Genomic DNA, 144179 nt, shown 5'->3' on the forward strand with positions numbered 1-144179 from the left:
CCGAAACCCAAGCCCACCCGGGGGGGGTGACTTGGCCGTTTGTACCCAACCCCTGCCCCATACTGTTGGACTTTGTATGCCCAAGATACATATTAAATTGATGTGGCTAGTACATTATGATCCAAGTCGAGTCATACCCAAATACAAGCTAGACAAACACTTAGAATATTTATTTGTGATATGATCAAACAAATAAATATTAACACTTATAATATTTAGAAATTGGTTTTCTAAATAATTGCACTTGAGAAACCAATAAATTATATGGATAATTTATTTTGAGAGAATATTTTATTTTGTTATTTAATGGGTTAAATAACATAATAAAAGTAGTGTAAGTCTTATAACATATGATGTTATATTTTATAAAAGTAATAAAATATATATAAGACTTAAATAATTAATAAAAGAAATTTAATTTTTTTATTAATACCCATGTGGGTCGCCCCCTCTTCCCAAGACCATAATGGTCCAATAGTCTTGCATGCAAATTGTCATGTTTGCATGAGTTTTGATTGGGTTAAAAAGTGGCTACATCTCTCATGTTTTATAACTTCTTTGATGACAAAAAAAAAAGTAGGAGACGACTTGTTTGGCTCTCTAAAATCGGCCAACACATGGTTGATTAAGAGGGTCTTTCAAGTTTGAAAATCAAAGTGTAATAACTCTCTAAAATCGGGCCATGTATGGTTGATGAAGAAGGGTTTTCAAATTTGATTTTCAAGTGCAAAGAACTCTAAAAATGTCCTCTCATTTTCGGCCAAGAGTTGGTTCCAAGAGGGGATTTTTTCTAGTGAGTTCATGAGTGTAAAATCCTAGCTAAACATAAGGTGTTTGTTGGAAGGTTTGGGGTATACAAGCTTGAGGTCTTCTACACTTGAAGGCAAACGTTCAAGAAGTATCATCTTCTTCATATCCTTTACTCCTTGGAAGGTAGTATTCTAGACACCCTATGGTTGTGTTTTAATTTTTTATAGCATGCATGTTCATATATGGATCAGGGGTTGTGTTTTATATAATAAAATGGGTTTTATATCAAGAAAGTAACATGTTTTATATATATATATATATATATATATATATATATATATATATATATATATATATATATATATATATATATATATATATTCCGCTGCGTTTTAATTTTGTCCGGATAAAATTACTTTGATAAACATGTGAAAAACCCAACAATGGCATCAAGAGCCGCTTATATGAGTGCATACTTCATAGGATATGAAATTTTCGGGTTTCGGGTTTGGTTAAAACCCTTTGGCCGAAATTTTATATATGGTTATCCTTTTGTTTTTCAAGATTATTTTCATACATGCGTAAAAGTATCTTGAAAAATTATGTCATTTGGATGATTTGTTTGTTTGGACAAGAACCCACTTTTTCGGTTTTTTCATTCTTGACTGAAAAGTAGGTTGTAAAAAGGAAACCATTTTTTGCTTCTTGAATTTTATATATATGTGGATATATATTTTGGTGTTCATAACCTAGCCATGACCTTGTTTGAATATGTTGAATGATTGTGTTATGATTTATATTTAATTATTTCAAAGGTTGTAATTGTCACACCCCGACCACGTAAAACAACAAAACGTGGCGGAAACGTCGGGGAGTGTTGTAACAGAATCATTGTTTCACAAACATGGATTAAATAATTTCGTTTTATTGAATTATTGAACTCATTGTTTAATTACAAATCAGATAAATACAAGTATTATCTTTCAAGTTTTAAAGTCGCTAAGGCACGAATCCTACGTGTAGCATGTATCAATAATCATCACAAAGCAGTACCTGAAACATGTGTAAAAATAGGTACGTCAGTATAAAAATGCCTGTGAGATACATAGGTTTTATTGAAAATAGGCTTCATGACTTGTAAGTTTAAAAGAATGTTTTATCAAAAATAATCATAAGCTTTTTAAAATGTTTTCTTTTGAAAATCATATAATAAGTGATAAGAAAATAGACGATATAAAAGAAAGATGTATAAATAAATAATTAAGTAAAAATGAGTTTATATATATATATATATATATATATATTGTTTGAAAAACAATATTTTGATAAAAAGGTTCGTAGTATATATAAAAATATACTTTGGTTTTAAGAAAGTGGAATAAGTAATATATTAAAATATATTTCAGTTCTAAAATAGTCAAACAGATAGTATATTAAATATACTTTAGTTGTTAAAATAACAGTTTTCAGTAGTATATCAAAAGTATACTTTGCATATTAAACTATGCTTTGGTTTTATAAATAACATATTAAACTATGTTTTGGTTTTATAACTAACATATCAAAATATACTTTGGTTTTATGAATAACATATTAAACTATATTTTGGTAATTAACAAAATATATGTTGGTTTTGTACAATATCACATATGAGAGCATATCAAACTATACTTTTGGGAGTATAACTAAATATACAAAAATAATGTGATTTGGAATTCATTCAGACCTAGTGCATCAAAATACACCTTTGAGACTATAGAAATACCACAAAGGCAATCCCTATTTGGATAAAATATCGGTTTCTGACATTCCATGACAACAAGAATGGGGTGTCAAATCCTATAGCGCTATATCATACTACCAATCGGTCTGGTGAACATAAAATAAGTACAAATTAACAATTAATTTTATAATCTTTGAAAAATCAGTGTTTAAACCATAAATAATCATTCAGTTTGTCAAAAGATAAGTACTAATATGTATAATCAATTATACTTTGAAATCATGAACATAACAAATAGGTACACATGCTTCACCCCAAACATTGAAAACAGTAAAAGAGGGGACTATGTACTCACTTGAGAATGCTTAGAAGTCTTGAATAACAACCAAGCAACGCTAGAGGGATCACGGAATCAAATGACACCTAATATAGGTAACTATGTAAATAAACTGGACCAAAATCGGAAGATCGGATAGGATGAGGTCTCGTAAACCAAATGAGTGTGGGAACTCATATGATATGGTTTAACAAAGCCTACATACTAAAACGAAACCTAACCTAAGTGCTTACGACCCGTTTAGGTAGCTTACGTTATTTTAACGCGTCGTTCGCGTAAAACGCGTTCGGAATGCCTAACTAGCCCTATGATAAGTATTATATGCCTTAACATGTCTAATAATGTTACCTAATCAGTTTAGATATCAAAAGTTATGTTACATATGCTTAAAATGATTTTTGGCGTAAAAAGGGCATTTTGGTAATTTACCTAAGGCATATAAACTACCTATCATACAACTACTTAAACGAAGTGACCATAAGGTATAACCTCGGAAGGTTATTCCCTATATAACTATGGTCACTAAACATGTTTGGTCGGATCCTAATGATCGACCAAACGGGTCTAGTTCGAAAGTCTAAGCGGTTGTTTAGACCGCTTGACTTACGACTCTACATAAGCACTAAACCTAAAGTGACGAGCTAAACATGTTAAAACATGTTTAACGAAGTTAGAAAACAGGTTTGGTATCAAAACAAACGGTTTTGATACCTAAAAGTAGTTTGGTTACAAAATACGCAAGAATACGCATTTTGGCCGAAACTACGACTCGTCACTACGCCTAAATAACGTGGTAATCAGTAGGCATAGTCACAAGGGACTATAACCATCGTGATTACGCTCACGTTATGGAATTCAAACGAACTTCATGTTGACCATTGACATGTCAATGTAGAAAGTCAAACAAAGTTTGACTTTTACGCTAAAAACGTAAAAGAACAAAAGAATACTTACAACGGGTCCAAGAACGGAAGTTTTGATCCAATTATTCTCAGGTATGAAGTGAATACTTCAACTTAGAGAGCCAAATCAGATCAAATGTGCAGAATTCAAATGAGGGGTAAGGGTATTTGTAGTTTTAGCACAACCGTTAAGATCGTTCCTCGTAAAATGTGATTCAATCTCAACCGTACATGTGCACCCATGGTTTTGGAATACCATGGGCACTTAAAATGGCCCATATATTGCTTAGAAAACCATTTGCAACACTCACAAACAGCTGGAACAGGCTGTAACCAGCTGGGAAATGGTTTTTGCAGGTCTAACACTTTTACGCGGGCCGCGTAAGAGTCAAGGGAAGCTTACGCGGGCCACCTGAGATCCCAGTTCAGCAAAACAGTTTCATTAATTGCAGTTTTGGTCCCTGCATGCATATAAGCCTCATTTTGAGCCATTTAAGGCCCGTTAAGCCATTTTCAAGGCTCCACAATGATTCCTAAGTATAGGGGACATGAAACATGCTCAAAAATATGTCAGATGTCGGTTCGTTTGGTCGTACGATCACGTTATTCAGTTAATTACAACGAAACACGAATGGACGCAAAAAACGATCCAAATCACGCGACGAATGGAATTTTATCATGCCAATCACTAAAACATAATATTTTAATGATTACATAAATTTTTGGTTGTCCGCATGTATTCAGAACGTAAGATATGCGCGAAAATGCAAACTTATGCACTTTTTGACGCTTTTTGTCCCTATTGATCAATAAAGTTTATTTGCGCACCAAACACCTCAAAGCCTATTTCTAAGCTATGTAAAGGATATTTAGGGCATATTTAACTTATAATCAAGTTCCGAAATGTTCGTTATAATACGAATCGGCATACTTTCGCAGTTTGTCGAAATTAGTCCCTGTAAGCGAATAAGCTTGATTTCGACACACCAAACCTTTCAAAACTTATTTCTAAGTTATGTAAAGGTCATTTGAGGTATTTTAAGCCTATGTCAGTGTTCCGAAGTGTTTGTTGCATTGAACTGGTTATATTTACGCATCAGATTGCGTATAACCTTCCAGAAAGCGATTTAGAGCTCGAAATCGAACAAGAATTGATATGTGCAAATGATACACATATTTATACAAATCCCAAGTATGAAATACAATATTTCATTGGTTTTGGTATTCGTATGATGGTTGAAGTGCACAGGTGTCACAGTAATAATTGATTATTTTTGTTCTTCCATTTGTAAAATTATGTAATTTATTTATTTTCATTTGGTATGTAAAATAAATAGATTAGGTGCATTTCATTTTACTAGAAAAAATGTATTAGTATATATATTTTTTTGTAAAAGAAGATGCACACAAAAATGCGGTTTTGGTTTTGGTTAATTTCGGGCCTAAAGGACATCATAGTTCTTAACGGGATTTTAGCCCGATAACCAAAACACATTTTGAAGCCCAAAGGAGTTTGGAACTGAATATAAAAGACATTTGGAAGCCCAAAGAAAGTGAAGAAATTACAACACAAGAAGAAGACTTGAAGCATTTGGATGCGGGATCAAGTGGGAGTTCAACGACACATTACTTATGTCAATATTCACCCCTTAGGAAGGACCTTTTGGCACACTTGTTTCGGCTAACAAGTGTTGTCAAAATTAGTTGGCTATGATTATGCACCTATTGATATGAGTGTTGTGCTTGTGTGGTTGCTTATTTATATTGTTTTGATGATATTTGGATATGCATGTTTAACAAACTAATAATCGACAACAAGCTTAAAATTGGTTCTTTAAAAATCATTAAAATTGATTAATAAAAGGGTTATTAAAAATTAATGATTTTATAATAAAATGGGTTTTATTAAAAAGAACCTTGAAATTTGTTTTCACAAAAGTACCAACGATTTGAATGCATGCAAATGTATGGTACATAAACTTTTCTAAACTAGAATTTTAAAAACTCAAAATCCCTTTTATAAAACAAGTCAAACACCATCCTTTTATACAACACTCGAATCACTTGGGAACTCTTATTGTGGGATAAAGGTCACCTAACCACATTTGAGGGAATTTGTATATTCGAGGTGGGTTTACCATGTTTGTGGGATAAAGGTCACCTAACCACTTATGTGTATAAACTTACACGTGTGTGTAAGTTAGACCACTTGATTTGGAAACCATGAACTTAGGGTCACCGAAGCATGGCGAACAAAAGGTGTTGATGGGATTAAACATGCCAACTAAACATAAAGATTTTTAACCGATCCCATATGCCTAGAAGTTGCAAAGGGTTGCAATTGTCAAACGTTGACTACCTTGTTAATTTAAATAATGGGATAAAGGTCACCTAACCAATATTTAAATGTAACGTTGGATTATAGATTTTAATTATTAATTGTCTATGAGACATAAAAGGGTATTAATGATTAAAATATAATAATATCGAAAATACTAAAATTGAACCTTGTCAAATTTTGTAGATGACCGCTAACAATATTACCCAAACCGTCTGTAAGCTATCACTAAAAACAATCCTTGAAAAGGATCGTCTCAATCATAACACTTTATGGATTAATATCGAAACCTAAGAATCGTTCTCAAGTAAGAAAAGATATCCTAAATGTTGAACGATCCTAATCCCGATGAACATCTTATGGAAGATAATGATTCCTATAACAATTGGATTAAGTATATCGAGGATACTATGCAAGCCTCTTGCCTCATGTTAGGAATTATGATTCCCGAGATTCAAAAGGATTTTGAACATCATGGGCATATGACATGATTACCCAATTGAAGGAAATGTTCCTACAACAAGCAAGGGTAGGACGCTTCGAAACGGTTCGAGCGCTTCATGTATGTCGAATGGAGGAAAACCAATCGGTCTCATCTTATGTCTTTAAGATGAAAAGTCACATTGATCACCTCGAAAGGCTCAATATGGGTAAAAGGGCTTTTATCCGTTCTAACGATCAATGAGGATGGCAACAAGAAAGGGCATCATCCCGACACCAAAGCAAATGTTGAAAATGGAAACGGGTAATTCAAAGGGAAAAGAAAAGAAAGACTAAAGCGGAACCACTGAAACTAAATGAAAAGAAGGCAAAGGTTGCCACGAACAATCCATGCTTTGAGTATGGTGAGATAGGGTATTTGAAAAGGAATTGTCCAACCTATCTCGAAGAGTTGAAAAACAAGAGGGATGCTAGGCAAACCTCAGGTACAATCTTTATGAAACATATTGACCTTAATGTTATTTCTTCAAACACATGTGTATTAGATACCGGATGTGGAACTCATGTTTGCAATTTATTGCAAAAGGGTTCAAAAGAAATAAGCATTAAAAGAAGGGAGACATTAGTCTCTTCATGGGCAATGGAGCGGAATTTCAAGTTGTAGCCCGATGAGACTATGTTTTGAAACTTCCAAACGGTTTGGAAATTGTTTTAAAAATGTATTGTGTGCTCCTAGTTTGACTAGGAACATTATTCAAGTTTCCCTTAAAAGACAATATGGTTTTAATTTAAAGTTTGTAAACAATGACATTTATATTTCGATAAATGACATGTTTTACTTTAAAGCTATGCCTTCAAATGGTATTTATGAATTGGTTCATAATAATGCATCATTTGATAGTTCAATGTACCAAGCAATCACCAAGAAACTCAAAATGGATTTGAGTGAGACCTATCTTTGGCATTATCTCCTTGGTCATATAAACAGAAATCGCATGCAAACACTTCAAAAGAATGATCTTTTGGAAACAAATGATAGTGGTTCATTTGATACATGTGAATCCTGTTTACAATGTAAAATGACCAAGAAACCCTTTAGTGGTACCAACCAAAGGGCAAAAAATTTATTCGGAATCATACATTTGGATGTATGTGATCCAATTAAGCCAATGACTAGGAATGGTGAAAGATACTTCATTACTTTTACCGACAACTATAGTAGTTATGGTTATGTGTACTTGCTGAGACACAAAGTTGAAGTTTCGAAATGTTTAAAGCGACCATCACGGTCAGAGATTATGTAGAGAGGTATGCCGTGACGACATATAACCTCATCAGTATAGATTCGGGCAAGCTTCTCCACTTTATAATCTTCACGAATCAGAAGAAAGTGGGCTGATTTGGTCAAACGATCAACGATCACCCAGATACTATCGTGACCAGAAGGTGTTTGAGGTAGTTTAGTTATAAAGTCCATAGCGATGCTATCCCATTTCCAAACAAGGATTTCGGGTTGTTCTAAGAGTCCTGAAGGACGTTGATGCTTAGACTTCACCTTCGTGCAAGTAAGGCACTTAGAAACATACGCAACAATGTCCTTCTTCATACCAGGCCACCAATAAGTCATACGCAAATCATGGTACATCTTATCAGCGCCTGGATGAATAGAGTAACGAGATTTGTGTGCTTCATTCATAATGAGCTCACGCAGATTGTCGTGATCCGGTACCCAGATGTGATTGAGATAGTATTGAAGTCCATCAGACTTAGTTTCGAGTTGATCCACAGCAGCACCATGTATTTCAACGAATAGACTACCTTCATTAGCTGATGAATACTGAGCTTCACAAATACACGCATGGAGATCACTAGAGATACGAATAGCATTAACATGAGTTTTATGACTAAGAGCGTCGGCCACTACATTCGCCTTGGCAGGATGATAGCGAATTTCGCAGTCGTAGTCGTTAAGCAATTCCACCCAACGCCTCTGTCGCATGTTTAGTTCCTTTTGGTCAAAGATGTGTTGAAGGCTCTTATGGTCAGTGAAAACCACACACTTGGTACCATACAGGTAGTGTCGCCGGATCTTTAACACAAACACAACTGCACCAAGCTCCAGATCGTGAGCAGTATAGTTTTTCTCATGCACCTTGAGTTGAGGAGAGACATAAGCAATAACCTTGTCCCACTGCATGAGCACACAGCCCAAACCACGGTTTGAGGCATCACAATATACCACGAAATCGTCATTCCCGTCGGGGAGAGTAAGAACAGGAGCGTTACACAAAAGAGTCTTAAGAGTCTGAAAAGATTCCTCTTGCTCGAGACCCCAAGCAAAAGGTCTCGCTTTTTGAGTCAACGAAGTGAGAGGAACAGAAATCTTAGAAAAGTCTAAGATGAATCGACGATAATAACCCGCTAATCCTAGAAAGGAACAAATCTCAGATGCAGATTTAGGCGTACTCCAATTCTTCACAGCTTCGATTTAGAAGGGTCAACATGAATACCTTGCTTACTAACGACATGACCAAGAAATTGTACTTCGTTAATCCAAAACTCACACTTAGAGAATTTAGCATACAAACGCTCACCATGTAGAAGTCCAAGCATCAAGCGTAAATGACGAGCATGGTCCGCTTTAGTGTTAGAATAAATAAGAATATCATCAATAAAGACTATCACAAAATGATCCAAATAGGGTTTACACACACGATTCATAAGATCCATGAACACGGCGGGTGCACTGGTCAATCCAAAAGGCATGATCACGAACTTGTAGTGCCCATAACGAGTACGGAAAGCGGTTTTGAGTACATCATCTTCGAGAACACGGAGCTGATGATAACCAGAACGAAGGTCAATCTTTAAGAAGTAGGACGTGCCTTGTAGTTGGTCAAATAGATCATCGATACGAGGGAGAGGATAACGATTCTTGTTAGTGCACTACATCTGCTGATTACGTCTTGTATCGAGTCATAGACTTAGAATATTAGATCTGGGCACAATATACGAGAAGTTATGAGATTGTATAGATTTAAGATAGTTGGATCGCTTATAGAGTCAAATTAGGTTTATGGGTCGCTCGAACGAACATGGTTGGGCCGCTCGAGTGGTAACATGTTGGATCGCTCGTATGGCATGTGTGGGCCGCTTATTGGGCCTGTCCAATAAGCGGTTCCAGAACCTTATAAATACCCCAAGAGCGATCTCATTTGTAACGGTTGGTTGAATCTCGTACCGAAGTGCTGCCGGATCGAGAACTGAGTGTATTTACCGTCAAATCAATACAGAAAGAGTTTAAAGTGTATTGCAAGCTATTCCTACGTTGATTACTTGTTATTCCGCACCTGTAATTGACGAAAACACCTCTGATCGACTCATTCGGGTCGCCAAACGAGCCTACAAGTGGTATCAGAGCTTCAGGAGGAGGAGTTCTACAGGAAATAGCTGGAAATCATCAAAAATACTGTCTTCTACTCATTCTTTTCAGATTCAGACATTTTCAACGGTCGAAATTTGCTGAAAATCTCAGGGATTGTGCGCAACTACCCAGAGACAAACCCTTGAAAGTTTGGTGTTGTAATTCAAAGAAATAGTGTGCCAAAATGATGTCCGAAAGTGGACCGCTTTTCTGAACTGTTCTGGACCGCTCGAAATTGACTGATTGTGGACCGCTTATTTGGCCCATTCATCTATCCGGACCGCTCATTCGATCGATTGTGAACCGCTTATTGGCTTTTGATTACTTGGATCGCTCCAAATTAGTGTTGTGAACCCTTCGAACGGACATCGATTGGACCGCTTTTGTGTTCATTCAACCCGGATCGCTTATTTGGACCCATCTTGTCCGCTCATCTGATTTTATTGGACCGCCTTTGTGACAAATTGAACAGTTAGATCGCTTTTAAGGACTGTTTGAAATATTTTTTGAATATTTGAAAATGGACGAGGATTTCTATAACGCGTTCGCTACTCCAAGTACTTCAATCACCGCTATTCAAACAACAATGCTAGAAAACGAAACCGGGACGATGCAAAAACCTCCCAAGTTAATGAATATCGAAGAATATAAAGGCTGGGAAGGTCGGTTTGAGAATTGGGTTCAAGCGAATTATCTTGACGCTTGGGAATGCGTAGAAACAAAGTATATCCGACCATTGAATAGTGATGAAGAACCAGTTCCAATCAAAGATCTTAGAGATGATGAGAGGAAGAAGTACAAAAATGAGAAAATGATGCTAAGTCTTCTTCAACAGGCAGTCAAAGAAGATATCATGGTTCTGCTACAGCACAATGGAACGTCGTACTCGATCTGGAAAGCGTTACGTTCGAAGTTTAGAGGAAGTGAGGAGATGGTCAAGAGTAAAAAATCTCTTCTGAAGAAAGAGTTCGATTTATTCCGTGGATTGAAGAATGAGAGCACGAGAGAAATTATTGAACGTTATTGTAATCTGCTTGCGAATATGAAAAGATTGAGTATTGAAAAGAGTAATGAAGAGTTGATTGACAAACTTGCTGATGCATTGCCATATGAGAGTTGGGGCACATATTTGATGATGCTCAGAAACAAGAAAGGTTTTAGCAATCTGACGCTCAGTAAGTTTATCGAAAAGATTGAAGCTCAAGAAATGGAGCAGAGAAAAGTGATTAGAATGAAAGATTTCGATGGTGAACAAGATATTGGATTGTATTATAAAGCTGGGGTAAATGAAAAATTGTCGAATTCATCTCCAAAGATTGTGACTGGTATGAGTGCCAAGAGCTTATCTGAAAGCCCATCATCTGGATCAAGCAGCAAGACCAGTTTTACTTCATTTCCATCATTTGATCCAAACATCTCTGCAACTAAAAACAGGAGAAAATTACAGTGCAACATTGTATTAAATCTTGAGAATGATCAAGATTATTCTGAGGATATTGCCAAAAACCAAATGTCTTTATTAGGAATGGTTTTGGAATCTTACACTTGTTTTGTTGCAGGTCGTATCGGCAATCCAATGCTAACCAAAGAAGACTACGACCAGATAGATGCTGAAGAGATGGAGTTGATGGATATAAAGTGGTGTTTGGCTAGTGTTTTACGGAGAGCTGAGAAGTTTAAACAAATCACGGGGAGAGATGATCTTCCTGATGCGAATGTTTCTACTTTAGGTTTTGACAAATCTAAAGTTACTTGTTTTCGGTGCTGGGAAAAAGGACACTTCAAGAGGGAGTGCACAAACCGAGAAGCAAGTGGAGTTCAAAATCCGTTCAACAACAACAACGATTACTATCGCAAAGCCATCTATCATCAAGTTGGTCAATCATCTCAACAACAGAAACATCAAGCTCAGACTGCACACGGAAGAGATGTGATTGAAGATACCGGAAAGAGAGCTTGTGTAAGCAGTTATGATTGTGGAAAAAGAAAAGATGGTAGTGCTTTGATAATTGATCAAGATGATGAAAGGTTACCAGAAGATTTTAGCTGGGCAAACTTCACTTGGGATGATCACATTCCTGATCAAACCACAGCTTACACTGCATTTACAGCAAAGATTGTAGATGATAGTGATGATGATACAGAGTATTGGGCGAGAAAATACAGAGAAGATATGAAGTTGCTTGCTGAGAGTGATAGCGAAGATGAAAAAGTCAAGAAGGAAAAGAAAAAGAAGAAGATTAAAACACCGGTGAGTAGTGATGATGAAGAAGTGCCGGTGATGAAAAGGCAAACTGTGAAAGAAGTGCCTAAGTTCAAAGTTGATGAAAGTGTTGATGCGAAAGAAGTTTCTGTTAAATGTGAAAATTGTGAGATTGTGAAAAAGCAAAACAACACGTTGATGCACAACTTAAACCGTCTGAAGGAGTCATATGATGTGCTGAACAAGACAATGAATCAGTACAATCAAACAAGTGAAGAACAAGCTGTAGCAATGAAGACTCTTCAGGGAGCGTTTATGACTAAGCAGAAAGTTGTAAACAACTATATTGAGAAGTGTGTTGTTTTAGAACAGAAGCTTGAGTTGCAACGAATCGAAACGGAGAGAGTGAATCGTTTATTAAAAAGTTACTCATGTACTTCCTATGTGATTGACAGGATTTATCCTACTGTTGAGAGCATGAAGATCTGGGAAGAAGATGAAGTAACTGAAGAAAAAACAGCTGAAGTTAGTATTGAAGAAAAGATTGCTGACAAGAGGAAGAGTGACAAGAAAAAGGATACTGAAAAGACGTCATCTGGTAAGAAGAAAGGTGTCAGTTATAACAGATGTCCACCTCCACTGGAAAACGGATATTTGCCTAGACATCCTAACGATGAAAGAGTCAAAAAGGCTACAAATTTAAAGTGGGAGTCAGAGTCGTCGGTCAATCTTCCTGAAAATATTGATGTTGTGTTTACATCGTCTGACACTGATCAACAGTCTCAATTGATGAAGAAAGTTGTGGATCATGTGTTAGATAGTGATGACAGTGACGAGTCAAAGCCGGAGTCCGTGTCAGAGTCAAAATCTGAGTCAAAAGCTCCGAGTCAAACAGAAAAACAGGGAAAATTAGTTTATGATAGAAAATTCTTGTTATCAAAATCTAATTTGGATGACGGGTTGTTTAAAGTTGCTTATACTTTGAATAATTCGGACAAATTATATTCTGATGAGGAATTTCCATTAAGAGGTGTCAAAACTGAATTGATAAACAAGGTTTTCAAACTCACAGAAATTAATATTTCTGAAATTAAAGAATTATGTCTTAATGAAAAACCTAAAAAATACACCTCAAGAGTACAACAGAGATTAAACAAGAAAAAGAATTACAGTTCTGGTTCAGATTTCCAAAAGAGGTCAAACCATAGCGGTAATTTCAAAAAGAAAGGATTAGGTTTTATTCCTACAGAAAAACAGAAAAATGAGAAATATGTTCGTGATTTTAAATCCAAAATGTCCTTTATTTCAGGTACATCGACTGATGAAGAAGAAAAGACATGTTTCTGGAGGGAAAAAAACAGTGAGTTTCTGAAAAAGAAACAAGCTGAACAAAAGAAAGACTCGAGAATCTGTTTCAAGTGCAACAATGTTGGACATATCGCCAAAGATTGTTCTCAGGCGATACAATCAAAACAGGGAGTTTTTCGCAAAATCTCAGAAAAGGTGTTTGCGTTCGAATCACCACTGGATAGAACAAAATTGTTCAAAGATTCTATTTTTGAAATTGGTGAGAGTTCGAACAAGTTTTACAAAAAGAGAGCCAAATCTGACAATCAGAAATGGGTTGTTAAGAAGGGTGATGAAGGCTCTAGCGATGATTCTGATAGATCGAAATCAGAGGAGCTATCTTCGGGCGATGAAACTGATTCCATAAAGTCAGTTGAGCCACAAGTTGTCTCAAAATGTGAAGTTGATGTAAAAGATGAGATTTCAGTTCCGAGTGTTAGTGATGATGAGTTTCCATCACTTCGGGCTGAAAATTATAAAAAGAAAATTGGTAAAGTTGAGATTTCTAATCAATTTTATCATGATGAACAGGTATTTGATGCTGAAAAGGTCTTTAACCCCAAGGTAAAACACATCTTTGGCAAAATGATTGATCGAAAAGTCAAAGGGGTTAAGGAATTTTACGAGAAGAAAACAAAGAAGGAAAAGGTTGAACCATCCCTGGCTTGTGACTGGGATGGTACATATTATGAACAGTAAGTCTCAGGACTTGCCGGAGCTCCCAGGTTGGTAAGCGTGGAGCATGAATCGGCATTTTTCTCAAAATTCTATTCGGTAATGTCAATTATACAAGCGGTAAAAAGGTTTGTTTATGTTTGTTGGTTATAATTACAAGCGGTTAGATGTTTTGATTGCGTATGGTAAATCAAGGACATTAATTTGTACTTGTATTTTCCTACTTCTGGTTGGAAGACAAGATGATGAACCACATCCCCGAACATTTGTTGGATATTCCTACAAATGGTAACCTACAGGTGGTAAAAGCAATCAAACTTATTTTCCAGAAAAACCATTTTGATTAAAACAAACTTAAGTGTTTTGAAATCTAAATGGGAAAATAGTTTGTTGATAGGGGGAGTTCTGATTGTTTATGCCAAGTGAATGGCGAATTGAGGTGATTCGATATCAGTTGTCATGTTTTGTACAGTTTGTTTTCAATTTTCATTAGATGTATTTGAATTTTAGGGGGAGTAAGAATTTTTAGAAAATCCAAAAACATCAGAAAATTTGAAAAATACAAAAACATGATAAAACTGAAAAATGAGTTTTTGTTGCATAAAAGAGGAAATGATAGTACATCAGTGGACTATCACGACACGCTAAAGAATTGGAAAGTTTAAATGTGATAAACGATCTTACTGCGGATGTGTCAGTAGATTTTCGCACATTTAGTAAATTGAAACGAGATATAAACCTAAATCAAACTTGCTTGATTCGTGGGTAACTATTCTTGGATATATGGGTAACCCCCGAAATCTTGTTTGAAAGGTCCCGTATTCTGAGATACTAGGTCTTTATGCTCAGTGATATCTGGGGTATTATCCCGGGACTTCTGCTGTATGGAAGTACTGACCTAGTCCCCGGATAATACTTTCTGCAAATGCTTGAAAAAGCGCCGCCCTCAGCAAGCTGATGAAACAATAAAATTGATAGTCGCTGCTGTTGAAATCAAAAGATCCTCTAAAGGGGACACACCAAAAGTCGAAGCCGTCATCTCTCTGCGTATACGGAAGTATCGACCTGAGCTCTCACGGCCCTCGCACATAACTCCTTTACAGATATCATCTGTGGTATACTCACCTGTAAGACTGAATATTTGGGATCTGGATACGGGAGTATATTCAAGTGGAGTGATACACAATTAAGTTTAAGTCTCTAAAACATTAATATCGTATCTCGAATCGATTGAAATTTGTGTTGAAAATTGAAGTGGACAAATATACTGACAATCTAGGTAAATTGTTTAGAACTTAGTATGTTTAAAGCTTAACGGTGTTGGTGGTTTGTCTCAAAAACTGATATGATCCTCTTGCACGAGCTCACAAAAATATTGTTTGTAAATATTTCATTTTCTGCATTTTATTTTCTTTCAGAAAAATTCAAAAAGATTTTTGGTGTGGTTTAGCATAAAGTTTTGAAAATTCAAAAAGATTTTCGACAACTGATGTTGGATAGCTGATTTTCAAAATTCCGAGTGCTAAACATGATGAGCAATACTTGAGGGGGAGTGTTTGTGTGAAATTAACTGTTTTCATAATCTAACCTTTCAAGTGGTTCATCAAAATCTGTGTTTGTTTTGAAGAAGAGACTGAATTGGTGCAGTAATATAGGTTTGAAATATATGTGAAAGAAATTTACTTTGAGGTAGAGGTTATGCAGGAAAGCCAGACAGAGATCCTGAAGATGTTGCTGAAGAATAAAGGAATGCCAGCAAATCGAGAGGGGGAGTCTGAAGATAGAAAGAGAGAAGCCCAAAGACTGATCAAGACTGAAGATGTGAAGACACAGCAATGGTGTGACTCGATAGTCGACTCCATCAACATCTGAGGGGGAGTTTGTTGGTGCACTACATCTGCTGATTACGTCTTGTATCGAGTCATAGACTTAGAATATTAGATCTGGGCACAATATACGAGAAGTTATGAGATTGTATAGATTTAAGATAGTTGGATCGCTTATAGAGTCAAATTAGGTTTATGGGTCGCTCGAACGAACATGGTTGGGCCGCTCGAGTGGTAACATGTTGGATCGCTCGTATGGCATGTGTGGGCCGCTTATTGGGCCTGTCCAATAAGCGGTTCCAGAACCTTATAAATACCCCAAGAGCGATCTCATTTGTAACGGTTGGTTGAATCTCGTACCGAAGTGCTGCCGGATCGAGAACTGAGTGTATTTACCGTCAAATCAATACAGAAAGAGTTTAAAGTGTATTGCAAGCTATTCCTACGTTGATTACTTGTTATTCCGCACCTGTAATTGACGAAAACACCTCTGATCAACTTATTCGGGTCGCCAAACGAGCCTACAATTCTTAACGGTAAGCTTATTAAGTTCACGATAGTCGATACACATACGAAACGAACCATCTTTCTTCTTGACAAATAGAACAGGAGCACCCCACGGAGGGGTACTTGGGCGAATGAATCCCCTGTCGAGCAGTTCTTGCAGCTGGCTGGATAGCTCTTGCATCTCAGAAAGTGCAAGTCGATAAGGAGCCTTGGCGACAGGAGTCGCACCAGGTATGAGATCGATACGAAAGTCAACAGATCTGGGTGGAGGAAGACCAGGAAGATCTTCAGGAAAGACATCAGGGAAATCACACACTACTGGAACATCGCTTATGTTCTTCCCTTTGCCCTTTTGTTCCACCACTTGAGCCAGAAAGGCAAAGTTTTGTTTACGTAAGCATCTGTTCGCTTGAGTACATGACATCAACTTCAGTCCTTTCGAAGGTCGGTCTCCATAGACGTGCAAAATATTGCCGGATGGAAGAGGTAGACGAACCAATTTCTCGTGACAAGCAATCTCGGCATGATTCTTACGCAACCAATCCATACCGATTATGACGTCAAAACTAACCAATTGCATGGGTATTAGATCAATAGCAAACACGTGGTCGTTAAGAGTCAAGGAACAACCACTGAGAATAGAATCAACTAGAATCGATTTACCATCGGCAATCTCCACCGAAAACGACTTAGATAACTTAGAGCGTGCACGGTTTAACAAAGATTCAAATTCTACGGACACAAAGCTTCTGTCAGCACCAGTATCAAATAGTATCGAAGCGTAAAGATTATTAACGAGAAACGTACCATTAACGACGTCATTATCGTTACGAGCCTGATTAGCATTAAGAATGAACGCTCGTCCACGAGCGGCTGGCTGCTGGTCCTGGTTCAGCTGAGGACATTGATTACGGAGGTGAGTAGTATCTCCACACTTGTAGCATGCACGAACAGCATTGACTGGCTTAGGATTCTGCTGAGGAGCTGGAAGAGCTAGTAAAGTTGCCTGAGCTGGGGCTTGCTGAGCTGGTTGGGCTGGATTAGCTTGACGGCAATAAGGAGTCGTGTGACGATAGCGATTGCAGCTGGTGCACAAACAACATGCAGAATCAGCAGGATGGTGAAAATTACATGTTACACACTTTGGGTGAGGCCCAGGGTACTGTCTCTTGACTTCGGGAGTAGAAGTGTTTGGAACAGTAGCAGCAACAGGAGCAGGGTTTATAGTAGGAACAATAGCATTGCATCCCAAACCCTATGACTTTCTCCTCTTATTCTTGCTGCCACTTGGCTGCTGGGTAACTTGATGTGCAGACTTAGAAGGAGCAGGGTTAGCAAACTGCTTATCACGAACGCGGTTGTTGTTGAGACTGGCTGCAAGACGGTAGACTTCCTCAATAGTAGGAGGTAGACCATTGATGTACTTGGTTATCATGCGCTTAGGAGTGGAAACCAAGTGAGGAACGATTAAGCTGAGCTGCTTGAAACAAGTAGTATAAGCCAGATTATCATCACCAATCTGCTTTAAGTGCCAAAACTCTTCTTCGAGCTTCAGTTGTTCATGGGGAGGGCAGAATTCAAGCATCATTAATTCTCGCACCCCGGACCATGGAAGAGCATAGGCTTCTTCGTTAGAGCAGATGTTTCTCTCATTCGACCACCACTCTAGAGCTCTGCCTTGAAACATTCCCGTTGCACTCCTAGTCTTTAGATGTTATGGGCACTTGCTGTTAATGAAGGTAAATTCGATGCTGTCGAACCATTCTAGCATAGCAGTCACCCCATCACTGCCCGTGAAAGGCTTAGGGTTGCAAGAGACGAAGTGTTTGTAGCTAAACTTAGTAGGCTTCACCTTCTCTGTCTTAGAATCAGCAGAGGATGGAGGAGTGTTTGATCCTTGGATCTCAGAGATGATCTTTGGCACGACGCGAGCAATCTGGTCAGCCATGAAGGATATCATCTTTTTTTGAGACTTTTCCCTGGATCTCTTGAGAGTGTCGGATAGCTTACGAGAAGACATCTAAAGATCCAACAAGAGAATCGTATAAGTCTAAATCACAAAGTCTCACAGTATAGATTCACACATGATAGATCAAAGACTCAAGATTCAACAAGTCTCACATTGATTAAAGATTCAAGTTTCCAACAAGATTCATAGATTCCAATAGATTCAACACCGCAAACCCACGACCTTCGCATGGCACGTTGTACGAAGTTTGGCAACGTGTCAGAAACGCTTATATATAGGAAGTACCAGCGGCATATCCACCACGCTTCGGGCACATCGCTTCCGCCTCGTACTCGGTGTCATGTTAAGTGTCGCAATTGCCAATCAATACACTCATCATCATCCTCATACGCACGTAGATTAATCCCAATAGATTCACATAGATTAGCCCAATAGATTCACATAGATTATCCCAATAGATTCACATAGATTAGCGTTAACAATCTCATCACAATACACAAAACAAGAAATCTTACATGGCACGTGCTATGAAAGTTACGCAACATGACGGAAGCACTTATATATAGGAAGTACCAGCGGCGAATCCACCATGCTTCCATCATGCGGCGTCCGTCTCGTCATCGGTGTCATGTTTCGCCAAACATTAACTTCAATCATTCTCACAAGACTTTCACATAGATTAACCAAATAGTTTCAACAACTTCAACCTGAGCCTGCAAAACTACGAACTTCACTTAGCGTGTGGTACGAAGGTTTGGTAACATGCCAGAAACACTTATATATAGGAAGTACCAGCGGCGTATCCACCATGTTTCGGACATGCCACGTCCGCCTCGTCTTCGGCGCTAGGCTACGTTTCGTATTTTGTTACTCAAAACCACACATCCACACTAGAATACTCTTAGATTACACATAGATTACACAAGTAGTTTCCCATAGCTTAGAGTTCAACATTCACATCACCAGTCTGCAAAACACTAAGTTTCACATGGCACGTGGTACGAAAGTTAGTAACATGCCGGAAACACTTATATATAGGAAGTACTAGCGGCGTATCCACCATGTTTCAGACACGTCACTTCTCCCTCGTATTTCTATGCCATGTTATGTTTAGTGTTGCGCAACCACAATATCATATAGATTCATCAGATAGTTTCACATAGTATCGTAGTCGATCAAGATTCCCACATAGATTAACATTACGAATAAAGCTTCATAAATTTAGTTTGATCCTGAGAGATTATGATTAGAGTTTTAGATTGCGGATATATGTGCGATTTGTGTAAGAAGTCTCAAAATAAACGAGGAATCACATTTTGAAACCACACATAAAAATCGAGACAACATAAAAGATAGGCTCAAAAAACATAGGATTGTTCCAGGTAGAGGAACGGTGACTAACCAAAGTGATTCGAACCCCTTTCGAATTAAGGTAACGTGTCCTGACTTACTTAGACAAATACGTCATCGATGTTAGGCCTACGATATTCGTCCTTTTAGTCATTTCACGTTCCTAATTGATTGGAAATTTCGAGACTTTGGCGAGACATGAAAATCAAAGAATGGGGCTAGTTATCACGGTCTGAGTTTCACTTCTAACTTGACAACATCGCACCCTAATAGCGTCAGTACTTATCAATAGATAAGACCTACTAGAGTATAATAAGGAGATTTCTCATCAAGGTTCGGATGTCACTCCTGACTTGAGGGCAAACCTCATGCAAAAGTACAACCACTTACTAACAGTGTTTTCAAAGTATCAAGTGTATATTGTATCAGCCTTAGGAAAGGCATGCTAGTTTAGCTGGAAAAAGTGCTGCTATGAAGCAGATACAGTAGAATGCATAAGTCTTAAACAACATATAAGAGTCAAGATTCCTAGAACTATAGACTAGGGCAAGCATTCCTACTTATCCTAATTCCCTATAGTTATGGCTCTGATACCAATCTGTCACACCCCAACCGATGGCGGAAACATCGGGGCGCGGCACAAAGCGTTCAGATTTGTCCATGAGATTCCATAACACTAGATATTTCGATATAGATTAAATCCATTTCATAATAAAATCTTCTAGAATCAAACATCAAGCATAAGCATAACAATAGTATCAATACATATCACCAAAATAGTTTCAAGTTTGATATATTTAAACTAGGCGAGTTTCTAAGCATCATTCCTAGCTTGATTCACTTGTTTCCATAGCATCCTATTAGCCTGCAATATGTATTAAAATAAGTCAGTACAAAACGTACTGGCGAGTATACAAGTTTGAGTATATAGCATAATAGTTTAAAAGACTCATATCCTTCATGTAAATGATAAAAATAGTTTCAGCCATGCTAGTGTTCGCAGTCCAAGTGATAGCCCAAGTGTCCCGATGCTTTGGTGTTTTCCCATGACTCAAGGAAAACTAGAATCCTCCTAACAATACCCCCGAGAATAATGGGGCGGTGCATCTTCCTATAGCGCTACTATTGTTAAGGCAGAACTACACACAGGGATTAAACATTCACATAGCATAAAGAATCAAGAATCAAGAATCACAAGTTTCACATATACATAGGATAGAGTTTAGATTCCAAAAGTGTCAAGTTTCAAGTTTCATGGAATACATGTTGCATCCCAAAGTCTAAAATAAAAGGGGATCGAGTATACTCACAGTGATTGCTTAACAGTTTAACTATTATTAGATCAAAGGGGGCTCTTTAGGTTTAGCCTGATTAGATTACAATAGATAAGCGTCGGATAGAATAACGAGAAACACACAAGTGTCGGATCAGTCACCTGATCGGATGGCTATTCGGTCAGATGGTCATCCGGTCGGATGACATATGGGTGTTGGGACGGACTGCCATCCAATTGGATGGCCATTCGATCGAATGGTCAGTCGATCCAAGTGTTGAGATTCCAAAATGTTTAACCAAGTGTTCAAGTTCAAAGTTTCAGATCCAAAATAATTTAAGTATAGAAGGTTTGAAAGACACATGCCACCTCGATCGGATGGCCATTCGATCAGATTGCCATTCGACTGAGACAGCCTTGTCCCATTTCACAAACCTTGCAAAGTTTCTATGTTTCCAGTTTAACGGTGACGGCATGGTACGCATTGAGACATTGGTAAACACATCAATGTTCAGCCCATCTGATCAGATGGGAATCACCCCGTCCGATCAGGCGTCTGTTCCTGACAGTATTCATCTCGGAATCTGTAATCCGGTCTTCTTCTTCGTCGATAATCCATTTCCAAGCAGACTCTAGACTAATCATCAAGTCTACAGCCCGTTTGGATCCAGATTCCACCGTTTTAAGTAAGGTTTCAAGAAAAGATGAAGGAAGAGCATGAGTTTTAGCTGAAAAGTCCTGATTTAGTAAAGATTTCTGTGTAAAACACCTGAAATTCCTTAGATCTGAGCTAGATCTTAACTAGAATGACATCACACAGCAGTTTGTACAAACCGCCATGATGACGTCACCCTCAAGAGCTCAAATCTCAGAGATTTCATGGTGAAAAGTGTGATTTCAAAGAAGATTCGTGTAGAGAATAGTGTGTAGATCAAAGATGTACAAGAATCTAGTGTAAAACATACCTAAATCACCGGGAAATGGAAGAAAAGTGGGAGAGCGTGCGTCTGGTCGAAAGAGGCTATCACATCAATGAAGAATGATGTTACAGGTCCTATTTATAGTGTAAGAGTGGAGATTAAGGCGGTGTGCAGCGGATCGGATGGCAGTTCGATCGAGTGGCCCTCCGATCGGATGGTTATCCGATTGGATTGCCATTCAGTCAATCCCATCCTTTCCGCTTTCCCGTCTGTGGTTCATTTTGCGAGTTAGATTAAGCGTTGCGTTGCGTATTATTGTGTAATAGTATCACCTAACTAGAATATATCATTAACACAAAAGTTTCCAAGTTTCATAGTTTCCGCCAGTGACAAGTGTCCAGTCTCTCGTTCAACCAAGTCTCAAGTTTCACGAGTCTCAAGAGTCAAGCACCAAAGTATCAAGAATCAATAATCTAGCTTCCAAGTGTCAAGTTATCAAGAATCCAGCCTCAAGAATCAAGTATCAAGAATTATAGTTTCATAGTGTTAAGAATCAAGCATCTAGAATTAAGTATCAAGTCTCATAGTTGTAAGTATCAAGAATCAAGATTCAAGTATCAAGAATCTAGTATCATAGCATTAAGATTCACAGGTATCAAAGTATCAAGAATCACATAGTTTAGGGACTAAAGTTGACAATAGCTAAAAGTTCAGGGACACAGGCATTACATTCGGTTAGGTATAACGCACACTCTTCTAGTATGACCTAATATTTATTAATGTTAACATTTGTGTAATGTGTGAGAAATGAGCTCTAGTGAGTCCGACCCGATTAGTAGAATTGTATAAAAATATTATAGGGAATTATAAGCGAGATATTCAGTTGTAATCAGACTTGTACGTGTCTTTATGTGAACATATGTATAATTATAAATACATGATACTGGCTTGGACTTCTGATGTTGGGAAAATGATCGACAACTTAAGTTGTCGGGTTTTGTTCTATAAACAGAGGAAACTCTGCCCGATTTTCATGAGAATCTATATAATATAACGGATGTATTTTATAATAAACAGAAACATATCGGGACTCAAATAATTTTATAAAAATTATAAGGTATATGTTTATTCCGAATGACGCTTGCGAATCACGAAACAAGTTTTAAATATAATGATCTATATTTATTTCGAACGGTTAAACGAGATTCGAAATGTAATTATAGCATGATAATAAATAATATTATTTGGGACATTTCCGTATTATCCGAATAAAATAAACTAAAATTAATATATAATGACATTTATTTTAACGACTATAAATGATACGCAAGTGCGTCCTTGACCTATTATTTGACTACGTGTGTCATAAGTTTAATATATATATACATAGAAACGGGATCAGGAGAAAACGCTCAAAAGTGTGAGAACGGTGAGAACGCATCCTGGCCCAGCACGTGTCATGCGGCATAGAAAAGGGCGGAGGGGCTTTTTTGTCCCTTTATCTTCTGCTTTTCCAGTTCCGTTTTTCACAATATTGTTTTATTTTTGGGGTTTAAGATTTTTGGCGTTAACCAAACTCAATAATTAATGGCGTTTAATGGTTTCATTGTATTAACATTTTGGCATTTATGGCGTTTTTCAAATCGTATGCCATTGGAACCCCAGGGAGGTCAGGAAATCTATCTGAATGGTGTTTTTTCAAGGCATTTTAAACAAGATGGCCCATTGTTCTATTATTTTTATATATATTTTGGCGTTTGTGGTATCTTGGCGTTTTTCAATTGTAAAATTATATTACAACCACAGGGAAAAAAATAGAAGCGAAGAAAATAAATTAAAAATCCTAATCGGATCTCTCTTCACAATCTTCACTGTCATTAGTCTCTCTCTTCTTTAATAGTACAAGAACTATCACCAAATATATGGCGTTTTATGTAAAACTTAACAAACCCATCGGTTTGATTATTTTGCCTGCTCGTCTGTTGAAGTGGCTTTTTGTGGATGTTTGGGGACATAGATCTATGACGTGTGGGTGGGTTTTTCGCTTTTTCTTCATCTTGATCTTCATCTTTATAATCATCCCACTCTTCAGTATCATTGATCTCTTCTCCTCATCCAAGCCTTATTCAAGAACAAAGAACACAAAATGACATTCGATTGTCATCAGTATCTTTTTCTTGAAGATTTGTCCATCTCATGCAGCAAAATCTTACTGAGTTACTCCCCTCAGCTAACAATCCATTCAGTGAAACTTCACGAAGAACAATACTAAATATCCAAGAAAGCATATTAGCCATCTTTGATTTTTTTTAATTTTTTGGCGTTTTATAGTGAGTGGTATTTAGTAGTATTTGGCATTTGTTTTTTTGGTTTGATTAAATGGAAGTTGCTGAGAGTTATTATTTTATAGGATTTCTTTTGGCGGCATAGGTTAGGCGGTGCATTATTATAATAAACTATTCGTCGTTTCAGTTACTGTTTTTAATTATTGTTTTTCATATGCTTTTATCTTTGAAGTCTGTAACACGTCCCGTTTTTCAAGTTTGGCGTTTTAGATTCTAATATAATAAATTTTCCGTCTCTTCATTTTTACTGTTTTGTAGTTACTGTTTCTAGTTACATTTTCAAATTTGGTGTTTTTTTTTGGGGGGGGGGGGTTATAATACTTTTCCAAAGTAATTTTATTATAGTTTGGGAGTTTTTGGGGCGTTTTACGGCATGATAGCGTTTTAACGAGCATTTGGCTGTCTGGCTTTTATATTATATATGGCGTTATTATTATATAACAATCATCTGAAAAAGAAAATTAAAAAAAAAGAATATATGAACAACTGATCTTCCAAATCTTCACTGTCACCAGTCTCTTTCTTCTTTTTTGAATCATCTTAGGCTGGTTCGACTTTCGTATGATTCATTTTATTTGTTTGTTTTTCAAGTAGTTTTTTGTCGCCGTTTGGAAACACAAAGTCTGACACTAGCATCTTTTTCTTGAAGATTTGTCCATCTCATGCAGCAAAATGTTATTGAGTTTACACCTTTCAGCCAACAATCTTGAATTTTCCAATGAACGATGTTTTATTTTTTTAATTTTGGCGTTTTACCGGTAAAAAGAACGCCACTAAATGAAAGCACCTTAAACCTCAAAATTTGATCATGCTAACATCAATAATGTTTTGCTGTATGAGATGGACAACATTGTTAATCCTCGGTTAAGAAAGATAACTGACAATGTTGTCCACCCCATACAGCTAAACTTTATTGACAACAAACCTCAATAATGTTTTTGTATGTTTTGGCGTTATAAATTGGATGGAAGTTGAGGATAAAGTCAATAAGATTTTTACTCAATGAGATGGACAATATCCTCACTTAAGGATTTTTGTCCATTACATCGAGTGAAACCTTACAGACAACCAAATTGAATTTCAAATAAACGTTTTGGGTTAGAAGATATTTGATGTTTGAGTTTTTTGGCGTTTCTAAGACGAATGGTATATATTAAATATGGCGTTTGGGGTTTTGTATGTGTTTTTAATTGAGGTCAGAGATGTTGTATATATAGGATTTTTTTTGGCAGTTTTTTAGGCAGGATTTTATTATAATTAAGTTTGGCATTTTATATCTAATGGCGTTTTTAGTTAGAATGGTGTGTGCTATTTGTTTGGCGTTTTATTTCATGAGATGGCGTTTTGTGTGGAGAAGTTAAAAGACTATTTTGCCCTTAATGAAGCACACCACGTAATAAAATTGTTGTTATTTATGAAAACGCCAACGCGCCAATCTAGTCCATAGATTGTTTTGATCGGCCGATTCATAAGCGTTCTCACCGTTCTCACACTTTCCACCATTTTCTCTAGATCCTGACCCTATATATATATATATATATATATATATATATATATATATATAGGGGAATGTTCATTTGAGAAGAAATTTAATGTGAGAAGAAAACAAGAAAGGGCATATTAGTAAAATACTATTTCATTTATAACTCATATTATTAATTTTTCTCTCTTTAATTAATTAGTCAAGTAATCATTAATTATCCTACATATAATCTACAATACCTACACATATCAAAATTTTCCTACATATTATAGAGTTTGATCCTACACAGTCGAAATTTATCCTGCACACCTCGAAATATATCCTACACAACTCGTAATTTATCCTACACAACTAGTAATTTATTTTACACTTTAAATTAAGTTGTTTTTTTTTTAATTTGGAAAAAGTATAGATTCTGCAAAGGAGTTACAAATTTAATTTAGTTAGTTATTAAAGGGGAAGAATACAAATTAATGATTTATGTAAGTTTACCAATATACCCTTATATTAAAACTAAATGCAAATATTAAATAAAGTAAAATGAAGCATTCTTATTGGTTGAAACTTCTTATTTTTTCTTCTTAAAAAATAATTCTTCTCGTTTGAACCATCCACTATATATATATATATATATATATATATATATATATATATATATATATATATATATATATATATATATATATATATATGTATATACAAGTCCCCTTTACTTAAATTAATTGTTAGTATATATAATAATTATTTGGAAAACCGTATTAATATATTACCTGGTCTTATAACATTTGCTATTCTAATACAAACACACACCTACATACACGTTAACACGATTTTATGAATATATTTAAATATATATATATATATATATATATTTAATCGCTCGAGAACTAAGTTGTTCTTAAGGCTTATTACATATCTGGGGTATATGTGGGATTAAACGAACCTAGAGTTGTTGTTGCATCATAGTAATAACCTTACCATCGGGTTAGATATTTAACGATTTGATAGAGCTCAATCACACGTGAAACAACTTTATTCTAGTAGTGGTTACTTATGATGTGCTACAATTATTAGGGAATGTCTTAGTGAGTATTTGCATGATGTGCCAGTTTGTGTCTCTGAGACAAAACCCATTTAGATATAACACGCACCCTAAGGTGCGTTCACAACCTTTTCCAAAAGCATACGTTCCTAGTTTGACAACCTTTTCCATGGAAGCCCTTCATGTGGTAACGAAAAGTGCAAAAGCGGCGGGCATCTTTAAAGGTATAAACACACCCAAGTCGAGACCGACTTTGTCACACCTACTCTATGCAGATGATGTACTCTTTTTGGGTGAATGGTCGTTATCGAACTTTCACAATCTAGCACACATCCTTAGATGCTTTCATTTATCATCTAGTTTAAATATAAACTTCAAGAAAAGTCAATTGTATGGGGTCAGGGTTGTAAATGGCGAGATTTCCCGTTTGGCTTCAATTCATGATTACAAATAGGATCTTTCCCATTTACATATCTCGGCCTTTCGGTGGGCGCAAACATGGGCCTTGTAAAAAATTGGAGACCCATAGTTGAACGTTTTGAAGGCAAGTTCTCCTTATGGAAAGCCCGGACTTTATCTTTTGGGGGTAGGGTATCTTTAATAAAAGTGGTTCTTGGCAACCTACCAACATACTATTTTTCCATTTTCAATGCTCTAGTGGAAGTGGTAAAATGTTTGGAAAAGATTAGAGGAAATTCCTTTGGGGCGGTTGTGTTGAAAACAATAAAATATGTTGGGCGCCATGGTACAAGGTGTCGCACCCATAGATCAAGGAGGATTGGGCATATGGAGCTTATCATCAACAAACAAAGCATTAATGGTAAAATGGAGCGTAAGTTTTAAAAACGGACCCTCATTCTTATGGGCTCGGGTAATCTCGGCCATCCACCAGGGATCAAGGCATCACTTATCTATACCCCTAAAGAGCTCTATTGGGGGGGGGGGGGGATTTGGAAGAATATTGTCAATATGGGCAGGGCTTTGATGAACCAACGGATAGACATATCTAGCAGATTGAAGGTGAGACTAGGACGGGGTGACAAGACAAAATTCTGGCTCGATAAATGGGTTGGAAACATAGTGTAACACCTCATGCTTCGAAGTCAAAGTCAAAGTCAAGATTGAAGTCAAAGGAAGAAAAGATTGCTAACTACGATCTGTCTCTCCTTGCTCAATCCCTGTTTTGACTTCTTTGACTCGTAGATTAGTCTATGTTATTTTCGCTTTAGTTGTATTATGTGGAGTATCTATTAATAATCGCATGGTAATCGCTATTTATCGCATATATTATCGCTTTATCGCTATCGCAATCGCACTCGCAACTCGAATTACGCATTTTGGTTATTGTTATACGTGTGCGTGTGCCTTATGTGTTACTTGTGCATGTTTAATTTATGTTATGTGTGGTAATCAATCGAAACGCAATCGAACTCAATCTCAATCGAATCGCAAACGTAAACGAATACGAAATAAGGATGATTGTATGTTGATATAGTAGTTGGGATTAAAAGTAATTTGACTAGGAAACTCTAACGCATCAAAACGCTCTCAATCGCAATCGAAACGACAAGATTCGTCGCGCCGAACATACGAACCGGAAGGTCGATCTACCAGGAAGACCGGCCGATCGACCAGCCGCTCGATTGATCGACCAGCTGTCCGATCGGACTGCCTAACCGATCGACCAGCCCCTCTCCACTCCTTTACACTTTGGGTAACCCTATAAATACCCCATGTCACCATCATACTTTCCACTTTTGGCAACTGACGTCCGACCAGCGCTCTAACCTTGCTTTTTCTCCGATTTCTCGCAATCCTAGTAAGATCTCGTCCTAAATCTTGTACTTCCTTAATCTACACGCACTCCTACACCTTTCTATCTTTTGAATCTTAACTTTTAACCGTGAAATCATCAAGATTCAAGGTGTTCTAGGATGACGTCATCATGTGTTCTTGAAGAACTTCATGATTTGGCCTCAATCCACCAAGAATAACTTAGATCTAACCGATTTCCACATAAACTAACAAAGATCTTTCATAGATCTAAACATATCCACAATGAAAAGGATTGAAAGATGGTTTTCCAACCTTCTTTCAACTCTTTTACACTCAACGCATTCGAGACCGATAGAATCGGAGCTTGTGCCGACTTACTACTCATTCTTGTGGTTGTGTTGGTTCAAGATCTGGATTCTATCCACGAGAATACCAATTTCGGTTAAACATGGAACACCATCTCGAACCGTTAACTGACCGGATTTGGGTGATTCCTGTCCGATCAGGGGTACCAAGTATTGACAAAGTTTCTGTTGCTTAATACATTATCAAAACGTCTCGATAAAACGACAAACAATCAAAACAACCAAGTGTAAGACGAACAGGACGATCAGGACGGGGTGCCGTCTGATCGGACAGCTGTCCGATTGAACAGCCAATCCGAACGACTGGCCAATCCGATCGACTTGCACCGTGGTCCCATGTTAATTATCAAATCAATACTCAAGAGTTTTGGGGACATCGAACGGATTGCCGTCTGATCGACTTACCACTCGATCGACCGACCCTCCGACTATGTGGTGTTTCGAAACTTCAAACACTTAAACAATTTTCAATATATTCAATGCACTAGAGATGCCACCCGATCGAACCACCTTCCGATCGAGTGACAACCTGCTGTGCACTTGTTCTCGCTATAGTGTCCAACCAATCAGGTTGTCGTCCGATCGAACGACCGACCGATCGATCGACCTGAAAGGAAGAGATACTCTTATGTTTTCAAAATACTACAACAAAAACTTCAAAAGTCAAGCCAACATACACAAACACATCTTTCCCAAAGGAAGAAACAATCCACTCGAACGGCTATCCGACCGGACGACCGTCCGAACGGACTACCACTCGCACGACTGGCTGTCTAATCGGATTACCATCCGATCGAACTACTGTCCGACTCACTTGTACTTGCATCGTTTTGCGCATCACTTATCGTTATGCTATCGAACTGTTCAGGCTAACCCTACTCTCTAGCGCTCCCTTCAATCCATCAATCGCTGTGAGTATACTCGATCCCTTTTTGCTTTACGCACTTTTGGGTGTTACATACGTTACTTATACAAAATCACATCAATCACACTACACAATACTTTAAACGCTAACCGCTATCGCATGTATACGTGACTTAATGAATGCTTGTTTGTTATGTTTACACATGGAATGCTGTCTACCTGCCTTAGCAACAATAGTACTATTAGTTTGGACTCAGCACCCGTTCACTCGGGGGTTGTTAAGGACAATTACCTACATGGCTCACAGTGGTGAGTATGTATCGCGAACTGCCTTGGGCAGTCAACCCGCAGTCATTGGTATCGATAGGTTTATGTCGATAACTAACATGCCTCATTTCACTCTGTGTACGTGCTGGTTATGCGTAACACTTTCGAACTCTATATGCTATTATCAAACTTGTATGCTCACCTTTACACTATGTGTATTGACTTTTACTTTAACGTATGTGACAGGTACTTAAGTTGCTAGGATGCTTACTTGCGCGGTAATGAAATAGAGGCTAGGGAGGGTCTAGAAACCAATAAACAATTGTCTGAAATAAAAATCTGAGTTGTCAGAACAGAACAAGTTGACTAGATCTTTCTATAATAATTGTATTATCATTTATGACATGGTATGGGACATGTTGCTTTAAATATCTGGTAAATATATAGTTGTTATGGAAACTTCTGGACAATCTGTTTCGCTCAGTGCCGCGCCCCAATGTTTCCGCCATCGGTTGGGGTGTGACACATAGCCTTAAAAGAGGCGTATCCGACTTTGTTCACTTTGGAGCATAATAAATTATGTACATTAGAACATAAATATTATGTAAGTGCAGGGAACATCTCGTGGACTTGGGGTAGTAGCGGTGGGCTGTCCAATGCCTCTGCTACTGCTGAATAGGAGGATTGCTTAATGCTGCTGGCTAACCAAAAGATCGAACAAGAGGCGGAAGTCTGGATGTGGAGATCCAAGATTTCGCTGCAACAGTTTCAGGTTTGCGATCTCAGAAACGAATTGGATAGTATTCCTGTCATTCCAGAAACTAAAGCACTGATGTGGGTGAACTGGGTTCCGAAAAAAATAAATTGCTTCTTATGGAGGGCTGCTTTAGATAGAATACCCACAAGAGAGGAGTTGATTAGGGGAAGGGTGCAACTGTCATTGGATGATTGTGTCATGTGTCATGGAGGTTTAGGAACGACGGATTATCTACTCATCACGTGCGACTTCGCTCAGCAGGTTTGGCTTGCAGTTTCAACATGGATAAAGATCACGTTTCCAAGGTGCCTCCCGAGTATCATAGAATTACTCTAGTTCGTTAAGAATTTGCAAGTGGCTGAGAACAAAAAGACGGCAGTGTATGTGATTTTGGCAGTTGTATGTTGGTCTCTTTGAATATCTCAGAACAAGCCAATTTTCAGCAACAAGGTGGATCAGGTTTTTAAGATAATTGGGGACTGTAAGAGTGATATGGTTCAATGCTTGCCTTCTCTTTCATTGATCTCAATAATATATACACAATACAATCTCCCTATTTTAGGGAATAGATAATTACAATATTAGCTGCACAATTATCTCCTAATTTATACAAAGTATATTCTATGAAATATTCTATTACACCCCCGCAGTCGAAGCAAGAGGCGGCCGAATGTTGAGACTAGAGCGAAAGTCATCAAAGAGAACCCGGGGTAAGCCTTTAGTGAAGATGTCTGCAATTTGAAACCGTGTAGGCGTATGAAGAATGCGAATGGTACCACGTTGGACATGTACCCAAACAAAGTGAATGTCCAACTCTATATGTTTGGTCCTCTAATGCTGAACGGGGTTGCCCGAAAGATAAATGGCACTAATATTATCACAATAGACTAAAGTGGCCGTTTTGATAGGGTGTCGCAGTTCAAGAAACAGATTTCGAATCCAGCATATCTCAGCAACAACATTGGCAACAGCGCGATACTCAGCTTCAGCACTGGACCTGGAGATGGTGGATTGCCGTTTGGAGGACCAAGATATCAGGTTTTGTCCCATGTAAACACAGTATCCAGACGTAGAACGACAAGTATCCGGGCATCCAGCCCAATCAGCGTCGGTGTTTGCTCGAAGAGTGGGCACGCCTGGGGAGAGAGTAAGGACGAAGGTGGAAGTGCCTTGAATGTATCTTATAATACGTTTAAGGGCAGTCCAATGATCAACTGTTGGGGCATGCATATGTATACATATTTGCTGAACCGCATATGTAATATCTAGTCTGGTAAAGGTAAGGTACTAAAGAGCACCTGCTAAGCTGCGGTATAGAGTTGGGTTATCAAAGGCGACACCAGACGTTCTACTGAGCTTCGGTTTTGTGTCGACTGGTGTTGCACAAGGATTACAGGATGTCATACCTGCGCGATTGATAATGTCTAGAGCATAGGAATGTTGGGATAAGAACATGGAGTTGCCAGTGCGAGAGACACTAATTCCCAAAAAACAACTTAGAGGCCCAAGATCTTTCATTGCAAATTCAGCTGCAAGGCTGGATATGAGTTGTAACCGAAGCTTGTCTAAAGAAGTGGTGAGGATGATGTCATCGACATAAATAAGTAAGTATGCACTATCACCCCCATGGTGGTATGTAAAGAGAGAATTATCACATCGACTCTGGAGAAACCCAATAGAGAGGACAAAATCTGTAAAACACTGGTACCATGCACGTGGTGCCTGTTTCAGACCATATAGTGATTTTTGGAGGAGGCAAACATGGTCAGGGAAATCCTTGTGGCGAAAACCCATTAGTTGGTACATGTATACTGTTTCAGTGAGGTTCCCATGAAGAAAGGCGTTTGTCACGTCCAACTGATGGATGGGCCATGATTGTGATAAGCAAGAGATAGAACGGTCCGAATGGTGGCCGGTTTGACCACCGGACTAAATGTTTCCCCGCAGTCAACTCCGATTTCCTGATTACGACCATCACAAACCAACCGAGCCTTGTAACGTTCCAAGCTGCCATCTGACCTATATTTGTGACGAAAGAGCCACATACTACGTATAACATGCATATGAGGTTGTCTCGGGACAAGTTTCCAAGTCTTGTTTCTAATTAAGGCATTAAACTCGTTAGTCATGGCAGTGTACCAATCCGGATTGGACAGGGCATCTTTAGGATTTTTAGGTATGGGGGAGACGGTGGAGGTGTTAAAAATTTGCTTGGGTTTGGTTATGCCTGACATAGCTCGGGTGCGTATAGTACGCGTGGGGGGAGGCGGTGGAGGTTGGGGTATTGGGCCAGGGCTGTTGTCGGGTGGTGTGGTTGGGCTGGTTGGGGTGGTCGGGCTGGTTTAGGATTGGGATTGGGAAGGAGGGGCGGGAATGGGTTGGTCGATTTGGTGGGCTGGGGTAGGTAATGGGGAAGGAAGGTGGGTCGGTTGTTGTTGGGTAGTATGTTGGGCCGAATGTGGACTGGTGGGAGTTGGGGTTTCGATGGTGTGGGGGGGTCATGGATGTGATTCGATGGTATGGATGGATGGAGTCATCAAGAAAGGAGTAATCATTAGGGGCGTGTTTTGTTTTGTTGGCGAATGGAAAAATTGTTTCATCAAACAAGAAATGTCGGTTGATGATGATCTTTTTAGTTTGAAGATCTAGGCATTTGTATCCTCGGTGATTAGTTGGATATCCTAGGAAAACACACGGTGTGGATCGAAATTCAAGTTTATGGATAGTTGTGTGTGGGATGAGTGGGTAGCTGAGGCATCCGAATACTCGGAGGTGGTCATAGGAAGGTAGACAATGGTAAAGTTGTTGGGTTGGGGTTTGAAATTGGTGACTTTTTCTGGGTATAATCTTTATTAGGTAGGTTGCGGTTTCAAGAGCGTGATGCCAATATGTAACGCCCTGCCTTTTCAAACTTCCTACATTTAGAAACCTTACGTGAAATTCTAACTTTGGAAATCTTGTGTTCTTATAACCATTCTTTCATTGTAATCGTTGTAAAATACGGAACTTGCTTCGTAAATAAAACTTGTACATTACACTTTTTACCTAGTTAAATCATGTTTTATTTCATATTTCACCTTGTTACAAGTTAGGGGAAACATTGTTGCACATTATTACACAACTTAACTAACAAAATTACTCATTATAATGTTTTAAAAAAATAAAAAAATAAAGAAATATGGCAGCCCCAATTCAGCAAAATTCAGCCCATATAGTTGGGTTTTGTGGGCTAGTTTCAAGGTGTAACCCCTTCTAAACACTTCCAAAGCCCAACCCATTGAAACCCTAATCCTTCCCCCTATAAATACCACTTATAACCAGCCTCCCTACCACTTTTGCAACCCTAAAAACTCACAAAACATCCACCAAACCGTAGCTGAAAGCAAGGGTTCGAGTAGATTGACACCCCTTCACGAAAATGAGCATAACTCACTCAATTCTTATCCGATTCACTCGATTCTTTTTCCTACTTGCTTGTATAATCATGGGGTTCGATTCCTAGACTTCTACTTGGAGAAATCAGACCTGGAAATGCCCCGAAATAGTCCATAAACTTTCTGTTTGTTTTTATGTTCATCAAAAACTTGTTTAAACCTATGCAACTTGTGTCCAACACATCTCATACCTATGTCCTAATGCTTACAACTTATCCCATGGTTGGTTAAGCTTAAAAACAAGGTTGAGACATTTAAAATCAGAGGATTAAACCTCATAAACTTGGTGTTTTGTTTAGGGTTTTTAACCCACAAGTCATGTCAAACTTTGTCTTTGATACATGAGTGATTATGGAACAACTTGGGTTGTCCAAACATACAATCCTCACATGATTTGATGATTTCTCTTAGTTAGTGTGTATATTTCTTATTCTTTATTGTATGTTCATGACCCTCCTTGGTTGTTTTTTTTACATCAAGTGTAGTGGTGAACACATAGAGGTGCCTAAATGGAAGACTTGATCTTCCTACCTCCTACATGACTTCTATGACATTTAGAGGTACCAAAATGAAGATTTTAATCTTCTACCTCATGCTTGAACTATTGGACATATATTATATAACCTAAATATATTATTCGAATAATCGAATCTTTGATGATGAACTAGTGTTCATATGTCGGGGTACTAGATTACATCATCCTAGACTATGATAACTTGTCACGATTCTAATGGAACCTTGTTCCATGAAAACATCTAAACTCCTTCGAGTTTCCTAGTGTCAAGAACAAGCATCATATGTACTAAATGATTATTTTCCATGTTATTCTCATATCTTATTTTTACGTTGTTTTAAACACCGAATCTCGACTCTAAACATACTTGAACTTTAACCCTTATACATTCGGACTCTAAATCTCTACTCGTCAACAATTGGATAATCGGAAAACATATGCAAACTTTGTGAGTATACTCGTATTCCCCCTTTTTACTTTTATCACTTTTGGGGTGTAACATGTTTACCTATTGAAACTTACACATGAACTTTTGTCTAAACACATGAACATTCCTATAACATGCTTGTATATGTGATGGCTTGATACTTTAAATTTGGGTGATTCTTATGTGTTGAACTTATCATTAACTTCGTACGAGCCAAACCTTGACATATGTAGCGCTATAGGATTAACGACCCGCCTCTACTGAAACTTTGGTTATGTCATGAGCAAGTTGCGTTTTCTTGGTTTGATATGTTAGACACATGCCATATTTAATGTTTATCTTGAATCGCATGCTTGCTATGAGGGATTGTTCACACTTTTATCTTATGCTATGTATGTACCAAACTTGTATACTCGCCTTTGCTTTTGCATTGAATTGTATTTTAAACATGTTACAGGTTGATGATGATGAAATGAAAGAGGTAGCACGATGCCTAGATACACACTTTAGACGTTAGGTTTAATATGTTGTATCGAATTTTGGTTATGTTAGTTTGTTATTTTGATTAAACTTGTTGTTATTTGGGATCTTGTATTGATGACTACTTGAAGTTTGGGAAATGAAACTTGGATTATTAAATTATTGTCACAAATAGTGTTATGATGTCTCGAGCAATCTTCACACTTCGTCTCATCCCGATGTTTCCGCCATTGGTTGGGGTGTGACAGATTGGTATCAGAGCCATAACTATAGGGAATTAGGAAAAGTAGGAATGCTTTCACCTAGTCTATAGTTTTAGAGCCTTATTCGTATGCTTTGCTTGGACTACTACATGATACCTTATTTGTTACTTATTTATGCTCTTTTAAACATGTATGTTACTCATGTGTAATATTTGACATGTTATTCGTACGCATTAAAGCTTGTTCTATTATGTGTTAACACTTGTTTTATCATTTCATTATTTAAGTACCATTCTTGATATGCTTTCTTATGTGTTTATACTTGCTTGTGTATTTCCTTCAACACACACTTCCCTCATGCATTTTACTCGATTATTCTAAATCCGACAACACTCATATTGTACAAATGAGACGAATTCACCAAAATAGGCGTGAAACCCACAATTTAGTGAACGACTCTCAATCTATCTATTCTTCTTTTTACACGAGATATCGCCATTGAGCTAGGAGTGAAATCCACATCTAAATGGCAAATCTCAAATTTCAAATTCTAGTGGACCCTCGTCAACATGTCGAAATTTAAATTTTGACCCGACGAGTACCAACCACACTTAGGATACGAAATCGTCAAGATAGGGGTGAAACCCGCACCTTGTCGACTAGTTCCACTCCTTGATTTTTTCATAAATCCCGCCAAGTCTCGAAATTTCGATTGATTTGGGACATGTAGTAACCGGAAGGGTAAATACCGTTAACCGACTTGTCGGCGAGAGTATTTTACCTATTAGGCGAAAGCATGCTCCTCAAATTCAAAAGACTTTTCGACCACTTTGGTTAGTCAAAGTTCCATTTGGAACACTCCAAACTTTGGTCAAACATGTGTTTCTATTGTTCATTTTATACGATGCAATCTTTCAACCTCGAGTTTACCTTTGATTTCTCTTTTCACACGCACAACATATCGAACCTTTTCGATACATTTATATATGCATGATTTTCATATAATTTAAATTCATATTCCTTGTAACAACTAGTGGAGAGGTATCATCGAGATTGGAATGACTTCCTTACCTTGACGATTGACTCCACCCCTCTTCCCTTAAAACGACCTCACCAACGAGTTAGGGGTGATTCCCTTACTTAGGTGACCGTTACCCAAAACTTCTCTTTCAAAATATTTTATTATGCAAACCCGATCATGTTTTATACCTAAATCATTTATCATTATTCAAAATACCTACTTATACCGATTTCAAAATACATTGTTTATCAAACGTACTTCTTATTCTACCATCCATTTTCACTCAAATCATATACACGAGATTCTTAATCATGTCTTTACCATTTTACTACACGAATTTCCAAAGCTTACGAAATGCTACCTATCAATTTAATCGGTCTAATGAATCTCTTGCCCATGAACTTCACATCTGACTTATTAACTGAAACACGTTCACATTATATCATCATACTAGAGACTTCCACTCTTAATCGAAATCAAACTAACCTTTCTCAATTACTTATAAGGCCTCATAGATGTTATATGATCGTTTTACCAAATACTCTTTCCAACATCAATAAATCCTTTGTTAAAATTATTTTTAAACAATCACTAAGTTCTTTTACTAAATTTCTTTTCTAAGGGTCGACGTTTTCACAAGAACTTTCAAAGTTCAAAATTTCATGTTTTGATGCAAATGAAACAAACCCGTTATTTAAAAAAAAAAAAAAAAAAAAACCTTCTCTACAACGCTTAACTCGTCATCCAAATTTCAAAACACGTGGGCTAGAAGACTTCATGGGGACCGACAATTTTCAACATACGTGAACTCCTTTTTTTTAACAAAAGTAGCATTTCAATCATTACAAAATACGTTAAGCATGACCAATGAGTACTTTATGTTCCTTTACATATACAAACTATATTCTACCTTTCAAACCAAGCTCAATCTAATTTCGATTCGACAAACTCAACGTTTTGTTTAAACAACTATACATGCACATCATCATACACATTTTAGACGATATCTCGCAATAACATCATTTATATCGTTCGTATCTACATACTTAACCTTTTTTTTCTCCGCAATGTCTCAACGTACACCATATACGCAATATTTATTTTTCATACCTACACCTATGTTCATACGTTTTATGCTTGTACTCATACACATACTACTTATACGTTTTACGCTTCTACTTGTACACATACTACTTACACGTTTTATGTTTATGCTCATACATTCATGCGTATTCATACTTAAACTTATGCTCATACTTTCATCCTTACTCATGATTCGTACATTCGTACCTATACGCGAGCGTAATCCGAGGGATTCGCTTACGTGGGTCCCATACATGCTTAAACATAAACATGCTTACATACGACATTCTTCTACGTACACATTCTTATTTTCAAATTCATGTATACCTTGATTCATACATAACTAGTACAAGCTATGTGGATCATGCGACGATCAGTATAATCGCGGGTGCACACGGGATTATAGTGATAGGCGTATGAGAACCATAGAGTGTACTACTGTGTATGGTAAGACACGGAACGTAACATGACCCCGAGTAACGAAACGGACGTAATGTGGTTAAAACATGGTGGATACGCCGCTGGTACTTCCTATATATAAGTGTTTTCACCATGTTACCAAACTTTCGTAAAACGTGCCATGAGAAATTCAGTGTGTTGCAGACCTTTTGGACCTAATACAACTTCACGCAACTCACAAACGCATTATATCCGATTATTCACGACGAGACTTCATCCTTAACACACTACGTTCATCTATCCAACACTTATGCTATTCACATACTTGTACTCTTTAAGAGCCATTCGTTCATTCTATACTCGTATTATTTTATACAAAACTCGTTCGCAATCCAGCTTGTTTAAACATTTGAGTCCTAACTTACCTCATTACCTATAAAATAGCCTCCCTATTCTTGATTCTTGTGTAACTATACTTAGTATCTCTCTATTGCTTTATTTAAAGTAACAAACCTTTTCGTTCCTCTCAATAAACAGGTTTTACGAAAGTATGATTTTTTTTATACTATCCTTAAAAACTTCCCCTTGCAAATCTACCTTGATGTTCTCCAAAATTTGGTACTTTTCAAAACTTTCAAACTTCCCAAGTTTCAATTCTTAATGATCACCTTTATGCCAAAAACTCTTTCAAGCCTTCCTCTTGAATAAATTTCGGGACGAAATTTCCTAAAGGAGGGGAGACTGTAACGCCCTGCGTTTTCAAACTTCCTACATTTAGAAACCTTACGTGAAATTCTAACTTTGGAAATCTTGTGTTCTTATAACCATTCTTTCATTGTAATCGTTGTAAAATACGGAACTTGCTTCGTAAATAAAACTTGTACATTACACTTTTTACCTAGTTAAATCATGTTTTATTTCATATTTCACCTTGTTACAAGTTAGGGGAAACATTGTTGCACATTATTACACAACTTAACTAACAAAATTACTCATTATAATGTTTTAAAAAAATAAAAAAAATAAAGAAATATGGCAGCCCCAATTCAGCAAAATTCAGCCCATATAGTTGGGTTTTGTGGGCTAGTTTCAAGGTGTAACCCCTTCTAAACACTTCCAAAGCCCAACCCATTGAAACCCTAATCCTTCCCCCTATAAATACCACTTATAACCAGCCTCCCTACCACTTTTGCAACCCTAAAAACTCACAAAACATCCACCAAACCGTAGCTGAAAGCAAGGGTTCGAGTAGATTGACACCCCTTCACGAAAATGAGCATAACTCACTCAATTCTTATCCGATTCACTCGATTCTTTTTCCTACTTGCTTGTATAATCATGGGGTTCGATTCCTAGACTTCTCCTTGGAGAAATCAGACCTGGAAATGCCCCGAAATAGTCCATAAACTTTCTGTTTGTTTTTATGTTCATCAAAAACTTGTTTAAACCTATGCAACTTGTGTCCAACACATCTCATACCTATGTCCTAATGCTTACAACTTATCCCATGGTTGGTTAAGCTTAAAAACAAGGTTGAGACATTTAAAATCAGAGGATTAAACCTCATAAACTTGGTGTTTTGTTTAGGGTTTTTAACCCACAAGTCATGTCAAACTTTGTCTTTGATACATGAGTGATTATGGAACAACTTGGGTTGTCCAAACATACAATCCTCACATGATTTGATGATTTCTCTTAGTTAGTGTGTATATTTCTTATTCTTTATTGTATGTTCATGACCCTCCTTGGTTGTTTTTTTTACATCAAGTGTAGTGGTGAACACATAGAGGTGCCTAAATGGAAGACTTGATCTTCCTACCTCCTACATGACTTCTATGACATTTAGAGGTACCAAAATGAAGATTTTAATCTTCTACCTCATGCTTGAACTATTGGACATATATTATATAACCTAAATATATTATTCGAATAATCGAATCTTTGATGATGAACTAGTGTTCATATGTCGGGGTACTAGATTACATCATCCTAGACTATGATAACTTGTCACGATTCTAATGGAACCTTGTTCCATGAAAACATCTAAACTCCTTCGAGTTTCCTAGTGTCAAGAACAAGCATCATATGTACTAAATGATTATTTTCCATGTTATTCTCATATCTTATTTTTACGTTGTTTTAAACACCGAATCTCGACTCTAAACATACTTGAACTTTAACCCTTATACATTCGGACTCTAAATCTCTACTCGTCAACAATTGGATAATCGGAAAACATATGCAAACTTTGTGAGTATACTCGTATTCCCCCTTTTTACTTTTATCACTTTTGGGGTGTAACATGTTTACCTATTGAAACTTACACATGAACTTTTGTCTAAACACATGAACATTCCTATAACATGCTTGTATATGTGATGGCTTGATACTTTAAATTTGGGTGATTCTTATGTGTTGAACTTATCATTAACTTCGTACGAGCCAAACCTTGACATATGTAGCGCTATAGGATTAACGACCCGCCTCTACTGAAACTTTGGTTATGTCATGAGCAAGTTGCGTTTTCTTGGTTTGATATGTTAGACACATGCCATATTTAATGTTTATCTTGAATCGCATGCTTGCTATGAGGGATTGTTCACACTTTTATCTTATGTTATGTATGTACCAAACTTGTATACTCGCCTTTGCTTTTGCATTGAATTGTATTTTAAACATGTTACAGGTTGATGATGATGAAATGAAAGAGGTAGCACGATGCCTAGATACACACTTTAGACGTTAGGTTTAATATGTTGTATCGAATTTTGGTTATGTTAGTTTGTTATTTTGATTAAACTTGTTGTTATTTGGGATCTTGTATTGATGACTACTTGAAGTTTGGGAAATGAAATTTGGATTATTAAATTATTGTCACAAATAGTGTTATGATGTCTCGAGCAATCTTCACACTTCGTCTCATCCCGATGTTTCCGCCATTGGTTGGGGTGTGACACAATAAGTATTTGGCATCAATGAGTGGGCAAGGATGGTGCGCATGAGATTATTTATGGTACGTATTTTTCTTTCGGCTTTTCCGTTTTGTGAGGAGGTGTGTGGACACGAAAATAAAAAATGCATGCCATTTTGGTCACAAAACTGGTGGAATTGGTGATTAGCATATTCACGGCCGTTATCGCATTGTAATTGTTTAATTTTACGACCAAATTACGTGTGGATAAAGGTTGTAAATTTTGTAAACATGGAAAAGACATCAGATTTGTGAGAAATGGAGTAGGTCCACAAAAAAAAATTGGTATAATCATCCAAAAATAATACGTAATAGCGATGGCCGCCATTGCTAATAATTGGAGAAGTCCAGACATCACTGTGAACAAGATCAAATGGCATAGTAGTACTTGTAATTGATTTAGCAAAAAGAAGCCGAATATGTTTGCCAAAAATACACGATGAACAAACTTTATTATGCAAAGAACCACACTTAATAAATTCAGAAGTTTTTAAACTTTGTAAAATGGCTGGGCCAGGGTGGCTTAGCCTTTGATGCCAAGTGTCTTGAGATATCGCTGCAAAAGTGGACGCAGACTGAAGGTTAGTGATGTTGGATGGGCTGAGCGTGTAGAGGTCCCCCGAGCTATTGCACTGTAGGATAGGTTTCTTGGTCCGAAGGTCCTTCACAGTAAAACCATATGGGTCAAATTCAATAGATAATTGGTTATCAGTTGTAAAACGACGAACTGAGATAAGATTTTTAACAAGGTTTGGGGCAAACAGGACGTTTTTAAGTTTAAATGGAGGGAAAGGAGGTGGGAGAGTGATATCTCCCTGTCCGAGTACCGGAATAGTATTGCCATTTCCAACAATAATATTTCGAATAATGCCAGATTTAAAAATAGAGGGAAACTTATCAAGTTGAGGAAACATTGTACCTGAAGCACCTGTATCCATGGTCCATGACTGGTCATTCTGATGAATAGCCAAGTTGTAGAGGGCTTGAGCAATGTCGGTTGGTGAGTAGGAGGCTGCATAGGATTGGGCCGAGTTGTTAGAGGAGGGACGCGGGCCCAACATGCTTGGGCCTGAGTCGTTGTGCTGGGCTGGCGCTGATCGGGATGGGCTGGATGGGTATGGGCAGGGTGGGTAGTTGGGCCAGGGAGTCCATGGGTGTTGAGGTGGAGTGGGCCAAGAATAGTGTGGGCCGTAGGGTTAGTTTTGGTTGTAGTTTGTCTGTCCTTGGCCACGGTTATAATTCTGCCGACCCCGACCACGTCCGCGACCATGTCCACGGTTACGTGAGCGAGTGTCAGAGGAGTATCGGTTTTGTGGAGGTGGTCGGTTTGGGTCATCGGTAGTTGCGTTAAGGCAGTGCCGGTGGCTTGGGCAGAAAGTTTGGCTTGTGTGTTTTTATGGTCTTCAACCTGACAAAGACGGGACCGGGTGTTGTAGAAGCCGGGTAGCGGTTGGGTTTGTTGGAGAATAAGGGAAGTACTTTCGTATTGATCGTTCAAGCCGGCTAGGATTTGTAGGACCAATTGGTTCTCGGTGGTGTTGGAGCCGAGGCTAGTGAGTTGGTCAAAAATTAGTTTCATGGCCTAGCAATATGAGGACATGTCGGTGAACTGTTCAAGACGGGTATTGGCGAATTTATTTTGTACGTGTATGGTACGAGAGGCTTGGTTGTCAAGAAAAAGGTTTCTAATGGTGCACCAAGCATCGTAGGCCGATGTTTTGGGTTTCATAACGGTGTGTAGTAGGTCGTTCCAGATGGTACCGTAAATCCATTGTAGAACAATGGCGTCGATACGTTCCCATGATTCGGTGTAGGTGGGTTGGGGGCTTCTTTGTCTTTGTTGGTGGTAGAATCGGATGATGATGATGTTTCACATGGGAGGAGAGGATCATGAACATCGTGTGCACGACAGTTAAGGGTAAATAACTCGGCTCAGGTGTTGTAATGACCTGTTTGCATATCAAGTATAAGTGGAATGGCATTCTTGATATTAGTAACAGTAACAGCAGGGTGCACATGTGATGAAGACATGTTCAACAGAGAAAAAAAAAAGAAAAAAATAGGATAGGGGGTGGGAATGTGACGGCAGAAAGAAGAGAAAAGGGATTAGGTTAGGGGCTTGATACCATGTAAGAGTGATATGGTTCAATGCTTGCCTTCTCTTTCATTGATCTCAATAATATATACACAATACAATCTCCCTATTTTAGGGAATAGATAATTACAATATTAGCTGCACAATTATCTCCTAATTTATACAAAGTATATTCTATGAAATATTCTATTAGTGACATTAAGGCTCTATCGTATCTGTGGATCAGTGGCTAATGGAAACAATGGAAATTTAGTATGAAATGGTAGTTCCTGTATTAATTTGGATGTTGTTTTTCTTTTTCTTGTATTGTATCTAACCAGATTGAACTGCTTGCTTATATGTTTTTTACTTCAGTAATATTTGCTGCTTTTCAAAAAAAAAAAAAAAAAAAAAAAAAAAAAAAAAAAAACTTATTAAATCATAAACAATGTATTTTAACGTTGTGAGCTAGATTATCACATGACGTGTACCTTTTCATGAAATAGCATAACTATTCATATATTTTTTGAAATATAGATATAAAATATTTTATTAAATAAAAAGTAAATTATAGATTTAACCACAAATCATTTCGGAAAGCCACTAGAGCTGCCGTCAGCGACCTGATTTCGTCTGCAAATGTTCGCTTTGCTGAATTTTAACTGGGAAATAAAAGTCAATTATTGTTGGTTGATCAACTAAACTGATAGCTGGACGGCCTATGAGACAAAAACAATAAATATATATTTATATTTATATTTTATTTGAAGTTGACTAGTGTATTTATTAGGATAAAATTGGGTGTGTCGTAATGATTTTCTTTGATTTGTTAATCAAATGAATATGAAATTTTGTTTGCGTTTAGTTGAGATATAGATCCTAGCATGTGCGGAGATTTATGATGGCTTGGTGGTGTCTCAGTCTTCACTGATTTTTCGTTCATAGTGTTTATTTTATCGAAAATATCCGAAAAATCTGTTTTTTGTAGTGTGAAATATTGGACTTTTAAGAGTTCGCCCCCACTGATTTGGATTTTGAGAGTGCGGCCCGTGCTGAGTTTTTTATTCAAGATTCGCCACTGAATCCTAGGGGTCGGACTTTTACGTCTCTCAGTAACAAAACCGAAGGTGTTAACGTTCTATGGGGATCGAATTCGTAATTTGAACTTGTCATATATATCATGTATGTAATGTAATTCACTATTGATTGCTAAGTTTATGTATATAACTAGATGCGTGTAATTAACTATTGATTGCTAAGTTTATGTATATAACTATACGTGTGTGTATGTAAATACTTTTTTTCTGGACCCGCACATGAGACACTATTTTGACATTAAATGATATCATTCTTTGGATTTGTTACTAGTACATAGTCAACGTTGTAATTAGGTTAACTTCAAATTATACGGTGAGTTTATTAGAGCTATTTAGGCGTTGCAATGTTTATTTGAGCATAGAAGGATGTCTAAACCACTATTAGTATTTGCAATTTCTGTTTGTTAATAAGATGTAACACCAAGTGTTTTCTGTAAATCTCACAATTTTCAATATAATATTAGTCTAAAAAGAACACATCCATTTACATATAAACCAGTGTTTGTAAATAAGATGTAACAACAAGTGTTTCAACTCATCGTTTTGGCAACATGTTAAAGAGTATGGAAGGCGAGAAATGAGAGCATATTCGGGGGGGAAAAGAGTAAACATCGACGCGATTTTTGGAGAGATACAAACGTTTCTATGGAGTAGTGAGGCAAAAGCATGTATTGGGTGATTGGCTTAGTAGCTTACTAACCATATGTAATTTACTGAACAATTTTTAAGGGTTTTGAATAAAAGTATAATTTGCCGTTAAAAATAAATAAATTTAAACCAGGTAAACCGAACAACTTCTTTTAATTTACACACTTCGATTATAATTAACGGTTTATGAACACACCTAATTAATACCCAACCTAACCCATCTTCTCAAACAATTCACCCATCCTAGTGAAAAAAAAAAAATTCTTAACATAACATTTTTATCATCAAAATAGTAATAAAATAACAATTCAACAAATATATATATATATATATATTTTTTGTATGAAATTGACAATTGCTAATTAACGTATACCCTAAAACTTTGAAAACAGATAACTTGCCATCACCAACTCTACCTTCCCTCCTCTACTTAATCCCACCACCTTTCCCCACCATTCACACAACCAACAATGGTGAACTTAGTAGCAATACAACAGCCATTGATCATCCGGTTGATGAAAATGGCGGGAGTTCAAACCCACACAGTCGAAATCGAACCCGGAACCCTCATGAACTTCTGGCTCCCAAACGAAACCATCCAGAAACCAAACAAAAAATCAAAAACAACCACAACCACCAGTCCGAAACCGGACAAGCCCGTCGTGGTGCTAATCCACGGCTTCGCGGCCGAGGGGATCGCCACTTGGCAGTTCCAAATAGGAGCACTCACAAAGAAGTATTCTGTTTATGTCCCTGATCTTCTCTTCTTTGGAGGATCAATATCTGCTAACCAGGACCGATCACCGAGGTTTCAAGCCGAGTGTTTGGTGAAAGGGCTGAGGAAACTGGGGGTGAACCGGTGTGTGGTGGTGGGGTTTAGTTATGGTGGGATGGTGGCTTTTAAGATGGCGGAATTGTACCCGGATATGGTCCGGGCTATGGTGATTTCTGGGTCGATTCTTGCTATGACGGATTCGATTAGCGAACAGACGCTGAAAGGGTTGGGGTTTTCGTCGTCTTCGGAGCTTTTGTTGCCGGATTCGGTTAAGGGTTTGAAGGCTTTGTTATCGGTTGCTACGCATAAGAAGCTTTGGTTCCCTGATCGTTTACATAAGGATTATTTGGAGGTTATGTTTAATAATAGGAAGGAGAGAGGTGAGTTGTTGGAGGGTTTGATTGTTAGCAACAAAGATACCATTATTCCAGATTTTCCTCAGGTATAATGACAACAAATTCAACTTTTCATTTTTTTTTTTTATATTAGGTTTGCATGCACGGGTTCAAAGGGTTTAAATAGGGTTTGAGTTGAGTTAAAGAAAGTCAAACTCGGTTTTTGAAAGGGGAAAGGATTGGGTTTGACCGGTTTAAATTCGGGTTTTAGTTGGTTTGGGTCAGGTTTGAAGTGTAGGGTTTCAACCTTACGGTCTGTCTCTATTCAACCAAATCGGGTCGGGTTTCCAACCGGGCTTTTTTCGTGCACCTGTATCTTTAGGTCACATGACAACAACCTTATCACTGGTCAAAAGTTCTCGCTACATCTTTTTATATACAAAGTAATAGTTTGAGATGATCATTTGTTTCAGAGAATTCATCTTCTTTGGGGTGAGAATGATCAAATCTTCAAGATGGAGCTCGCACAGAACATGAAATGGTAGTTACAACTTCTGAGACCAAATTCGTGATCTTGATATCGTCTTCTTCAATGAATTCGATTTTGATTTTGTTTTTTACGTTTTTACAGGCAATTAGGAGAGAATACAAGTGTTGAAGGGATAAGCAAGGCAGGGCATCTTGTTCATATAGAACGACCATGTGTCTACACTAGATGCTTGAAGAAGTTCCTTGCCTCCTTACCAGCCGATGAACCACAAAAATAACCTTAGTATCATCATCATCATGTGTCAAATCTATGTTGATTAATTGTTTATTCAAGTGAGTGTTCTTGTATCATTGTGTGCTTCAAACTATTGTGGAAATAAAGTGAATGGTTCATTGGTTTGTAGGTTATCTTCTCATTAAACAACAATTAGATTAAATAATACTAATACCATCCACAATAAGGAAACACAAAAACGCTTAAAAACATGCCTGGTCACCTGTCACATCGGAAAAAACTTATTTTTAAAAACACCTAAAACCTACCGAATAAAAAAAAACCCAAAAACACCCATTAACATTGCCACATCATCATCACTCTTTTATTTTTATCCACCCATCTCTAGGGGTGTGCAAAGTCGGTTAACCGAGGGTTCAGTTAATCAAAAAGTGTTAACCGTAACCATAACCGATTGTCGGTTAACCATGGTTCAGTTAATCAGCGGTTATGGTTATTTCAGTTATTAACCAATATATCTTTATTCGTGTTTTTAGATAAATATATGGTTGTATTCTAGTATAGTTTATTGATGTTTCAAAAAATAAAAACTTCTTATATTCTTATATGAGGTATTTTACCTTTGAGAGTATAATTGTTTATTGAACAATGACCTATTTAGTTCATGAGTAATTAAAAACTAATATAACCATACTATCGATATATATATATATATATATATATAATATATATATATAGGGGAAGGTTCATTTGAGAAGAAAAATTAATTGAGAAGAAAAAGAACAAAGGGTAATTTTGTAAAACATTAAATAGTTTTTCATTTATCTCATTTATTATCATTTTTGACTAATTAATTAGTCATAAAGACTATTATCCTCCACACTAACTTTTTTTGCCTACACACATCAAAAAGTTGTCCTACATATTTCGAAATTCATCCTACACGTTGAAATTTATCTTACACAACTCGTAATTTATCCTACACAACTTCTAATTTATCCTACACTTTAAATTATTTTATTTTATTTTTTAAAAAATATATATATTTCGAAAATAAGTTACAAAAAAATTAATGTATTAGCTATTAAAGAGAAAGACTACAAATTAATGACCTATGTAGATTTACCAGTGTACCCTTATAGTAACATTAAATACTTATATTAAATTAAGTAAAATAAAGCATTCTTATTGGTTGAAATTTGTTCTTTTTTCTTCTTACAAAAAATTTTTTCTCATTTGAACTCTCCACTATATATATATATATATATATATATATATATATATATATATATATATATATATATGTATATATACTAGGTTATTACCCGGGATTGCTTTTCGGGCTAGAGAAACTTAGTTATATTAATTATTATTTGTTATTAATACAACATCATTACAATAAAAATGTGAGCAGTGGGTGTTTTTCATTGTAATTCTAGTTTTCATTTGATAATTTAATTCTAAAATTAATTAACCACATCAACAATAAAAAGGTGAGTGGCTGTTTTTTAGGGAAACCACTGATGGTCAATATCAGTGGATGTCAAGAATAAAAATGTGAGCAGTGGGTGTTTTTTAACAATCAGTGGATACCCAACACTGATTGAAAAACTGATGTTTGGTCAGTCAATGGTCAACATGAAGAATGAAGAAACAGGAGTTGTCTTTTAGCAGTGGATAACATTTAACAATCAAATTTTTAACGAAAACAGTGGTTATAACTAACTTTTAAGGATTAATGTTCCCCCTGGAACAGATGATGCCAAAACTCTTCATTATTCTGGATTTTTATTGTCTCATCAAAAGTTCCCTAACTTGCCCTTTAAATTGCAATTCAAAATCTAAGGAACTTGTATCATCCTCATCCCTGCAAAGTGTAAGCTCAAGGAGATCCTGTAAATCTTCAACACCCAGGCCAAGTGCTGCTTCCCTTGATATATGCTTCACTACACCATTAGATCTAATCAGAGTCAATACATGGGTCTTTTGATCAGACATCCACTTTAGTATTTTTGAACCTAATGGGTTTATTGGGAGAGGTTTATTTGCTGATGAGTTTGGAGATGGTGGCCTGTTCAGAACTTGTTTGTCTATGTTTTGAAGCTTTGCTGAGTTGTCATCCTCTAATGCCATTGTTTTGATAGCTTCTTTGAAATATACAGCTTCTTGTTCTGTCTCTTCTTCATCAGTCAGTTTTTGCCTCTTTCTTTGATTTACCACAATGGTAGAGGTATCCGATGATGTGAACAGTGGTTCAGAAGTGTGAGCCTGCTGCTTTGGTTTAGCAATGGTTTTGTAATCAGGCTTCTTTGGAAGTTTAGGATCTGTTTCTCTCCTTTTTCTTAGCCTTTCATAAGCCTCGTCAGTGTACTGCCTTGTCCATTTTGATATGGCTTTGGCAGTTCCCACTTTTGCATCAACCAATTCCTGCTTCTTTCTTTTATACTCCAATGTAAGATCATCAATTTTCTTTTTGTATTTGCTCCAATTTGGTGCTGACCTTTTCATGCCTGGATCTCTCTTTATTCTTTCAATTCTATTCAGTTCTGTTTTTAGAGCAATAAGCGGCCAGTCTTGTAATTTTTCAGCTGTGGCAGGGTAGAATTTTTCACTCAAGATCAGCTTGATGATGTCTTCTTTCAGCTCTTCCTGCAAGTTAGCTTCTGGAGGCAGGTTGGACATTTCTTTGCCTAGGTCTCTTGCATCATCTTCCAACTGTTTAACTTTAGTGAGCAAGAACTGCGTATGAGTTGAGAGTTCATTGTCACTTTTCCCTTGGCATTCAAGTCTAGCTCTGGTATCAGCTTGCCTGGCCTTGAGTTTTAAATACTCATTTATGTTGGTTGGATCTCTATAACCAATCAGGGAAGGGAATTTCCTTTTTGAAGGATCATCCACTATGTAAAACTGCCTCATTTCATTCTTTACAGCATGCAGTTCCTGTGGATAACTGGCAGCTACTGGTACAACATCAGCAGAGTCATATCCTTGGAGTTCTATAGGATCTTTGATTGGGTTGAACAATTTTGAAGGAATAAAAGATTGAGGTTTGGTGATATTGCAAGGGGCAGATGAAATGGGAACAGGTGCTGGTATATCATCATCATGAACTTGAAATTTTGTTTTTCTTGTATACATCTTTTTGGGAGAAGGTGTTTCTATTTGAATTTTTGGATCAAAAGGAACAATGGCTTGTGAAGAGATATGTGATTGACTAACAGCTGTTGAAACAACTGGTGTCTCAACCACTGTTGTCATTACAACAGATGATGTGTCATCTGATGTCTTCTGCTTTTTGGCAGGTGGTGATTTTGATGGTGGTTTTGTTGTGGCAGTGGTTGATTGAGTGATGGCAGTGGTTGAATTGTGTGTTGATGTATTGGTGGTGGTTGTTGGGTTAACATCTGCTGAAACCACTGAAGTATCAACAGTTGTTGATACAACAGGTGTTCCAACAACTGTTGGTTTGGAAGATTGATGAGAGGAGCTTTTAGGAGGTTTGGGAGTATGTTTTGTGGATCTGGAAGGTATGGATTTGGGTTGCCTCACTTGTCTAGTGGGTCGTCTTCTTTTAGGCTTAGGTTTTTCTTCATCCTTGGGCTCAGAAGTACCATGCTCTTCCTTCTCCATAAAGACTTTCTTATTCTTTTTTAGCCTTGCCTTTTCATTAGCCAAGGCATTTAAGGATTCATCAACCTTTTTGGAACCATCTGGCCTAGGGAGGTCTGCAAGCATACTGGATTTCTCTGGTGCAATGTACAGACCATCTTCATATCCCCTTTTCTTTAACTGCTTCATTTTCTCCCCCTTTTTGGCATCATTTGATGGAGGGTTATCAACAAAGATTATTGTAGGAGGAGCAGTGCCAGTGGTTTGCAATAGATGGGCCTTGATTGCCTTGATGTCTGCTTGTGTATCCATGAACCTAGCTTCCATTAAATTTCTGATCTTTTGAATTTGAATTTCATGTTGCTGATCAGCATGTTCTCTTTGTTTGTGAAGCAGAGGTTGAAATAATTCCCAAAGCTCATTTGGAGTATGAGCAGATGATGGAGCAGATGTTTGAGCTGGTGCAGCAGTGGGTGTTGCCTTTTGTGCTTGTAACAACTGTTGCAGCATAGTTTTGATATTTGCAACAGATGTTTCTTATTTATTGGGAACTGATGTTTATTGGGAATCGACAGTAGTGTATATCCTTATATCCTGCTTTATTAAACTATTAAATATTAAATATTAGAAATGATATGCAAAGTAGGAAAAAAAGAGAGAGAAGGTCAATTTTAAATTACCATTTTGCATATTTTGAATTTCAAAATTACTGATATTATCAGTAATTACTGATCTGATTTGAAAGCAATTGTCATGATGACTTTTCTAATTTTTATTTTAACTTTAATTAAGAGATAATAACCATCAGTTTGAAATTCACATTTTGCATATTTTAAATGTCCAAAGCTCAAGAAATTAGCATTAATTACTGATTTGATTTGCAACAAATAGTCATCAAGAATTTTTTTTTTATTTTTTAATTTAACTTTAAATTTTATCATGAAAACAATGTTGGAGGAAGTCTTATCTCATTGGAATGTAACGATTAGGTAAAATGGTAATTTCATTGTAATTCTAGTTTTTATTTGATAATTTCAATCTATCACTAATTAACACCATCAATAATAAAAATGTGAGCAGTAGCTGTTTTTTAGGAAAACCGCTGATGGTCAATATCAATAGATGTCAACAATAAAAAAGTGAGCAGTGGCTATTTTTTCCTATCAGTGGATACCCAACAGTTTTTTAAACACTAATGTTTGGTCAGTCAGTGGTCAACACGAAGATTGAAGAAACAGAGGTTGTATTTCAGCAGTGGATAACTTTTAACAATCAAATGTTTGAACCAACACAGTGGTTGTAACAGGCTTTTAAACAGATGTTGGGGCTTAAAAAGATGTTTCGCCTTATATATCAGTTGTCTGGACTTAAACAGAAGTTTGACCTTAAACAGATGTTTGCCCATAAACAGAAGTTTGGCCATAAACAGATGTTTGGCCATAAACAGAGGTTTGTCTGGACTTGATTTTTATTTATTAATATTAATATAAAGATGAAACGACAATGTCTTCAAATCGCCGGATTAGATCATGAACCCATATTAGAGGTCAAACAAAAGCACAACAGGACCAATAGTCAAATAGATGTTGACCTTAAACAGATGTTTGGTTTAAAGCCAAACATCTGTTTATGGCCAAACATCTGTTTAAGGTCAAACATCTGTTTAAGTCCAAATATCTGATATAGAAGGCGAAACATCTGTTTAAGGAAAACATATGTTTAAGGTCAAACATCTGTTTATGGCCAAACATCTGTTTAAGGTCAAACAACTGTTTAAGTCCAAACCTCTGATATAAAAGGCCAAACATCTGTTTAACCCTGAACAGATGTTTAACTTAATAAGATCTACTGTCTTCTCACACTGTTTTCCTCTTAAAAACACTGTTCAACCTAACATGGGTTTCCATTAACTATTGACCAAAATGCAAACAGATGTTCAAACCACTGTTTGTTATTGTACTTCTTTACAAAATTACATAGAATTCAAGAAAACGAAACAATGACTTAAAGAACTATAATTTAACACATAATCTAATCGGGCAAAGCAATCTATTATCTGACAATTACCTGGTTTTTACAACATGAAACACAACATCATCAACTGCAATAATCAGATGATATTAAACATACCTAATAATACTTATTAAGCTTAAAATTACAACGAAATTTAAAATCTAAGAACAACACCAAGAAAATTACAAACCTAACAGCAAAAATTTAGTGCTTTTAGCTTAAAATTTAGTGCTTTTAACTTTAAACTCCATCAATGTATATCTCTGACAATCGCCATGAACTCCACGGAAGTACTCAACGCATCAACATCAGGATTTATAGAAACCTGATCTCTCGTGAACAGACCAAGATGCAGTACATGAAAACACTTCTTCAGATGTTGAAGAGTAGCCATGCCCTCATATACTTAATCCTTAACTTTGTTCATAAAGAGCTGCTTTAAACCAAACTTTATGCTTCTTTTAATACAAAAAGGCAGGAAAGACCATTACTCTAGTAAGATAAAATCTTATCTTACAGTAGTAGCAGATGCTTTCTTGCGTTTAGTAGGAACTATTGTGGGTTCTACATCATCATCATCTGCCCAAGTCAATTATAATCATCATTTAGTCATAAGCAAAAAAATATTTTAACTGTAAATTTAATAATCTTTCTTTATGTTTAATTTAACTTTATGCTTCTTTTAATACAAACGTATAATAACCTGCAGCAGATTGTATGAATTTCAAACAACTGTGATTAGACTGAAATATAAAGCGAGAATTAGAGTATATCTCTTCAAAATTAAAAACTAAAAATTTCAAAATTGGAGTAGCAAAAAACACATATTTTAAACGATGTTAGAACAATGATACTGGAAACAACCGTAGAACAATCATCATCATCATCATCTGCACCAGATCATTCACAATCATCATTTAGTCACAACTCAGATAACAAAACTTTAGTAAAAATCAAAAACAAAAACGCATACCTTGATCAAGGCAAACCACATATCACCAAAAATTAACCAAACAATCGGAAGATTCAAATCTCAAGCAAATGAAACCCTAATTTCAAAAAGAATAATCGGTGAACATATTCACAGATCAATAATCAACAGATGTTGTACTCATATCATCACCGTTAAGAAAAATCAACACAGATCTATAAACATACAAATCAAACCTCAAGATGAAAGAATCTTGTAAGAGAAACACCGCAAAACCCTTAGCCGGCGCCTGATCTCTCGATCTAACTCTCGAACGAAACCCTAGCAATGGTTACATGAAAATACCCAAAACACAAAGGATTAGTATAAATAAGAGGAAATCATGGAAGTATTTCAATAAAAAAAAAGAAGAACAAACCTTTTGAATGAAGATAATCGATGAACAAAAGAAGATTTTATGGTGGCGTCTGGAAGAAGATTAGGGCTTGGATGGAGAGAATGATCTCAATAATTGAAGGATGTAGGCCAAAATCTAATTTGAAGAGATGATAAAGGATAAAAAGGGGACGGAGCACTGTTGGGCGGGAAAATGGAACTGAGGATGCCCTAATCAAGTGACACGTGGCCCAAATCACTTTCATTTATTATAATATATATATATATGTGTGTATATATATATATATATATAGTGTGAGGTTCATTGGGGAACACTAAAAAAGTGGGGAACAGTGGGGAACCGACTCAAACGAACTCCGATTGGACTCATTCCAGCGGCGTTGGAACCGGCTCGTCGAACCCTAACTAGGATCTTTTAACCCTAAACCCTAAATCATAACCCCTAAATCCTAAATATATTAGGGTTTGGCTTTTAGGGTTTAGCCTTAGGGTTTAGCTTTAGGGTTTAGGTTTAGGCTTTAGGGTTAGCCTTTAGGGTTTAGCTTTTAGGGTTTATAGTTTAGGTTTTACGGTTTAGCTTAAGTTTTAGCCTTATTTTTTAGCTTTAGGGTTTAGAGTTTAGGAGTTAGGATTTAGGGTTTAGGGTTAAGAGATCTTAGTTAGGGTTCGATGAGTCGGTTCCAACGTTGCTGAAATGAGTCCAATCGGAGTTCGTTTGAGTCGGTTCCCCGCTGTTCCCCATTTTTTTAGTGTTCCCCAATGAACCTTCCCCATTTTATATATATATATATATATATATATATATATATATATATATATATATATATAGGGTAAGGTTCATGCGAGAACCACCTTTATTACGAGAACCGCGAGAACCAATGTGAACACAACCTAAAATAGCTAAAAAAATCTAACCCCCACCCCCCAAGCTAAATGCTAAAAACTAAAACCCCCAAAAAAAACTTAAAAATAACCTAACCCCCCGCCCCCCCCCCCCAAGCTAAAATCCTAAAAACTAAACCCCTAAAAAACCTAAAAAAATAAAAAAAAAACACACAAATTTTTTTTTTTAATATTTTTTAAGTTAAAATCGCTACTTTTAGTAGAAATTTTTTTTAAAACAAAAATTAAAAAAAAAATTGGCTACTAAAAGTAGCGAATTTTTTATAAAAAATATAAAAAAATAATTTGTGTGTTTTTTAGCTATTTTTAGGTATTTTTGGTTGTGTTCACATTGGTTCCCGCGGTTCTCGCAATAAAGGGTGGTTCCTAACGGATCCTTGTCCTATATATATATATATATATATATATATATATATATATATATATATAGTGGAGAGTTCAAATGAGAAGAAATTTTTTGTAAGAAGAAAAAAGAAGAAATTTTAACCAATAAGAATGCTTTATTTTACTTCATTTAATATAATTATTTAATGTTACTATAAGGGTACATTGGTAAATCTACATAGGTCATTAATTTATAGTCTTCCTTTTTAATAGCTAACTACATTAAATTTTTTGTAACTTAACTTCAAAATATATATTTTTTCAAAAAAATAATTTAAAGTGTAGGATAAATCACGAGTTGTGTAGGATAAATTACGAGTTGTGTAGGATAAATTTCAACGTGTAGGATGAATTTCGAAATATGTAAGATAACTTTTGATGTGTGTAGGCAAAAAAAAGTTAGTGTGGAGGATACTAGTCTTTATGACTAATTAATTAGTTAAAAATGATAATAAATGAGATAAGTGAAAAAACTATTTAATGTTTTACAAAATTACCCTTTGTTCTTTTTCTTCTCAATTAAATTTTCTTCTCAAATGAACCTTCCCCTATATATATATATATATATATATATATATATATATATATATATATATATATATATATATATATATATATAGGGGGCTGCTAGAATGAGAACCACCCTGAGTTGTAAGAACCGCGAGAACTACACCCCACGGAGCGCCGTTCGCCGCGATTTTTTTTTACAAGTAGATGTGTGCATTATAAACACGGCCGTAAAAAATCACGGCGAACGGCGCTGCGTGGGGTGTACTTTTTGACACCTCAAGTTTGGTGTTTTTTAATTTTTTTTCTTTTTTCTTTTTATTTTCACCAAACTTGAGGTGTAAAAAAGTACACCCCACGGAGCGCCGTTCGCCGTGATTTTTTACGGCCGTGTTTATAATGCACACATCTACTTGTAAAAAAAAATCGCGGCGAACGGTGCTCCGTGGGGTGTAGTTCTCGCGGTTCTTACAACTCGAGGTGGTTCTCATTCTAGCGGCTCCCTATATATATATATATATATATATATATATATATATATATATATATATATATATATATATATATATATATATATATATATATATATATATATATATATATATATATAGGATTAGGTTCAAACGTGAACAAAATCCCAAGAGTGAACTGCGTGAACTAATCTGGGCCCTTGATTTTTATGATCTTGAGATTAAAGTGAGTGGCATGATGGTAATTATTTGGTTAATTTTTTTCATTTAATTAAATACAAAAAGGGTATATGTGTAATTTCAATCTTAAATTGATTGCATAAATCTCCCACAAATCAAGTAATCAATTATCCTCTTAAATTGATTGTATAAATCTCTCACAAATCAAATCAAGGATTAGGAAAGATGTAACTTAATTCAATTATTAAAATAATTATTTGTTTAAATGCGATGTACACATGTGTATTCTGATTTTGCCCTCTTTTTAATGCGATATACACATGTGTATATCGTCTGTTTTTGTGATATCTCAGAATTTTTTTTTGTATTGAATGTTGATGTACACTTGTGAATTACTGTACACATATGTACGATGTTGAGTACACATGTGTACTGTTCTATTTATATCCAAGTACACATGTGTATACCGTTGAAATATGAAGGTTACGTGGATCTTAAAAATCAAAATTTGAATTCTGGTGATGAAATCTAAAATAAAAATTAAAATTGAAATCTGGTGATTTGTTGTTTGTTTTGATAATTATCTTATTAATAAATAAATATAATGTGGATAATGAATTTATATTAGGAAAATGTAACTTAATTCAATTATTAAAATAATGATTTAAATCTAATTTTTTATATAATTACAATCCTACCCTTAACAACTAAAAAGGAAATCAATGGTCCATATCTGTTCACGCAGTTCACTCTTGGGAGGTTGTTCATGCTGGAACCCTATCCTATATATATATATATATAGGGGAAGGATGTATAGAAAACCCACTTTAATTTAGAAAACCCGGGAAACTCAAAGCTCCCGATGTTTTTTTTCTTGAAAAAATTTACACATGTTATATACATGTTTTTAAGGGTTTTGGGCAAAAAAAATCAAAAAAGCGCCGAGTAGATATTTAAAAAAAAAATAAACAAGTTTTGGTGTAACACATGTTACATTCATCTGACATATTTGTAACATGTGTTACACCAAAACTTGTTTATTTTTTTTTAAATATCTACTGGACGCTTTTTTGATTTTTTTTTTGCCCAAAACCCTTAAAAACATATATGTAACATGTGTAAATTTTTTCAAGAAAAAAAAACATCGGGAGCTTTGAGTTTCCCGGGTTTTCTAAATTAAAGTGGGTTTTCTATAGATACTTACTATATATATATAGGGTCAGGATTCAGAGAAAACGGTGAAAAGTATGAGAACGGTGAGAACGATTTTGGTGTTGACATGTGGCATTGATGCTAAATTACACTAAGGGGTAATATTGTCAAAAAAACTCACACACATGAACTGGGTGTTCAAATAAAACGCCATAAAAACACCAAATTCAGAAAAAAAAAACCATGAAAATACCTAGTTAAAAACGCCATAAAACACTCAGTTCAGAAAAACGCCATGAAAAACTTAGTTTCAAACGACAAAAAACACTTCGTTCAGAAAAACGTCATGAAAATACCTAGTTAAAACGCCATAAAAACACATAGTTCAAAAAAACGCCATAAAAATACCTAGTCTAAAACGTCATAAAACACTCGGTTCAGAAAAACGCCATAAAACTCATTTCATTCTTTTTCGAAAAGTATATCAATAGTATACTCGTTGGAAAGATAAAAAACGCTCAGTTTTATGGTGTAATTTTTTTAGAAATATAATCACGTATAAAAAAGTTATTGGCGTTTAAATATGATGGGGGAAAATGGCATGTGATTAGCATGTGCACCCTTATTTGGATCTTCCAATTTTACCCCTCCTGGTAGTTATAAGGTTCCCATTATTTATAAAATGTCACCGCATCATCTTAGCCACAAATCACAAATATCCTATGGCTGAAAATCGTTCTCACTGTTCTTACACTTCAAATCGTTCTCTCCTGATCCCGTTCATAAATATATATATATATATATATATATATATATATATATAATTAGCTGTTAATACATATAAAAAGGGACACATATAAATAGAGATAAGAAAATGAGAGAGGGAATATAAAAAAATTATAATAACTCTAATGTTTACTTGTCACACCTCTCATAACACACGTAAAGTTATGTTACAAACATTACGGGATGTTACATTTGTCGAACCTCTCATAACACACGTAAAGTTATGTTATACATGTTTCACCATGTCTACTTTGTAAAGATGATCAATAACACTCGCCTTGCTACTATGTTTATGAGAAGACGTAAGGCACCAAATACGGATGTTCTTGCCATGTATGAGACTTATGGCGAGCAAGCTGGGGTTCAATGTAAGAAATATACATTAATGTAGTTTGTTTTAACTACATACGCTCCGAGTTTGATAAACTTGTTGTTGTTGTAGATGAAAATATATTAGTGTCAAAGATGAAGATGCTTATCAAGAAATGAAGCATAATTAGATTTTTTCTGTTGGCTCATGATAGTTTTGGATCATTTTTATATATTTTAGTTGTATAAAACATTTTGTTATGTTTAATTTTGATTGTAATATTTTTTTTTTATAAATTTATACAATAAACATGTAACATTATGTATTGAACTGAAATCAACTCGATATTATGTATGTGATGTTGATAGCTTTTGGCACCTAAGCCACGTAACACTAAATGCATTAATAATCGAATTCAATTGAATCAAGTTAAAACATATAGGAACCCTAGGTCTTGCGATTATCGAACCGGGTGTGAACCTTGTTTCTAATTATCATTTACCACCAAATTGTGTTTTGAGCAAGTTTAAGTAATCAAGTTAGTGTTAATTGCAATTGTCATAGTTTAGTAATTTTACAAATCAAAGTGTCGTTTCAATCTGACATCCCTTTTCCAAACAACCAATAAAAGAAACAAATAGCAAGCTTCATAAATCGTATCGTGACAAAACTTTCATAATTGACCAAGTCCATACAGAATTCACAAACTCTTCGTGGATCGACCCCTTATTACCAGTAACTTATAGTTAATGGTAATTTGGGTATATAAATATTATCCTTGACCGGGACGCGACATTCCGATCAATATTCATCACCTCGGTTGTGTCGCGATTGTGACGTCATTGTTGATTAAAATGAGCAAGGAATTTCTTCTCTAAATCGGGCCACGACTTCGGCTTGCCTGCATGAAGGCTGTCAAACCAGGCATGTGCTGCGCCTGTAAGAACAAAGAGATGGCACCACATTGGAAAGGTAAAACAGAAAGAAGATGAAACATGATTACATGAAAAACCGGTGGGTACCAATGAAGAAACACCATCTTCTTTCTTCCTCGTCTAATGGCCTAAGTATTAAATACATTTGATTTGGGTATGGTTCCCTACGTGCGACCCATGCTCAGCATTGTGTAAGCCGACACAAGATTTGAGACCATACCCTTCAGGTGTAAAATATTCGAACTCTATTCAATTTTTTTGGGGTCGAGTTGAAACCAGTTTAGGTCATAAATCAGTATTTAAAAGAAACAATTTTTGAGTCGGGTTGAATCTTGTTTAGATGACGAGAGATGTAACCGGCATACAAACTAGCGGTTTAAGTCGGGATGAAAAGAATTTGATAGTGTAAATCAGGTTAGGTTATGAAGTGGTTTGGAAATCCTCTCTATCGTAACATCTTAAACAGTGGCGGATCTAGAAAATCCGCCAAGCGGTAACGTTCTATAAAAAAGCGGTAACGAAATCGAAAAAACGTCAAATTTTTCCAAAATTTACACTAATTTTACACTACCGCCGGAGCGCCAAGCGGTAGCGGGCGCTCCCCCTTACATTGAAGTAGATCCGCCCCTGATCTTAACGCCATTGGATGATCAATTGATCATGTTAATGTCGGGTCAACCCGATTCACACCCCAAAATTTTTCCACCCGATGGCGATGCCTTTCTCTTTACCGCACGTGACTTTAAAACACCTACACACGTGACTGCATCCACACCATATCCAACGAACACTACCACCAAGCAGCAACGGTAACTCCTCCGTCCCTATGAACACAACCTCCACCATGGCCGCCGAAGATCCCACACCCAAACCCCCATCACCATCCCCATCCCCATCCCCAAACACCGATCTATCCCAAATCCCCTCAAAAATCCCAATTCGCCCCCAAAAAATCCGAAAGCTTTCCCCCACCACAACACCACCAGAACACCCCCAACCCCAACCCACCATCGCCGACGCCGACGCTTCCAAATCCATCATCCTCTCCACCCCCACCCCAAACCCCACCACCCCTAAACACCGCCGCAGAAACCCGTCACACTCCGCCACTCAAACCCCCCAAATCATCAAACCCTTATCTTCCTCCGGCGAGATCGCCGCCGCCCTCAACCACCTCCGCAACTCCGACCCACTTCTCTCTGCCCTCATCGCAACTCACCCTCCCCCCACTTTCGACACCCACCAACCCCCTTTCTTAGCCTTATCAAAATCCATTCTTTACCAACAATTAGCTTACAAAGCCGGCACGTCGATATACACGCGCTTTGTATCCCTATGCGGCGGCGAAAACGCCGTCGTACCGGAAACTGTTCTTTCTTTGAGTCCTCAACAGCTTAAGCAGATTGGGGTTTCTGGGCGGAAGTCAAGTTACCTTTTTGACCTTGCTAATAAGTTTAAAAATGGGATTTTGAGTGATGAAAGTATTGTGAAAATGGATGATAGGTCTTTGTTTACTATGTTGTCTATGGTGAAGGGGATTGGATCATGGAGTGTGCATATGTTTATGATATTTTCGTTGCATCGGCCGGATGTGTTGCCGGTTAGTGATTTGGGGGTGAGGAAGGGGGTGCAGGTTTTGTATTCGTTGAATGAGTTGCCGAGGCCGTCGCAGATGGAGCAGTTGTGTGCGAAGTGGCGGCCGTATAGGTCGGTTGGGGCGTGGTATATGTGGCGGTTTGTGGAAGGGAAGGGGGGCCAGGCGGCGGGTGGGTTGGAGAATGATGGGTTTGAAGGGCAGCAGCGTGTTGGGCAGACGGAACAGGGGCAGCAGCAGCAGCAGCAGCAGCATCAGTCGCAGCTTTTGGAACCGATTACGAATATTGGGAATCTCGGGTATGGTTTTCTAATTCGTTTCTTGTTAAGTAAGTAGAATATCTTGAAGTCTGAATGTCGTCAAATGTGAATATTAGAACTTTAAGTAGCATAAGTATATTTAAACATGTTTCTGTGCAAAACGGGTCTCTCATTGTCGTTGCAAACATCTCCATAGATTCATTCTTTCGAGTCAAATGCATACTACTCTGTGCAAGTGCTTTGTGCTATACTAGTTTCATTTCATACATTTCCTTCAGTAGAATATTTTACAGCCATACGTACTTTCTTTAGCAATTTAACAATATTTTTGTAATAATATTTAACAATATACTAATTAGTAATTACATGTTTATAATAATATTTTTGTATTTCAACAATATGCTCGTTTGTTGATCGTAGATTCATAAGCACAAATTCATCAATGGTGTTGAAGATGAGTAAATCATATTTGCTAACTAAACAAGATCTCGTGAATAGCAATGAGCAGTGAACTCATAAAGTGTTTATTTAGTAATTAGGTCTCGTTATTCGAATATGATCCAAACTAACTACAAATCAGATCTGAAACGGGGAGATTTCTCGGTAGCAGTAAGACGAGATCACATTCTCTCTACCGATCTTCTTTAACATCTTTTCTTTTTGATGATTTAGTGCCATGAAGAAGAAGAAGCCCAATATGTGTTTCCCTGCCATAAGTTTTTCCTCTAGTTTTATTCCCTCTAGGTTTATGCAAAAGTGAGTTTCTGAGCTGGAATTTGGTTGAACTCGTGCGTGCCCGCACGTCCTGTGGACACGAATGCAGCTCTGAAAACCCGGGCCCGCTATTTTTTGTGAGTTACCTTTTGTTTTCTGCTTATGCGCTGCGCCTCAGCATCGTTTTTGCGCCTCAGCACCGTTTTTCCAAAAAAAAAAAAAAAACAGTTTTGCGCCTAGGCGCGCGCTTTTTGCGCTTTTGGTAACATAGGGGTATGGAAGTAAGCTTGATTGCTGTAGTATCTAGCTACAACACGTACATACGGGTTGTGTTTTCTAATTCATTTTTTTGTTAAATTAGTAGAATATATCGAACTCTGAATATTGTCAAAAGTGATTATTCGATATCTTATTGTCATTGTCAAACTCATCCAAACACCCGGCCCCATGGACTTGAATCAAATGCATTCTAATCTGTGTAGGTATTTTACTGCCATACATACTTTCTTTCTTTAGCAGTTCATAGCTACTTAATAACATTCACTAGATCTTGAGTCTCGTTGATTTTGTGGAATTTTTAAATGGAAGCCCAAGGCGCATACATAGGCTTAGCCCGGCGCTTAAAAAGCAGGGCTTGTTCAGGACTAGTTTAAAGCTTTACTCAGGGGTTACAAACAATTTTTGGCTGAATGTTGGCCTGTTTTGCTTAAACCGCGCCCTTCAGGGTGCAACGCTCAGGCTGGGCTACTGTGACAACATGGAATATAGATATAACTTTTGGTATGTGTATCTGTGTATTGAATTAGTTATTATGTATGTAACTGTAATTACACAGTCAATATACAATACCTTTATGCCGTTCATGTGAGCCAAGCAGCTGCTCTCATAAACAACCCTAGTCGTTGGAAACCTTAGCTGCCTCCGCATGCGAGTTTTAAACCGTAGCATAAACAACCTGCTCTCCCAAGCTTCAGTCACCGGAAACCTTAGGCCACTTCTCACCATCATCGGCTCACATTCAACAAGGGGACATACATACATACGTAAGATCGCACAAAAACTGTTACCCACGACCGTTGTTTGAACTCATTGAAAAATCAACGTCCAATTGTCTTCATTATTGGTTGGCATTCCTACTGTCACTGTCTATTTCTCTCTGTCTTGGTCGGATAAAACCAACTCAGATCCGCTCACTCTGGACTTTCAAACATTAAAAACAGCTCCAAGAACCGTATGTGTCAAGACTTTAACAGCTCACAGGCTCACTTTTACCCTTTCTTCCATGCTTGAACAAAGCATATGGAAGTTGATTAATGATCAAATTGTGATATCTTTACAAAGTCGATGCCAACTCCTATTTATGGCCCAAGATACGTGCCGTTCCTTGTCCTTAGCTCACGTCTGCGTATTAGACTGACTAGCTACGTATGTAATTATAATTATTATAGTCTAGAAAGTATACATGTTTAATATCAAACTCTATATTAGTGAACCAAATATATAATATCTTTATCTTTTATCTTATCTATATTTAACATATCTTGATTTTTTAAAGCTTCTCTAGTTTTTGGCCGATTTACTAAATTCCTATTGCAGAATACACTCTATTCAATATTATTTATTTCGGGATTTGTTTGAGGCATGTTGCTGACTTATTCCACTAAAAGAAATCTCATATTTTACAATCTATATGTTCGTTATTTACTTGTTTAAATACGTTTAGACACCTTAATGAGCACACATCACGTCATAATGCCTTAAAATAAATATTTTTTTTATTAAGGAGTTGTTAATTTTGATCATGTAAATTACACTTTTGGGATTAGCTATCGGCTTAGTCGACACATTTAGTGCTACACGGTTTATACATAAACAATTACATAATATATTATTATTGATGCATTTGTTTTTAGGGCCTGCATATGGGGACAATGACGACTTGATGATTTGAACGCGTGCAAGAAGACTAGTAAGAAGAAAATGGAGTTATTGTGCTGAATTTGGTGTTGTAAATTGAATCATCACATACGAATGAGCTTCTTCTCAAGTTCTTCAGGTTAAGTACCTAAATAAACACGATTAATGTCATATTTTTATTCTGTAGTTTTAGTGTCTTGCATGTATATGGAGCTATGGACCATAAATGCTATGAATGAGGTACTTTTAATGAATGGAATGCAAAATAATTGTAACATAAAGTGTGAATTGTAAGAATGGTTATTGGAATTTGGATCGATCGTTGGTGATAAGACGGGCGGGCCAGGTAATCAAGTAAACTAGTTTGGGACAAAACGACTAACAGATTATAGAGCAAGGTCGAACACTTCGGGTTGGGCTAGCCCATAAACCCCTTTTTTTTTGTCTTTTATGTATGAATTTTGTTTATTATTAATCTATTAGATTTCATGGTTCCTGGACTGAACAGGACCGGTACCCGTACCCGTACCAATAATAGATTAGAGCTTATTTTCATGTCTCTTCCCCCCACTCCTTGTTACCTTCATTATAGTCAACTTATCGTTAGTTCTTTTTAGAGTTAATTACTGTTTTCGTCCCTGAGGTTTGTCAAAAATAACGGTTTCAGTCCATTAGTTTAAAAATTGCGATTTCAGTCCATTAGTTTCATTTTCGTAACCATTTCAGTCCACTAACTTAACTCCATCCATTTATTTTGTTAACTTTGAGTTAACTAACTAATTCAGGGACGGTTTGCGTCAGTTTTAGAAACACAGGGACTTAAGTGTAACCGTTTCGACCCGAACCGTTTCGAGCCGAACCGTTTCGACCCGTACCGTTTCGAAGCCGAACCGTTTCGAGCTGAACCGTTTCGAACCGAACCGTCTCGACCCGTACCGTTTCGAAGCCGAATCGTTTCAAGCCGTACCGTTTCGAACCAAACCGTGCCGTTTCGAACCGAACCGTTTCGAGCTGAACCGTTTCGAACCGAACCGTGCCGTATCGAACCGAACCGTTTCGAGTTGAACCGTATCGAACCGTACCGTTTCGACCCGAACTGTTTCGAAGCCGTACCGTTTCGGTTCAATACGGCACGGTTCGATACGGCACGGTTCGCGTCGAAACGGTACAGCTTGAAACGGTTCAGCTCGAAACGGTTCAGCTCGAAACGGTTCGGTTCGAAACGGTACGGCTTGAAACGGTTCGGCTTCGAAACGGTACGGGTCGAAACGGTTCGGTTCGAAACGGTTCAGCTCGAAACGGTTCGGCTTCGAAACGGTACGGGTCGAAACGGTTCGGCTCGAAACGGTACGGGTCGAAACGGTTCGCGTCGAAACGGTTCCGGTCGAAACGGTACGGACGGTTCAGCTCGAAACGGTTCAGCTCGAAACGGTTCAGCTCGAAACGGTTCAGCTCGAAGCGGTTTGGGTTCGAAACAGTTCGCGCCGAAACGGATTTTTTGGATTTTTTAGAATTTTTTAGAATTTTTATCATTTTTTAGAATTTTTATTATTTTTTAGAATTTTTTGGAATTTGTTTGGTTTTTTTTGAATTTTTTTGATTTTTTGGAATTTACTATTTTTTTTGTTTTAATGTTTTAGAGTTTACACTTAAGTCCCTGTGTTTTTAAAACTGACGCAAACCATCCCTGAATTAGTTAGTTAACTCAAAGTTAACAAAATAAATGGATGGAGTTAAGTTAGTGGACTGAAATGGTTACGAAAATGAAACTAATGGACTGAAATCGCAATTTTTAAACTAATGGACTGAAACCGTTATTTTTGACAAACCTCAGGGACGAAAACAGTAATTAACTCTTCTTTTTATCATAATGAACCATTATTATTTAGTTACCATAACTGACAAAATTTGGTTCTGGATGCTTATAAAGAATCAATAAAAACTAGTTATAAAAGAGAAAAACAGAAAAAGGCCAAAGGATGCAATTCCAATATCATAAAAACCTTTCCAATTTTGAATTTCTACATCAAATCTGAATGTATTATTCCAGCTTCTTTTATAAATAGGGCTGTAAACGAACCGAACGTTCAGCGAACAGTTCGTGAACCGTTCGGCGGGAAGTTCGTTTATGTTCATTCGTTTAATAAACGAACGAACATGAACAAGAAATTTCGTTCGATTAGTTAAATGAACGAACATGAACAGAGATCTCGTTCGTTCGATTGTGTTCGTGAACGTTCGGTAAGGTGTTCGTGAATATTCGTTGATTTGCGTTTGTTTATATTCGTATGTTTGTGTTTTAATTGAAGATTTTTGTACTTTCTTATATTTTATTTGTACTTTTTATATTATTAAATTTTTATTTATTTTATTTACCTAACAATTGAACTAGGAAACTCACTTTCACCTTGTTTATGCATCATTTCTCTTTCATTTCTCATTAATTACATCCACGAATACGATCGACCTCCGTTCCACAATAAGGGATTCAAGTTCGAGTGCTACTCTCTGAGCCATCTATCTTTATCCTTCGTCGAGTTCGCCAAATTTATTTGTGTTCGTGAACCGTTCGCGAACACGCTCATTTCCTTAATGAACGAACACGAACATAAAATCTCGTTCGGTAAGTGTTCATGAACCGTTCGTGAACACATTTATTTCCTTAACGAACGAACACGAACAAGGCCTTGTTCGTGTTCGTTCGGTTCTAGGGGTGGCAAAATGGGTGGGTTGGGTAGGTTTGGGTAATGGGTTAGGATGGGCATGGGTTAGAATGGGTTTGGGTTAAGATGGGTTTATTAAGAGATGGGTTAGAATGGGTTTAGGTCAAGATGGGTTTTTGTCAAAAAATTCAAAAAAATAAAAAAAAATAAAAAAAATTCAAAAAAAATCAAAAAATTCAAAAAAAATTCAAAAAAATTCAAAAAAATTAAAAAATTCAAAAAAAATTCAATTTGGGCACGAACAAGAGCTTGCATCTTAACAATAGATTGAATGCAACGCAGTGTTCCAGCAGCACAACAACGAACCAAATGCCCTCGTACAGCAGCTTGTAATATCACAATTTTCCTATACTTTATAAGTTCTCTCTGAGCCTAAACAATACATGCAACCGTAAATCCGTAATTAACAGATATTATCTGAATTAGGGGCTTAGGGCTTATTAGCTAGTAAAATATATTGGACGTAGAGGCCGCAAGGCGGTGATCAGGTGGATTAAGTAACCGCTTTTGGTTAAAAGTTAAAACATGACATTTTCAATACAGCTCGGATAGACAAGACCCACAAACACTTTTTGGCCAATTTTATGTTTGTTTTATAAATCATTAATGCATAAACTATGATTACAGAAATATTATTACAATAATAATCTAATTTTATATACAAAGATTTAGGAGGCTGTAAGACATGTACAAAAAACGATTCGAAAAAAAAAAAAACTGATCCGGTTTGAAAAAAAAAATCGGTTTTTGAACCCGAACCAGTTTGAAAAAATACCGGTTTGTTTACCACTCAAAAAACTGGTTCGGTTTATAAAAAGAAAAACCAATTTGTACACCTCCAGGCCTGTATGCATTAGTCTCGACTTTAGGCAATGTTTGACCTATATGAATAAAACACCGCCTACACATTTATACAAGTAAACGCGTGAAACTGCTATAGAAGTAAAAACATACCAAGTATTTCCTAACAGCAGACTGGATGACAGCGACGGATGATTCATCAAGATTGGAATCGAATTTATTGAAACGTTACCCTTATGCGGATTTTCTAGATCCGCCCCTGACCCCCCCCCCCCCCCCCCAAATATCACAAACACACACAACCACTTGTTTAAACATATAGGCATGACATCTCAAATCTAGTGGACTAGTAGTTGCAACTCAATTCTATAAAAGAGCTTAACAAACAAGCCATAATATATCATCAAAATAAAGTAATCATGTATTGACATCAGATTACTAGCAAGCACAGGTAAAACATAACAACTGACAACAAAAACATGTCAATCCAAACGTCACAACCGAGTAAGCAAATCATCAAACACTTGGTGGGCATGAAACCATACTTTCTAAACCATAGCAATTTCAACATTTTCACCATCAGAGAACTTCAATTAAAAGGCAACCCAAGTGCAATTTCTTAATTTAGTTACAAGAACTACAATCACACAATCAAGAAACGCAAATGGTTGTTGCAGAATTACCTGTAAACAGCTAAAAATGCGTGATGGCGAGGTTTGAAAGAAGGAAGGAAGACCGAGTCACGTGATGGCGAGGTTTGAAATCGACGAAGATGGTGATTTAGAGTTGAAATCGACGAAGATGGTGATTTAGAGTTGATTTAGAGTTGAATCCACGAAGAGGTTTGATTCGTTTCCATGAAGTCTGTGTGTTTTAGGTTGGATAGTGAAAAACCCATCCTGGCCCATGTTAGAATTTAGATGAGTATTTTAAAACCCATTCTAACCCATCTTGACTAAATTCTCAGCCCATTATGACTTAATTCATTTTTTAAAAAGACCCAAAATAACCCAAAATATCATGGTTGGGTTTTTGTTGCCACCCCTATTCGGTTCATTTACAGCCCTATTTATAAAGTTTCCACAAATGTGAATTTTTTTTTGAACGACCAACGAATCCTTTAAATGTGCTACTTGCGAAAATTACCACATTGGGATACACTCGTCTCCGAACCGGGGAAAACCCTCACCTAGGGCCTAAGCTCGTAAACACTCGCCCGAAGACACGACAGTGCGGTGAGGTAAAACCCACTCAGTTCAAGGATCGAACTAGCGATCTCCACTTATTCGCCTAGTCTCCCATCATCACCATGTGCCGCAGAAAATAATGCGGAGGGCAGGAATCGAACTTGGGTCCCTTAGAACACAAAGTCTCTCTCTTACCACAACACCACCACCTCATTGGCACAACTATAAAATTCTCTGTATAATTACATGCTCTACCAATGCACGTTGTTTCAAGACTGGTTTACTTATTTTTGGTAATTTTCGACATTTTAATCAGTATTTTAGACATATCATAACATACAGCTACTACCTTTTGATGTGTGCATAACATGATTTCTACTATATAAAGAATTAAAATGAAATTAACCTTAGCTTGAAATAATTTAAAAACCTGAAGTATACCAGGATTTTAAAAAAAAATACAAATGGAAGAAAAAATGATGTGAAGTGTTTCTTCCAAAGTGGTGTAGTGAGGTACAGTGTGTATTATAGGTGTGAGTGGGTTATTGGGGTGTTCAATCACTAGAAATATGCCACTACACAAAACTCTTCTATCTATCACCTTATTGACCAAATAAAGGCAAGGTGGAGACAGTGTAAATACAACTTTAATCTTTGATTGACTAATTTTACAAGCATTAACATTTAAATTAGTCTTCATTTATATTTTATTATCATCATCATACTCAGTAAATCTCATCAATAGCAAATTTAAGGTAGGATCTGAGGAGAGTAAGATGTAGACAGCCTTACCTCTACCCCGTAGGAATAGAGAGGCTGTTTCTAGTGAGACCCCCAGCTCGATAGTAGTTTTGCATCAAGTCTTGGACACAAGGCACATAACACTCAACAATCGGGACAAAGGCCGATTAACTTACACGAAATGACGACGACTAAAACTAAGCAAAATCTTAAAACAAAAACGTGAATATGTTTTCCACGTAACGTAAAACACACGTAAAGACAAACACGAACTTATACCACAACCCAACGTAAAATGTAGACGAACACAAATTTTTATCGACACGAACCACTTTCTTTCATCTCTACTACATTATCTCTGTTTGTTGCTTTTTTTTCCTTTTCATGCAGCCCCTCTCTTTTTTTTTTCTCTTGCTCATCTCCATCATTCCAGTTCACCGCCACTGTTTAACTTCTCCAACTGTTCACCTACACCTCACCATCCTCTCCCAATTTGTTTTCTCTCTCCCGTATGTGTACCACCCACCACCATTCCCTCCCCAATCTCCCTTTGCCTCTTTTTGTCATCCAACATCGTTGTAGATACATAACTGAACTACATGTTCGGCCATCGAACATTAAAATGATCCCCCTCACCAAGTAGGACATAATGAATGCCCGACCTCCATATAGGGTAGATATCGAAAGATGCGTCTAGACCAGATGACATGTAAGACCCAAATATGTTTAATCCTAAAAACGACGTTGCGGAAATACGAGCCTTAAAATTTCTTTCCTTATTAGTTATATTACTTACGTGAAGGTTCAATTACAACATGTCAAACATTTACATTTAATTAACATTTCAAAGCGTTACATAATTGAAACTATGTGATCAATCTTTCCGTACAATCCTTGCTTTTTGACATCGATCTATGCTCGATGGAGGAAAATCCGTGTGGTTCCTGTGAACATCATATACAACTTAACCGTTAGTCATTGACAACACCATGCAACATTATTCTATATAACTGAAAAATCGTATAGCATTCCACAATATAAACTTGAATTCATTCGGTTATCCTCCTAAATTCTTTTGTTCCAAGTTCGGCTACAACTCCTCATGAACCCGACGTTCTCATACCTGCATTACATTCCAATCTCAAGACACATTATTAGTAATCGTCAATACTCAAACGTATTGAAATCATATATACATACGTACACACATACATACTTCGTGCATACGTATATTCCCCCGTACATTCATATACACATGCATAGCTACATACATACATAAATACGTCTATACATACATACTTACATACGTACGTACATACAATTCTTGATTAACTTACACGCATTTGATCATCACACTCATATACAAAATTTCATAATGCTTAGACTTGGATTTAACCCAAAAACAACAAAGGAACAATCAAAATTGAGTTTGGGAGGTCCACTGTAATCCACGGTTGGTATACCGAAGCTTACGGTGCATAAAACAACCTAAATGACAAATTTCAGTATTCTAAACATGGGGAGGGCGTCGGCGACGCCTCGTAGTTTTTCATGTAACCAAAACACCCCGTAGGCAGTGTTTTAAGGCGTCGGCAAAATCCCACACCAGACATAGCGTCGGCGACGCCCACTCTATCCTTCATTTTTCTGCAGATTCGTTTAATTGTCTGTAAGCGCTAAAACTCGTGTAACTTTTAAATCGTTCACCCGTTTAACCTCCTGTTTCTTCCCACATGATCGTAATTTGATTTTCTATCATGCGAACTTGAAATCCAACATCCGGATTAAGGAAATTCTTAACTTATACGTTTTCGACTTAATATTCATTTTCTAGTTATTCGACGCGTTCATATCTTTATCAAACAACTCATTAGTTTATACTCAAAACTCACTTGAACATTTTAACTATAAAAGTTTTAGACTATCCAAAGTTCCGTGTACATGGGGTTTATGCACCCGATACCCGGTATACATTTAAACTCATTCATTTCGAATAATTATACGTAATTCCACTTTGTTAGTAAAATTTCCTTACACGAAATTTGTTTCCAATTAATCAAAACTCACAACCGAGTCTTTTGACCCTTAACCCGCGTCCCCATTTCTCGGTTAGCGCACTTATAAGAAATTCTACCCATTACCCGGTTATAATACCATCGTCATTACTTATGCAATCATTCCGTATTGAATAAATCCTTATTTTGACCCATTGGTCTACTTAGCGAAAACCTTTGCTTCTAAATAACCAAATCTCAATAGGCTTCGGTTATCATGCTTAAGTAACTAGCACATAACTTTGCTTAAATAAGCTAAGAAGTGATTCGGAAATCACTTACTTAATACTACTTTCTTGATATCATCATCAATAACACATTTCAACATAACTTCTAACAATTATCATACAATTAATCTCTTTTACTACTAAAGAGGGAGTTCGGGAGTTTACTTACCTCGTGCATCCGAGTCCGTGCATAGCTTCCGTGTTTACCTTTGACTCGTTGTCCTTCCATGTTTATGTCCATGTTGACATGACTCCTATCCGTACATGTCGTCACATTCATAACACAATTAGCATACATACATTCATAACTAAGCACTTTTCATACTTATAATACATGATCATCTTCATTACTACTTAATTAGCATTCCTTACAAGTGATAACACATACTAACCTATACTAGGCATTTCATCGAACACTTGGTGTGCATACTACTTTCCAAGCATAGTGTACAAGTAACTTGTGCACAATCATACCAAAATCTTATCAAGATCATCACATTCATCATTTTCACCTAATTCTCCTTTCAAAATCAGATTATATAACATAAATATTCAACAAGTAACTTCACATATCAAACTACAACTAGTATAACACATAATTCATCAACATTTTCATGGCATTATTACCTACAAGTGGGTTTACATAACAACATCAAATTAATCCGAATTTCATGCATAATTCAAGTCTCATATGATGAAATACACGAATTAATCAAGACCCACTTCCTTTCTCATCAAAACACGGATTAAGCAAGACCCACTTCCTTTCTCATCAAAACATAAAATTCAACTTACTTGGTGTGTAGAACACTTGGGTGATTAAGAATCTTGGTTCATACACGAATTTAAACTTGAATTCCTCTTTCAATTTGAAGATCTTTCATGAATTAGGGTTCGCACCCCTTTCCCTTTCCTCCTGATCGATTACACGCACCCACACCTAGTGTGTGTGTTGGGTTTTTGTTTTAATTAAATTCAAGTTCCCCTTTTTGGCAATCTTGGCCCTTCAAATTTGTTACTTGATCACAATTGCCACCCAACTCATTTCCTTACTTGTTTTGCTAGGCATTTAACTAGGTTTAATAACCTAGTTATTATATTTCATTTTATTAAATATGGTAACATACTAGCAAACTTAATAATTCGAGTTTTGGGGCGTTACATGACATCATCTAATGGCTAGGCGGCATGTTGGTTTCAAAAAGGAAACGAAATTAATGCTTACTTAAAGCTTAGAGATTAGGTTACAGTTGGCGGCAAAAGAGAATGGAATTGAAACAAAATTGAACTTGTTTTATTTTCTAATAAATGCACAAATAGTCCCTTAACAATGAGAGGTTAATAGATTAGGTAGAGTAACTTTGTTTAAGTTATATTTCCTCAAATAAACTAACTTTAATAACCTCGTTTACAAACGTCTTTGATACCTTTAACGAACCTAACTAAGTTTAATAGCTAGTTAATATTATTATTATGTTTTTATCATCATAGCAATATTAATTAACAAATTAATTAAACTAATAATTAAATAAGTAATCATATTTATAATATTTATAAACGAATTAAATTTGGGATAAAAATCGTTCAACGATTGTTTATTTCGCGAAAATTTCTGCTTGTTCAAGGTTAGGATTCGATTTTTTTTTTAAACGGGTCGGATTTTGAAACGGGTCGATTTTGCCGGATGTTACACCTCCCACCTGTAACTTGCATAAGGAAACAACACTGGACTGGGGGGAGTTGAAGGGGTATGGTCCCAAATCTTGCACCATACCTGGACGCGAGTGACTATAACCTGGTTCGTTGCCCCTACTGATAAGGATTCACCTGCGGACGTGCGGACACGCATGAACCCAGTATGTGTCCCAATCGGAGAATGAGATGACTAACGTTGTGTATGAAAATGAGTTTTCGTCACCACAAGGGATGCGGTATCCATCACGGTTACCGCACATAGCAATGCGGCTCAAAACCGCATCCTGTAGTCCCACAAGTGGCACTGCCATTTTGACTTCAGTAACAAGCAAGCAAGTGGCCTGTACGGGCACTGACAGCAGACAGACTGACAACCGCAGTAGGACGTGGCATCACCTCAGGAAGCGTCTGACGCTTCCGTGACCTGCACTTCTGACACATCTGCAAAAGGCTATGCGTTGCCGGTCTAGCCACTCAATTACCCTCCTTCGCTCTTCGGCTATAAATACCCATCCCAGACCAGGTTTTAGGTAACGCTAATCTGCTCTCTTTCTCACATACTACTCAAACACACACTTTGCTCTCAAGCAAATACTGATTCTCACGCCGAAGAGTGGTAACAAGGAGCACCCCCCCTCCCGGCCGTCCCATCCTCCTTGTTACGAGTCACGGTATGTTTCCTTGTGCAGAAGACATGTTAGAGGACGGCCCGACCATTGATCTCGGAAAGAAGGGATTAACCCTAAACTTCAGGTGACAGATATTTTTCGAAGAGCCATCCTTGTCCACAGTTTGAAGCCTTTGGTCAGAAACAGTGCGTTAGTGCCCCACCATTTAACTTGAGGGGGATGTTAGACTACCTTTAACTTATTTATTTAGTTTATGTATTCATCTTATAATTCTTTTATGTAAGATTAAATATTTTATTTATTTATATTTAATCTAGTAGCCATCATTATCATTTATATAATATGGATCAAAATATATTAAAACCTATAATAAATTAGTTGGTAATTGTTGATGGGCCAGATTACCCTAATTAACTAATTGGGTTTCCCCTTGGGTGTATATAAGGAGATTACTAGAGAGGGATTAGGGTTAGACATTCATAACATCACACTCAATATCGCCCCTCCTCTCTCTCCATTACTACGAGTTCTTCAACCCTAAAGAACTCGGTACTACCATCAAGAAGATACATCCTAAAGGGGAACCAGACCAATCTGACGAACATGACGTCTACTTCCCTCTCTGGTGTGGTGACTGCTAATCAGGTACACACCTCTTATTTTATTGTTCATGATTGAATTTACATCATTAGGGTTTATGTTTTATCCTTGTTCTTATGATATAATCAACATTTTATTCCTTGTGTACCTAGTATGTATTTATACCCTAGCAACCCTTCAGCATTACGTTCTAACTCATTTCAATAACTATGTATGCCACATGAGGATCAACAAACCAACTAACAATTCAAAATCGGCAACTTAATTCATTTCAAGTGATATGCGTCTAATGATTTCATGCACTAGTGTATGTATATTAAAAAATACATGTAGCCTCACCAATCACTTGACTCAAAGAGGTCTTTTGATTCGCATAATGGTTTTAAAGTAATTAAAATATGTAAATAAATTGTAATCTAATGTGAGTTCGGTAGAAAGAAAATGAAATTAAGATTTTATTCATTGATATTATCTTGTTTGTTTTGAAAGTTTATTAAAAGGCTTTCAATGTGGATAATAACAAATGGCATAATTCTATTAATTAGTCGTTTATAACCATTTTATAATATATTTAAAACATTTCGATTTTATAACTTTAATATCTGTTAATAAACATAGTGAATGAACAGTGATCACTTGCGTGGCAGTTCTACTTTTGTGGTCTAGGTGTATGCTTGGTTTGATTTTTATTAAATACGTGTCCCTCATCTGTACAACTTGTCCCTTTTTATTTATCCCTAATTTATACCTGCTTTGATGGGGTTTTTTGAGGGTTTCTTTGCAGACCTCTCTCTTCATCGGCCCTCCTATGGTCGGCCGGAACCTGGTCGTGCCAATGAGCACAAATATGTCGCCGCCTCCCTCCTTTTGTTCCGTAGCACATGGTTTATGAAACCATCTTGAAAAGAGGTGTATTTTTCAAAACCATTACTAAATTATAAGAAATAAATTCATCATATTTCAAGTAAAGCTGCAAACCTATAAATTATTATATATACTTTTAATTTGCAACAACTTTGTGCAATAGGTAGTTGTAACTTTAGCTTTATTGGTTTTATATGCATATGTAAGGTGTACATTTGCTTAGGTTCATTGTACACTAAAGCTTCCTTTGGAAGTTTTATATTTCATATAAATTGAAGAGAGATACATGAGAGACAGAGATGCAGATTCGTTCTGTTTTAAATTTTGCGAGTTAACACGGCGCAACGTGCGTGTGTGGTTAAACTTTTTTACGTTTTTTATTTTTTTTCCGTTTGACAGGCTCATCGTAACGCGTGGGTCCTAGATCGATTTAGTTATTCTTTTATATGTTTTACGTTTCGGTTTAGTTTATTCGCATTGATGTTCGCCCCCACCGCAACGCGGGGATGCTTAATCCTAGTTATCTCTAAATCTAGAGAAAGGTTATTTTTATTTTTGGGTTGTATTCTATAATTTCTATTTCTTTTAAAGTTAAATTTAAGACTTTCATTAATTTAGTTTCGTAATTATTAATTTGGTTTATTTTCAGAAAAGGAAAAGGTTATTAATTTGATTTGTGACAAAATAATATCAATTGTTCTATTGTAATATGATGACCTTGATAATTGGGTTTGTGTTTTTTGTCATCGCTATATCACATGTGTATGTGTTTAAGTAATACTTAAACTCTTACATCAAAACACTTCGCATCAAAGCAAGATATCCACCACTGTTGGATGGAATTCGTGGCGGTATATGCCTTTGTATTAAAGGCTGATTAACCCGGTGCCATGAAATTTGTGGCGGTGTATGCCTTTGCATTAAAGGCTGATTACCCCGCCGCGAAGCGCGGGCTGAAAAGCTCCTAGTTCTTATAAATCTTACACTTTGATAAACCTTTAGTTATATATCTTTCAATACACATTTACTTCCAAATCTTTTCATATTTTAGTTCTAGAATCCATTTCATTTACTTCTCAAAATTTTTTATCATATAGTTTTAAATAAAGGGTTGAGTTATAATACAAAGTACTAGCAGTAGGACCCGTGTTAACATATGGGTAAGTTTAATAACCATCGAAATCAAATATGAAAAAATAGATTATAATACATCATTTAAATTGTTTGTGTTTACTTACATATCTTTATAAAAGTTTTTGTCTACATCTATATGTAAAATATGATGTTACATTATATCATCACAGGCTCCTACTTTCAAACAATTAAAAGCAGGAAAAAAAGTAAAGCAAACAGAACCTCATTCACTTGATCAAAACACAATATAAGAAAATGATAAACTCATAAATGATCAGAAGATCAAAGGGTAAAAGGGAGGTTATTATAAGAAACCCTCATACTCTCAACAGAGACTCATTCACTTCATCGAAACACAATATACCAAACGCCTCAGATTTGTTATCGCAAGTTGTTGTCGAAAACCGCAATGCCTGCTATCAACGTTTCATGTGTCAAATACATACATACTGAAGTGCCTTACATAATGAAAGGGTGTAAACTCCCTCAAAGACCTAAGAAAAGAGCCAAAATGATTCAAAGAACCTTACTTGCAATGGAGGTAGAAGACAGGTGTGTTATTACTCATGTTCAAGATAACCACTTCCACAACAGAGAGTTTCTTCTTATTACGTGAACCTGTATCATCTGAACCGTTTTGACCCATCCTTTGTGTCTTCCTCTCTTCTTGCTCACATGAACACGAAAGAGGTTATCTTGAACATGAGTAATAACACACCTATAAAACAATGTTAAGCAAAGTATGTGTTAGTATTATAAGCTTATTAACAAATGAGACCATATTAATTTAAAATTTAACCTTATGATAACGAAGAGGCAATCTTCGTATAGTCTGAAACATAAAGCATCCTTGAACATGGGTCATCGGCCAAATCAAATACTAAAAAGTAGATTATATCCCTGCATGATAAACAAAATCGATAAATTTAGGGAAAATGATTTTGAAAGATGATAACCCAACAGTAGAGGATCTAATTCTACAACTCCGATAAATGCAAGGGTGTTCTCAAATAATGGTTCATACATGTTTGAAAACCAACAAAGAACGACAAATGTCCACAGTGCTTCTTCGTTGGACATTTGTCGGTCTTCAAACATCTAGGAAGCATTATTTGAAAACACACCTGAATTTACCGAAGCTGTAGAATTAGATCCTCCACTATTGCGTTATCATCTTTCAATCACATTTTCCCTAAATTTATCAATTCTGTTTTTCATACCTCCCAAAGCCACCTATCCGCCTGCAAAGAGATCGAAAAAGCTTGAAGTATACCCTGTACTTAATTATATGGTACCGGATTTTCACTAATTCAAGAATCTCAACATCAGCTAACAACAAAGAACCAATTCACAAACATCTTAATAGCAATCCATAATTCATATTATTAACTTCTGGATGCACTAACCGGCTTTTCCTGAAGAATTGTTGTCCAGCCTGTGTGATATGGTGTCAATTGTACTGTTATTCCACTCCTTCGCTGTATTAACACATTAAAATCTTAAAACATAAAAGCAAAAAAAATATTCCAAAAAAATAAACAAAACACAAGTAGTTAGTTATATGCTACCAACCTTGAAGTGTTGCACCGCAGCTTCCACATGTGTATACTGGTTTGCTGCTTATCAAAGTAACCGGCATCGTAATCAGCAAATTGCTATTATCATCAAAACATGTTTAAGAAAAAAGTAAACTGAATGAAAAACAAACACACAACATTGAATCCATAAACATCATCCAGATTTACACGTATCATTGAATCTATAAACATCATCTACAACAAAACAAAAATCATCACCACAACCAAAACCAACCAAAAAAGATGAAACCTTTATCAAAGTACAAATTCTTGAAATTACCAATCACGACTAAGAACAAACAAACCAAGAACATCTTCAGGGATGGTAAAAGTAACTTATCTTTCTGAGTGAAGAACAATCGAGGATTGAGAGTAACCGCCCTGATCTGTAGGAGAAAGTTGCTTCAACCTTAACATCTTCTCAGTCACTCCGTATCAATGGCAATGATGATTCAAGCAAATTCAGAGACTAAACTGGCCACACAACCACCTGTAAAACAAAACACAGGAATCGGGTCCAAACATCAATTTATATGACCGATCTACAAACGAAAAAATGGAAAACTTACCGGCGTCCTCAGATACAGCTAAATAGGCATCTTAGACCAACGAAACTCCATTTTCTTGTATAGATGTGACAACGATTATACACGATCCCTTTTAAAAACCTTAATCACGAACACAGTTTCGGCGAAGGTCATTCATGATGAACTTCCAAAACATTTGTATTGTTAAAATGAGAGGATCAGATTGTGCATAAAGATGACAACACCATGGCTGCAAGAGAGGTTGCATGAAACAACTGCCATCCTACAACCTTGCCATGCCATAATGCTATCTTCATTCAATTTTTTCACAGATCTACAAAATCATCATAGCCACATCTTGAAAGGACAAGAAAAACACCATAGTTTTAGTCTCAGGTGAGAAGCATCTTATCAACATCATTGACTGAATATCCCTTAGGTGACATCGATCTCATCATCATCAACCGAACATCTATAATCTATATAATCTATCTAGAAGAAGAGATCAGAAGCTGATGTCGTTTTGCTGAATATCCCTTAGGTGACATCGATTCCATCATCATTAACCGAAGATCGATTGCACCCAATGCTACCTAGAACAGCCGCGAACGGCAGCCAGCAACGATTAGGGCATGTTACAACAACACGCCAGATCTCGTCATCGTAGCCTCAAATGACAAAATCATCTTCATTGATCTGTGTGACAAGAGATGGCGATTCACTGACGGATTTCTTTATGGATGACATGGTTCGTGTGGAAGGTGGAAGATGAGGAAAATAAACCCTAAAATCGACTGTAAGTTTGAAATGAGAAGAAAGAGATAATAAAAAATGCACTTTGCATTCATTTTTATTCACCATCACAGTCAACACAAAATGATTTACTAAACTAATACAAATAATTGCAAAATGTCAAACCTCGCATATATGTAATCCACGTTTACTTCATCAGAAACAAATCTAAGTTACCGGAAAGTGCCCGAAACCCTGTCTTATTACCTTAACAAAATTCGGTTTGCTCGCAAAGTTCGCTCGATTTCCGGATCAAACACTAGTGGTGAAAGCTTGTGAGAGCTTCTAGTACGCATGCACCTGTAAATACCTGCACACTAAACACACCTCGCGTAAACCAGAAAAATAACAAACTCAAAGCAAGAACAAAAATAACACACGTTGCACACTACTCCCCGGCAACGGCGCCAAAATTTGACGTGATGTCGTGGTCACAATCAAATTTAATCCAATTACTACTAAATAGATAGTGGCAAGTGGGTATCGAACACAGGGAGTTTGTGGAATATGTGCTATTTCAATTGTTTATCTAAGTTAACTAAATTAAGCTAATTGCAATAAAATAAAGTTCAAGAGTTGGTTTGATTGATTGAGTTTTAAAAAACTAAATTACTATTCTAATTGCAAAATGAAAGTGTTGGTTGTAAACAATTTAGAGACAAATGATCATCTTTAGTTTCCGGTTTGCTTTGACATTTATGTTATCATTCCACTAGAAAGAACTACATAGACATATCTCATGTGTGATTACTTGTAGTGATGAAAGGGAACTAAGTACTCAGATTCCTAGAACGTGAGGTTGTTACCCGATGATCAATTAACCCTTACCCAAGTCTAATTTTACCCATGATATCTCGATTGCCAACGGCACCAAGAACGTATGATTTCAAACTAGATTAACATAAGAATCAACAATTTACAACAAAGCAATCACACACCATAACAACCAATTCAATAAAGAGAAGATTGTTATTCTAGAAATTAGGAAATCAAAGCATAAAGTCTTACAAACCTTCAACTAAAGACAATCATAACAAGTTTAGCCACTCATGGCTTTAACAAACATCATAACAAAGTCTTGATCTTCCAAATAAGTTAGAAACATAAGAACAATGATTAAAGATGTCTTCAAGCTCCCAAGCACAACCAAAAATCGTCCCTAATTGTTGTGTAACCGAATGGGATTGATTAGAGGTGAAAGGGCATCATAAATCCGCATTAAAAGGTGGAAGTTACACATTTACGTAGGTCAGCGCCGTAAGCTACGGTGGCCACCGTAGCTTACGGTGGCTTGGAATGGCTTACGGTGGCTTTAAACTGTCATACGGTGACAAAAAGTGCCAGTCGGCGCCGTAAGCTACGGCCCTTGCCGTAGCTTACGGCAGGCTTCAGCATGAAAACTTGTTTTCAGCATAACTTTTTCGTTTCAACTCCGTTTTCTTCACCGTTTTCGCCTACGTTCTCGTAATTTCGCCCTATATCATGCTATCCTCTTAATTCTTCAATTCCAAAAATTGATTTTTTCATTGATGCTCCAAATCACTTCCCTTTTAAGCTCTATTTGCACCTGCACGTCCAAACAACTAGTAGTTACCAAGTTCAAACAATTAAACGTGTAAAGCATGGGATTTTAATCTTTTTAAGGCATTTAAGGGTCGTCCTACGGACCACCCGTCACATCCCCACACTTACCCGTTGCTTGTCCTAAGCAACTCATTCACTAACCAATTCAAAACCACAAGCGATCAACATGCAAACCAAGCTAAAATGTACCGTCCTTTTACAAACTTTTTATCATACCACAAGACACACCCCTCACAACAACTCTCGGTGACAAGTAATATTAGCAACATTATGCTAACACGCTCAATGCAAATGTGTGATTGTGCGACAATAAGCTTGTATACAAATCAAGTTTCCTCCTATCAAATACCTAGCATGCTTATGAATCAAAAGGACTTACGGGTTATAACGGGGCTATGTGTAAAGGTAGGAAAATGGTGGGATATATATGCAAGAGCTAATTGATTTGACCCGATTTTTATTTCTACTACTAAACAAAGCAAACATCAACTATATACACAACTTCATCAACATTTTCAACTACTATCGTAACTAACTCTTTCTTTTTGAACTTTTCTCATATTTTTTCTTTTCTTTTTTTTTCTTTCTTTTTCTCTTTCTTTTTTTCTCTTTTTTTTTATATAGAACTCAACAATATATACAAGAATATCAACAATCACAAACTAAATTCCTAAACCGGGTCGTCTCAATAGGTAAAGTTTTGTAAGAAGTAGGTTTGGGTCACAACCGAATGGTTTAAGGCTCAACGTAGCTTTCTAAGGACCAAACCCCCACCCCTCACAATACCAAGCTCATATATGTAAAGATGAGGTCCAACCCACCAATCCCGCACTCTCACACATCTAGACGAGGCTTCCTGAAAGTCCCCTATCATTTCCAAAAGCATGTTAACTCTAGGATTTAACAAGTACTCACACACAAGTTCTATTAACACACTACACACACCGCCACTCAAACAAAGAAATAACTCTCATAGTTGGCTCAATTCTCACCAAGAAAAGACTAAGAACGGGTGTCGGCGTGTCAAATGGCATAATATCAAGTTTTCAAATTTTTACACTTTTCGCTTGGGTTTACAAAAAAATTTTAAATTTCTCAAAATTTCCCCCCATCCCCACACTTGGGATACATTGTCCCAATGTATGGTTTTGAGGAAAAGATCGCTTTAACCAAGAACATCAACAATTGCTTATACTCTCAAACCCAAAATTTCTTTTTGTATTATTTTTTTTTTATATTTTTTTATTATTATTATTATTTTTAAACACACCACCAACTAGCCCAACCCCAAAACATAACATCAAACTAATACACCCCCAAACCTCCCAACCATAAACAAAAGCAAACAACTAACTACCAAAATTTCAAAGCTAAAGAACATAACAAGACTAAGGAAAGAGTATATTGACCTGGTGAAGTTTGACACAACCGATGTTGTAGATAATCCGACTTCCTATCACCACCTTCACACAAATATCCGTGCATCTTCCCCACACTTGAATGTCGCCATAGCCCTGAAACATAGAAAGATAAAAATAGCAAGATCAATATAAAACCCCGGGTTGCCTCCCGAGCAGCGCTAAGTTTCGAGTCTTCAGCCAGACCGTGCCACCCCCATTTAAGGTGGCTCAAAGAATCGGTTCCTGCCATCTCCATCACTTCCTTGTGCCATTGAGCAAAATGCATCCATCTTGTTTTGACTCGGTGGGTAATCAAATACGCTCTTACTTGAACCCATATGCTCTTCTTCATGATCCGGTGGGTGATTTCTTCTCATTCTTTGGAACACCTTTTCACTAAACCCGCTATCATCCGCCTCAACAAACTCGTAACTAATCATCTTCGTCTGAACATTAAATGACAACTTACGGTTCTTTTCGGTTATGTTAATGATTCCTTCTCTACAATCAATTTGAGCATTTGCCGTATAGAGAAACGGTCGACCCAAAATCACCTTTTGTTGTGACGCCATTGTGGTAGTAGCATAATCTAAAACCAGAAAATCCACTGGGTATTCGAATTCTCCCAACCGAATCATAACATTCTTAATTATTCCTCGTGGACGCCTCCAACTCTCATCCGCCAAGCTCACCATGGTGTCTACATCTTCAAGCAGACCGAAATCGTACATGTCATATAAATCGCCTGGTAGCACACTCATGCTTGCCCCATAGTCCAACAATGCATGAGGGATTTTTAATTTTCCCACACGGATAGGCACAATTGGTGCTCCATGCTCTCTGTCCATTTCAACTTCGGCATCCTTTTTCAAACCTGCATTTATTTGACACGAAGAGGTTAAACATTTTTCATTAAATTCGGTACTAGGAACGGTGCTTACCACATTGATATTAACGCCTTTTATGTTCTTGGGATTTGTCACCGTATCACTTGGTAGTTGGCCTTTTGCTTTCTTCAAAATCGCCACTTCACTCGCAAGTTGACCCATTTGAGTAGTCAAAGTTTGAATAGCTTTATCACGGGCCTCGTCCTTTTGCATCCGAACCTCATCACGTTGATTCATTCGTTGCATTTCAACTTGCATCGCCTTCAACATCTCCATTACTTCGTTTCCACCCGAAGAGCTTTGACCCGTTTGATATTGCCTTTGAAATCCTTGATTTCCTTGGAAATTCGGGTTAGCTTGATTTGAAGGGTTCCCATACCGACAGTTCGGGTGGTTTCTCAACCCGGGGTGGTAAGTGTTAGAATTCATATTATAGTTTCTACCACCCCCTCCTTGACCTTGTACCGCATAAACTTCTTCATATTGCCCTTCCACCACTCCTTGGCAATTTTCAGCCGCATGACCTATTTCATTACACAATGCACAAACATCATAAATTTGATTAGTAGTTTGAACATTACCATCGTCAACTGCATGAACTTGCGATCTCGTGACAGCCGGTCGTGCTCTCCTTGATGCTTGAGCTTTCCTCTTTGAGGTAATGGCCATTTGTTCCAAGAACTCTCAATCCTCATCTTCATAATTTGTGCCAAAAGTCCCATTTGTGATGGACATTAGATCACGTGCATCCTCGGCACACAACCCTTCATGAAAGGCGTTCATCAATTCCCAAAGCTCAATTCCATGGTGCGGACAATTTTTGATCATCATGTTCAAGCGGTCAAAGGCTTCATGGAACATTTCGCCTTGTTGTTGTTGAAAACTTCTCAACCCTTTCCTCGCATCATTGGTCTTTTGGGCGGTATAAAATTCGTCTAAAAATGTTTGTTGCATTTCCCCCCAAGTATAAATAGATGCCGAAGGCAAAGTGTAGAACCACTTCTTTGCCTTATCTTCCAAGGAGAATTGAAATAAAACCAACCTCACATCATCGGCCGAAAAACCTTGACTCCCAAGAGTGTTGCAAATTGAGTCATAGGCCTCCAAATGAAAATAAGGTTCCTCCGTCGCTAGACCCTTATATTTCGGCAAACTTTGTAAGGAGTTAGTCCTTACTTCAAAAGTTCTTCCTTAGTTATTATGAGGAATAACCACCGGTGAAGGATTGTGAGTGATCACTGGCCTAAAATGCGCTTCAATACCCCTCGCATTTTCTCTAAGATGCCTCCTTGGTACACCAAACCGACCCCTTGGACGAACTTGACCCAATGGTACAGAGCGTATGGTGCATCTTCAATTTTTAGAACGATTAAGAATCCATTTAGGTTAATGATCATAAACACAAAACCTAATTAAACAACCCTATGCTTCCATTACAAAATCTGGTAATAAACATACCACCGAAATTTTCGAATTCAAACCCATGAAATCTCGTTCCATATTTCCACTACAAGATTACAATCCCAATTTCATCAAACTTTCACCCGATCAAAAACGCCCAAAATCTAAAAAAACTAAAAACACTCAAAATTAAGAACAATGTACCATCATACTTAAACTCAAAAGGGGATAATGTAAATCAATCACCTGGATGGACGAATTATTATGAAGTTCATGAGATGTTCAATCACCTGGATGGACGAATCTATGAAGTTCATAGATTTGAGGTCTGTGCTTTCTATGGTTTAGAACTTTAATAAACCATGGCTGCAAGAAGGGTTGCAGGTTTAAACTTGCCTTCCACTATTCTTGCCAAGCCATGGTCATGAATTGTGTGTAAAAACTTTTAAGTCATCATAACCAAGCCACAGACCACTACCAATTGAAACCAAAGCCACCATCATCAACCACCGTCCAGAAACCATAAAGGGTTCCAAGACGAACACAGAACAACACAAAGGCGGACGACGGCGAGTCTGTGCTCCCCATCATCACCAGAGATACTGAAACAAAAAGCTTCAACCATGGCCACATCAAAATCAAAAAAGAAAAATTTAAAATAGAGTAAATTACAAGTTTTGTCCTTTATGTTTACATCAAATTGCAGGTGCTGTCCTTTAGCGCAAAAGTTGACAAGTTATGTCCTTAATGTTTCAAAATCTTGCACGCTATGCCCTTTGAGCCTAACATAGTTAAATTTTTCTGTTAAATCAGGGTATTTTTGTAATTTTAGTAAGTACATTAGGGCACTTTTGTAATTTTATCCGTTTAATTAAAATATATGCTAATTAAAAAACAAAAAATTAAAAAAATATATAAACTCAAACCCCATCTCTCTTCAGTATCTCTCTACCTCTCTCCTCTTTCTCTCTCTATCTCTTTCTCAGCCATCCACCACCATAGACCACCACCACCTCCGGCGACCCACCCCTCTCTCCATCTTCTTCGTTTTCTACTTCTACAAAGAAATCGTTCTTCTTTTTGGACTCGTCCTCTGTTTCCGCGTCGGAGTCTTCCATACACGCTGCTTCGAACTCATCCAATCTACCCATAAATTTCGTCAGTAAATATACGCCGGACATGGTCTGAGTGCTTTGCCGCCGATTTGTGTATACAATTTCTCACTTTTTGACATAACTTTTATCAACACTCAACTTCACAATAAACCCTTCTTTACCAAACAACACAACTTTCAAATCCCCTGTTCTAGCTTCACCAAACTCAATAGACACCATTTTATGAATCTTCAGAGCATAATTAATCCAAATAGATTAGAACCCACAAAAGTTTACAAGAAATTTTTAGCATTTCAAGACACTGAACGCAAATTAACCTAAAAAGATAGGAACCCACAAAAAAATTCTAAGAAATTTACAAGATTTTAAGAAACTGATTGCAAATTAACCCATACAGGTGAGATTCCTCTTGTGGCGCGACGTCAGAGAATCAGTCGGTTCCTTCGGTTCCTCTTGTGGTGCGATGGTGCCATACTCGCCGGAGATTTGCAAGAAGGACGACATCGGAGAATTACCTCCGGTTCCACCCACCACCAAACGCCGCCGCACTTAACCCACCACCAAACGCCGCCGCACTTCAGATTATGTTAGAGAGAGAGAGGAGAGAAGAGAGAGAGGGGACTTGCAGCTGTGAGAGAGAGAGAAAGATGTTATATTTTTTGAAATTTGAAGTTATTACAAACTAGTCCCTACATATAAGTTTTTTACACAATAGACCTTGAAGAGATGAAATGACAACAATGCCCTCATGTGCAATGCACATTATCAGATTTAACCAAAAAATCTAACTGGGTTTGGCCTAAAGGACATAACGTGCAAGATTTTGAAACATTAAGTACAGAACTTGTCAACTTTTGCGCTAAAGGACAGCGCCTGTAATTTGACGTAAAGATAAAGGACAAAACTTGTAATTTACTCTTTAAAATATAAATCTACAAAAAACAAATTCGATTTACCTTATCATGTCACACCCCAACCGATGGCGGAATCATCAGGGCATCGCACTGAGCGAAACAGATTGTCCAGAAGTTTCCATAACAATAATCATTACTATTCAATTTAAATAATACGTCCCATACCGTATCTCAAACAGTAAATAAATTATTATAGACAAAAATCCAGGCAAATATTCTGTTCCGACAACTCAGATTTAAATAAACAGCAATTGTTTATCTGCTTCTAAGGACCCATAATTTGACCACTACAGACAACTATTTGTTGGGCTCTAGAGCTTTATTCTAGCCTCGCTTTCCTAGCAGATAAGCATCTTAAACACCTGTCACATACGTTAAAATAAAGTCAATACATAAAAATGTAAAGGTGAGCATACAAGTTTGATAATAGCATAATAGAGTTCGAAATAGTTTACGCATAACCAGCACGTACACAGAGGAAAACGAAGCATGTTAATTATCGACATGGATCTATCGATACCAATGACTGCGGGTTGACTGCCCGAGGCAGTTCGCAATACATGATTACCACCGTAATCCATGCAAGTAATTGTCCTTAACAACCCCTGTGTGAACGGGTGCTGAGTCCAAACTATAGTACTATCGTCGTTAAGGCAGGTAGACAACATTCCACGTGTAAACATAACAACAAGCATTCATTTAGTCACGTAATACATGCGGTAACGATTAGCGTTTAAAGTAATTGAGTAGTGTGTTCGATTGTGATTTAGAATAAGTAACGTATGTAACACCCAAAAGTGCTGAAAGCAAAAAGGGATCGAGTATACTCACAGCGGTTGATGGATTGAAGGGAGCGCTTGAGAGTAGGGTTAGCCTGAATAGTTTGATAGCATAACGATAAGCAACACGCAAAACGGAAACAAGTGTTGGAGGGTCAGACAGCTGGTCGATCAGACGGTAGTCCGATCGGACGGCTGACCGTTCGGTTAATAGTCCGTTCGGACAGCTGTCCGGTCGGTCGGTAGGCCGATCGGATGGCTGTTCGAGTGGATTGTTTCTTCCTTTGAGAAGGATGTGTTTTTGTGTGATGGTTTGACTTTTGAAGTTTTCGTTGTAGCATTTGAAAACCTTGAAGTATATTTACCTTTCAGGTCGATCGATCGGACGGTCGTTCGATCGGCTGGCAACCCGACCGACTAGGTACTTTTAGCAAAACAAGTTCTCAGTAGGGTGTCACCTGATAGGACGGCTATTCGATCGGGTGGCACTCCTAGTGCATCGAGCATGTTGAAAAATTCGACAAAGTGTTGAAGTATAGTATCTCATGATCCGAAGAGTAATCAAATCGAACGGTAGTCCGATCGAACAGCAGTTCGTTCAATATACAACTTCAAAAGAATAAATTGGTTAAGTGTGGGAAGATGTGCTAGCCGATCGGCTGGCCAGTCGATCGGCTGACTGTCCGATCGGCTGGCTGTCCGTTCGGACAGCAGTCCGATCGGTCAGCACCCTGACCTGATCAACCTATTCGTCTAACACTTGGTTGTTCTGATTGTTTGTCGTATTATTGAGGTGTTTTGAGAACGAGTCAAACAACAGAAAACTCGTCTCTACTTGGTTCTCCTGATCGGACAGGAATCACCCAAACCCGGTCAGTGACTGTTTGGGATGGTTGTTTAAGGTTTAACCCGAAATCGGTGAACCTCGTGGATAGAATCCGGTTCTTGAACCGCACAACTACTTGGATGATTAGTAAGTCGGTACAAGCTCCGTCTCTATCGGTTTGAAGGCATCGAGTGTAAAAGAGTTGAAAGAAAGTTGGAAAACCATCCATCAATCCTTTTCACCGTGTATATGTTTAGATCTATGAAAGATCTTTGTTTGTTTATGTGGAAATCGGCTAGATCCAAGTTTTTCTTGGTGGATTGAGGCCAAAACATGAAGTTCTTCAAGAACCCATGATGACATCATCCTAGAACACTTGAATCTTGATGATTTCACGGTTAAAAGTTAAGATTCGAAAGATAGAAAGGTGTAGGAGTGCGTGTAGATCAAGAAAGTACAAGATTTAGGACGAAATCTTACCGGAATTAAGGGAAATCTGAGAAAAAGTGAGCTGAGCGTGCTGGTCGGACAGAGGTTTCCTAAAGTAGAAAGTTTGACAATGTCATGGGTATTTATAGGATGCCAAAAGAGGTAAAGGCTGGCCAATCGGTCGGTCAGCACGATCGGACAGCCTGTCCGATCTGACAGCAGTCCGATCGGCTGGCTGTTCGATCGGCTGGTAGCCTGATCGTTCAGCTGCCTGACTCGAGTGTTTGGTGCGACGATTTCTCATATTTCGATTTCGATTGAGGACGATGCAAGTACGATAGAGTTTCCTATTCAAATTACTTTTAATCCCAACTACTATATCTAATATACAAGCATCTATATCTCGCGCTGTCTCTTCTCCACCAATTATCATAATTCGATTTCGATTGAGTTCGATTGAGTTTCGATCGCGATTCGATTGATTACCACACATAACATAAATAAGCATGCACAACTAACACATAAGGCACACACACACGTATAATAACACCAAAGTTGCATAATTCGAGTTTCGAGTTCGATGATGATTAGATTAGTTCGATTATCAATTAATCGACTTTATCGCATTGTTACTTCCTATCATTCACAGTCGTAAAACGATTCGTATCGAGAAATATACTTCGATTGCAATTAATTACCCCGCATAATACAACTAACGTAAACATAAAATAGACTAATTACAGTCAAAGAAGTCAAAACAGGGATTGAGCAAGGGTGATAGATCACAATTAGCGATCTTTTCTTCCTTTGACTTCAATCTTGACTTTGACTTTGACTTTCGAAACACTAGGGTGTTACAGCCTCCCCTTGTTTAGGGAATTTCGTCCCGAAATTAGGCCGAAGCCGTAACAAACAACTGTGGGTACTTTGTCTTCATGTCGCTTTCGAGTTCCCAAGTGAACTCTGCACCTCGTTTGCCTTCCCATCGGACTTTCACAATAGGAATGCGCGAGCGTCTGAGTTGCTTGGTTTGGCGGTCCATGATTTCGACAGGCTTCTCCACGAAGTGTAGTGTTCGTTTATTTGAAGGTCATCGAGCGGTACAATTAAATCATGTTCAGCCAGGCACTTGCGGAGGTTTGACACATGGAAAGTCGGGTGGACGTTACTAAGTTCCTCCAGTAGTTCGAGTCTGTAGGCGACTTTTCCGATCCTTTCCAGAATCTTAAAAGGTCCAACATATCGAAGCGCTAGTTTCCCTTTCTTGCCTAATCTGACCACACCCTTCCAAGGTGAGACCTTTAGGAGTACGTTGTCGCCAACGTCAAATTCAAGGGGCTTGCGTCGTCTATCAGCATAACGTTTCTGTCTACTCCGAGCTTTCAACAAGTTGTCTCGAATTTGGAGGACTTTGTCAGTCGTTTCTTGCAAAAGCTCAGGACCGGTTAATTGCGAGTGACTGATCTCGTGCCACACAATAGGCGATCGACATCTTCTTCCATATAAAGCCTCAAGTGGTGCCATTTGTATGCTAGTATGATAACTGTTGTTGTACAAAAATTCTACCAGCGGCAGGTATTTATTCCAATTACCACCGAAGTCTATGACACACGCACGAAGCATGTCTTCAAGAGTACGGATCGTTCTTTTAGTCTATCCGTCAGTTTGAGGATGGAATGCAGTACTTAAGTTAAGCGTCGTACCATGAGCTGCTTGAAACGTTTCCCACAATCGCGAAGTAAACCGGGCATCACGGTCAGAGATGATGTCACAAGGTGTACCATGATTACAAATGATCTCGTCGGTGTAGATTCGGGCTAATCGTTCTACCTTGTAGTCTTCCCGTATTGGCAAGAAGTGGGCTGATTTGGTTAAACGATCAACGACAACCCAAATGCTGTCGTGACCTGATGACGTGGGCGGAAGCTTTGGTATGAAATCCATAGCTATACTCTCCCACTTCCATATAGGGATTGGCGGTTGCTCAAGTAAGCCAGAGGGTCTTTGCTGTTCAGCCTTGACCCTTGCACAAGTCAGGCACTTCCCAACGTAGAGAGCGATATCCCTTTTCATGCCCGGCCACCAGTACTTGTAGCGAAGGTCTTGGTACATTTTATCGGCACCGGGATGAATAGAATATCGGGATTTGTGGGCTTCGTCCATTAAAATCTTTCGCAATTCAGTCCGCTTAGGGATCCAAATTCGGTCCAGAAAATAGAAGATCCCATTCGATTTGCTTACAAGCTGAGCTCCATCGTGGTAGATTCTCTCCTTCTACAGGGTGCGTTCATTAAAACAAGCATGTTGGGCTTCGCGGATGAGGGTTTCGAGATCGTATTGGGCTTGGGTATTATGAATGCTGAGCAAATAACTCCGTCTGCTGAGTGCGTCGGCAACGACGTTTGCCTTGCCTGGGTGATAACGAATCTCACAGTCGTAATCGTTGAGAAGCTCTACCCATCGGCGTTGACGCATATTGAGTTCCTTCTGATCAAAGATATGTTGCAGGCTCCTATGATCGGTGACGATCGTACACTTTGTACCATATACGTAGTGTCGCCAAATCTTTAATGCAAAAACAACCGCGCCTAGCTCGAGATCATGGGTTGTATAGTTCTTCTCGTGGATTTTGAGTTGTCGAGAAGCGTAAGCTATAACCTTGTCTCGTTGCATGAGGACACAGCCAAGACCAAGGTTGGAAGCATCACAGTAGACAATAAAACCGTCGTTTCCATCGGGCAATGTGAGAACATGAGCATTGCAAAGCTTATGCTTGAGGGTGTGGAAAGCAGACTCTTGTTCAGTTCCCCTAACAAAAGACCTGTCTTTAAGTGTAAGAGCGGTAAGCGACACATCGATCTTGGAGAATCCTTCGATAAATCATCGATAATAGCCCGCTAATCCGAGAAAAGAGCGGACTTCAGACGGGTTCTTTGGCGTAATCCAGCTCTTAACTGCTTCAATCTTCGCAGGATCGACATGGATACCCTGACTATTCACGATGTGACCCGGAAACTGAAGCTCTCCTAGCCAGAATTCACATTTGGAGAACTTGGCATAAAGTTGATTCACCTGGAGTAATTCGAGAACCAAACGTAGATGTTGCGCGTGTTCGGCTTTCGACTTGGAATAGATCAAGACATCATCGATAAACACGATGACGAAACGGTCCAGATATGGCTTACACACGCGATTCATCAGATCCATGAAAATCGCGGGTGCGTTGGTTAAGCCAAAAGGCATAACAACGAACTCATAATGGCCGTAGCGAGTGCGAAAGGCGGTTTTGGGTACATCTTCTTCCTGAATGCGTAGCTGATGACAACCTGAGCGGAGATCGATCTTCGAGAAACACGTAGCACCTTGCAGTTGATCAAACAAATCGTCGATATGAGGTAGGGGATAGCGGTTCTTGATGGTTAACTTATTCAGCTCCCGATAATCGATACACATCCTGAACGACCCATCCTTCTTTTTAACGAAGAGGACTGGCGTGCCCCAAGGAGAGGTGCTTGGGCGAATAAATCCTTTTCAAGTAATTCCTGGAGTTGGTTCGAGAGTTCACGCATTTCGGATGGCGTGAGTCGGTAAGGGGCTTTGGCAACAGGGTTGGCTCTAGGAATGAGGTCGACGCGGAAGTCGATATCACGACTTGGCGGTAGTCCAGGAAGATCATCAGGGAATACCTGAGGAAATTCACGGACCACAGGAACGCCTTTGACTTCTGTCTTTCTTTTCTTTTCCTTCTCTGCTACTACAATGTTGGCCAAGAAAGCTCGGTATTCCTTGCGGAGATACTTGCTAGCCTGGACGCAGGACATAAGTTTGAGGCCTTTCGAAGCAGTTTCGCCATAGACACATAGTAAATCACCATTCGCGAGCGAGAATCGAATCATCTTATCGAAGCACACAACTTCAGCATGGTTTTCACGAAGAAAGTCCATGCCTACTATGACGTCAAAACTTCTGAGTTGCATCGGAATGAGGTCGATTGGAAAGATGTGATTGTTGAGCTCGAGGGTACGATCACGAAGAACAGAATTTACGGCGATAGTTCTTCCAGTAGCGACTTCAACTTCAAATGACAAGGGAAGATAAGAGCGCTTACGACTAAGGAGCTTCTCGAATTCAAACGACACAAAGCAGTTATCGGCTCAAGTATCAAACAAACACGATGCATGAATACCATTCAAACGGAACGTACCATTAACCACGTTGTTGTCAGCCTGGGCTTGACGAGCATTGATGTTGAAGGTTTTGGCGCGTGCTGCTTGTTGCAGCTGCTGCTGCTGCTGGGGCTCTTGCTTCACAACCCTGTTCGGGCACATGTTTGCAAAGTGGTTTGGATCACCACATGCAAAGCAGACTCGAGCATTGACCGCAGGTGCCTGAGCTGCTTGTTGGCCTTGCGGGGCTGGGAGTAGAGCTTGATGTGCAGTGGCAGGAGCTGCGGTGTTACGGGGACCATAGCGACAGTTGGCAGTGAAATGACCATACGGATTGCAATGAGCGCAGAAACGACAGGCAAGACCCACCGGATGATGATATGAGCATGTCGGGCAGAGCGCGTGGGGAGCTGTGTATGCACGCTTTGCTGGCGGCGCTTGAGTAACTGGTGCTAGTCGATGGTGAGGCTGCTGCTGAGCCGGTATGGCTTGCAGAGGAGCAGCAGTGGTAGTGACAGCACAGTTCTTGTTGCTGGAGCTGTTGTTGTTGTGCTTCTTCTTGCGGCGTGATGACTTTGATGGTTGAGCAGTGGCGGTGTCGGTGGTCGGTGCGGTGATGGCTTGATGCAGAGACTTGGAGGGCTTATCCCAGAAACCAGCCTTTACTCGTTTGTCGTTGATCTCGTCGGCAAGCAAGTAAGTCTCTTCAATTGATGAGGTCTTCGCGGCGTAAACAAAATCGGCAACACAATCGGGTAGAGCTCGAATGTACTTCTTGATTGCTATCTCTGGCGTCTTGACTTGATCGGGACAGATAATGCTGAGCTGCTTAAAGCGAGCAGTCAGGGCAGCGTTGTCTCCATCCTTCTGCATAATGTTCCAAAACTCGTCCTCCAGCTTTTGGCGTTCATGGGGAGGGCAGAATTCGTCCATCATAATGGCTTTCAGCTCTTCCCAAGTCAGCTTATAAGCTGCATCATTCCCGCGTTTGTTTCGTTCGGCCGTCCACCAGTCTAGAGCTCGGGACTGGAAGACGCCAGTTGCGTTAGGGTACGAAGATTTTCTGGACAGCCGCTTTGGCGCAGAGTGACTTCGACGGAATCAAACCATTGAAACATAGCTGTTGGGCCATCTTCTCCGGTGAATTCCTTTGGTCCGCATGCCTTGAACTGTTTGAAGCTGAAAACAGTCTTCGCAGCATCTTTGGGAGCTTCAGTTCTCGACTCCTCAGATGACTTGTTGACGTTCTCATAAACCTCACTCACAACTTTTGCTACTTGTTTGGCGATGATAGCAGCAAGACGTTTGTCCCTCTTTTCCTGGCGAGTAAGTGGGGTTCGGTGTCCAGATGACGACATCGTCTGCAACAGACATCGTCGTAGGTCTTAGACACATCCTAATTGAATCTCACCTCACACGTCTACTACTTACCAAAGCGTAGAAATACGTTGAAGCATGTATCACATAAACACATAAGCACATAACCACAGATTCACATAATCACAGAAGCACGTAAGCACGTAGAGCATAGAAGCACATAATATCACGTAATCACAAAATCACCGAAAGCATATACAGTATCCTGACTGCCTCAAAGTTTGCAAGTATTCGAATATAGCGATCGCGCATAGTATATCGATTAGTATAGTATAGGCGTATAGTATAGCATAATGTCTTTCTTATTGTAGCGTCTTGTTGGCGTCTTGAGATAGGAGAGCAATGCGGGTTGTGTGTGTCGATCGAAGTGAGAGCAAAAATCAAATAAATATCAAAATTAAACACATAAACAGTTAAACACACATAAAATCAAAGAGTCATCAGAGTCAGCAGTTGCGGGCTCGGAATCGAAATATGTAAAAATCGAGAAATAGATTGCATGCGGCTATTAGACATTGACTACTCAAAGCGATTCGACTATTCTCAAAGGCTTGTCATCACATTCCGACTTTCGGGATCGGCCTCGGCCTCGATTCTTGGGCATTCGGCACGTATTCCTCTAGTCATATCGTGAGTTCAGGTCGTTGGAGTCCGTCGAGGCTTTAGTGAGAGTTTTGGTAAAATCCATGGACAAGCCGTCAAGGTTAGGGTTTCGCCCCTGGCTTGACACTTCCCCTTGATTTTAGTGAAATAGAGGAGATTATTCATCAAAATATGGATTTCATTCCTGGTTTGGTATAATTCACCCTGTTAAACAAGCGTTCGTTATTGAAAAAGAATGAAGAGATCATTGATAAGTTGATAAAACAGCATTGATCAAGCAATTTAGTCGAGAGTTTGCGGTTTTCACACCTATTGAAAATTCGAGTGCGGTGATAGCGTAGCGTAAGCGAGAACATCGAAGGATAGTAACATGCTTGCACATAGCCCCTAATGGACACGCACGAGTTGGTCTATTGGGTCCTAACTATAGTCTAGGTCTCTAAGACATCGACCCGGACTAGGTCGAGTCTTGCCTAATTCCCTATAGTTATGGCTCTGATACCAATCTGTCACACCCCAACCGATGGCGGAATCATCGGGGCATGGCACTGAGCGAAACAGATTGTCCAGAAGTTTCCATAACAATTATCATTACTATTCAATTTAAATAACACACCCCATACCGTATCTCAAACAGTAAATAAATTATTACAGACAAAAATACAGGCAAATATTCTGTTCCGACAACTCAGATTTAAATAAACAGCAATTGTTTATCTGCTTCTAGGGACCCATAATTTGATCACTATAGACAACTATTTGTTGGGCTCTAGAGCTTTATTCTAGCCTCGCTTTCCTAGCAGATAAGCATCTTAAACACCTGTCACATACGTTAAAATAAAGTCAATACATAAAAATGTAAAGGTGAGCATACAAGTTTGATAATAGCATAATAGAGTTCGAAATAGTTTACGCATAACCAGCACGTACACAGAGGAAAACGAAGCATGTTAATTATCGACATGGATCTATCGATACCAATGACTGCGGGTTGATTGCCCGAGGCAGTTCGCAATACATGATTACCACCGTAATCCATGCAAGTAATTGTCCTTAACCGTGTGAACGGGTGCTGAGTCCAAACTATAGTACTATCGTCGTTAAGGCAGGTAGACAGCATTCCACGTGTAAACATAACAACAAGCACTCATTTAGTCACGTAATACATGCGGTAACGGTTAGTGTTTAAAGTAATTGAGTAGTGTGTTCGATTGTGATTTAGAATAAGTAACGTATGTAACACCCAAAAGTGTTGAAAGCAAATAAGGATCGAGTATACTCACAGCGGTTGATGGATTGAAGGGAGCGCTTGAGAGTAGGGTTAGCTTGAATAGTTTGATAGCATAACGATAAGCAACGCGTAAAACGGAAACAAGTATTGGAGGGTCGGACAACTGGTCGATCGGACGGCTGACCGTTCGGTTAACAGTCCGTTCGGACAGCTGTCCGATCGGTCGGTAGGCCGATCGGTTGGCTGTTCGAGTGGATTGTTTCTTCCTTTGAGAAGGATGTGTTTGTGTGTGATGGTTTGACTTTTGAAGTTTTCGTTGTAGCATTTGAAAACCTTGAAGTATATTTACCTTTTAGGTTGGGCGATCGGACGGTCGTTCGATTGGCCGGCAACCCGATCGGCTGGGTACTTTTAGCAAAACAAGTTCTCAGCAGGGTGTCACCTGATCGGACGGCTGTTCGATCGGGTGGCACTCCTAGTGCATCGAGCATGTTGAAAAATTCGACTAAGTGTTGAGGTATAGTATCTCATGATCCGAAGAGTAATCCAATCGGACGGTAGTCCGATCGAACAGCAGTTCGTTCAATAATCAACTTTAAAAGAATAAATTGGTTAAGTGTGGGAAGATGTGCTAGCCGATCGGCTAGCCGATCGGCTAGCCAGTCGATCGGCTGACTGTCCGATCGGCTGGCTGTCCGTTCGGACAGCAGTCCGATCGGTCAGCACCCTGACCTGATCAGCCTATTCGTCTAACACTTGGTTGTTATGATTGTTTATCAATTTATTGAGGTGTTTTGAGAACGAGTCAAACAACAAAAAACTCGTCTCTACTTGGTTCTCCTGATCGGACAGGAATCACCCAAACCCGGTCAGTGACTGTTCGGGACGGTTGTTTAATGTTTAACCCGAAATCGGTGAACCTCGTGGATAGAATCTGGTTCTTGAACCGCACAACTACTAGGATGATTAGTAAGTCGGTACAAGCTCCGCCTCTATCAGTTTGAAGGCATCGAGTGTAAAAGAGTTGAAAGAAAGTTGGAAAACCATCCTTCAATCCTTTTCACCGTGTTTGGTGCGACGATTTCTGATATTTCGATTTCGATTAAGGACGATGCAAGTATGATAGAGTTTCCTATTCAAATTACTTTTAATCCCAACTACTATATCTAACATACAAGCATCTATATCTCGCGCTGTCTCTTCTCCACCAATTAATAATTCGATTTCGATTGAGTTTCGATCGCGATTTGATTGATTGCCACACATAATATAAATAAGCATGCACAAGTAACACATAAGGCACACACACACACGTATAATAACACCAAAGTTGCATAATTCGAGTTTCGAGTTCGATGATGATTAGATTAGTTCGATTATCGATTAATTGACTTTATCGCATTGTTACTTCCTATCATTCACAGTCGTAAAGCGATTCGTATCGAGAAATATACTTCGATTACTTCGATTGCAATTAATTACCCCGCATAATACAACTAACGTAAACATAAAATAGACTAATTACAGTCAAAGAAGTCAAAACAGGGATTGAGCAAGGGTGATAGATCACAATTAGCGATCTTTTCTTCCTTTGACTTCAATCTTGACTTTGACTTTGACTTTCGAAACACTGGGGTGTTACATATCAGAAGTTTTAGATCGAGATATCACTGTGATAATCTAAAGTATAAACCGAATCACCGTCATGATCCCAATCTGAACCGCCAGATCTTGCCATCGTAGCCTCGGATGACAAAATCATCTTCATCGATCTGAGTGACAAAGATGGTGATTCACCGACGGAATCGACTGATAAACCCTAGAATCAGCTAAGATATATTGAAATGAGAAGAAAGAGTAAAGAAGAAACAGAGAGTTGAGATATGATTACTTCTCACAGGTGAATTAAATGCCCATTTCATCTTCCAATGCATTTTTTAAAATTCCCTCCTACAAGTGGTGAATGGGACACATAAAAAAATAAAAAATAAAACGTATTTATGACATCAGCTTGTACAAGTGGCATACCTCAATGGAGGACACATATGCAGTTTTACAGCAGCTTCTAATCTCTTCTTATAGATTATATAGATTTAAAAATAAGAAGGGTAAGAAGCCACCAGAGAGTGACAAGTGTCCTAGTAGAAATTAAATGGAAAGGGTAATTTTGTATACAAGAGGAAAGAGAATATGCACATGCAAGTCACATGTTATCCCCCCCCCCCAATTTTTAAACATCGGTAACTTTTTTATACATCATTTGTTTTTAAAAAAAATTATACCATAAAATCAAGCGTTTTTTATCTTTAATATGAGTACCATATTGTTATATTTTTCAAAAATAAATTCAAAAACCCAGTTGCATATTACACAATGGACATGATGTAAAACACAATGTAAAGTAGATCAAAAACACAATCAATGACAACAGATAAAGACACAATGGACAACATACTAAAACACAATGACCATAACGTATAACACATTGGCGATAACATATAACACAATAAGTATCAGACTAAATAAAAACAAAATTGATGACAACAGATAAAAGACAGTAGATAAAAGACACAATGGAGAGCAGATGAAGACACAATGGAAAACAAACCAAAAACACAAAACACAATGAACAAAGATAATAAAAAAATTGAACAAATTATTAAAACACGGTGGACAACATATTAAAACACAATAAATAACATATTAAACACAATGACCTGAACTAATAACACAATTTATAGAAAACCCAGATATAACACCATCTTCATTGTGTCATATATTGTGTTATAGGTTCTTATAAAAACGCAATGGATAGAACCCAAATTAACATTGTGTTATAGGTTTTGATAATAACACAATGGACATGATGTAAAACACAATGTAAAGTAGATCAAAAACACAATCAATGACAACAGCTAAAGACACAATGGACAACATACTAAAACACAATGACCATAACGTATAACACAATAGCGATAACATATAACACAATAAGTATCAGACTAAATAAAAACACAATTGATGACAACAGATAAAAGACACAATTAATGACAACAGATAAAAGACACAATGGAGAGCAGATGAAGACACAATGGAAAACAAACTAAAAACACAATATACAACAAACTAAAACACAATGAACAAAGATAATAAAAAAGTTGAACAAATTATTAAAACACAATGGACAACATATTAAAACACAATGAATAACATATTAAACACAATGACCTGAACTAATAACTCAATTTATAGAAAACTGATATTCGCTAATTTACACATATTTTAGTCCCCCGTTTTATCCCCATTTTATGCGTTTTCGGCCGTAAAACCGTCATTCGGATACTTAATTATCTACATTTTGGTTTACAGGCCTAAAACAGCATACCAGACGAGATGATACCAAAAACGAGGACTTTCCGAACAAAACGGTGAAGCTGCGAAGATTCTGTGGAAAAAGACTGACCTGGGCGTTTGGCACGGTCATGCGGCCATATGCACGACCGTGCATATCCGACAAACCAAGAAGATCCGGCAGTGAACCAGGCGTGCAACTCACCGTGCAAGGCACTGAAGGCAAGCCCGGTAAGGAACGACCGTTCCCGATCAAGAACGATCGTGCGGATCCGAGGTCAAACATAAACCCGGAAAAGAACGACCAAAGAACCGAGCGTGCAACTCAAACCTCGGAAAGGAACGGTCGTGCTAAGCCAAGAACGACCGTGCGTGTCCGAAGACCAATCAACGATCTGTGACGTCACGCAGTATGGTGGCCCACCACCAATAATGCTTAAAGTGCACGGTCGTGCGATCGGAAGAACGGCCGTGCGACTTCGAAAAAGCATTTAAACAGAACAGCACCATTTTAGTAGTAACTCTGGACATTTTGGGAGCTCTGCAGGCGATTTTGAGGCTCCGAAGGCTGCTGCTTTCACTCGGATTCAAGCCACATTGCCCGGTTTTGCTCATTTACTATCCAGATTCTCATTCTTATGCTTGTTTATGGTTTGGTTTCTCAAATCTTTCCATACTTTTGTTATATTTCAAGCATTTAGATTGATTATTATGTATTAATGTAAGCCTTTGGGCAAAAACACAACAATCCCTTGCTTGATTAGTATGTTAATCTATGTTTGTAACGACATTTTGAAGTATTTTCTATGACTATCTTTGATGATTAGTTTGCAACCTTGTTATTGATATTGATTTCTTGATTATAAGTAATTGTGTTGGATGATTGGTGCTTGGTTAGGTAAGATAGTTTCAAAATGAAGCTTATGTAATCATGTATTAGTAAACTTTTAATTTGGTTAACTAGTTTAACTTGGTTAAAATGTAGGCACCATGATACTCTAACGGGTTAGTGGTTTAATAAAATGCAATTATTATTAATCAAGAGAGCTTGCCCTCACGGAAGGACTCTAACGGGTTAGATGGTGTTGTTACGGATTCTTGCCATGATTTGTTAGCCTAGTTAGTAGTTTCGGCCAAAATTGCTATCTTGGTGAATTTATGTGTAAGATTTGTAAAATGAACTCGGTTGTGATTTAATCTAGTTTATGCTTGTCTCGGTGGTTGCATTGTGTTTATCGGTGTTGCTTTCCTTGATTAAGTGAGGTTAGAAAACTCCTAACGGATGACTAACTTATTTTTAGGAGATTTTTGTAGACATTTATCAATCGCACGTTAAAGAACAATTTTAGGTGGTTAAAGTGTGTTTATCGTTTTAACTTTCCGAATGATTGTCATGTTAGGATTCCCGAAAGGGATACTAATTGTCTCAAAATGGAAAATTGACCGAATGCTTCTAGTGCCAAAACTGACTTAGTTGACATGCTGTGGTTGTGTATTAAGCAAGGCTATTTATATATATTTTACTATGTCTTATAAGTTTTTATTTATGCTTACTTTAGTTTAATTAAAACCAAAACAACTTATGTTTTTACCGGTAATTCAGTGACAAAGGTCTAGTATTATTTCTCCGCCCATTTCCGTGGATCGATACTTGGTTCTTACCGATACTTTACTACATATATGACGGGGTACACTTGCCTCTTTCGTGTGTGTTTTGATGTAAAAGTAATAATCACTTTTATAAATTTAAAACCAATTCGTGTGTAATTTCATTGTAAAAATATGTATAGTCACGCACGTACCAAGTTTTTGGCGCCGTTGCCGGGGAATGGCGAGTTTTAGGAACGACCCGAGTCATTGTGTTATCGGTGTATATACTTGTTAATATTTGTGTATACTTTCGTGATTATTTATTCGTTGATTTATCTGTTAATATTTCTTGTTTTTAATTTAATTTATTCGTTTTCATGATTGTTTTGTACACTTGTAAATTTTTATTCTATTTATTTATTCAAATCCGGATTTATTTAATCATTTATTCTTTGAGTTTTCGGCTCTTAAGAATAATTCTTGTACTAGCCGATTCGATTATTTTCGTTGCTTTAATTTTTATAAAAATTTCGGCCCATTTTCGGATTTTTATAAATTTTACAGCTTATATTTATACATATTCTGCTTTTATTCAGCAAAAAAAAAAAAAAAAAAACAGCATTATTTTATTAATAAAATATTCATTGTGTCAGTTTTTTTCGTTTGCAGGTTGATGTCCTCAACTCCCGCACCCGCTATTGCTGAGCCGACTGACGAACCAGCGCATAATCTTAGAAGAAGTAGGAGGCTGCGCGAAAGGTCACTCGTCGTTGCACAACGCATTGCAAATGCAATTGACGAGCCGGTGATTATCTCTGAAGACGAAAGCTTAGAGGACGAGGAGAGAGTCGTCATGGCGGACGACGACCGACCATTGAATGAAACAAATCAGCCCGGAAGGGCAGGCCTGGAGCCGAGTATCTTTCAGCCCACTATAGATGCACCTAATTTTGAAATTAAATCTAGTGTTATTAACATGTTGCAGAATTCGGTGCAGTTCGACGGACGTGAGCATGAGGATCCCGGGAGGCATATCGCTGCTTTTCTTGCTATTTGTTCGACATTTAGGATGACTGGTGTTTCAGAGGACGCAATTCGGTTGAGGTTGTTTTCGTTTTCGTTACGTGACAAAGCTAGAGCTTGGCTTATGTCACTTCCTGCCGGGTCCATCAGGACCTGGAATCAGTTGGCGGAGCAGTTTATGCAGAAATATTTTCCACCTGAGAAAACTAACAAACTGCGGAACCGGATTGTTTCCTTTCGCCAAGACGAGGGCGAGTCGTTGCATGCAGCTTGGGAGAGATTCAAAGATTTGTTGATTGATGTGCCACATCACGGCTTCTCCAAGCGACAGCTGGTTTTGACGTTCTATCAGGGGCTCAACTATAACACGCAGGAGCGATTAGACGTGAACGCGGGCGGCGATCTTGGAACTAAGACGCCGACTGAAGCGTATGATATTATCGAGAAAGCTGCGTTGAAATCCAGCTCGCGTCGGGATGGAGATAGAGGTCGGGCAACATCATCATCATCTCGCTCAGGAGTTCATGCTGTAGACGATTACACGGCCGTTACTGCACAACTCTCGGCTCTTACATCGAGATTCGACAAGTCCCAGATGATTGCGCATGCTGGCTCGGGATGTGACCAGTGCGGAGTGTCACACGAGCCTGGGGCATGTTTTCAGGGAGTCGTATATGAGGGCCAGGAAGAGGTAGATTTTGTGAGTAATCAAGTGAGGCCGCAGAACAACCCGTACAGCAACACCTATAATCCCGGATGGAGAAATCACCCAAATTTTGGGTGGCGAACGAATGCAGGAAATCAGAACCCATTGGGGTTCACTCAGCGTGCTCCAGCGCCTCAGCAGGGTCAGCAGTACCAGCAGTACAATCAACCCTACCAGCAGCGTCCATATTCGTACCAGAATCAGGGCACTGGGAGTAGCTCCCAGCAGCAGGCCCCTCAGTCTAGTTCCAAGCTGGAGGATATGATGGCTCAGCTTCTCTCTAGCTCTGAAAAACGATACCAACAAAGCGAGGATCGTTTTCTGGCTAACGAGGGAGAAATGAGGAGTCAGAAGGCCTCGATTCAGAATATCGAGAATCAGGTTGGTCAGCTGGCACAGATGATGTCCAAAAGGCCCCCAGGCGGTCTTCCGGGTAATACAGAACCAAACCCGGGCGGACAGAGGGATGTGAATGCTGTGATGACCAGGAGTGGAAAAACTACCGGACCCGTCATATCGGACTCAGTACCGATCACTGAAGCGGTCCCGACTGACACACCGGACGAGGTGCAAGCCAGGCTACGCCCAGCAAGTACAGCACAAGTCCAGGAGCCGGTCAAAGATTACACTCCTCCGGTACCTTATCCAGGCAGGCTGAAGAAGCAGAAGAATGAAGAACAATACGGTAAGTTCCTTGAGTTGTTTAAGCAACTACACATCAATATACCGTTTGTTGAAGCCTTGGCCCAGATGCCAAAGTATGCGAAATTCCTTAAGGATATCCTCTCAAATAAACAGAAGCTCGAGGATATATCGTGTGTGGTGATGAATGAGACTTGTTCCGCCATTCTGCAAAACCGTCTGCCCACGAAAATGGGAGATCCTGGTAGTTTCACGCTCCCGTGTTTGATTGGAAACATGTCTGTTAGCCATGCGTTGGCTGACTTGGGAGCGAGTATTAACCTGATGCCGTATAAGGTTTTTACTAAACTGGATCTGGGTGAGCCGTCACCCACTAGGATGAGCATTCGGTTGGCAGATCGCTCAATAAAGTATCCGCGCGGATTTGTGGATAACATGCTTGTAAAAATCGATAAATTTGTTTTCCCCGTGGACTTTGTTATCCTTGACATGGATGAAGATTCAAGGGTACCTTTGATACTTGGACGTCCTTTCCTCAATACAGCGAGGACGATTGTTGATGTGGCAGCTGGCCAAATCACGCTCCGAGTGAATGATGAGCACGTGACATTCGATATCAAAAGATCGATGCAGCATCCGCAATGTCACGATGACAAGCTTTATTACGTCGACATTGTCGATGCATGTGTGTGCTCTCATTTTCAAGGTACTATTAACGAGATTGATTCGGACACACGTCTGTCGTGTGGGGACCTGATTGGCATTATGCAGGAGGGCCACGATTTCGAGCAGCCAGTCTATCAGATTGGTGACGATGGTTCCCAGAGTCCGGAGAGATTTCTTGAAATTGACCATGTGAAAAAGGGGGAAACAGAGCCTTCGGTTGATGATCCGACGCCTTTGGAGTTGAAAGAACTCCCGCCACATCTCGAGTACGCATTTCTAGACGAGGAGCGTCGCCTACCGGTCATAATTTCAGCATCATTGGAAAAGGATGAGAAAATTCGGCTTCTCGAGGTTCTGAGACTTCATAAGAGAGCCATTGCATGGAAAATCATGGATATCAAGGGCATCAATCCTTCTTTTTGTACTCACAAGATTCTGATGGAAGACGAGTACAAACCATGTGCGCAGCATCAGAGACGTTTAAATCCAAATATGCAGGACGTGGTGAAGAAGGAGGTGATTAAATTGTTGGATGCCGGCATGATTTATCCTATTTCTGACTCTGTATGGGTGAGTCCGGTGCAGGTTGTACCTAAGAAAGGTGGTATGACTGTAGTTTCGAATGATAGGAATGAACTAATTCCTACCCGTACCGTCACTGGGTGGCGAGTTTGCATTGACTACCGCAAGCTCAATGATGCTACTCGCAAGGATCACTTCCCGCTTCCATTCATCGACCAGATGTTGGAACGTCTGTCGGGGAAGTTGTATTACTGTTTCCTTGACGGATTCTCTGGGTACTTTCAGATTCCTATCGCTCCTGAGGATCAGGAGAAGACTACCTTTACATGCCCCTTCGGCACATTCGCCTACCGGCGGATGCCTTTTGGGTTGTGTAATGCACCAGCAACCTTCCAGAGATGCATGGTTGCAATTTTCCATGACATGATCGAAGATTCCATGGAGGTTTTCATGGATGATTTTTCGGTATTTGGGAATTCCTTCGATCACTGCTTGGAAAATTTGAGGAAGATGTTGAAGAGGTGTGAGGAGACGAATCTGGTCCTGAACTGGGAGAAATGCCACTTCATGGTGAAGGAGGGCATAGTTCTGGGACACAAGATTTCGCATGCTGGTATGGAGGTCGACCCAGCCAAAGTGGATATCATTTCACGACTTCCGCCTCCCACCTCTGTTAGAGCGATACGGAGCTTTCTCGGTCATGCCGGGTTCTATCGGCGATTCATTAAAGATTTTTCAAAAATCGCCAGACCCATGACCCGTCTGTTGGAGAAAGACGCTCCGTTCATATTCGGAGATGATTGCTTGAGAGCCTTTGACCTTCTCAAGCAAAAGTTGATTGAGGCCCCTATTTTAGTTGCACCAGACTGGAGTTTGCCGTTTGAGATTATGTGCGACGCGAGTGATTACGCCATAGGGGCCGTTCTGGGTCAAAAGAGAGAAAAGCACTTTCACCCGATCTATTATGCGAGCAAAACTCTTCACGACGCTCAAGAGCATTATACCACGACTGAAAAAGAGCTCTTGGCGGTCGTTTTCGCATTTGACAAATTTAGATCGTACTTGGTGCTTTCAAAAACCGTTGTGTATACTGATCACGCAGCCATCCGATATCTCTTCAGCAAGCAGGACGCTAAGCCACGTCTGATCAGGTGGATCTTGTTGCTGCAGGAGTTTGATATTGAGATTCAAGATAAAAAGGGTGCGTTGAATGTAGCGGCTGACCATCTATCTCGGTTAGAGCATGGAGACATCGTGGACGCGCGTTGGGATTCCATAAATGACAACTTCCCACACGAGTCTTTGATGAGTGTTGAGATATGCGATGAGTCGCCATGGTTCGCTGACCTTGCGAACTACCTTGCTTGCGGGATTCTGATCAAAGGGTTGACTCACCAGCAAAAGAGGAAATTCTTTTCGGATGTCAAGCACTACATTTGGGATGACCCTTACTTGTTTCGGGTTGGTGCTGATCAGGTGATTAGGAGATGTGTTTCAGGAAAGGAGGCGACCGATATTCTGCGCCACTGTCACGAGGGACCTACCGGAGGCCACCATGGAGCCAACTTTACCGCCAAGAAAGTATTGGACTCCGGGTTTTATTGGCCTACTATATTTCGTGATGCGCAGAGTTGGGTTAGAGCGTGCGATGCTTGCCAGAGGGCGACAAATATATCGGCACGTGATGAAATGCCTCAGACCTGGATTCAGGTTTGTGAAGTCTTTGATATCTGGGGGATAGACTTCATGGGACCATTTCCCCCCTCACGAGGTAATAAGTACATCATGGTCGCGGTTGACTATGTATCGAAGTGGGCGGAGGCACAGGCCTTGCCCACTAATGATGCCAGGGTGGTCGTGAGATTTTTGAAAAGCTTATTTGCCCGGTTCGGCGCTCCGAAAGCGCTTATCAGTGACAGAGGGACGCATTTTTGCAATACTCAGCTCGAGAGAGCTTTGTCCCGTTACGGTGTGCATCACCGTCTATCCACGCCCTATCATCCACAGACAAGCGGGCAGGTGGAAGTCACGAACCGGGGGCTGAAAAGAATCCTTGAGCGGTCAGTAGGTGCAAACCGCAAGGATTGGTCAGATAAGCTTGATGAAGCGTTGTGGGCCTTCCGTACGGCTTACAAGACGCCTATTGGGACTACTCCCTTTAGGCTTGTTTACGGAAAGGCATGCCATCTACCGGTTGAGCTGGAACATAAAGCGATGTGGGCGCTAAAGACCGCAAATCTGGACCTAAAAGCCGGAGGTGAAGCCCGGTTCCTCCAGATTCACGAGTTGGAAGAGTTGCGACAGCGCGCTTATGAGAACTCCGTGTTGTACAAGGAGCGCACGAAGAGATTGCATGATAAACGCTTGAAGGACCACAAAGAATTCCAAGCAGGCGATCTCATTCTTCTTTACAACTCGCGGTTGCGCTTATTTCCCGGAAAGCTCCATTCACGTTGGACAGGCCCATACACGGTTAAAGAGATATTTCCGTATGGGACTGTCGCAATAGAGAACGCGGACGGCGTTATTTTCAAAGTAAATGGGCATCGCTTAAAGTTATACGTTGCCGGGCCGACAGAGTCGGTGATGGAGGTGATTGAGCTCCAATCCCCGCACACATCATAAGTGTGGGGAGGAGAGAGTCTACGCTGCTGACTCGTGGATCAAAAATGCAGCAAGAGCGTATTTTGCGCTTTAAGGGTAGTTTAGTCATTTAGGATTTATTTTTCTAGTTTTAGCTTGGAGTCTTGCTATCGACTCGTCGATAAAAATTTAGCATGAGTCTACGCTACTGACTCGCCGACAAAAATGTAGCAGGAGCGTCTTTGGCGCTATAGGGGCAAAATTGTCCATTTTTATGTTTTTATAGTTTTAGCGTAATTTAGGTTAGTTAGGTAGTTTCCGTTAGTTTGTACAGTTTCTATTCGTGCCGAGCGAGGGTTCTATGTTGCAATATTGTTAGAACAGTTGGTGTGTCGAAAAAATGGCGAAAAACGGCCAAAACAGTTGCTGGAAATGCATTCTGCAGAAAATTCTGATCTGCAGCTGATGCACGCCCGTGCCAGTATCCGCACGACCGTGCGTTTTCGAGGATCAGGCACGATGGGTCGCACCCTCGGTGCATCACCGAGGAAAATGAAAGACGTCGGTTTCGCACGACCGTGCCAAAGGTCGAACGACCGTGCCGCAGGCTGAGGGCATTTTTGTCATTTTGCACATTATATATACCCTCATCTGCAGAAAAATCTATCATTCGCGAACCCTAGCAACTGCAGCCGTTCCAGAACGGTTTTTACACTAAATCGCACGATTCTTCGCACGATCTCGCACCCAACTTCGCACGGTACGTCTCTAGTGTTAGATTTCTTGTTTTCCCACTTTCTAGGTTAGATTTATTCCGATTCTTCAAGGAAATTTTTAGGGTTCTCTTCATAAACAAATCGAAACCCTAACCCTTGTTGAATCGAAGTATCGTGAACACCCGGTTGACTTTCAGACCCCTGTTGACCCAGTGCTTGTTAAAATTTTTATATAGAAATCAGGTTGTTCTAAGTACAGGGGTCGAAAACTGCAGAAACTGAACGGCACGGTTGTTCCTCAGGTGGAACGGACGTGCATTTCCTACTTTTTCATAATTTTTGCTGATTGATCGGTGATGCACGGTAGTGCAACGGGTTGTCCGATGTTGCACGGTCGTTCCGCTTAAGGAACGGTCGTGCGTGTCCGACAATCACTGGGCTTGACTGTTAGTTTCCGGATATGCACGACCGTGCATATCGAAGCACGCTCGTGCCATTTGCCCAGATCAGTTGGACAGAAACTTCATAATTTGCTGCTCGGCTGTTTTCAATTCCATTTTCTCATGTTTCTGTCTTTCTAACAATGTTCCCCATTACAGATGAATCATCCCTTCCTACAGTTTGATCCTAACAACGAGCGTGAAGCTTTGTGCATTCCAAAACGAGACGAGTTATGGGCCCGGAGGGGGCAATTCGGAGTCCCTAGATGGCTTGATTGGGAAGTTATGCAAGAACTAAATCAATACGACCGTTTAGAAAATATGATGAGTCGTCCACTTATAAATCTGGTCGGTTGCAACCGACCCGTGTACTTGGAGCTTACCATAGAGTTCTTTGCATCATATGCTTATGAGAAGCCAGTTGCTGCTCGTAGACCCAAATTCCGCCACAAGGAGCGGATAGCTTTCCGATTGTGTGGTAAATGGCACCGGTGGTCGGTTGGTCGTCTGGGAAGAAGACTCGGTATTTACACTAGGGAAGACATGGATGATGCCAGTGTCTTCACAGAGCAGTTCACTTTCCCGTCTGATGCAGCAAGGGATGAGTTTTGGGCTGCAAATGCTGTTGGGGACCCATACAACCCAAGGATGTCAAAGGCCTCACGACTTAGAGACCCTCTGGTGCGGGTGATGCACCATGTGTTTAGCCACACTATATGTGGGCGCATGGACAGTCTTGGTAACTGTCCAACACCAGATCTGATTTTTCTTTACGCATTGGTGGAGAAGGCGCCAATTAATTTAGCGGCGCGTATGGCTGAATACTTTGTGAAGAGCTCAGGAAGGACCCCTAACAGTCAGATACATGGCGGTCAATATGTGACCGAACTTGCATACAACGAACATCTCATGACTGACGAGGTACTTCAGAGTCTCACCCTGATTACTGAGGGAGTGCATGTTGACATCAGGTCGCTGAAGGCGATGGGGGTTATTGTCGAGACTGATCACGGGGATAGGTTGAGGGGGCTGAATAACGAGGTCTGGGACCCGTTACCCCCGCTCCCAGCAGAGGAAGAGGAAGAAGATGTAGAGATGCACGAGCAGCACCAGCCACACACACCGCCACACCAGCCGCAGCACCACGAGTTCTACCAGCATCAGGATTGGCCTGAATTTTATCAGCAGTTCCAGCAAATGCGGGTCACGCAGGAACAACATGGTACGTATATCGATCAGATCAGGACCAGCCAGGACCAGATCCGGGTCAGTCAGGATCAGCTGCGGACCAGTCAGGATCAGCTGAGGCAGAGCCAGGAGAGCTTGTATCAGGGGGTGAGTGCCGGGTTTTCGTACCTATTTGGGGAGATGCGCCATGCATATCCCGACTACTTCCAGAACCCTCCAGAGTTCCCACCGTGGAACCCTCCTGGTTACGGTGGTGCGGGCCCGTCCTTTACGAGACACGATGACGATGATGACGAGTAGGAGTTGGCGGTGATGATCGTGGTGGCTTTTATATTAGTATTTGTTATTTCGGGTGTTATTTTTGCATACTATTTCGGACACCCTCGGATTGTATTGTACTTTTAAACATTTTGCTTTATGTTGCGTCTTTGTTTGAACTAGTAGTATTTATGTAAATTATGGTTTATTTGGGTTTATTCTGTTACTGTTCTGTTGCTCTGTACCATATGACATATTTGCAGATTGTGGCTATCAAGTCTTTGGCCGGAGCATATGACAGACGCAGCTTTGGAAGCCTCGATTCATCAGATATCATCTTGAGGGGAGTATTATTATCCTTTTTCTCTATATTTCGGGTTTCGCATTGGGGACAATGCGAAGTTCAAGTGTGGGGAGGGGGTTAACTTTGTTTGTCCTCTTAAAAAAAAAAAAAAAAAAAAAAAAAAAAAAAAAAAAAAAACAGAAAATGCAGAAAAATCATTCAAAAATACCTGTATTTTGTATATATATTAGTAAATAAACCGGTTGGTTGTGTTTTAGAAAGCTTCGGACTTGATAAAAACTCGACAAGCAAAATATTTTTGAAAAAGAAAACCAGAAAGCGTGACAAACAAAGAAAGACTTACATGATAGTTTTCACACTTTTACCCATTCCATCCGTTACGTGAGCATATTTGAGCTTATTGTTATATATTTGATCATTTCGGATATAGGAGTGAGCCGGATGTTATGTGTAATTTAGAATTTGTCACTAGTATGCTTGTTAAGACCATGAACTTGTGAATTCGTGTAAAAGTGATAGAGGCACTTAGATTACCCCTTTGTTGTAAGCCTTGTTCTTTGTGTTGTGCTTCCCGTTCACCTTATATTACCCTTTAGGATTAACCATGTCGAGCCTTCCCGTTTACCTTTGTTTACCCACATTATCGCCCACTTAGCCAAATTTAGCCTTTGTATGTTTTAAACCCTTTTTAGTGTTGAAACTCGGATAAGATAATCGTTTAACTAGCATTTGTTTCGGTTTACTGTATAGTTATTTATAAAAAAAAAAAAAAAAAAAAAAAAAAAAAAAACCCAGAAAATAAAACACCCTAAAATAGGGTGAAGTTGATAGAAATCGAGCAATTTTGAATGCTTAAATGTTAAAATTTCGTTGATAAGCTCGATTGCGCTTTAGTCGCCTTTTTAAGGCATTTGTATGTATAGTTGTATTATGTTCTTGCTAGTTAAACGCTAAAACCGAGTTTTAACCATTTTCGCCACTTTAAATGTCTACTTCCATACCCTTCGCCCAAGCCTAACGTTACAACCCGTAAAGAACTCTTGATTTACACTTATTTGCATGTTAGTTGGTGGAGACGAGATCTTATGACAAGCTTATGATATTGCATATTTCATTGACGTGGCATTGAGTGTTTGCACATACACATTTTATGTATGTTTCATAAATAAAACCGAGTGTGTGTGAATATTGTGAGTCGTGTGAAGATTAACATGTTGAGTCAATTAAATGTGAAGTCACGGCTTTTTGGTTGTCGCTATTATAATTGCATATGCTTGTTGGGTTTGAGTCTTTTGATGATGTCTTTCGACAAACCGGCCAACCGTTTATAGTAGTTTTCAATAAAATAGTGTGTAAATTATCGTACTTGTTTCTTTCCGTCTTTTATTGCTTTTTAGTACTGCTTGCTTGAGGACAAGCAAGGTTCAAGTGTGGGGAGATTTGATATTCGCTAATTTACACATATTTTAGTCCCCCGTTTTACCCCCATTTTATGCGTTTTCGGCCGTAAAACCGTCATTCGGATACTTAATTATCTACATTTTGGTTTACAGGCCTAAAACAGCATACCAGACGAGATGATACCAAAAACGAGGACTTTCCAGACAAAACGGTGAAGCTGCGAAGATTCTGTGGAAAAAGACTGACCTGGGCGTTTGGCACGGTCATGCGGCCATATGCACGACCGTGCATATCCGACAAACCAAGAAGATCCGGCAGTGAACCAGGCGTGCAACTCACCGTGCAAGGCACTGAAGGCAAGCCCGGTAAGGAACGACCGTTCCCGATCAAGAACGATCGTGCGGATCCGAGGTCAAACATAAACCCGGAAAAGAACGACCAAAGAACCGAGCGTGCAACTCAAACCTCGGAAAGGAACGGTCGTGCCAAGCCAAGAACGACCGTGCGTGTCCGAAGACCAGTCAATGATCTGTGACGTCACGCAGTATGGTGGCCCACCACCAATAATGCTTAAAGTGCACGGTCGTGCGATCGGAAGAACGGCCGTGCGACTTCGAAAAAGCATTTAAACAGAACAGCACCATTTTAGTAGTAACTCTGGACATTTTGGGAGCTCTGCAGGCGATTTTGAGGCTCCGAAGGCTGCTGCTTTCACTCGGATTCAAGCCACATTGCCCGGTTTTGCTCATTTACTATCCAGATTCTCATTCTTATGCTTGTTTATGGTTTGGTTTCTCAAATCTTTCCATACTTTTGTTATATTTCAAGCATTTAGATTGATTATTATGTATTAATGTAAGCCTTTGGGCAAAAACACAACAATCCCTTGCTTGATTAGTATGTTAATCTATGTTTGTAACGACATTTTGAAGTATTTTCTATGACTATCTTTGATGATTAGTTTGCAACCTTGTTATTGATATTGATTTCTTGATTATAAGTAATTGTGTTGGATGATTGGTGCTTGGTTAGGTAAGATAGTTGCAAAATGAAGTTTATTTAATCATGTATTAGTAAACTTTTAATTTGGTTAACTAGTTTAACTTGGTTAAAATGTAGGCACCATGATACTCTAACGGGTTAGTGGTTTAATAAAATGCAATTATTATTAATCAAGAGAGCTTGCCCTCACGGAAGGACTCTAACGGGTTAGATGGTGTTGTTACGGATTCTTGCCATGATTTGTTAGCCTAGTTAGTAGTTTCGGCCAAAATTGCTATCTTGGTGAATTTATGTGTAAGATTTGTAAAATGAACTCGGTTGTGATTTAATCTAGTTTATGCTTGTCTCGGTGGTTGCATTGTGTTTATCGGTGTTGCTTTCCTTGATTAAGTGAGGTTAGAAAACTCCTAACGGATGACTAACTTATTTTTAGGAGATTTTTGTAGACATTTATCAATCGCACGTTAAAGAACAATTTTAGGTGGTTAAAGTGTGTTTATCGTTTTAACTTTCCGAATGATTGTCATGTTAGGATTCCCGAAAGGGATACTAATTGTCTCAAAATGGAAAATTGACCGAATGCTTCTAGTGCCAAAACTGACTTAGTTGACATGCTGTGGTTGTGTATTAAGCAAGGCTATTTATATATATTTTACTATGTCTTATAAGTTTTTATTTATGCTTACTTTAGTTTAATTAAAACCAAAACAACTTATGTTTTTACCGGTAATTCAGTGACAAAGGTCTAGTATTATTTCTCCGCCCATTTCCGTGGATCGATACTTGGTTCTTACCGATACTTTACTACACATATGACGGGGTACACTTGCCTCTTTCGTGTGTGTTTTGATGTAAAAGTAATAATCACTTTTATAAATTTAAAACCAATTCGTGTGTAATTTCATTGTAAAAATATGTATAGTCACGCACGTTATTATGGTGAAATTTTTTTCAAAAAAAAATGTCGTATGAAAAAGTTATGGACGTTTTAAATCGATGGGGGGATTGGCATGTGTCTTGCATGTGGAGAGAGAAAATCCATAAATATAGGATTCCATTTATGTCCTTCTATTATCTTCTTTTCCCTACAACTAATCTCAACCATCCAAATCTAAGATCAATGAACTAGAATCCTTCTTACCCTTCTTATTTATGTTATCCTTTGTATTTGATCCTAACCCTTTAAATAAAAACCGTTTGATAAAATACACACATTCAATTGCAATGTTTAAAGTCTCCTTCTATGAAATCTTGATATATTTGAGTTAACAAAATTCAAATGAAGAATTTCCAGTTCAACACCATTCTAGATCTTCACAAAACACGTTTTATAAAAATATAATTTAAATTTCAATTAAAAGGAATTATTCAAAACAAAAGAACATTATGTTGGGGGGCATGTTATTTTTAAATAAGTAAAGCAAGAAAAAGAACAAGTGAAGACTTGGTTGAAAAAAGGCCACATCCTGATGCCCCAATGACACACATATCTTCACCCTTATATTATTTAACTAACAAATCTTTCTTTCACTCACCACAAGTTTGTTTTGCTTATATTATTTTTAATTAATTAATATCTTCACCCTTATATTATTTAATTAACAAATCTTTCTTTCACTCACTACAAGTTTGTTTGCTTATATTATTTTTAGTTATTAATATTTTCACCCTTGTATTATTTAACCAACAGATCTTTCTTTCACTCACCACAAGTTTGTTTGCTTTATATTATTTTTAATTATTATATTACCCATAATATTATATAATAATATAATCACGTTCAAATATTTTACTTAATTATTTAGTGAAACTACGTTGCTCTTTGTAAGCCTCATAAACAACAATATTAAATTGAAGACTTTATCTTGATTAGGTAATCCGTACACCCGAAAAAAGACATTATTGTCACCTCACAAAAACAAATAATATTAAAGCCCCTGTTTTAGGAACTAAATTAGCAATTGATTACTTGCCTAACCCAAGTTTAGATACATAACTTTTGGAGACATAATATGAGCAGTGTACAAATGTTAATACATGATGTACAAGTGAGTAAAGCATGATCCTATTGGATTTGAAGGTTTTGAACTTGGAGTAAAGAAATACCAAAAATAGGCAGGACCAGCTTCTAATCAAGTGGAGCCAAACAAGGGTGCTTTGCTTAAAGAGGAAAACTGGGAAATTATCAGAAATCATGTTAGCTAAAGTCATGACTAAAGTCAAAATAGTCGGTATTGGGCGTTTCTTTAGAAGAGAGAGCATGATGTGACGGTGAGAGAGTGCAGATGCGTTTTAAGGTGTTTTTGGAGCAGGTTTTGGCTGTGAGGGGCAAAGCCCGGATAGGACGGATAGATGCTTATATGAAGCCGGTTTTGGAGCTTCCTATTGCAGATGGTCTTACATTTGCATATGCTAACACAATGGAATTAAAACAAGTGCGACAAAATGCAATCTAATCGTTAAAAACATAAGTGTCGTTTAAAATCTAATGTGACATTATGGTGTTGACAGACACCTATGGATGAAGTAACAAGAAAAATAGATTGAGGAAATGATGAAATTAGTCATTCTTCTAGGTGTGTTATACCTTTATACTCATATCCCATGTGTTCTACTACCATCATCCTAAACCTATCATTGTATCGAAAATTATGGTAATACAAGAAGCAAAATCGCATGCTATTACCATGATTCACCAATAAAGGGCCAAGTTTATAATGCTACATGAGTAAAAGGGTAATAGACGACCGCTTTGTCACGTAGATGATGCATTTATATACGTCTGATATGCGAGCAAAAGGTTAATATGCGACGTTAGTGTAGTGATTATAGAAATATAACTTATATATAGAAATGATTACTTTTCATTATTCAAAAAGGGGTAGCGGCGCAGCTTGTTACCCGCTTACCGGCTATTTTGGTGTAATTGTCGTTAAAGTTTTTTCTAATTATAATTTGCAAAATCGATAAAAAAAAAAATTATCTTCTATTCATAAAACACAGTAGTTAACCTCAAACTCCCATTTTTAATATATTTTTCTTCAATTCATAATTAGTGTGTGAACAATGAACACCCAACCTTTTTAGGTTTAATCTGTGTATATTTGAATGATTTCCACTTAGCAAGACAAGTGTTGGGGACCCATCTCATACCAAAATGTTTTCTTTCTTGCACTCCATCAAGATTCCTTCTTACAACAGTTTATTACTTACTGCACTTCTTAAATATACCCTTTACATTACATCTCTAACTTATTTATTCCTATTCAAAATGAGATAATTACAACCTCATTTTTCAAGAGAATTAACAACAATTATGTTATGAAATGGTGGTGGTTTAGTGTATAGAGAGAGAGAGAGATATTATTAGTCAAACCTAATGGAAACTAGAGAGAGAAACTCAATAAACTATAATAACAACAACCCTCCTCAATCCAACCAAGATTCATCTCCTAGATTAACCACTTCAAACACAAGAAGATATGCCACCCTTAATCACCTTCATCAAACACAACCACTTCAAACAACCGTGGCGGCGGTCTGGTATCGCGAATGCCTAAAGAACCATGCTGCCAACATGGGGGCTCATGTTCTGGATGGGTGTGGAGAGTTCATGCCCGGTGGAGCGGACGACACTCCACAAGCGTTAAAATGCGCCGCGTGTGAATGTCACCGCAGTTTCCACCGCAGAGAAGTGGAAGGAGAATCACAACCAATTCAATATACACCTCATCCGGCTGCACCACCACCTCGTGCAGCCGGAGTACATCTACCTCCAGCGGCACCATCAACTCAGCCGCAACGGCATAGGCATCACCGCCCAATGCCACCGATCATGATGGCATTTGGCGGTGCGGCTGCAGAATCTTCTAGTGAAGATTTTAACATGTTTCGGACATATGCTGGAGTGCAGGTGGCGTCGAAGAAAAGGTTTCGGACGAAATTTACTCAAGAACAGAAAGACAAGATGTTTGATTTTGCGGAACGAATTGAGTGGAAGATCCAGAAGCAAAATGAACAAGATGTTATGAGATTCTGTAATGAAGTTGGTTTGAAAAAACAAGTGTTTAAAGTGTGGATGCATAACAACAAACAAGCTGCTAAGAAGAAATGATTGATAGAATTTATGTAAACTAAGGTAAGTAGCAAGAACCCTTGTTTTGAAAACATGAATGCATATATTTTATGTTTTAATGATTAGGTAGTCCATTTTATTTTACTAGCATTTATATTATGTGTTGTTTTCTTTGATCTTAGGTTATTTGTTAATATCATAAACAAGTCCACTTGAAGCTCAATTTCTTATTAAAGATGAAATGATGGTTACAACTTCGAATCTTGTTTGATTGACAAGTGTAAGTGGAAGTTGGGAGCGAAACCAAGTGTAAATTATGATGATTACGTGAGTGAATTTGTTTGTGGTAACGAAAGTGAAAGTTGGGAGTGTCATTGATCAACATAGATTATTATTATTATTATTATTATTATTATTATTATTATTATTATTATTATTATTATTATTATTATTATTATTATTATTATTATTGGCCCGTTGGCATAAGTTTTAGCATCATTAGGTTCAAAAACATGATTCTATGAAGTTTAAGCATGATTTGGGATATTCAAACATCTTTTGGTGATGCCAAATCATTAAACCCTTCCTTGTGAAGTGGAAACCACCAAATACATTGTGCATCATTTGATTCTCTCCTAATCAAGTATGGTTTCCACTTCTGATATGCTTGCTCTTCTCAATTCATCAATTATCATAGTTGGTGATGTAGACAAATCAAGTTTTGATCGCTACTAATTGTTATTTCCCAAACACAAGAACTCGACATAAAAGACTAGTTTGGTAGGTGAAAGAACTCATTTGGTTTATAAACCTCACATCTGTTTCTCATACAACCAATGTAGGACAAATCCCATAAATTGCAATGGTTTCAGTTCGTGACATAATTTAACAGCCAAAACTAACCTAGCATAAGGGGGTAGGGGCGCTCCACTAGTGATAGAGTTCCATCACTCACAACATCCAATCAAGTTCCGTCACGTCATAGAGCTTTATTCCATCACTAGTGATGGATTTTAGTGGAAATGCTCATCACTCACCACACAAACATCTACCATTGAAAAACAACCGAACATGTGCGCGGCAGTAAACAACCCACAACGCGTTATGGCTACAACGCATTTTACTGATCACGCGTGAATGATGGGCAAGGGCGGCGGTGGTGTTCCACAGTAAACAACGCGTGGTCATTGAAACACCACGTAGCGCCCCGAGTGGCCTAAATGTTAAAAGATACTGGGCTGTTCATTCAATTTGGGTTATACTGTTTTATTTATTGGGCCTAATATGTGGGTTGTGTCTACTGATCGTTATTATTGTTTAAGTTGTTATAACAGATTCATGGGCCAGATATTTTGGAGGTAGTCCGTTGTAACTTGCAGGGGTGTATTTTGGACAATCTGATACTTCATGGTGCTAAGTGAATCTGTTGATCAGCAGGAGTATAAAAGTCACTTTCTCTCTCATTTGATCATTATTCACTCCAAATTATTGTTACGTTTCTCTGTTTAGATCTAGGGTTTGTTATCTCCGGTTGTATCTCCGGTTGTACTTTGTCTTCTCTCATCTGTTGGAGAGATCTGCTGTACTTGTTGGTATAGATGATCATCAGTGGATGATCATCAAGTCTGGTTGTATCGTTCCTCTTTGTATTGATCTTACGATTGTAAGATCTAGGGTTTGGGGGGTACTTTTTTGGTTTGGGTTAAATAAGATTTTGTCACTTTGTTTTGTCGCTATTTTGTGTTGTTCTTGTTGTTTCTGTTATTGAATCATCACAATACCATTGTTTTTAACATGGTATCAGAGCCTTGAGCTCCTGTTGATGATCTGTTTGTATATCCGCTGCATTTGGTCTTGTGTTTTCTGATTAGTTTCTTTATTGTTGTTTAGGGTTTCTGTGCTCGGAAACTTGTGTTGATATCAGATCTGGTTAGATCTGGTTGTTCTTGGTGGTGATTGGACTAAACCCTAGCTAAGGGTTGGCTGGTTGTTAACAGATCTGGTTAGATCTGTTCACTATCTGAAGGATCTTTGTACCCTCTTCTTGTCAAGACTTCTGTGTTGGTCTCTAGATCCTTAGAAGATCTAGGGCAAACTGACCAGAAGGGTTATCTTGTGGTTTCTTGCATCAGATCCAGTAGTTCTTGAAAACTACAGATCTGGTGATCTTTGAAGGTTTTATTGCACCCACTGTAAGCTGGTTCTATCTCTCTTTTTTATTTCTGTTGATTGGAGTAGTTGAAGTCGGGGTAGTGAGGACCGGCACATATATTTGTTATTGGTTGTTATTGATTGTCTAGGGTAGATTGGCTTCTGAGTAAAGGCTTGTCCAGGCACCTATTGAGTGATGAACCTGGAATCTGGTCCCTGACTCAGTTTCGCCATAGTGTTTTTTTTTTGGCTGTTTTGTCTTTTGTTCTGTGTGTTTGCTGTTGTTTACCTGCTGGTGTTTGTTTGTATATTTGGTGTTTACCTGCTGGTGTTTGTTTGTATATCTGGTGTCTTATTATTGTTTGTCATTATGCCTCCTGAACCTGCTCCTAGTACTTCTCAGACTTTGATTGGTAAATTGGATATAGGAGATCCATTGTACTTACACCCTAGTGACTCCAGTAGTTTAACCATTGTTAGTGTTAAACTCAAAGGTACTGAGAATTATGCTGTGTGGTCTAGTGCTATGAAGTTGGCTTTAGAAGCTAAAAACAAGTATGGGTTTATAGATGGTAAGGTGGAAAAGTCTAAGGATGATGAGATATTAGCTGCTCAGTGGGATAGATGCAATTCTGTTGTACTTACTTGGTTATTGAATTCTGTTTCAGAAGAGTTGTTTCTTGGTCAAGTTTTTTCTAAACTAGCTTCTGAAGTTTGGACTGATTTAAAAGAGTCTTTTGATAAGATTGATGGTTCTGTTGTCTATGATCTGTATAAGAAAATAAACTGTATTGCTCAAAATGGTAGTACTGTTGCTGAATACTATAATAAGTTGACAACAATGTGGAAGCAGTTTGATGCAATGCTTCAACTGCCTTCATGTTCTTGTCAAGCTGCTAAGGACTATAATGACTTCTCTGCTCTTATAAAGTTAATGCAGTTTCTCATGGGGCTTGATGATATCTATCAACCTGTGAGAACTAATATTTTAACAAGAGAAACATTTCCATCAGTTAAAGTTGCTTTCTCTATTGTTTCTAGAGAGGAGTCACATAGACTCTCAAGTAGTGGTTCTAAGAGTCAAAGTGTCTCTTATGTGGCTAGGTCTAATCAATCTAATCAAAACACATCAAAAAGAAATTTTAGAGGACCTAATTCAAATCTAAAGTGTACTCATTGTAATATGATAGGTCATACTGTTGATAGGTGTTTTGAAATAATTGGTTATCCACCTGGTATGAAAAAAAGGGGTAATATGTCTTTTGGTAAAAATAATGGTAATAATACTAGTAGGTCTGGTATGTCTTCTGGTCCTTCTAGTTCTGCTGTGTCTGCTTTGCCTTTTACTCCAGAACAGATTGCAAAGCTAATGAGTTTAGTTGGTGAAAAACCTGATGGGGATCAGGAGAAGTCCAATATGGGAGGTATGTCTGCTTGTATGTCTGGTTTTTTGAGTTGTTCTAGCAGTGTGTGTTTTAGTCATGAATATAATTGGGTTGTTGATTCAGGTGCTAATCAGCACATGATTAAAAGTGATAAGGACATGTTTAATTGCATAGATGTGTCTGAGTGTGGGTTAAAAGTTGGTCACCCAAATGGAACAAGTGTTAGTGTGTTAAAAATTGGTGATCTTAAATTGATTAACAATGTTATTATAAAAGATGTTTTTTATGTTCCTGGGTATAGTGTCAATTTATTGTCTGTTCACAAGTTAGCAAAAGACAATAAAATAGCTGTCTTGTTTAATGAGAACAACTGTATGTTACAGGATTTGAGGTCAAAGAAAATTCTGGTGATTGGTAGGCAAGAGAATGGGTTGTATTTTGTTGGTAGAAATGGTAATTTTGCTAATTTGTGCTTTAATAGTTCTGTTAAATCTGATCTTTGGCATAGTAGGTTAGGTCATCCGTCTGATCAAGTTTTGGCTGTGTTAAAAGATAGTTTGGATGTTAAAATTGTTGAACATAATCCTTGTGAGGTTTGTCACAGGTCCAAACAGGTTAGGGTTCCTTTTCCTTTGAGTGATCATAAGTCAAAGGAATTAGGGGATCTAATACATTTGGATTTGTGGGGACCTTACAAGGTGTCTAGCTATGAAGGTTATAAATATTTTCTAACTGTTGTTGATGACTTTACTAGAACTGTTTGGTGTTATATGCTTAAAAGTAAAGTTGAAGTGTTTGAAAATTTGAAATACTTTTATGAACTTGTATTAACACAGTTTAAAAAGAAGGTAAAGATGTTTAGAAGTGATAATGGTACAGAATTTATAAATAATCAAATGAGTACATTTTGTAAACAGAAAGGTATTGTGCATCAGACTTCATGTTCATATACCCCACAACAGAATGGGGTAGTTGAACGTAAGCACAGACATCTTTTAAATACAGCCAGAACTTTAATGTTTCAGAGTGGCCTTCCTTTAAGATTTTGGAGTGACTGTGTGCTAACTGCTGTGTATATCATTAACAGGCTGCCGTCTTCTGTGTTAAGTGGAAAGAGTCCATATGAGCTAATGTTTGGTTTTAGACCCTCTCTGTCTTATTTTAGAAATTTTGGGTGTCTTTGTTTCAGTACTAATTTGAATGAACCTGACAAATTTGCTTATCATGCTGATAAGTGTGTTTTGATAGGGTACTCTAATGTAAAAAAGGGTTATAAACTTTGGAGTATAGATGAGAAAAAGGTTTTTTTCTCTAGAGATGTCAAGTTTTATGAACATGTGTATCCTTTTAAGTCTAAACAAATTAATGGTGAAGTTAATATTGATAACAGTTTAAACTTGATAAACTTTTTTGATAAAAATGAAACAAATTCACCTGAGTTTTCTTTAACTCCCAATGATGAAGAGGGTACTACTGATTCTCACAACACAGTCAGTGATGATCAGCAGCCAGGTCCCTCTACGTCTGCCGCTCCTGGTCTAAGTAGTTCAGGTCATAACTTAGGTTCTAGTGTAGAAGGTAGTAGTAGTAGGGAGTCTGGCAGGGCAGAGGACACTGTTGTGTCGACTGATGAGATCAGCCCAGCTGAGGGAAATTTAGAAGGTCTTAGACGGTCTTCTAGAAATGTATCTTTTCCTAAAAAATTCCAGGATTTTGTGTTAAGTGGTAATGTGAAATATGATATTAATAAAGTTGTGAATTATGCATGTTTATCTGCTGAAAATGTGAGCTTTATTAGTAAACTAAGTAAGTCAACTGAACCCAGTTGTTATAATGAGGCTTCAAAGGATTCTAAGTGGGTCGAAGCAATGAACCTTGAAATGGAAGCCTTAATGCGGAATAACACTTGGGAACTTGTTGACTTACCTAGTGGTAGGAAACCCATTGGATGTAAATGGGTCTACAAGATTAAGTATCGGTCTAATGGTGAGATTGAGCGCTATAAAGCGAGGTTAGTTGCTAAAGGGTATAACCAACGGGAAGGGATTGACTTTGGTGAAACCTTTTCACCGGTAGTCAAAATGGTTACTATAAGATGTGTCTTGAGCTTGGCTGTTCAGTATAATTGGTCATTGTACCAATTAGATGTAAATAATGCGTTTTTATATGGCTCAATATCGGAAGATGTTTATATGACTCTTCCTGAAGGTTATTATAGCAAAAATGAGTCTAAGGTTTGTAAATTAGTTAAGTCTTTGTATGGGCTGAAACAGGCCCCTAGAAAGTGGAATGAAAAGCTAACTGATGTTTTGCTTGGTATAGGGTTTGTTCAAAGTTCTTGTGATCATTCGTTGTATGTTTTATCCAAGCCCTCTGTATTTGTTGTGTTACTTGTGTATGTTGATGACATAATTGTAACTGGTAATAATGATTTGGAAATCAATAAAGTGAAAACTTTGCTTAGTAATAATTTCCAAATTAAAGACCTGGGAATACTAAAGTATTTTCTTGGTTTGGAAGTTGTATATGATAAAAGTGGGCTGTGTTTGAATCAGCGTAAATATTGTTTGGAGTTGTTAGCTGAATTTGGGTATCTTGGGTGTAAACCTGTAAATACTCCAATAGAGTTGAGTCATGTTGTGAATAAGAGGGCTGAAAGTGATAGGACTGAGTTGATTGATATTACCAATTATCAAAAATTGATTGGTAAGTTAATCTATTTGTCTATAACTCGTCCTGATATTAGTTATTCTGTTCAGTACTTAAGCCAATTTATGCATAAGCCATTGACTGTTCATTTGAAAATTGCCTTAAGGTTGTTACGGTATCTAAAACTTAGTCCAGGTAAAGGTTTAATGTTCAAAAAGAGTGGTAGTTTTGATCTGTCCTGTTATGCAGATTCTGATTGGGCTAAATGTTTGGATACTCGTAAGTCTGTCACTGGTTTCTGTATATTTTTGGGTCAAAATCTTGTTTCGTGGAAAAGTAAAAAGCAATCCACGGTTTCAAGATCGACTGGTGAAGCTGAGTACCGTGCCATGTGCTCAGCTACTTGTGAACTTGTGTGGATTGTGAATGTTTTAAATGAGTTGAATGTCAAATGTAGTCTTCCAATACAAGTATTTTGTGATAGTAGTGCAGCTATGTCAATAGCTGCAAATCCTGTGTTTCATGAGCGTACGAAACATTTTGAGATTGATTTGTATTTTTTAAGAGAGAAGGTGTCGAATGGTTTCATTGTTACAACAAAGGTTGAATCCGAGGATCAACTGGCAGACATCTTTACAAAAGGGTTGAGTATTACTCAACATAATGGTTTTTGTGATCGTTTGGGATTATTGGATTTGTTTAAACCCAATTGAATGAAGGGGGAGTGTTAAAAGATACTGGGCTGTTCATTCAATTTGGGTTATACTGTTTTATTTATTGGGCCTAATATGTGGGTTGTGTCTACTGATCGTTATTATTGTTTAAGTTGTTATAACAGATTCATGGGCCAGATATTTTGGAGGTAGTCCGTTGTAACTTGCAGGGGTGTATTTTGGACAATCTGATACTTCATGGTGCTAAGTGAATCTGTTGATCAGCAGGAGTATAAAAGTCACTTTCTCTCTCATTTGATCATTATTCACTCCAAATTATTGTTACGTTTCTCTGTTTAGATCTAGGGTTTGTTATCTCCGGTTGTATCTCCGGTTGTACTTTGTCTTCTCTCATCTGTTGGAGAGATCTGCTGTACTTGTTGGTATAGATGATCATCAGTGGATGATCATCAAGTCTGGTTGTATCGTTCCTCTTTGTATTGATCTTACGATTGTAAGATCTAGGGTTTGGGGGGTACTTTTTTGGTTTGGGTTAAATAAGATTTTGTCACTTTGTTTTGTCGCTATTTTGTGTTGTTCTTGTTGTTTCTGTTATTGAATCATCACAATACCATTGTTTTTAACACTAAAGATTGATGCAAATAAGAAAACTGTGTTTCTCCATCTCACACAAATTCACCCATCCAAGTACACAGTCTTCCTGAAGGTAATGTCTATTGAAATTTTATCCTAAAACCGCAATTGAAGAAAGTTGAAGGGTGAAAGTTAAAGTTTGTTTTTAATTAGTTATAAATTAATAATTTGAACGTCTAGAATTATCTAGTTTGATTTACTTAATAGAGATAATGTTTGGAGATAATGATATGAATTAGTATCTATCTTCTATAATAAAAGAAACCAAGTTTTGGACACGTGTCATTCATTGAAGCTATCAATTTTTATAGATAATTAATATCAATTAAAAGATAATTATACAATTAAATTTAATATAAATTTAAACAATTCGTACAGGAGATAATATATATAATATTTTAAAATAGAGTAAATTACAAAAATCGTCCTTTATGTATGTCACTTATTGCAAACTGTGTCCTTTGCCTTCAATAATTACAGAAAACGTACTAGATGTTTGCAAACCCTTGCAAGTTATGTCCTTTAGCCCTAACTCAGTTAATTTAAATGATTTATTTATTTTATTAAACTAAAATAGTTAAGGGTAGAAACTATTTCAAAAATGTTTAAAAGGTGTTTATTGGTTCTATACTTATATTTTCGTGTTCAATTCTCAACTCAAATACGGTAATCACTATGTTTACGTGATATTTATAAGAACAATCACCGCAATCACCCGATCCATCGTATATCGAGTATATCCGTTAGTTTTTTTTAAGATATAAATTTTTATTAGATTTATTCAATCCGTGTAATAAACGAGGTTTTTTAAAAATATATCATTTTTATTTTTTACCATGCAAAATTACATTTATGCAACTCGTGTAATACTCAGGGTTTTAAAAATATAACTTGTTTTTATTATGTAGTATATAAAATTAGATTTATTCAATACATATAATACATAGGATTTATAAAGATATAACTTTTTATTGTTTGGTATATAAAATTACATGTGTTCAACCCGTATAACACAGCCTCCCGCTTTAGTCTCCCTAATGGTCGAACTTAGTCTTGCTCCTCAGCTCGACGAGGTTCTTAAAAATGTAACTTTTTTTATTATTTAATATATAAAATTAAATTTACTCAACCCGTACAATACACAGGGTTCTTAAAGATATAACTTTTTTTTATTATTTAATATACAAAATTACATTTATTCAACAAATGTAATAAACGAGATTTTTAAATATATATTGTTTTATTATTTGGTATATAAAATTGCATTTATTCAACCCGTGTAATAAACGAGATTTTTAAAGATATATTTCTTTATTATTTGTTATATAAAATTGCATTTATTCAACCCGTGTAATACACGGGGTTCTAACCTAGTTAGATTATAATTGTGAGAAGTATTTGAGTAGGATTAGTATGGTTTATTTTCGTATAATAGATGGTTAGCGCCTATGTAAGGTGTGTAAGTTTTTATGATAAAATAAATGAGTCGATCTTGGATATTCCATTTTTGTGTTCTTGGGGTCTGCGGTTTTGAGAGTCATTTTCAGAGAGTGGGTCGCATGACTAAGAATGAGAGGAGGATGACGAATAGGTGAGACGTGAGAGGCGGCATTTGGCACCAGTGGGCCTGATCTCATCCCTACCTAAAACTGGTTCTTCAAGTCAAGATTGCCAGGCCTACTCTCAATGTTTACGCTTTATTCTCATGAGGCGGCATTTGGCACCAGTGGGCCTGATCTCATCCCCGTTTTTATTCCTCATAGGCATGGAAGCGTTCTCATGTGTGATGGAAAAAGCGGCATTCAAAAGTATTTTTCATGGCTTACAACTCCCTAATAATGGTCCGTTAATTTCCCACTTATTATTTGCGGATGACGCCCTTTTGGTTGGGGAATGGAGTCGAGATAACATTCTAAATATGGCTCGCTTACTTAGATGTTTCAACCTTGCGTCGGGTTAACATTAATTATAACAAGTCAAATATTTTTGGCATTAATGTGGTGCAAGAGGAAATAAAAGAGAGCGCTATGGAAATAGGATGTCAAAGCGGGTCTCTGCCATGTATTATCTCGGGTTAAAACTTGGAGCAAACATGAACAATTCTGTGCATTGGAAATCAGTGATCGAGGTTTTTGATAAAAGATTGGCGATATGGAAGAAATCCACCCTATCGGAAGGAGGTCGCCTAACCTTACTTAAAGCGGTGATGGAGACTATTCCCACTTATTATTTTTCACTTTTTAAAGCGCCCAAGAAGATCATTAACCAACTGGAAGCAAAAAGACGAACCTTTTTTTGGGGAGGGTCGGAGGAGAAACATAAAATGTGTTGGGTCAAGTGGGAAAACGTGACGAAACCAAAGGAAAACGGGGGCCTTGGGCTCACCCCTCTAAGGGACGCGAATATCGCTTTACTTTCCAAATGGTGGTGGCGCTTCAAAGTTTATAAAAATGCGCTTTGGAAGAGGGTAATCGAAGCTATACATTACAAAAAAAAGGGGTGTCGTATTTGCCAGATGTAAAATCAATGTCTGGTGTTTGGAAAACCATAGTTGGGCTGGAAAAAAACTTGTTGCAGAAACATATTTGCCTGGAGAATTTGATTGAAGGCAAAGTTGGTAAAGGGGAAGATGTGAGGATGTGGTTGGATACATGGGTAGGAAACGAACCGCTTAAAAGTACATTTCCTGATTTATATATGCTTGAAAAAGAAAGGACGGTGAAGGTTAAAGATTATATTGACATAGTCAATGCAAATGTTACGTGGAAATGGAGGTGGAAAAAGCAAACTATGAGCAATAAGGAGGAAGATGATTTAAAAAAGCTGGTCACATTACTTCAGCAAATGCATCTTTCGGGTGACTGGGACCGGTGGACATGGAAACCCGATACTAATGGAGTTTTTTCTGTTGCCTCAATGAAGTCTATATTAGCTAAATCATCACAAGTGTCAAGCGTTTTTACTTGGAAGCGGAATGGTTGGGTGCCGAAGAAGCTGAATACTTGGGTGCCGAAGAAGCTGAATACTTTCATGTGGAAGGCGGTGGACAATAATATTCCAACTTTAATGGCGCTTCAAAGAAGGCATGTTAATGTTGGTGACACTAGTTGCAGATTATGCGGAGAAGCGGATGAGGATAGCGATCATATCTTTACTTCTTGCTCGGTTGCGACGGGCATATGGTAGTTCGTAAGCGATTGGTGTAATATCCCAAACATCTTTGTCTTCTCAGTAAAAGATTTGGTGAAATTGCACAAGCATGTCAATCTGAGCAAAAAGAAGAAAAAAGGTTTACAAGCGATCATCTTCGTAGCGGCGTGGTGTATTTGGCAAGCTAGAAATGAGGCCGTTTTTCGGAACAAGACAACTACAAATAAAATCAAGGAAAACATAAAAGCGTTGGGATATCTTTGGATAAAAAATCGACCCCCTTGTAATAATATAGGATGGAAGGATTGGTGTACTTTTAATTTGTAATGTGTGTTCTGTTTTTGCTCTAGCGATTTGCTAGTAGCGTTTTTGGTATGAAAGAAGTTGTTCAAAAAAAAAAAAAAAAAAAAAAAAAAACAAGACTAGCCGTGATTTGTGCTGCATGATCATTATTATTTTTTTTTTTTTTTGAAAGGCAAATTTGGATCACTGACGGACCACTGGAGTATCATCGTGCCACCAGCGGAACCACCCGATCATATCCATCTCCACTAGGCATAATGCTTATACACCAATTCTGGAGGAAACCCAATAAATATGGGAAAACCCCTCTTGTGTGAATCGAACCCAAGACCTATTGGTCTTAAAGTCTTATCCCACCCTCAAGATGCCACTAGGCTATAAAACCATGGATGCTGCATGATCATTATAGGTGTCTAGAACACAAGATACTAGCACCACAGTCATCACAACACCTATAGATTGATATCCTTGTCTAAAGATCATTCTTAGTTTTCCAATGTAGAAAAAGTCAGATAACGCCACCCTACAATCTAATTACAATAACATAAAGAAAAAACCCAGTTTTCCATACCAAAGAAGCTGACTGTTAGATATCGCAAACACAAAGTTACGATCAACCTCCACGCATATGAGCACCTAATTCCCCAAACTGATCATCTGCTTCGACAGTATCTTCCAACAAGCGAACCGCATCCAGCTTCTGTTTCAAGACATCAATGGCATTAATCACCAACTGAGAAGCCTTGACCGCACCAGTTGATTCAACCGTGAAGATGAAGCTGTCTTCTTTTGCATAGATTTCAATAAGCCCTGGTTTCCCCATAGCTTCCACTTTCTTCAGCACTTCATCGTCATATGTGTATGCCTCGGGATCCACCACTTCCACCTGATCACATCACCACAGCCACAAACAGACAGTCACTCATATGTAATTCGATGTTTATGTTAATATAGATTAGGAAGGTTACTAATAATGAAGTAACCTGCTGAGTATGGGGATTTAAGGCAAAGACTTTGGTCGGGCTGCTCTCAACAACACTTGTTTTCTCTTCAAGTGATAACGTCTCCATCATTTCTTCATTGATGTGAATCTCAGGCTCGTACATGAAAGTCACAGTTGCAGCAGGTGACCATTTTGCATGATCTTTTCCGATACCCTTTCTAGCTATTGCTCTTAGCCTCAGTTCTTGTCCTTTGCGAAGTTTCACAATGGTGATGCCCCTAAATACGACAAAAAAACTTCTAACATGCTTTCTTAAAGCAGACCCCACACATGTTTCAAGTTGAAAAATAGCAACAACAATAAACAGAATAGGTATTAGAAGTACTTGTACAACTACAATACAATTTTACTTCAAATACGGACAATCATGAATAATGCAAATAAATTATAGCACATGTGTACAATTAAATAGACAGCCTTTGGGTAAAAATAACCATGAAGAAAGTGCTTTCTCATACTCAAGCAGCAGCAGAGAGTACCATCACATAAGTTGACATTTTTTGCTCAAATTTCTTTTTCTAATGCTTCAAGATTGGTGGTATACAACACCAAACAATCTTTCTGAGCATCGCTTCCTAATTGTTAGCTAAACCAACTCATAGTAACCAGTGTTGTAAGAATCGGGCTAGTCGGGCGGCGGGGTACCGACTAGCGATTAATCGGGATTAATAGGGATTAATCGGAATTAATCGGATTGAGATTTTTATATGTAATTTTTAGTTACATATCACAAACATTTTTATATGTAGTTTTTTTAAAGTAGACATATTTTAACCATAGTTGTTAAAAGCCATCGCCTCTTGCGCCTAGGCCCAATTTCCTAGCGAGGCGAGGCAATTGCGCCTTAAGTCAAGGCAATTGCGCTTTAATTCTCCAGGTGATGGTTCATGCGCAGGTTCCGGCGAGATTCCTAGATTCCTGAGAGTTTTCGGCCAAATTCTCTAAATCCTTGCAAGATTCTAGCTAGATTTCTACTTTTATCTAACGAAACTACTTGTCTACACTAATAAACTAGCATTTTATAAATTTTGGTACTAAATAGACGATATTAAATGTTATATAATAGCTTTAGTTTATTTTATTTGAAGAATAGTATTAATTTTCTGTTATATAAAAATATTTTATGTTTTTTTTTTGTTGTACGCTTTTTTTTTCTCAGGCCCGCGCTTTTTTTGCGCCTTGCGCCTAGGCTCTAGGCGAGGCCTATGCGCCTTGAGTGCGCTTAACGCTTTTAATAACTATGATTTTAACCCCTCATTTACCCATTTTTTAAGTAATTGGAAGGAATTTATAAGGTTGGGTCGAAATTGGGCCGGCATCTGGCCAAAATTTGATCAGAATAGGACCGCCGTTGACCGCCTAGAGAATAATCGGCCATTAATCGATGAACCTCCGATTAGTGATTAGTCGGCGATTAATCGGAGACTAGTCGGGATTTTTACAAGTAACCAGTAAAACAGAAGAGATTCACACAGAAAAATGAATCAAAATCAGAGAAAGCCAGACTGTAGAGTGACTGACTGCAACAAGACTCACTTTGCAAGGTTTAATTAAACATAAATCTCTGTACAAGCAATGCTAACTAAGTGAGTCAAATAACTTATAATCCAACAATATTTCTACTAACAGCAACCGCAAAGCATAGAAATAGAAATGTCTAATGCATGCAGCATTCCTTACATAATAACAAGACTCTTTCCAGTAGATTCAAAACCACAATGAATTACTGTAATCATCAGTGTTGTAAAAATCGGCATTAATCGGTAATCTGTAGTTTACCAATTAATTTCACCTAGTTGGACCTAAAGTCGGTAATCGGTCAAGGTCAGCCAAAAACCAAATCGGTCAATTTTCGGACATCAGTAAAGTTGGACCTAAATTATTCTTAATGACCACAATCAGATCTTCATAATCAAATGCACAAACCCTAACCATTCACAACTGAAGCTAATACAACAATTTCACATAAATAAAGCACAAATAATTGCGTACAAATGTAATAACTAACTAAGAAACAGACCTTTGATCTTCAGGATTCTCAAAACCAGAAGTAGCATCAGAGAAATCAACAGGCACAACAGTATGATCAGAGCTATAGAGATCCTTACTCGTAACATCAAGCGTCTGATCATTAATACACTTAGCTCTCAAATGAAACTCCACAGAACAAAACTCGCACTGGCCGTCACCGTCACAGGCATCGCAGTCACGTGAGAAGCGCATGCTCATCGCACGCTCGCTTGTCAGAGGAATGAGGCCGAGACGATGCGCAATGAACTCGTCGTTCAGAACCGATGAGTTCACCTCGATTTCGACCAGATCGATCGCGATTGTCGGAACCTCAGCGATCATCACTCGCCGGAGTGCGTTCGCCATGCTTGCGTCGGTTTCTCGGAGCTCGAATTTCGCGTAGTCGTCTTTTAGCTCGCGAATTTTGACCTTTGGGAACCTCTGGTATGATGCTCCGTCCATTTTCTCTCTCTAGGGTTTTGTTTTCTCTCTCTAGGGTTTTGAAAATCGTTCTACAGAGAAGATAGACGCACAGTGATGAACATCTTTTATTTTTTCCCCTTGTATTTTATCCGTCTTTCTAAAAAGAGAGTTAATTTCACACTTACTAACATTTGTTACTCGTATAATCCCTAGATTGGATGGTCATTAACTTATTCAGTTAAGACTAGAGGGTTTGGAGAGGCTTATCCCCATGAGGATGGGCCGCCACGTAGGCGCCACATCAACATCCCATAGAAGATGAGCTTCTTTGTATTTTGAGAGGGGTAGAGGATGAGCATACCCCACCTAAATGTTTTATAATTTTCTAACTTTTTTTTTGTTAACTTAATAAAAACATCATAAAAATTAAAAAAAAAACAACATAATTAAATTCATTTCATAACATAAAAAAAATTACTTTTCCTAAAAATTAAAATTACTAATCATAGAAACGGTAAACATAAAAACGAAAAAAAATAACAATACTATTAAAAAAGTAAACAACCTACGACGTCCATTTTTTCTTAACCTACTCTTTCATCCTCCGATAAACCTCGCGTTCATCCTCCGGAATCGAGTCGAGATCCAACCTCATAATCCTAAAATCCTCCGCTCGAGCATAGTCGATCGACACGGTTTTCTTGTGACTATATTTTTCGGCCGCGAGCTCTTTGAACGAACGGAATTCGCTTATCAACTCATCCATTTTCGAAGCCGCCCCCACCGCTCGAGCCGCCCCCTTTTCGCTTTCCGGCCGCCTCTTTTTTTGCTTTGTCCCTTCCGATGGGACGTTCTGACTCGTGAACGGGCAACACATCCTCTTCATATTCCGGGTCGTCGTTTATGTCGATTTGACAACGAGCGGTGGAGCCTCCCGCACTATAACTTCCGGACTCGGAAGTTTTACTCCGTTTGGCGGTTGCGACCTCATTTGGAATTGGCTTCCATTTGTTTTCTTTTTTTAAAATGTTCCATGCTCGGATGTGCGGGAAAGACGTTGAATTTTGAGAGTCCCACTTAGCCAAAGCAAGGTTAAGAATGTCCTCGTCGTTACTCCCACTAGGAGGATTAGTGTAAATTTGGTTTTAATCCCCGCTAAAGGTATTGATGGTCTTGTTCATTTTACGCCACTTGCCCGAGACGGATTCGACATCACGCATCGGGCCTTGCTCCATAAGCCGGTTAAATCTTTCCGTTGTCGCCTTCCAAAAACTACTACCCGTTTGATTGTTCCCTAAATTTAAAAAAAAATGCATTAGTAAAATAAATAAATCTTTTTAAATTTAAATTAAAAAAAATAAAGTTTGGTTCATACCGACAACCGGGCAAGTTGAGGACTTAACAAACGCTATTGCTAGAGCCTCATCCTCTACTTTCGTCCAAGGTTTCGCCTTTGCTCTCGAACCGCTTTTTGGCGCGATTGCGGGTACGGTTTCAACCGCCTTCCCATTCCCCTTGTTTTTTTTTTGCGCTTGAGCTCTTGAGGTGGCGATTCGGGAACGACTTCTTCATCATTATCGTCAAGTTGAACCGGGGGTTGCGGTTGGGAAGTTGGCGGTTGCGATTGGAATTGTTCAAACGAGTTGCGTTGCATGATTTGCTGGAGTGCTTGGTATTGTTGCATTTTTGTTGAACTTGGGACATTTGTTTGAAGGCGTTTGGTGATTGTTGGAAACCCGAAAACGTAAATTGCGGAGACACCCATGAAGGATCCATAGGAGTGTAAGCGGGAGTTGAAAAAAAGTTAGGTTGGTTCGGGTTGGGATTGTTCGGATTGGGATTGTTCGGGTTGGGATTGTTCGGGTTGGGGTTGTTTGGGTTGAATGGATTCATGATTGTATAAAAAAGAGAGAGTGTTTTTTTTGTAAAATTGGATGAGAATGGGAGAAAATGGTATAAAAATGGATGAGATGAGGGTATTTATTTAAAGTTTAAAAGGTTTTTTTTTATTAAAAAATAGTCATTGTAACGGCTATATATTTGAAAAGTTGGCCCGTCCTCTCCGTCTTGTGGGAGCCGAAGATGCGTAGCCGAGCCTAAGGGGGCGGTGTGGGGGACCGGCGCCGGGCCAAGCCGGGCTTCAGCCGGCCCCCATACCCTCTAGTCTAAGTAGATGACTTAACGTCTTAACTACCCTTTATCATTTAAAACATTAAAAAACATCAAGTGGGACTCACTTACCACCAACTTCATCTTCAACCTTGATCACCCTACCCTCCATTATCACCCTTTCTCCATCAAGCATCACCCGAACCCCACCTCTTCTCACCGGTGACACCTATGTTACCAGAAAAACAAGTTTCACTACATCATCAAACCACCATCACCAATCATGATATTACCGGAACAATTCCGTACAAGTGATATGTTCGGGTCGGACGTCAGTGATTCGATTCAGGTCGAGTCGGGTCATACATTAATATCAAATAAAAAACGTTCTCAAACATTAAAAAGTAAACATTGTTTAACAAACAACTGAGCAAAGACACCAAAACATTAAAAAAGGAGAGGAATGTGGGTACCCGGTTCAGCTGGATACTTCCCCATATCATAATCTAATAATACAACAAGTTAACAAATCACCCTAAATTTGAAGCTTTAGTTTCTATCTAAATCACATTAAGATTAAACAAATAAAAATAGACATAATTAAAGAAAGATTCAACAAGTTTAGGGCAAAAATTCGGCCCTAATTTCACCCCTAATTTCAGTCTAAATCACATATATTGGGAACGACACGCCCGGGTTGTTCATACTTGACTTGCTTGGATAATTTTATTTAGTTATGTTATACTTATTATTCATGATCAACCGGGTTTAACGACTATGTTCATAAACTTTGAGATTTGGTGAATCATACAACGAGGTGTTCATACCTCCATGCTTGACATCGATGAAATCTTTGACAATACTGGACTGATTAATACCACTGTATAACATAAAACATAAAATGCACTAAACCGAATTCATGACGTTAACTGGTCTATGGTTAAATGTTCAAACGGGACTTTCTGTTCGCACGAACTGGTCCCCTTCGCACGAAAGGACTTCTGTTCGCACGAACTTGTTCCTTTCGCATGAGAGGACTTTCATCCGCATGAACAGTGTTATGTACTTCGGTTATCTTTCTATCTTTTGTTCTAAGTTCCTCGTTGACGATTCTAATGGGAAAATCAGGACTCATGAAATCACCCAAAATTAATGTCTGGAACGAGTGCTTAGATGAGATATACTTTCATGTTTACATACTTTTTGTACTTTAATTCTAATCCGCACCCTTCGTCCAAACTCCAAATAAATCATACACATTTGTTTGCCCATTGTAGGGTAACCTCGGTGTTTCAGCTCTCCTCATCGCCAACTCACGGATTTCAAAAGGAAAGCTTTGCAAAACCGTGAGTATACTCGACCTGTTTTACTTTTTATATGTTTGGGTGCAATACGTTTCATGCTATGTAACACCTCGCAAAATCATGTCCAATATAATAAAGACACGTGTCATGAACTCTAAACGTGTAATGAATTGATTTCGAGGGACTAAAGTCGACAAACAAAGAAAGTATGTGTGTAGAAGGGCCAAAAGTGTCAACATTTGAAAACTATGCCTTTCAACAACCCTACACGACGTTTATACTCTTAAACGAATAAATTATGAAACGTATGAAGCCGTTTGAGAAAGAAAGTGAAAGTTTACAAGACACGGGGGTTAAACATGTCAACATGTTATATTACTACCTCTGAGTGACCTTTTAACGAACCTGGGACTTTGTAATGATTAATTATACCTCAAGAATAAGTGACGAAAAATTCATGAGGTTTCGATATCGTTTGGTATTAAATACGTCAACTTTCGTAAATAAAGGGTTAAAAGCGTCAACGTGGTGAAACTAGTGTTTTCGATTATCATTTAACGAAACGGGACCTAACGATGTTTGATTATATTCTTAGGATCATACAAATTCTAACTTTATGGGTTAAAAGTGCATAAAATAGAAGTTGTGATGCTTTAAAAGGTCCAGGGGTTGAAACTACTGGTCCCCCATAGGGCTCCCGCTGCGCGACCCCAAAATAGGTGTGCCATCGCACGACGCGACGACCTGTTTTTCACAGCAAACATGCACAGGTGCAGGTCCTGCGATTTTCTTCACCATTGCATGCTGGTTTTTGATTCTAGGGACTGTGTTAATGGTTTTTCTTGACACAAAGACACTTGTGAACATCTTGTGGTCTCCATTAACAGCTGGAATGATCCTAAATCATCTAAAATCCTATATAAAGGGCCATGTTTTAAGTCCTTGAACTTGCACACTCAATGTTTTCACTCTCAAACACTTCTCTGGAGCGTCCTGGTCATCTAGGAAGCTTTCTCAAGTTTAATCTTCGTACTAAGGACCCTTGTAAGCGTTCTTAGCTCCTGTAGTTAAGTTTTTATTAGCTTAATGACCGAAAGCCAAAGATATCATAATGATACTTTGACTTTGTGATTAATCACTAACGGTCCAGCCATTATTCTTAAATGCCCAAAGTTCTAAATCCGAAAATACAATAATTCATACTATTGTCTAAAAAAAAAAATCCGGGCATGACCGTTCGTAAAATAAGCAATTCCATGTTTAATAACGTTCAACAATTGACCTATAACGCATTTTAAAAAGACATAGTAAATTTCATAACACTTTAGAAACTTCCAAAACGACCATTACAACTAGTGTTTGACAAAAGGTTTACAACTTCAAGTTTAGAGTTTATAACTACCAACATAGCCTAATTAAACCAAAATATTGACCCATTGATGATACATCAATGATTGCGGAAGCGCATAAAGGCGTTCAAGGTGTGTTCGGTTCTGAGCGATGCAATAGTTTCTCTAGTACAAGTGTTTTATGCATAATTTCTCTAGTAGTCTTCAAAACTCTTTATCAATCAAAATCACATAACTCACTCATTCTAAAATCATAGTAGTTCATCAATTTTACTAGTACTCATACATTCATCCATCACAATATTCAATTTATGGAACTACAAGATCACCAAACTACTAGATTAAGTGGGTTTTACTTCAACCCTTCAATACAAATGAATTTAGGCATAAAACATCTTCTAATGATGATTCTAATCCATACATCAATTCAATTTCTTCAATTTCATGAGTTGATTAAAACCTAGTTTCATGAATATGCATCAAAACACAACATTCAACTTACCTTATGTTCGATATGCTTAGATTAGCAAGGAATTAACTTCATGCATTCGTTTTCTGGATCAACAACACCTTAAATCCCTGAATTTCTTGAGGTATTATGAAGGAGAAGGGTTTCTTCTCCTTCCTGCTTCTTGGTCGCCACCCACACACACCCACTAACTGGGTTTTTAATTTTTTTATAATCTTACTAATCATATTTACAAGTTTAACCCCTCAAGGTTATTTAAGTTATCATTCTTATATATTTCCTAACCTTTAACTTTCATTATTTATTTATAACTAACTAATCATTTAAAACATATAAACATTCAATAAATCTTTAGTAGAATTTGGGGTGTTACAAATCTACCCCCCTTAAAAGAGGTTTCGTCCCCGAAACCTTAATACGTACCAAATAATGACGGGTAGTGCTTTCGCATTTCATCTTCTGATTCCCATGTTAGATCCGATCATTTCCGATGTTGCCATTGAACTAGAACTTGTCGAATGGCTTTATTTCAAAGATGCGTTACTTTTGAATCCTTGATAGCCACCGGCCTTTCAGCATAGTTCATTTTCTCATCCAGTTCAATATCCTCAAGTGGCACATATGCCGTTTCATCCCCGAGGCATTTCCTTAGTTGTGACACGTGAAAAGTGTTATGGATTCCATCTAGAGCCGGAGGTAATTCCAACTGATATGCCACCTTGCCAACCCGGGCTATAATTTTGAACGACCCATTGTACCAAGGGCCTAACTTCCCTCGTTTACAGAACCGTATGATGCCCTTCCACGGCGAGACCTTTAAGAATACCCGATCACCTTACTGAAATTCAATGGGACGCCTTCTTTTGTCTGCGTAAGATTTTTGCCGGTCTTGTGTTGCCTTCAAACGAGCCCACACTAGATCGATCTTTTCATTTGTTATCGCCACAACATCTTTAGGAGCGAGTTCACGCTGCCTGATTTCTCCCCAGCACACAGGGGTTCTACACTTTCTACCGTACAACAATTCACATGGCGCCATTTGAATACTACTATGATAACTGTTAGTATACACGAACTCTATCAACGGCAAATGGTCGTCCCAGTTACCCCCAAAATCTATGACGCAAGCCCTCAACATATCTACTAACGTTTGTATAGTTCTTTCTGACTGTCCATCCGTTTGTGGATGGTACGCGGTACTCAATCGCAAGTTTGTGCCCACATCTTCATGAAATCTACGCCAAAACCGAGACGTGAATCTTGTGTCACGATCCGACATAATAGACACGGGTACTCCGTGACGAGCTATTATTTCATTCGTATAAAATCTCCGCCAACTTTTCAGATGAAATAGTTTCTCGTATGGGCAAAAAGTGAGCACTTTTAGTAAGTCGGTCGACTATAACCCAAATAGCATCGTGACCTAATTTTGTCTTAGGAAGCTTTGTAACGAGATCCATGGTTATGTCTTCCCATTTCCAAAATGGTACTTCTAAAGGTTGTAATTTAACATACGGTTTTTGGTGCTCCGCCTTCACTTGGGAACATGTCAAGCACTTAGCCACATATTTGACAATGTCGCGTTTCATTCCGGGCCACCAATATCCTTTCTTCAAATCTGGATACATTTTTGTTGCTCCGGGGTGTACCGCATAACGAGATTTGTGGGCCTCCTCATGTAACAGCGATTTTACTTCACACAACCAAGGTACCCAGATTCGACCATACCTGGTCATGATGCCGTCAGCATTCATTTTTAATTCATCAACTAAGCCTTTCGTTCTTTCCTTCATTGGATCATTAGCATTTAGGGACTTTGTTTGGGCCTCTTTGATTAACTCCAAAAGTTTAGGAGTGACTGTCATTCTCATTGATTTAACTTGTATGGGTGGTGGGTATTCCTTCCGGCTTAATGCATCAGCTACAATATTAGCCTTCCCCGGGTGATAAAGGATTTCGCAATCATAATCCTTAATTAATTCCAACCACCTTTGTTGTCTCATATTCAAGTCTTTTTGTTCGAAGAAATACTTGAGACTTTTGTGGTCTGAATATATTGTGCATTTCGTTCCGTATAGATAATGTCGCCACAGTTTCAACGTTAATACTACTGCAGCCAATTCTAGATCGTGGGTTAGCTAGTTGCTTTCGTGTGGTTTAAGCTGCCTTGAGGCATAGGCTATCACCTTACCCTGTTGCATTAAAACAACTCCCAACCCGTGAAGTGAAGCATCGGTATAAACCACCAAGTCTTCTGATCCCTCGGGTAAGGTTAAAACTGGTGCGTTAGACAGTCTACTCTTTAAAGTTCGGAATGCTTTCTCTTGCTCAGGACCCCATACAAAATTCTAATTTTTCTTAGTCAGTTCGGTCAAGGGTAATGCTATTATGGAAAAATCCTGTATAAACCTTCGATAATACCCAGCCAAACCCAGAAAACTTCTTACTTCGCTCGGGTTCTTTGGAGGAACCCAGTTCATAACGGCCTCCACTTTAGTTGGGTCCACCAAGACACCATCCTTATTAATGACATGGCCGAGAAATTGCACTCCTCTAAGCCAAAAGGCACACTTTGAAAACTTTGCGTAAAGCTTTTCCTTTCAAAGAGTTTCTAATACTTCACGCAAATTATTTGCATGTCCGGCTCTATTACGAGAGTAAACCAGGATATCGTCTATAAATACTATTACAGACTTATCCAACATGGGCCGGCATACCCTATTCATAAGATCCATGAATGCGGCCGGTGCATTAGTTAGCCAAAATGACATTACTAAAAACTCGTAATGTCCATATCGGGTTCTAAACGCGGTTTTCGCAACATCTTCCTCTCGTACCCGTAGTTGATGATATCCTGAGCGCAGATCAATTTCGAAAACCAACTCGCTCCTTGCAATTGATCAAAAAGATCATCTATTCGAGGTAGAGGATATCTATTTTTCACTGTCAACTTGTTCAACTCTCGATAGTCGATGCACATGCTCATCGAACCATCTTTCTTTTTCACAAAAAGTATCGGGGCTCCCCAAGGTGACACACTCAGGCGTATGAAGCCCTTATCAAGCAATTCTTGTATCTGTGTCATTAGCTCTCGCATTTCAGTGGGAGCTAATCTATAGGGAGCTTTGGCCACTGGCTTGGCGCTCAGGTTTAATTCAATTCGGAATTCCACCTCTCGCTCGGGTGGTAATCCTGGTAATTCATCCAGAAACACGTCCGGGTACTCGTTCACAACTTCTAATTCTCCAATTTCAGGCGTCTTTTATCTTGCGTCTACTACGTAAGCCAAAAATGTCTTACTATCATTTCTTGCGTGCTTAACTACCTCAACAATCGTGCACAATTTTGTCTCTAATTTTCTTTCCCCACAAATACTTACTCGAGCCCCATTAGGCGACAATACATGAATGACTTTCGCCTCGCATCGAATTTCCGCATGATAACGGGATAACCAATCCATTCCTACTACTACTTTAAATTCCCCCAAAACCATAGGAATAAGATCTATTTCTAAGTCTTCATTTTCTATGGTAATCTTACAATTTCTGCAAACTTCAGTTAGTAAATAACTTTTTCTATCCGCTACTTCTACTTCTAAGGGTATAGACATTCGTTCCTTTCCAGAGGGATGACACATAAGTTCACTCGAAACAAAAGACCTACTAGCACCAGAATCAAATAACACATTCACGGGTATTAGGTTGACTAAGAAAATACATGATACAACATTTGGTAGAACCTTAGCTTCCTCCGTGGTAATCTGAAACATCCTTCCCTGAGCCTTCTGATTTTCATCCTTCTTTCCATCTTTTTGCTCCTTTTGTTTAAGCTTTGGACATTCGGCTTTGACGTGACCAGGAGTACAAGCAATTGAAACACGTCCTCACGGGACTAGGGCACTTATAGTAAGGATGCCCTTCCTGACCACAGTTGTAGCATCCCTTCTTCCCCAATAGACATTCTCTAGTATGAAGCTTCCCACAAGTTTTGCATGGAGGAATACTGCTTTTAGATCCTCCTTTGTTTCTATTGTCATGCTGCTTATGTTTCTTGGACGGACTCATAGTTGTGGGCTTTTCAGCCTTTCTCCCCCCTTTCTACTTGTCGCTTCAGTTCTATCTCTCTATCCCGAGCCCAGTTGATAAGTTCATTCAAAGTTTCACACCTCGAGGGAGTGATGAATTCCCTATATTCAGCCTTCAACATGCCGTGATACCGATTTATCTTCATTCTTTCAGACTTGACAAAGTCGTCACAAAACTTTAGCTTATCAAAGAAGGTGTTGGTGATTTCATCAATAGATTCATCTTGTTGGCGAATACGCAAGCAATCCTCTTGTATTCTATCAATTGCCGATTGCGGGCAATGATACTTCAGGAACGACTCCTTGAATTCTTGCCAAGTTAACGTTTGAAGTTTCTCTTCCCCTAACTCCTTACATTGCGTATCCCACCAATCCTTAGCTTGTTGTTGAAGCTGACCCATAGCAAACATTACTTGATCTTCCTTCTCGCATCGGCTACGTATGAACACAACTTCAATATTTGCTATCCACCTTTGACATTTTATTGGATCAACCTCCCTATTGAACGAGTAGGGATTGCATGCCATAAAACCCTTGTATGTACACCTTCGTTCCTTACTTTTGCTTCTAGACCCTTCAAACATTTCCATTAACTCCTCAATCTTACTAGTCATCATAGCATCTACTACCCCTAAAACACGGCTTTCGACTTCTTGAGCTAACTGGGGAAGGTTAGTATGTATAACCTTTTCTGCCGCTTCCATAATCTTATTATCGAATGCTTCTTGTCGTGCTACTTCAGCATCATCTACATTCCCTGTGTTCGTCATCTATAGAAAACATTCATTCTATTCATTAGAGTTTCCTTTCATACACCTCTTCATCACATATAAACTTGTATTATCATACTACATTCCATTTACAATTTATACTTCGTGCATTATCGTCACCGACGATCATGTTGTATCGTTTAGATCATGATGAACATTTCAGTAAAATAATGAACATTTATTAACATAATGAACATTCCATTAATATAATGAACATTCCAGTAACATGATGAACATTCCAGTAACATGATGAACATTCTAGTAACATAATGAACATTCCAGTAAAATGATGAACATTTAGTAACATGATGAACATTCTAGTAACATAATGAACATTCCAGTAAATGATGAACATTTAGTAACATGATGAACATTCAGTAACATAATAAACATTCTATTAACATAATGAACAATCCAGTAACATGATGAATATTCTAGTAACATAATGAACATTCTATTAACATAATGAACATTCCAGTAACATGATGAACATTCTAGTAACATAATGAACATTCCAGTAAAATGATGAACATTTAGTAACATAATGAACATTTAGTAACATAATGAACATTCCAGCTCTAACCTTTTACTTAAATACAAACTTTAAAACCTCATAACTATAAGTATAATCAAAGTTTACAATTTACTTACTTGCATTGCGCTTCGGAACGAACACACACTTGCACAAGCTTTCGGTTTGAGTTCAAGCACTTGGTACTTGAATCCCTCAAACCTAGGCTCTGATACCAACTTGAAACGCCCAAAGTTCTAAATCCGAAAATACAATAATTCATACTATTGTCTAAAAAAAATTCGGGCATGACCCGTTCGTAAAATAAGCAATTCCCTGTTTAATAACATTCAACAATTGACTTATAACGCAATTTAAAAAGACATAGTAAATTTCATAACACTTTAGAAACTTTCAAAGTGACCATTACAACTAGTGTTTGACAAAAGGTTTACAACTTCAAGTTTAGAGTTTATAACTACCAACATAGCCTAATTAAACCAAAATATTGACCCATTGATGATACATAAATGATTGCGGAAGCGCATAAAGGCGTTCAAGGTGTGTTCGGTTCCGAGCGATGCAATAGCATTTAAACTTGAGATTTACATACAACCATTACAACAAACAACATTAGCGTAATACTCATATTTCAACTAACGCATTAATGAACTCGGTGAACCAATAATTACCAATTAAATTTTGAACCATACATGACTAAGTCATTCTTATATTCGACTTTCTTTTTTATGTAACCAACTTCGTTACATCTTTCTCTCCAACTCATTCTATCATAACCCGTTTACACGGAACATTAAAAAAACTTCACTTATTCATTCTCATTCTAACCCGATCCGACCCGTTCATCACGGACCGTTACGGAGCTCTACTTTCGCGTTCTCATTTTAATACAATGACTACCAATAAGAAACTAATATTTAAAGGAACAAACTACTAATGTTGTTGAATAAACTTGTAAGTAGCAAACTTACCTCGTTCTTGTGATTGTTGTTGCGAACCGGAGCTTCCTCCTTCTTCCTTGATTCCTACACATAATTTCATTCTTTACTTAGATCATCTCATTTATTTACTTAGCTTTCACATTCATATGAAATTCGCATTCCACATACACTTTTTCACAATTATCATATCCATATTTTCACACATAGAGTAACGCATCCTAATTCACTCAAAGTTACATGAATCAACTATTCAAGCATTTAATCGAACACTTGGTGTGCGTATAACAATCTTAGCACTAAGTACAAGTGTTTTATGCATAATTTCTCTAGTAGTCTTCACAACTCCTTATCAATCAAAATCACATAACTCACTCATTCTAAAATCATAGTAGTTCATCAATTTTACTAGTACTCATACATTCATCCATCACAATATTCAATTTATGGAACTACAAGATCACTAAACTACTAGATTAAGCGGGTTTTACTTCAACCCTTCAATACAAATGAATTTAGGCATAAAACATCTTCTAATGATGATTCTAATCCATACATCAATTCAATTTCTTCAATTTCACGAGTTGATTAAACCCTAGTTTCATGAATATGCATCAAAACACAACATTCAACTTACCTTATGTTCGATATGCTTAGATTAGCAAGGAATTAACTTCATGCATTCGTTTTCTGGATCAACAACACATTAAATCCCTGAATTTCTTGAGTTATTATGAAGGAGAAGGGTTTCTTCTCCTTCCTGCTTCTTGGTCGCCACCCACACACACCCACTAACTGGGTTTTTAATTTTTTTATAATGTTACTAATCATATTTACAAGTTTAACACCTCAAGGTTATTTAAGTTATCATTATTATATATTTCCTAACCTTTAACTTTCATTATTCATTTATAACTAACTAATCATTTAAAACATATAAACATTCAATTAATCTTTATTAGAATTTGGGGTGTTACATATTCGAATTGAAAGTGGCTATGCGTTGGTAATTAAGTAGGTGATAATCCTTCAAAAGGGCACCTCCTAATTATCACGTTCACTCAGTCAATTGTCAGGTCAAAGTTATGAATAGAAAAGTCAAACGAGGCAGTTTTTAGAAAATAATTCATAACTGATAATGTAGAAGCTATAAAATACGTTTTATCACTTAAATAACTTGGTAAATAATATAAGAACATGTTTAGGCATGTTCAACCTGACAATTCCGAGTATTAGGCTCGGTTCACAATCGAAAGTCGCAAAAGTAGACTTTTGCTTTGACTTTGAGTTCTTACCCGAATTAGCTTAGTTTAGTTATGCCTTAGGGTTCCATTGAGAGCATAATATATGTTAGTATAACCCTCTGAGGTCATACTACATGGT

The 144179-nt window shown here is 38.0% G+C and overlaps 5 protein-coding genes and 1 long non-coding RNA gene across 6 annotated transcripts; 3 read left to right on the forward strand and 3 right to left on the reverse strand.

Annotated features, from left to right (window-relative positions):
• Nucleotides 1-17728: 17728 nt before the first annotated feature.
• LOC118488323 lies at nucleotides 17729-43514 on the reverse strand. Its single transcript, XM_035985705.1, has 4 exons — nucleotides 42336-43514; nucleotides 41725-42078; nucleotides 18326-18493; nucleotides 17729-18178 (listed from the first exon to the last, which is right to left on the reverse strand). Exons 1-4 carry the CDS (start codon nucleotides 42993-42995, stop codon nucleotides 17729-17731), a joined length of 1632 nt encoding a protein of 543 aa, XP_035841598.1. The 5' UTR covers nucleotides 42996-43514.
• Nucleotides 43515-45683: 2169 nt separating this feature from the next.
• On the forward strand, nucleotides 45684-47237 carry LOC110915319 (epoxide hydrolase 4). Its single transcript, XM_022159996.2, has 3 exons — nucleotides 45684-46452; nucleotides 46819-46886; nucleotides 46977-47237. Exons 1-3 carry the CDS (start codon nucleotides 45706-45708, stop codon nucleotides 47110-47112), a joined length of 951 nt encoding a protein of 316 aa, XP_022015688.1. The 5' UTR covers nucleotides 45684-45705; the 3' UTR covers nucleotides 47113-47237.
• A 13108-nt stretch (nucleotides 47238-60345) lies between these two features.
• LOC110915322 (probable DNA-3-methyladenine glycosylase 2) lies at nucleotides 60346-64447 on the forward strand. Its single transcript, XM_022159998.2, has 2 exons — nucleotides 60346-61538; nucleotides 64127-64447. Exons 1-2 carry the CDS (start codon nucleotides 60472-60474, stop codon nucleotides 64146-64148), a joined length of 1089 nt encoding a protein of 362 aa, XP_022015690.1. The 5' UTR covers nucleotides 60346-60471; the 3' UTR covers nucleotides 64149-64447.
• Nucleotides 64448-70335: 5888 nt separating this feature from the next.
• LOC110918012 lies at nucleotides 70336-72802 on the reverse strand. The gene is made up of 3 exons (XR_002581016.1): nucleotides 72659-72802; nucleotides 72033-72117; nucleotides 70336-70705 (listed from the first exon to the last, which is right to left on the reverse strand). It is a non-coding gene; the product is annotated as an uncharacterized LOC110918012 (long non-coding RNA).
• Nucleotides 72803-115857: 43055 nt separating this feature from the next.
• Nucleotides 115858-117263, forward strand: LOC110915325 (zinc-finger homeodomain protein 5). The gene is made up of 2 exons (XM_022160005.2): nucleotides 115858-116923; nucleotides 117043-117263. The coding sequence occupies exon 1, from the start codon at nucleotides 116165-116167 to the stop codon at nucleotides 116897-116899; it is 735 nt and encodes a 244-aa protein (XP_022015697.1). The 5' UTR covers nucleotides 115858-116164; the 3' UTR covers nucleotides 116900-116923; nucleotides 117043-117263.
• Nucleotides 117264-128234: 10971 nt separating this feature from the next.
• On the reverse strand, nucleotides 128235-131376 carry LOC110915327 (DNA-directed RNA polymerases II, IV and V subunit 3). The gene is made up of 3 exons (XM_022160006.2): nucleotides 130829-131376; nucleotides 128789-129026; nucleotides 128235-128691 (listed from the first exon to the last, which is right to left on the reverse strand). Exons 1-3 carry the CDS (start codon nucleotides 131278-131280, stop codon nucleotides 128419-128421), a joined length of 963 nt encoding a protein of 320 aa, XP_022015698.1. The 5' UTR covers nucleotides 131281-131376; the 3' UTR covers nucleotides 128235-128418.
• Between the last annotated feature and the right edge of the window lie 12803 nt (nucleotides 131377-144179).

The sequence above is a fragment of the Helianthus annuus genome, chromosome 16 (assembly GCF_002127325.2).
Source record: "Helianthus annuus cultivar XRQ/B chromosome 16, HanXRQr2.0-SUNRISE, whole genome shotgun sequence".
NCBI classification, from domain to species: domain Eukaryota; kingdom Viridiplantae; phylum Streptophyta; class Magnoliopsida; order Asterales; family Asteraceae; genus Helianthus; species Helianthus annuus.

Excerpts from the sequence above, each read along its gene's own strand:
- LOC110915319 (XM_022159996.2), top strand. The coding sequence starts at position 45,706 with ATGGTGAACTTAGTAGCAATACAACAGCCATTGATCATCCGGTTGATG. Across the intron at positions 46,453-46,818 it reads TTATTCCAGATTTTCCTCAG|AGAATTCATCTTCTTTGGGG; the intron begins GTATAATGACAA and ends CATTTGTTTCAG. Across the intron at positions 46,887-46,976 it reads CTCGCACAGAACATGAAATG|GCAATTAGGAGAGAATACAA; the intron begins GTAGTTACAACT and ends ACGTTTTTACAG.
- LOC110915325 (XM_022160005.2), top strand. The coding sequence starts at position 116,165 with ATGGAAACTAGAGAGAGAAACTCAATAAACTATAATAACAACAACCCT.
- LOC110915322 (XM_022159998.2), top strand. The coding sequence starts at position 60,472 with ATGAACACAACCTCCACCATGGCCGCCGAAGATCCCACACCCAAACCC. Across the intron at positions 61,539-64,126 it reads ACGAATATTGGGAATCTCGG|GGCCTGCATATGGGGACAAT; the intron begins GTATGGTTTTCT and ends ATTTGTTTTTAG.
- LOC118488323 (XM_035985705.1), bottom strand. The coding sequence starts at position 42,995 with ATGAAACTAATTTTTGACCAACTCACTAGCCTCGGCTCCAACACCACC. Across the intron at positions 42,079-42,335 it reads CATGGATACAGGTGCTTCAG|GACCTTCGGACCAAGAAACC; the intron begins GTACAATGTTTC and ends TTTACTGTGAAG. Across the intron at positions 18,494-41,724 it reads ATGGCGGCCATCGCTATTAC|ATGTCTTCTCGTAAGCTATC; the intron begins GTATTATTTTTG and ends TTGGATCTTTAG.
- LOC110915327 (XM_022160006.2), bottom strand. The coding sequence starts at position 131,280 with ATGGACGGAGCATCATACCAGAGGTTCCCAAAGGTCAAAATTCGCGAG. Across the intron at positions 129,027-130,828 it reads GAGAATCCTGAAGATCAAAG|GGGCATCACCATTGTGAAAC; the intron begins GTCTGTTTCTTA and ends TGTCGTATTTAG. Across the intron at positions 128,692-128,788 it reads TAAATCCCCATACTCAGCAG|GTGGAAGTGGTGGATCCCGA; the intron begins GTTACTTCATTA and ends TGATGTGATCAG.